The following is a 127,933-nucleotide window of genomic DNA, read 5'->3' as shown; positions in this document are numbered from 1 at the left end:
CATAAATGATATCATGGATACGGGACGGTATATGTGTAGGCCTACGACTCGTTTCCTGAGGCATGGCTGTTGCATATACTTCGAGTTCTCATTATCTGAGTATAGTTGGCGCCAGACTAGGAAAATGTTGTGCTATGTCTGTTTCTACTTAGTATGCGACAGTGATTCTTATTTCAACTGAATAATAGTTTTGTTTAAATTTCTACCTGTCTCTCTTTCTGTCTCTATTCTATCTGTCTGCCACACTGGCTTCGTTCATTTGTCTGCAGGCAGAAAGTGGCAAAACAATGCTCACAGATTGAATACAGAAAAAAATATCCTTCTAGGGTATGAACTAAAAAAATGTTGTGATTGTGTTGCAATTATGGAAACTATAGCTGTAAATGTCAAATGACAGGATTATGAGTCCATGGCGCCGACGTAGGCGGCGGCACATAAAGATTCTTGTCAGGGGTTACGTTTATTATACTATATATGTAAATGTAGAAACAAAACAAAACACTACCATCAAATCAAATGAAATTACTGAGAATAATGACCTGACATAGTGCCTTGAATACTGTGATTTATCATAGTGACAAAAATTTTTTAATGGTATCGCACGCAACATTTAAACTTGAGAATTTTTTTCTTTGCGATCAATCACCAGAAAACATTCTTATAGTCCCAGAATTTAAAAACTGTTAACATTGTGTAAACGTTTACACGGCAGTTTACATCAAGCTGGTAGGAAATATCACCTTAGCAACATGGCGAGGAATGACGTGGAGGTAAGATTTGACATCGTGAATCCTTTAGGATCAACTTATTTTTAGAGCCAGAATTCCTGGAAAGGGGCTATTTTCAGAATATCCTGCCTCATCGTTGCCAATGTAAAGAAACCATTGTTGTTAGTCTTGAGGGCGAAAGCCTAACTGGAAACCGAATAACTTTATTAACTACATTACCTCTACATTACCATAAGTATGAAAGTACGCAATGCGATCTTTTTGAATACATGTAAAAACATCATGACAAATTTTAATTTGATCTGGTTTTGGCAAAATTCTTTGTCGGTGCAAGTGCAAGAGGTAAAAACAAACAAAACAAAATAATTGTACATGTTGAATAGGTATATATATATATATATATATATATATATATATATATATATATATATATATATATATATATATATATATATATATATATATATATATATATATATCTGTGTCTGATGATCGCAATATGCGTGAAACTCCGAGTTACACCCAAGAAAGAGTTCCAGTACTACCAAAACTATTACGCTCTGCCACTGCGGTATAGAGCACTGTCTTAGCAGTTTGATACTCACCGAGTTATATATATATATATAACCTCTCTTATTTGACAATATTACACATATATATTTTTTTTTCTTTCTATTTTCTGTTGTTGTAATCCGCACACCATAAGCCTTATGCAGTAGTTGGAGAATGTGGTTGTCTTACAATTTTCATTTCTAATTTTCATAATTAATAATGTCATAAATAATTTTCGTTTTATTGTATTATTTTTTGGTTAAATCCTACCCGCATGCCTTTGGAGATATGGGTAATAACTCAAACACATTCTTAATAGTTTCGTACGTTGTATATCTGCATGTATGGACATGATTGCTTAGATTGCAGGTTTTTTAAAAGGAAAATATCATGCGAATCCTGCTGCTACAGATTCAATCTCTATACTTACTAGTATATATAACATACAAGGGTGCACATACATCGAAAGGGCCTGTAAAATCTTGACGATTACATGTGTACGCATTCGCTTGATTACCTATAATGAATGTCGCCCTCTAGCCACAGTGTGGGTTTTCTTTTGTTTATTATATATGCACCACGTGTGACAATGGGCATATTCGCTCAAGGACCATCGCAATAGGGAAAACCTATTGAAGGAGGTGACCATAATTTGTAATCATTTATACATGCACTCTTGGTTATAAAGATAGGTGCATTGACCTAAATATTTGACATATGCAATCAATGCCAATGGCAAGGACCCCACTGAACAGTGAACAACTTTGAAACCTGTGATTCTTGGCAATCCACGCATACTGTAAGTGTTGTAACATCATGAAATGACTTTCCAGAAGCCAAGGTTTATGAAAATGCTTTTATTTCCTAAAGTGAATAAATATTAAGTACCAATTATGATTGTTGTCCTTGATAGAAGACCATGTATATTGAAAACTGACAGGATTAAAAACATGTTTATAGAATAAACTTTGTTCTTTTGATGTATTTACACTTAACTAATATCTACACATATGTAACATATAAATTATTCATTATTTCTTTCATGAAGTACAAGATTCTTCATATCTTATCTAAGTAGATACCATTCCTCAATATTGTTCTTCATTCAGCAAGGAAAATATGAGTGGCCTAAGGGGCTTTGTCACTATGAGTCTAGCGACTTGTTGTGACAAAACCCTTAGGTTACCTGTATTTTCCAGCTTAATGAAGAACAATATTGCGGGGAACAATATAATTATATTAGTGTCAGTGATATCAAAGAAAAACCATGGAAAGTAGTGACAATTTGGACTTTTGTCTCATATTTTAACCACAGCAAAACCAGTGAAGTAGACACACGTTGTCGTGACACAGCTTGCGTTATGTGATGTAGAATGACCAGGGTATAAATTCCATATTTTTTGTTCAACTTGGCTTGTGTATGGCATAATCATAATATATTTGCCAGGCAAAGGGTAAATGGCACATGTCAGTAGTAATCCAATACAAATTGACAGGCAGTTGTAATAGGGAACTTGCAATCCAGACTGAGCATGCTCAGATGCAAAGGACTACATGATTATCTGTGGTTATCATATTACCTAACCTGGAGCTACTGATAAAAATAAACCTCCCGCAATGGTCAAGGTAACTATGAATTGATTATTTGTGGTTACCAACAATGTAACATTATTGTTTACAATTAAATTGGGTAGTATTTAATATCACATTTCCCAATATGCAAGATTCAACATGGCGGGGTTGCAAGTTCCCTATTGGTTTACTTCATTCAGAAAATAGCTCATTAATATTCAATTAGTACAGCTGTACTAAACTAAAATCATGTAGGGTGCAATAATGTCATCACGTTTATATGAATGCTGTTGGGGTAGAGTAATGACTTTGACTAGACATAGTGAGTGGAGATGATTGTAGTAATCATAACTTGTATCGTATAGGAACTAGACTATGGTCAACACACTTTCTACAATACAGCAAGGTTAATAATAGTTGACTGTGAGTGTATAGATAACTTTCTTATTAGGTTGTACCAGTTATAAGAAAACCGACTACAAATCCAACAATGCCACCTATCAATGTATTGAGACGCAATAACTTGTTGTATCGAAATCCATCCATGGTTGTGACAACGTTCATCTGCAAACAACAAGAAGAGGGAAAATACAAGTGTGATCAATTTAATTGCATACATTAATACATTGTTGGTATTTCCACAGGGCTTAAGTTTAGTTAGTTATGTTTATGAAAACACAGAACAATACAAAATAAACAATAACATCAACAACAGCACATAAATACAGATAAACACATGAGTAATTATGTATAAATATTAGCAATGTTTCCATCAGTGTTCCCACTAAGGTTTATTTGTGCTCTACTTACACAAGGTCCATGTTTTGCACAAGAATGAAGCAGAAAATATAATTTCGTCATGTCAGTACCGTAAGGTCATATCTGCTATGCAATTGTATAGGCAGATACATCCTTACTGCACTGACGCGGTGATATACAAGTAAAGTATAATTAATGATTAAATGAAACGTTGTCATAGAGTTTTATTTCTCTCTATTCAGCATCCAAGAACAGGTAAAAAATGTTAGCTTCATATTGTACATAAACATATGATTTTGCTTCCTGCCTTCAGACAGAAGGGGATATCCTCCTTATGGACAATCCCCCCAAGGCCATGTAAGCTCGGCCGCCATATCACCCTTTCCATTCCCCCCCCCCCCCTTCTCCTTAAGTTGCCCACACTCAAAAAACTTAGAGGGAACACTGGTTTCTATGAAACATGAACTACAATATGTTTTCCCATATGTGAAATTTTTGATGTCACTATGGATATGGGTATGTACATAGTGATTCTTTCACATTTAGGAAAACGTTGTAATTCTTATTACATGGATACACTCTTAATATTGGTATGTAAATACTCAGTCGTTCATGTTTGATAGTGTTTATCATGTTGTTTGTTTGGTTTTGTAAACAAAACTAAACCTGACCCCTGTGGTATTTCTGTCACTAGTTTATATTTTTTTCATCGTGCATTTAATATTGAATACAGTGGTCAATTTGATAAATTCCCCTGTCATTAACATCACAGCACTAGACTGTAATAAATGGAGGTCAAAGTTCATCCAGAAAAATTGGACAATCACATTGATATTCTTATTATTATATACTCGTTTCTTAGGAATACAAAATATAACACCATACCCATCCACCTCTCTCCAATATCCAGGCGGCCAATCGTTTCTCCATAAAGTCTTTGAAATTATCAACAATTGTGTGCACAAAATCCGGGTGAAACTGTTGAACACACTCGCTCGCCAGACATGCAACAAATGCAAACAGAGAAACTATACGAGGCCAGGTAATGCCAGTACGGAACAATTCATTGGCAACTTCATTGAAAGCATCGGTCACGACGGTTTCTGACGTCAAACTAACGTGTAATTTTCGGCAAACGTCTTTGTAGATGTTTGGATGAAATGACTCTAACTGCATACCAGTTACAATAATGTGAGATGACACGTCAGACAGATCGTCCAAATCGATGGGAACTCCATGTTTGTTGACAAGTCCACTGTGGGAAAGTTTGTAGTTAATATATTCCCTAACAAGTGTCACGGACTGATCAACAACGTCATCTTCGTCTTTGGGACTATGCTGAAACATAGGCCGATTCTTTAGACTAGTTACATAGTCTTGGAATGTCGTCAGCATTTCCATTACCATAGAAACCGGGGACGATTCGGTGCCGCTTTGCCTAAGGTCATACAAGGTCATGTTTAGGTCACTCCCAAGACGCTGTATAATTAATACATAATTATAACATTGCTGTTGATTTTACACGACATTCTTTATCAGTGTGCTCATCAGACCCAGCTTTCTTCAATTATTGATAACCATATAATATCTTATGATATAACAAATATTATTTTGATATTTTGTATTTGTTGTCTTACTTATGATTATTCTTAAACACCCGTACCCGATCCCGTTGTTATTTAAAGCGGTATTATGCATTTCATGTGGGGGAGGGGGGTATGTGAAAAAAGAGAAATCTGAGGGGGGATAGGTAATTTATACATTTTTTTACCGGGGGGGGGGGGGAGAGAAACAGGACAACAGCATGGTACATGTAAATTTTAGTAAATATAGATGATAACTTGAACCGAACCTTTTAATAGCTTAGAATCTCCATGGGGGAGCTGTTGGATGAATTTGAGGTAGGTAGAGTCAGATTTATCACTGGGTCACCGAACACAGCATTGATGCGAAGTTTGATATTGATGTAATTAAATTTTTTAAATAATTTTTTAAATTAAAATAGAAGCTTATAAAGATTTATAGTTGAATTACTATATACATGGTGATTGCAGTTTTTGTTTAAATATTTTATAAGCAAGACATAAAGTCTACTCTCATGAGTCTCAATGATTTACAAGGCGTGTAAATAAACATCTGACGGGGAGGGGTTGCAAGGTTTTAAAATAAATGTGGGGGAGGGGGGTCATAAACTTCTTGTCGGTGTTATAGAAAAATCCACCTACCCGGCTGCTATTGAAACTGATCGGTCCCTAAATGCTTATATAATATATGTACATATTTTCATTTTTGTTTATGCGGCTTGTAAAAAGGTAAGAGAAAAAAGTCTTTCAAAAAGTAGTTGTACTACAACTTGTAGTTGGAGTCCGGGATTACCTAATTCTGATGAAATGATATTCTTTCGAAATACGAAGGTGTGGTACGTCGGTACATACGTAGTAAATACACTTGCTGTATTTTTTCACTCTACGTTGTGTACAATTATATGTACCCCCGGGATATCTGTCTATGAAAAGAACCACAATAACATTATGAAATAAATTATAACTTTTAGTAGTTTGAGTTGACGCCCTCATGTGTACGTTATATCATATTTCCTTATTTGGGCATTATATATTTCTTCAACTCACCTAGGGGTTCCGGTTCACAGGTCATCACATGACAGATCAACTGAGGACAGTCAAGTCGGCCGCAACAACAAGTGACTGATTTTGATCGGCTGGAACTCAGTCTTTTTAATCATACGATCTCTTCTATTTCTACTTTAATATTTTCTGTTCTACTCGAAGACCAAAAATGCCGACAAGACAGGACAATTTGTTCACAGAGAACACAGCATTGCTACACTATCGACTGTCCAGGACACAGAGCATACAGGATGGACAAGGTCCCCGGCAGTTGTCGACATTTTCGGGTGTTTTTATCCCCTGCGTTCTATCTATGTTTAGCGTGATTCTTTTTCTCCGTTTAGGTAGGTTGACACATATAAAAGTTGCAATGTAAGTCACTCTTGCTGATATCATTATGTGGACATTTATGATTCATGTGGCGTTGACCGGTATGACCCCGACTATCAAGGTCAGGTGATACAATAATGTTCTGATCACTGATTAGGAGAACCACATAATATATTTATTTACTTCTGTGTTTCATTGTTATTGTTATGCCGAAATTAAATATTTATTTGAGAAATGTTTACTTTTATGAATCATTAGCCGAATTTCTAAGGACAGTTTTATACGAATTACGGAATTAAATTATTTCCATTTTTTAAAAATTAAAAATCATGACTGGGTTGTAATCACGGTGCAAAAACATACTTGAGTCAGCACTGACTGAATTACATAGTTAGAGGTGTCTTGAGAAGGAGATGGAAAGACAAGAAGACGATAGACAAAGAAAAGGAGAGAGAGAGAGAGAGAGAGAGAGAGAGAGAGAGAGAGAGAGAGAGAGAGAGAGAGAGAGAGAGAGAGAGAGAGAGAGAGAGAGAGAGAGAGAGAGAGAGAGAGAGGAGGGAGGGAGGGTGACATAGAAAGAGAGGGTAAATAGAAGGAATGTAAGAATAATCTTTTTCTTTTAAAAAATGACTTGTCTATATGTCACATGACATGACTTCTTTGCCTAGAATGACTAATTCCTTTTCATTTATTTTTTGTGTGTGAAGGATTTGTTGTAGGAAATGCCGGATTTATTGGATCTGTTGGGATGTATTTACTAGCATATTTCATTGTTGGAATGACAGTACTATCCATCTGTGCTATTTCTACAAATGGTGCTATAGAAGGGGGAGGTGCTTACTGTATCCTTTATGTTTGCATTTTGCATTGTATGGATAGATGAAAGTAATACAACTTTTGATTTACAACTATTACATAAACAAAACCACACTTCATCAGACTCGCTGTCAGATGATCACGTTGGTATGTTTTCATGTATAGTTTGGTTGTCAGGATTAGTAATCTTTTAGGATTCTATTCATTCATCTGTTGTGTTCGTAAACTGGTTCACATACAGCATACATGTATCATACATGTATGTGTACTTTAGTAGATATGTTTGTGTCAGTGTGTTCATGTGTATATGTGTATATGTATCAGTATGTGTTTGTGTGTATGTCAGTGTGTTCATGTGTATATGTGTCTATGTATCAGTCTGTGTGTGTGTGTCAGTGTGTTCATGTGTATATATGTCTGTCTATCAGTATGTGTGTGTGTTCATGTGTATATGTGTCTATGTATCAGTATGTGTGTGTCAGTGTGTAGATGGGTCTGTATGTGTAGATTGGTCTGTATGTATCAGTATGTGTATGTCTGTGTTTATGTGTTTGTATGTATCAGTATATGTGTGTGTGTCAGTGTGTTCATGTGTATATGTGTGTATGTATCAGTATGTGTGTGTGTGTGTATATGTGTGTTCATGTGTAGATGGGTCTGTATGTATCGGTATGTGTATGTCAGTGTGTTCATGTGTATATGTGTCTGTATGTATCAGTATGTGTGTGTGTCAGTGTGTTCCTGTGTAGATGTGTCTATCAGTATGTGTGTGTCAGTGTTCATGTGTAGATGGGTCTGTATGTATCAGTATGTGTGTGTCAGTGTTCATGTGTAGATGGGTCTGTATGTATCAGTATGTGTGTGTCTGCATCTGTTGGGGTCAGGAACATTGAATAATTGGTGTATTTTCAATTGAAAGAGTTGATTGATAAACATGAGGCAGGTGTAATATGTTTTACTTCTATATTCTACTTCAGCCCCCTCCCCCTCCCCTCTATTATGTTATGTCATGTCTCTATTGCTTGTTTACATTCCATTTCTAGTCCATCTCACACCTAGCAACAGCTGGTCATTGAGAACAAAACAAAAATATATATATATCTGTCTGTATGTCTGTCTATCTGTCTCTGTCTGTCATGTTAAACTCTACACTATCTCTTCAACCATTTTTTTTTCAGACTTGTTCAATAATTTTGTCATGAATACTTCAAGTCCTTTGAGCCCACTACTCTAATTTTTGAGTGTGACTTTCATGAATTCTTAAGTATTTATAGTGTTAGATAATAACATATGTTGTACAGACTGGTAAATCTAAATTAAAACCATTTCATCATAACCATGTGTTGTACATAATATTTACAGCCTCTAATTTTGACAAAAACCTCATATGAAGCATTTTTGTTGCATACAGGTCACATTATAGTATGCCAAATATGTTTTTTCTGAATATTGAATTGAGAAATAAGCCCAAAATATAATATTCATAAATATTGTTACATAATCAATATTGTAATACGATATTTGTATTTGGTATTATTTTGAGTTTGTTAGTTGTTTAGTGTACTACAGTATGTAAAAATTTGACACAGTTCCATAAGTTTGATTCCAACTTTTAAAAAAATCCTGTTGAGGTGTGCAACTAGTCACAGATGCTCATTTACTACTAATAATATACTAACATCACTTTCTAGTGTGACATACCTGGTGTCTTTTTTTATTCAAAATAATTTATTTGATTATGATTAATACAGTTATTAATTTTACACAGTTTGATGTCAATTTTATTTTATTGTTTGTAACCCATTTAAGAGTCACAAATGAACATTTCTATGCACAGTGTCAAAAAATTTGTTTAAAAGAAATCTTAAATTTTCACTGATATTTCGTTAGCATCATCAGGGGTATACTACAATGGGTTCTCGTTATGTGTATGTGGTTGGACGGTGTTTTGTTGCATAATGTATCTATTAAATAGACAGGGAAGTACTCACAATGCATTCACTAAATATCATGTACAAATCTAAATCAGGATTGCATTTCTCTAGGGTTCATGGCCATGTTTGCCACCCATTGATATTCTTATTGTACTACCAAAAGAGAGTGACTATAGAGTTTCAAGTAAGGGTGGGATATTTTTTTTTTTACATCTCACACATTTTTTTGTTACAAATTACATAAAACAAAAGTAGACATTGATATGTGCAAACATATGAATTGATACATTTTATCTCATATATATATTTTTGGGAGAATTGTAAACTTTGTGTGACTATAGTTTATTCAGATTTGTAGTTTTAATTGTCTTTACATGAAATAATACATTTTATCCCACAGTGAACACAAATCAACATCACTCTCGGGTGAGACAATGAAGATTCAAGCACAAAACTGTTTATTTGTATTCACAGTGAGATAAAATATAACATTTTATGTGCCTGTATTTTGTTTGTGTAATCATAGCTAAAGACATAAAATGTAAAAAAAAAAAAAAACCATATCGCCAAATTGAAACTGTATAGTCTTTCTAGTTTGGTAGTAAATTCATAAATTTCAATGTCAAGTTTCTCCATAGGAAGGTCACATTTGAAGGTAAGATAAGCTATGAATATTTTTTTTTTTAAATCCGGCCTTTCCATTAAAGTGTACAAAAGTATTAGGACAATCAGAAAAATAAATATTTGTCCTTGGGTGTGATAGGTATATCTATTAGACAGTTAGGTTTGAAATCAATTATGCTATTTACATTACTATGGTCCATTTACTATAACTATGGTATAATTAGAACAACCTGATATTTTTATGGAATTTGACCAAAAAATAAAAAGATAGATAATCGATAAAAAAAAATCACAGAGTCACTGATAGTAAGATGTGACACTTAAAGTGCATATCTTGGAGGAAATTATAACTTTTGCTGAAATTTGTAATCAAATTGATAATTAAAATTGTTTATTTCCCTCTGACTTGAAATTTTGTAACAAGACCTTGGATCTATGTTTGGCAGGTTGCCAAACAAAAGCTGAGAATGACAATACCTTTAAGTGTCCTCAATGTGCACCTTAGGTGCAATGTAACCTTCAGTTGCATAATATTAATATCAAAAGAAAGCCTGACAGTCTAGCAGATAGACTTACTTTAATTACGGTTTGTAGGACATTTAGGCTTAGTATGTTGATAGCCAGTAAAGCACTTGGGGAGTGCAGGTAGATTTTATCTACTTACTGGTTTTAGTAAGAACACTGATTGATTAATATAGAGTCTAGTAAGGCCTAATGAAAAAAAATGTGTGCTTCCGGTTACGCTCAATATTAGAAAAGGTGGGGTAGATTTTACCTACTTACTGCTTTTAGAAAGAACACTGATTAATGTATGTTGATTCATTTTATTTCCACCAAAAAGGATGACAGAACTTAGACTGGGAAAGTGTACATGACAAAAATATAATTTAATATTGCATGGTCACCTGGTGAGGGCCATGGAAATAGTTCAGTGGAACTAGTCTTAATCCAATGGCCCAGACACACAACATTAAAACGACAAAACAGAAAATAAAATAAAACAAAAACATATCTGAAAACAAGTGTTCTGTAAGAAATATATACACTAATAAATATAAATATATACACTAAGTTACACTAAGTATAGTCTAGTGATCTGAACTATAATGCTTGAGAATGTCTAGACACAGGATACCTACTTTGAGATCTCTTTTATTGCCTCTGAAATTATTTGAAACAGTACATTGAGCATGTGTTAGTCCTATTTTATACCATAATATATAAACACAGTAAATGGTCTGAAAAATCAAACAAGTGAATAACCATTAATAATTTTTAGATTATTTTACAATGCTATGATAGTTTATGGCAATGTCTGTTCACCAGACAACGATTAATTAGTTGGTAACTATGGTAAAACATCATCAAGACTTCATGTAAATTTAGTTGTAAAAAGAGAATTTTTGAAAAGTCATCCATGAGTCATTCTGTAGCCTTGAATAGAGACTGAAATACTAATGGGTTCACTACTGTGAAAGGCTAAAAAACATCAGAAACTGTCTCAAATCTTGGAAAGGGTCGTAAAGTAAAATTTGTTTATTTATAGGCGAGGGTTTTAATTTGATTCAGTGAATTTCACTTCACATTTCATAAATTTCAGTTTTGTAGGAAACTAGTTTTAGTTCTATATCCTTCCTGGTTTCATGTAACACTTTCTCTCAATGAAACAGACATAACTTATCACATTCAACATTTTTAGCAGGTTTTATTACTATTTCATTGGGTAGCATGTGTGTGTGTGTGTGTGTGTGTGTGTGTGTGTGTGTGTGTGTGTGTGTGTGTGTATGTGTGCGTGTGTGTTTGTGTGTGTGACTGTATGTGTGAGTATGTGTTTGTGTGTATGTTTGCTTGTGTGTTTAAAAGTATGTGTATGTGTAGTGCTTGTGTGTGTGTGTGTGTGTGTGTGCGTGCGTGCGTGCGTGCGTGCGTGTGTGTGTGTGTGTGTGTGTGTGTGTAGGTGTGAGAGTGTGTATAACAATGAAGAAAGTGTTTTATAAATTAAGAACAAGCAAGTGTCTATTTTCTGCCGAAAATTAATCCTTGTATCATAAAATGAATTCAGAATCTTGACAAAATGTGTACAACAGACAGACAGAGAAGCTGAAAGACACACAATGCATTCCAGGGAGACAAGTACTTCACCATTTATAGGTACAATAACTTTGTTTACTGTACAGGGCAAAAGAATGTCTCAGTCTAAATGACAGCCTCGTGTTTACTTATTCCTTAGTTTCACTTTACGTAATGTTGTATATGATAACCAACAAACAAGTCTTGATTTCATGCTCATGCATAAATAAAAGAAAATCAAACACCTGATTTTTTAGTTTTTTTGCAAAACGCCTTTTTTTACAGTTGGATTTTTTAAAGGACTGCAAGATAAATGTAATGCATAGAGCTAAAAGAAAATTGTGTATGTGTTAACGCATAAACTATAAATTACTTCACAAGTACAGTCATGAATTAAACAAACCTAAACATGTTTCTGCTATTTTCAGCTAAACCATAAAACACTTCAAGAGTCCTATATATTCACCCATGTGTATAACTCATACAACACAAGTTCCTTTGTTCACTTGTAATTCTTCCAAAGTTTTTATAATTTTGGGCTGACCTATCAAAAAGTTTAGGAGTACTTTTTTTAGTTTGAATTTATGACCAAACATGTATGACACAAAGAATACCTTTGTTCATTCATAAAGAAGAATCGCCATTCCACGATTCACACCTTGATGATGATGTCATGTGAAAGTAATGTAGGGTTAGCTAGGTAGTCAGACCCCCTAGTGGACCAGTGGTAAACACAACACAAAGCATTCATTGTTGTTTATTGTGTGGAAGTCCTCTTCAAGTTATAATACATGCTCTAGATTTCAACAAGAATGCTTGTAAAAGGTGTGCACTGTATTTCAAAAGACTTTGTGGCCTAAAAATAATCTACAAATTTCATGCCTGAATACACGAGTGTCGTACAAAAAAAACCTTTTCTAGTCAGTTCCAGAAGCTTGAATTCAATCCTCTTCTAGCTAACTAGTAGCCCCCCCCCCCCCCACCCCAAAAAAAAAAAAAAAAAAAAAAAAAAAAAATTGGCTCTAGTAACCCGACCCAACCTAATTTTTTACTGAACACCCTAAACATTTTTTTAGGTAATTCAAAAAAAATATCAAAAAATCAGAAAAATTTGCGAAGTGAAATAGTGAGATATGAAGACGTCATTTACATCAAAACAACATTGTGGAATACAGAGAACCACACAATGTCTTCTGCATATAGTACAGAAAGTGCAATTACATCGATCAGAAGCCTCTGTTGACCTCTGTAAATGTTCTCTGTTGACCTCTGTAAATATGAACAGAACATTTGAAAAGATCCTTGAAGGTAAAAAAAATCCGACCTACCCACACTATTTTGAAATTGGGCGTTATCGAAAACACACAATTTTTTTTTGTTGGCCTTGTGTACAAACAAATGCCCCTTTGTGAGAAAGAGGATTGTATGGTTGAAAGTCAGATTTAGACAAGTGAACAGTCTCAGCAACAAATTTTTATTGATTCTATTGGTCTAACTGACAATCAACTTATAAGTAAATGCTGCAATGTTTAGCAGTCTATGCCCTGGAGTACTGCTAATTTCAAGTCCTATGGTGTACTTCTTACTGACTAGCATGGATTAGAGAGTGGTTATAGGTATAATATTTGATATCTTCAAAGCTGTAATAAGTTACACTATGACTTGTTTGAAAACAATGTTAAAGAATGACATTCTTTTGCCTGTATTGTTATTGTATTGTATTGTATTGTATTGTATTGTATTGTATTGTATTGTATTGTATTGTTATTGTATTGTATTGTTTTTATTGTATTGTTATTGTATTGTTATTGTATTGTATTGTATTGTAAGTGATTAATGTACATGCACAAATGTATTGGTGAAATACAATTCTGTATCTTTTCTGTCTGTTTGTTTGTCTGTCTGTCTGTCTGTCTGTCTGTCTATCTGTCTGTCTGTCTGGCGGTCTGTCTGTCATTGCCACTCAATCTCCTTGTCCCTGTCTGTCTGTCTGTCTGTCTGTCTGTCTGTCTGTCTCTGTCATTGCCATTCAATCTCCTTGTCCTGTCTGTCTGTCTGTCTGCCTGCCTGTCTGTCTGTCTGTCTGTCTGTCTGTCTGTCTGTCTGTCTGTCTGTCTGTCTGTCTCTGTCATTGCCACTCAATCTCCTTGTACCTGCCTGCCTGCCTGTATGTCTGTCTATCTCTGTCCGTCACTGTTTGTCTCTACAAATCTTATCAACCAGTCACTTAGTGATTAATCCTTGACTTAATCCACCAGACATGATCAGTAGAGCTTTAGGTCCAGAGTTTGGTGGCAGTATAGGTATTATGTTCTTTGCTGCCAATGTCTTCTCCTCAGCCTTGTACCTTCTAGGTTTAATAGAAGCAATTATGGACAATTTTGGACCAGGAGGTGAGTAAAAAGAAACCAGTAGTGTAGGACATTGTAATCAGTAAGTGATAATGTCTACATAACAGAGAAAGTATTGACTATTTTTCTTATATCTCTGCAATATAAGAGGTGAAAGATAAGGATAAGATGTTTGGTTTGACAATATTTTGATTTTTGCTAGACCATAATATTTTCCTCTAAATGTCAATAATCTCTCTTTGTGAGTCAAGGGGAACAAAGGTGAGGTTGGTTTTATCTGTACTTCATTTCTTTATGCTTAGTGATTCAGAAAATTCATTTTCACCAAACCGATGTTGTGCAATCTCTTTTAAAATAGGGCTTATGGGAGACATGCTGTACACTGTGATGAGGAATTATCTGAACTGTATCCCTTATAAAAAATTGTGAAAATGACAAATATTGTCCATGATATACAAATATTTTGTTTTGATTTCAGGATTCCTACTACCTGAGGGGTCATTAGGACTACCATCTGGTCAGTGGTGGGTGTTCCTGTATTCATCTATACTTCTTGTAATCGGAGGTGCTGTTTGTCTAATTGGAGCCAAAATGTTTGCCAAGACAGTTCTGCTAATTTTTTTGACTGTCATAGTGGCGTTGATTTCTGTCCTCATCAGTTTCTTTGTCGTTGATGGAGATTTTGTTCCTCTACCCCATACCAATCACAAGGCAGTGTTTGGCAATGAAACCGCTGAGTATTATGGTCTAGGGGACGGTGACTTCTCAGAAAATTTATGGTGTAGGTGAAAACACTTTGTATCTCAGTTATTAATTTAATATTGTGGAGGCAGAGCAAACCTTTTGTATTTTGTTAGGCGTAAAAAAAAATTGTGTGGTTCCGATTCAATTTTAAAATAGGTGGGGTAGGTAGATTTTTTATTTTATTTTTTGAATTTTTTTTTTTTTCATATGTAAGTGTCTAGTTCAGATAGTTATGTTTTCTCTTGTTTTCTATATGGTCTCTGTGTTATTGGCTTCTTCTCATCAGATGTACAGCCATTACAGATTAGAAGAACAGTTTATATTGTCTTTTTCAGTTGATGTCAGTCTCTGCATCCACTATTTCTTGCAAGACTTCACAATTTTCACAATTTTTTTTTCTTGAATATGTAGAAAAAAGTTTAGGGTTGGCATGAAAAACTAGGTGGGGGTCGGGTAACTGGAATCAAGCAACTTTTTTTATTTGGCCTAAATTTGTATTACATTTCGATTTTACTTTATTTGTATAATAAGCACCATCTTGAGGAGCTATAGGAATGGATTCTGTCTGTCGATGTGTGTGTGTGTGTGTGTGTGTGTGTGTGTGTGTGTGTCTGTTTGTGTCTGGGTGTACATACATTCATAGCTATAGGAATGGACTGTCTGTCAGCAGTGTATGTGTGCACAATACCCACAATCCAACTTATTTATCCTGTAGTTAACTATACTGTGAATTACACAACTCAAAATATAAACATATTTGTATAATTTGTCCTGTAGCTAACTACACTGTGGATTACACTACGGGTGATCAACTTAGTTTTACTGTAATTTTTGCTGTCTTCTTCAATGGTGTAACTGGTATCATGGCTGGTGCGAATATGTCAGGTGAGTGTGACATTTCATTTCAACACCACAATAACAACAAAATCCCGTCCAAAGAAGTATGTACCAATGACATCTCCAGGAATGTCTATTTGACTTTTTTGCTCTTACACAGCAGAAATAAACACCATGCTATTTATTAGACTAATCAGAATAAAACTTGGAGAAAGTTCAACTGTTTAAACAAGACTACAATTTCTTTTCTTTACCATTAGGAGACTTAAAGGATCCGAGCCGATCTATTCCCCTGGGAACTATCCTAGCTTGTGTGTTCACATACATTACTTACAATATTGTGTCGTTACTTGTAGCCTTAACATGTAGCAGGTAAGATATAACAGAAAGTTCTTTGCCGTGATGGTTTTAGTGGTATCTAGTTTCAAGGTCAGTTTGAAATTTGGCAGCCATCTTGAATGACACATTTTGTTGTTTGACATAGGCTAGTGCATGGTAGTAAACTGACGTAAACCATAATCAAGTAGGAAGCATCACTATTCTCTATAACTCAAAATCACTTATTTTAAAATTGATAAAAGTAGCCTTACAGCCTATCAATCTTTTGAAACATATACACACAATTGACAACTAATTTGTGTACTCCCTGTTTTCTCATTTTTCAGAGATTTGCTGCATGAAGTCTACAGTTTCATGCAAGAAATCAATGTATGGTCACCCTTTGTAGTGGTAGGTATCATTGCGGCATCATTTTCAGCTGCACTCAGTAATCTGATTGGTGCCTCAAGGGTACTTAATGCAGTTGCCAAGGATGAACTTGTCGGTAAGTTTCTTGTTACGTCATTGTAGCATCATTTGAACTGCACTTAATGCATTGGCCAAAGATGAAATTGTTGGTACATTTGCACATCATTGCAGCATTGTTTTCAGTTGCAAACAGTAAACCTGTGGTCAAGGCTATAGTTGGAGAGTATGTCTTTACGTCATTGCAGCATTGTTTTCAGTTGCACTAAGTAATCTGACTGGTGCTACTAGAGTACTTTCTGTTGCAATTGATGTAAGTTTGTTGTTATGTCATTGAGTGGTGTATTCAGCTGCACTCTTTCATCAGATTGGTGTTGTAGAGTAGTACTTTACACTGATGATCAGAACTCATCAATAAGGTTTTCGTTACTTCAACTATGACTTTGATCATTGCACGGGTCACATACTCTCAGAAAAATGAATTGTACTATTTTGCAGAGGTGTCTTCTTAGTAATTAAAGCATTTTCAACATTTTCTGTTACAGGGATCATTCTGCGGCCTTTTAAACATGAATCCGCCAATGGAAACCCATGGCCAGCAGTCCTTTTGTCATGGGCTTTAGTACAGGTAAGTGTTTATTGATTTGAATATCTGTGTATGTATGTATGTATGTATGTATGTATGTATGTATGTATGTATGTATGTATGTGTGTGTGTGTGTGTGTTTGTATATTATGTATGTATGTATGTATGTATGTATGTATGTATGTATGTATGTATGTATGTATGTGTGTGTGTTTGTATGTATGTATGTATGTATGTATGTATGTATGTGTGTGTGTATGTATGTATGTATGTGTGTGTGTGTGTGTATGTATGTATGTATGTATGTATGTATGTAAATGTATTTGTACAGTCATGGATGTTGTTTATATACATCTACATATGTACACTTGTGTATGTATGTGTACATTCTTAATGTATGCTTCTGTGCACATGTAATTATGTTAATGCATGGATGTTTAGTACAGTGTATTATACAAACACTGTTTTATTCCATTAAAGTATTGGGATTTCTGGTATTACAGACATATGGAAATCTGGTCAAATTTACAAAGATTGCCATATCTTGTACCGTAACTTTGGTGAGAGCTTCAGTAAAAAAGCTGGTAGATTTGACCCAATCTGATTAAAATCTTATGTATTAGGCCAGCCAATTGTTTTATTTATTTGATCTTATTATCTAATTTCTGCTTGAATCATCCTTTATATTATGTGTTTACAATCTTGTCTTGATTACTGCCAGATATAAATATTTGACCTACTTAGAGATGGGGTCAAAGTTCAGAATTAGATAAAAACTGTAGTTAGGGAATGGGGTGGGGGTGTGGGGGTTGAATGCATAGCTGTATAACTAGAGGTTTTAATATTTCTTACTGTTGATGCTTTTGTCGTTCCTAACTTTTTTACAACAACCATTGAATTTTCAATAAAAGAGTATTTATCTCACTACATATATGTCTTGTATTTTAGTACTGCATTGTACCATACTGATTTGAAAGTTATTGTTCTGTCTGTAACAGTTATCAAATTTGGCTAATTTAAGTGTGTATGTGTGTGTGTGTGTGGGGGGGGGGGGTTGTTTGAAGCTTAACTAAAGCAATGAAGTTTTTTTTTTATCCAACATTGAAGTTTTTACCATACTCCTTACTGTTCCGTAGCAATTACAGTAGGAAGCAACATTTTTGGTTATGTTGTGAACCGCCCTAACAATTTTTAATATAAGTATTAGAACTGCTTTAAAGTTTGATTACTTCATGAATACTAATCAGAGGTTATTTATCTTTCTACCTGTACTTGTCACTTACAGGTGATTTTATTAATTGGTCAACTCAATGCCATTGCACCTATCGTCTCTGTCTTCTTCCTGTTGTCATATGCCTCCACTAATCTGGCTTGTCTCTGCTTGGAATGGGCATCAGCTCCAAATTTCAGGTAAGTTGATGTTTGAATTTGAATCAATGCAAAATAGATAGCACTAGATATATTTGCTCCCTTCTCAATCAGTACATCTTGAAATTTAAGTCAACAATACATTGGTGTATAAGTATGCCTGGATCTAAAGGCACCAATCCCTATACTAGGACTGTGATATTTTCGTTTAAATGCCAAGTGAACATGGATGATGTGAGGGGAGGGGGGGGGGGCATTTAAGAGGATAGGGAAGTAACTGAACTGGTATTTTGAATGATGCTCACTTTTTTTCTCTCTTTTTTTCAGACCATCATTCATCTATTTCAGTTGGCACACCTGTTTGCTTGGTATGGTTGGTTGTCTTATTATGATGTTCCTAATCAACCCCCTCTATGCCTCTGTCAGTATCGTTGTTCTCATCCTCTTGTTCTTCTATATCCATTACCGAGCTCCCGAGGCCAGCTGGGGATCCATCAGCCAGGCATTGATCTTTCACCAAGTTAGGAAGTACCTGCTTCTACTAGACATCCGCAAAGATCATGTGAAATTCTGGAGGCCTCAAATGATTCTTTTGATATCAAACCCAAGATCTTGTTGTCAGTTGATCCAGTTTGTTAACGATGTAAAGAAAGGTGGGCTGTTTATTATGGGGCATGTGAAGGTTGGGCAGTTGGACAGTTTCCCGAGTGATCCACTTCTTGTAGAAAATAATGCCTGGCTGAGTTTGGTTGATGAGCTAAAGATCAAGGCATTTGTCGAGCTTACACTTTCAGCTACAATCCGTGATGGTGTACAGCACTTATTGCGTGTGTCTGGATTAGGTGGGATGAAACCAAATACCGTGGTGCTTGGTTTCTATGACAAGTGTCTCCCAGAAGACTCATTTAAGAAGGGTAACCTGTTCAAGAAGACTAAAGTCAGGTTCGAGGAGTCAGACGAGTTTGTAGGGAATGTGGAAAACCATTTTGAACCATTGAGAGAGTTTGAAGATACAAAGAAGCTTGATGCTGAAGAGTATGTGTCACTTGTTCAGGACACTATTAAGCTACAGAAGAATGTGTGTATTGCTAGGTATTTTCATCAGATGGACAGAGATGTAGTCTTTACCTCTAAAAAGAAGATGTTCTTGGATGTATGGCCGGTTAATTTCTTTAAACCGGAGACGGCTGGTTATTTGGATACAGCGTGCTTGTTCCTGCTTCAGTTGTCCTGCATCTTACACATGGTTCCAGTTTGGAGGAAGCACACAATCATGAGAGTGTTCCTATGCGCTGACAGGGAAGGTGAAGCCACCAGGAATAGAGAAAGGAAGCTGCATACATTCCTTACAGAGCTGCGTATTAATGCAAAGATTAAAATCATCACGTGGGAACACATCACTGCTATGATTAAGAAAGTGGAGCCTGAGGCTGAGGCAGAGGAGATGTACCCAGTAACGAGACAACAAGATATCACCGATGAATATTTACGAAGTATCAATGAACTTGTCAAACAACAACAGGAAGAGACGGTGGTGACGTTCTGCTATCTGCCTCTGCCATCAGCTGATCAGTCGTTACACGCCCGATACCTTGAACAACTTAACATCATGACAGAGGGGTTTACACCCACTTTCCTTGTCCATGGCATCAATGCAGTCACGTCAACTGCTCTGTAGAACAGTAGTTGTCCTGACAACACAAGATTACCAATAGGAGAGCAGCTTAGAAGCACTGTTGTTAGAAAATATTTCCATAAACCTCTGTTAAACAGTAGTTGTCCTGACAACAACACAGGGTGACCAATGGTAGTGCAGCTTATAAGAATGACGAACCATTCCCTTAAACAGTGCCCTCATAAAAGTACCCTTACAAGTTGGTTACTAGGTATTATGTTTAATGGATGAGAAAAGCTGTGTAATAGGGAACTTGCAATCCAGACTGAGCATGCTCAGATGCAAAGGACTATGGGATTATCTGTTGTTATCGTAATACCTAATCTGGAGCTACTGATAAAATAAACCTCCCATAGTGGTCAGTGTAACTATGAATTGATTATTTGTGGTTACAAACAATAAAAATATTGTTTACAATACTAATTGATTAGTATTTATTATCACATTTCCCATGATGCAACATTCAACATGGCGGGTTTGCAAGTTCCCTATTCTTTTTTTACCCTTAAATGGGGAATGAAAGCGTGATTTGAATTGTCCTAAGTTCATTTACAAAGTACTTTTGCATATGTGCCTCATTGGCATAGTTTATATGACATGGCTGAAAGTTACCACTATGTGTTACTGTCACATAAGCAATTATTTACAAGTTGCCGTCATCATACCTAGGCGTTACACCAAGAATGATGTTTTTCCCTGATCTGGCCATAGAGGGTGTTATTTTTTATGCTTTGGTCAGAATCATAAAATATAAGTGATAGGAAATAGAAGAATAAATATGGGTACCATTATGTAACATCAATTTGAGTCGCACAAAAATCCAAAATTGGTTTTGGCCACGACCATTATAAATGGCCATTAGATTGTACCACTAGAGGGCGCTGTTTATTGAAAAGGTGTACTGTATATATAGTCTCGGTTACCTAGCCTCACTTGATCGCTGAGCAAGAGTCATGGGCATTGCAGAGATCATTTATGCAAGGAGGAATATGGCTGCTGTCGAGATCTGTGACAGCCGGTGATTGGAAGAAAATGACATTTTCATTAACTCTGTATACATTTTTAAACAGAAATCATGGTACAAATGTTTTGAAAATCGTCTTTGTTAGGAGCTTAACCAAATATTCCTAGCAAGAGTTACTACCGTGTGATTTTACTATGGAGGTCATGTTGTGGGTCAGTCTCTCTACATCTTGTCCATCTCGTAACAATCACTGACGTAGAATACCCCAGACTCTGCTGAAGGGCAGAGAGTCTGGGTAACCGGAACTACTGTGTATTTAGATATTAAGGAAACAATATATATATTTGAATCATATTAATATGAGAACCTTGTAACTTTGTGAGTTGTGAATTAATAGTAAAGATGTGTAATATTTTTGTATAAGTGACATAAATTGTAGACTAAATGCATATCAATCATATTCTAGAATATATTGCAGTAAGTTGATAAAAAAATGTTCTTAATTGAGTACAGCTTAAAACTCAAATGGTAGAAATGTTCATTAATGTCATGCATTTGATTATGTATAAAGAAGTTACGATATCTAATGTGTAAAATCAACTGGATATGCTAATCACCTCATTATCATATATTCAAGTCTAATATCCAAAGTAAATGTAAATCATCTAATTGATATGCAATTCAACTTTTCAAGTGTACCCTACATTAAACAGGTTTTTTTAAAGTATGCTTTGTGCTGAATTTCAACTCATTATTATTCATTTATGAAATCAAAATCACATGTAAATCATCTCATTAATATGCAAGTCAACTGTCGAGCTACTGCTTACAACATATAACACCAAAGTAAAGTGTTTTCTGTATGTACCACTATCGTTTATAGCATCATACTGTGATTAGAAAGGCCACATGCTAGGTTTGTAAATAAACCAATTGAAACAGTGTACTTTTACACTTGATTTGAATGCTAGAAATGAGTGTAGCACATAGAGAAAGTGCTTTACTTCAGTTTACTCATCTAAATGTAAAATAGCTTATTTTGAAGATTGCTTTGTGTATAACTTAACTTTCTACTTTGTTTTTTTATGGTGTCATGGCAATGTAAATTTAAAGTTTTTGAATTTAATTTTATAATAATTTACTTTAAGCAAGTTGTGTTGTAATTTCTATTTATACGGTGTATAAATAATTTTTAGGTCTATACCTTAATTTTGAAACTTTAAGTTTAAAGTTACACTAACTGTACCTGGGATATTTTTTTCATCAAGTAAGTAAATATATATTCATTCTTAAATAATTTGTCAGTTAGTTATAAAAAGACACTGTATTAGTTCATTAGTGGTCAATATTATAAGTAGGTGATGTAGTGACAAGTTTAAAGTTTGAGTGAAAGCTTGGTCCTGAATTTGTCGCCATGTTAAAACTAGTATCATTTTTCAATCAGACAACCACAATCTATTCACTGAAAAGTGTTTAAAATACCAATAATTAGACATTATATATGTTAATCAGAGGTTGATCTCAAGTTATTCATGAATATTGAATAACATGTTAATGAATCAGGCACTGATTTTTGGGTACGGACCCAAAAATCAATTTGATTTAATCTATGTATACAGCTACATAACGTATATTCACTCATAGGTGATTTAATACTATCAGGGTGTATGATTACGAGTAACTTATTGTATCTCACAAACCATTTTCAAAATATATGTTCAGTTGCCGCTAGTGCAGCTGTATGAAGTAATTTGAACTTGATCACACACATGGTATAATGCCCAGTTGTAACAATCTGGTAATATTTATAGTAAAAGTACAAATCAGTGAACTCTTGGTGAATTTTTCACTGTCCGAAAAGACTGATATATACAGGTCTTGTGCATAAAGCATAGTTCTTAGTACAATGTTGTTGTTTTTTTTAAACCCTTTTTATAATTTCTTCTTCTGTAAAGTACATTTGATGTAATACATTTACTGCCTCTTTTTCAGGAATGTACATTTTTTTTAAGATAACACCAAAATACATTTTTGTTTTTTCCAATTTTCATGACATCAGATTTTTATTAATCTTCGTCCAGAGGTTGATGTATCGCCCCTTTTTTCTCCTCTAAAGTATCCGTCTATTGTATGGCTCAAGCCAGAGTACAGTATCTGTACAAGTTATCATAAGAATATTCTTTTTAAATTGCTTTGTAATAATCTCATCTGCTGTTTACTATGCTGACTGTGACTTCCATAGTTGTCATCTTCTCAGCATTTTATGGTAGCTATTCAAACTAATTAATGTTGCCACACATCCTAAACCACTGTCGGAATACCCTATGTTTTGAATATATAGATATCAACATTGTATATAAATTGCATGTACGTTACATGTACACTTCATGTACACTACATGTACATTACATGTAAACTTCATGTACATTACATGTACACTTCATGTATACTACACGTACACTTTCACTTCATGTACATTACATGTACACTTCATGTATACTACACGTACACTTCATGTACATTACATGTACACTTCATGTACACTACATGTACACTTCATGACTTGGGTACATGTAAGGTGGGGGGGGGGGGGTTGCAGTTACCCAAGGCATGTACTTTTAAATAATGACGTCTATCTATCAAACAAACTTATATAGCGCCAAATATCCAAAGTTAAACAATGTTCAGTGGCGCTTAGAGTTACAATGAAATGAAAATGCTCTCTAAAAGATGCAAGTCTTTAAGCGTCTTTTGAAAATGTTGACATTCGGAGATGTTTTTATATCCAAGGAGATTTCAAGGAGCTGCTGAAGAGAAGGAGCGGCGACCGTAGGAAGCTTCATTTGAATATTAAAGTAAATAGTCTGATGTATATATGTAATAACTCCCCATTGTGACCAATCAGCTTATGGGAATATTTTCATAAATTGCATTACCAAGTTTATATAGGATTTTCTAATAAGCTGAGGCGACAACAGCTATGAAAGTCACAATCAGTGCAGTATATAGGTTATCAGACGACAACAGCTATGGAAGTCACAATCAGTGCAGTATATAGGTTATCAGACGACAACAGCTATGGAAGTCACAATCAGTGCAGTATGCAGGTTATCAGACGACAACAGCTATGGAAGTCACAATCAGTGCAGTATATACGTTATCAGACGACAACAGCTATGAAAGTGACAATCAGTGCAGTATACAGGTTATCAGACGACAACAGCTATGAAAGTGACAATCAGTGCAGTATACAGGTTATCAGACGACAACAGCTATGAAAGTGACAATCAGTGCAGTATGCAGGTTATCAGATGACAACAGCTATGAAAGTGACAATTAGTGCAGTATACAGGTTATCAGATGACAACAGCTAAATTTTAAATAGAGTGCAGTGCAGGTTATCAGATGACAACAGCTATGAAAGTGACAATTAGTGCAGTATACAGGTTATCAGACGACAACAGCTATGAAAGTCACAATCAGTGCAGTATGCAGGTTATCAGACGACAACAGCTATGAAAGTGACAATTAGTGCAGTATACAGGTTATCAGACGACAACAGCTATGAAAGTGACAATTAGTGCAGTATACAGGTTATCAGATGACAACAGCTAAATTTTAAATAGAGTGCAGTGCAGGTTATCAGATGACAACAGCTATGAAAGTCACAATCAGTGCAGTATGCAGGTTATCAGACGACAACAGCTATGAAAGTCACAATTAGTGCAGTATACAGGTTATCAGACGACAACAGCTATGAAAGTGACAATTAGTGCAGTATACAGGTTATCAGACGACAACAGCTATGAAAGTGACAATCAGTGCAGTATATACATTATCAGATGACAACAGCTATGAAAGTCACAATCAGTGCAGTATATACATTATCAGATGACAACAGCTATGAAAGTGACAATCAGTGCAGTATATACATTATCAGATGACAACAGCTATGAAAGTCACAATCAGTGCAGTTTATGTTATCAGATGACAACAGCTATGAAAGTGACAATCAGTGCAGTATATACATTATCAGATGACAACAGCTATGAAAGTCACAATCAGTGCAGTATATACATTATCAGATGACAACAGCTATGAAAGTGACAATCAGTGCAGTATATACATTATCAGATGACAACAGCTATGAAAGTCACAATCAGTGCAGTTTATGTTATCAGATGACAACAGCTATGAAAGTGACAATCAGTGCAGTATATACATTATCAGATGACAACAGCTATGAAAGTCACAATCAGTGCAGTTTATGTTATCAGATGACAACAGCTATGAAAGTGACAATCAGTGCAGTATACAGGTTATCAGATGACAACAGCTATGAAAGTGACAATTAGTGCAGTATACAGGTTATCAGATGACAACAGCTAAATTTTAAATAGAGTGCAGTGCAGGTTATCAGATGACAACAGCTATGAAAGTGACAATCAGTGCAGTATACAGGTTATCAGACGACAACAGCTATGAAAGTGACAATCAGTGCAGTATGCAGGTTATCAGATGACAACAGCTATGAAAGTGACAATTAGTGCAGTATACAGGTTATCAGATGACAACAGCTAAATTTTAAATAGAGTGCAGTGCAGGTTATCAGATGACAACAGCTATGAAAGTCACAATCAGTGCAGTATGCAGGTTATCAGACGACAACAGCTATGAAAGTGACAATTAGTGCAGTATACAGGTTATCAGATGACAACAGCTATGAAAATGACAATCAGTGCAGTATACAGGTTATCAGACGACAACAGCTATGAAAGTGACAATCAGTGCAGTATGCAGGTTATCAGACGACAACAGCTCTGAAAGTCTTCATAAACATTAGCTATACTTTCAAAAGTCAAATTTTATCAGTACTGTTAGTTAATAATTTCCTTGACTTTTTACTTTTGAGTGTCTGGAAGGAAGGTCAGCAATGCTTTAAAATAACATTTCTATTTAAAATTTTGCACATAGGCTATAAACAGAGGTGTGAAACTAGACAAGTGGATTCTTCAAACTGTTTTAGTACTCATTTACTGAAAGTACATACAAGTGTATGAAGTCACAAAATAACATTATTTCTCCAAAGAATATTTTGTTATAATTTCTTGTATTGCACATTTTTTTTGTCAAAATAAAATTTGCGGCGATTTCTGCACACTAATTGTTATGCATATTTTCATTTAATAAAACAAGAAAACTTTTCTATATGATGAATTACTACTAGTGGTAGTGTAGTAATTTTGCACTTCCTGGTGGAAATATTGATTCTACATTGTTTTACAGTAGGTCTTACAACTAGAAAGAACAGTTTGCCACATTCCCTCCAATATGGTTGCCATGTGACCTACCAGAAAATTTGAAGTGGTGTCTTACCACAGTCGGTTGCTAAGCAAACATTCAAATTCCATAACTGATTGATTCAAAGATGAAAATACAGACAATTCAAAAAAGCAAAATCTTGTCAGTCATGATCCACTTCATCAGACAGGTTTACATTTTTCGTTCAAAAAATGTGAATTAATTTTCAGACATATTTCAAATGTTGATACAGGTTAGAAAGCGTCCAATGTATCAAACTTTTGTGAGTTTACAATCAAAGGCGAGAGAATTTACTGTATTTAATACAATTGTGGAAAGAACAGTTACATTACATATCATTGTCAGTGCTTTTATAATCAGTGAAAAAGAAATTGTGTATGTGCAAACTACTATCTTGTATGGCTAGTTTATGTAAATGACCTCATTAGTATGCAAGATATTTGAGATTATTTGCATACTTTGGTATCCAAAGCAGTTGAAGTCATTTGCAGCATGTGCATGGCAGTTTTAGTAAGATTTTTTTTTTGATCAAGACGTTGGTGCTTCAAGTTTTAGTGATAGATGGGATGCAGTATTGACATGTTTAATAGCTTCAATTATAATATTGATAAATATGCTGCTAGTTTCGGAATATAAAATAAGAAAAATTATAGATATTTAAGTGTATGCATCTGAGATTCTGTCATTTACAGGTCATAGATGACATACCCCACGACACGTGATTGCAAGTGTGGTGCACTCGGGGTATTTGCGATAGTGTTTGTAGTGTTCTCTGCGCCGTACTTTCACGAGTGTAGCAAGTTTACAGCAGAAAACAATGCACGAGTGCAAATACCCCGAATACCCAAACTGGAACTAAATGTGGCATGGGCTTCTGTTAATTCTAAGAGTGGTGATGTTCTATTTAACCCCCAACAAACACAGGTTTTGTCTGTGTAAACTCATTTCCTCTCATTTTAATGGACAAATGGTAACAGTATTTTAATTTCTGATTTTTAATTTGAATACTAAAAGTAGATATTATAATCCGTTGTCATTTTTAGTCCTTTGTGTAACAGTACTGTACAGATAACTTACATTTTGTTTAGGGAGAATTGATTTGTGATTGCTTTGTGACAGTAAAATAAAATAAAATATTCAATTATCCTGAAATGTTTGTTTCAGTTTACTTTGTGTATACAGATTCATTGATGGTGTACCAGATCATTTAATATTTATACTCAATAATAATGATCTGGTTGTGTCCACCCGTCATTATTTATTACGTACACTAATTAGACAGAGATTACTTGTTGATACACATGGTTGAATATCACTATTATATCCCCCCTCCAAGTAATTCATATGTAAATTCCTTCTATAAGGTATATTACTTTTTATGTAATGGCCCAGATATGGGTTTTGCAAACCAAGGTTGTAATGTGGAAGGGCTTGACTTAAGTTTGGCCTGTAAACTGTCATATACCCCATCTATTGGCATGGGAACATCATTTGAATCACATAAAATGGTACTGAAATATTATTCTATTCCTAAAAATAGTGAAGAAATCAACAAAGCCAAATCACTGAGCAAACAGACATCGATAAGTGCGCCACTTGCCATATTTAGGCAAAGTGTGCTAGGGTGTGATACGGAAAATTATTGTCTAGGTGGGGTACATTGAATTGCATTGGAAGACATACAGGATATATGATAGTTTACCATATTACAATTCCGTGAGACTAGTCTGCAAGATATGATGTTCATGCCACATTATCAGCTACCACTCCGAAGTTTAGAAGACCGATAGGGCAGGACAACGTGACATATCTTAAAGTCTCCATTGTCAGCTATCAGTCCGAAGTTTAATACTACAAGCCTGATAGGGCAGGACAACGTGACAATATCTTAAAGTCTCCATTGTCAGCTATCAGTCCGAAGTTTACAAGCCTGATAGGGCTGGACAACGTGACAATGTCTTCAAGTCTACAGAAACAGACATTACCATTAAAAGAAACGAAAACAGAAATTCACTGTCTGTTTGAAATGGAATGATTTTATTTCTTAAATACTGAATACAAAACAATCTACTTACTAAAAATATTTCTGTGTCACATGTAAGTGTTGTCAAATTCAACAAAGTGAGTTGATTTTTCGTAAACGAATGGTTCTCATGTAGTGTTAATGTACATATGGTGGTTATACTTATAAAGTTGTCAAAAGTACAGGAGAGCAAGTTGGATTTCTGGGTTTTTGTTGGCGATGAGATAAAATCTAACAAAATTCTAAAGGCATCTTTTCTGCAATCACATAAATAATAAATTTGTTCTAATGTTATTGATCCAATTGTCATCTTTAATCTTGAAGTAAAAACACAAGAGATCATACTATGGATGTGTTGTTAGCATGTCCTTCATCGTTTTCTTTGAGACGGACAGAAGACACACTGAATGACACACGTACCTGGCACACCTGGAAGAAACTTGTATTAATTTGAAATACAGTTGTCTAGTTTTGATATACATTTTTATCAGTTTCAAGATAAAACTGTATATGCCAATGCAGGAAACAAAATCATTTTCGTACAAATCGTGTTCTGGAAAGTCATTTCATGATTTGACATGATTTACATTACGCATAATTACCGAGAAACATCAAGTTGAAACTTGTCCCTCATTCATTGTTCAGTGGATGTCTCACAGTATATACTGTGCCATACTTATGGAAGGGTACCACAGTGCCTGATGAACTGGGGTAGATTTTACCAACCTTACCAGTAATGACTTTTGCCAAGTGATGGTCAAGTTGGAACATTAAATCTGCATTGTATGTACTGTCTATCCAGTACTCTCTGTGTGAACTACAACACATATCTATCGATATATTGTGGATATCTCCTGCACCAAACTACAACGCAAAATCCTGAAGTTTTTACAAAGTTACACCTTTAGTGAATTTGACACCACTCACAAAAATGTCACTTTATCTAATCTTTTTTTTTCAATAATAAACACAACTTTTACATCTCCATTTGTTGTAACATGTATCACGAAAATTAATGGTATCCAATTTTAATAACTAAAAGTGTGTTCTTGTAAAGTAACCAAGAACCCCCCCCCCCCCCCATTGTAGTCCTTAATCGCTTCAATGGACACCTTTTTAAGTCTTCCTACCCCCTTTGTTCTGTATTTAATCATTCCTCTGAAAGCTTTGATTCCATTCATAAATGAATTCTACAGTGAAGTATACAGATATACAGCTGACCACCTGGTATAAGTAAAACCAATATGCAAATTTATTTGAATTTCATTAACACTTTGCATGTTACCACATGTGTTACCTGGCACAGTATGTATGCCTTAGAAATATTCTGGTAATTTGAAAGCGAACAAAAATAAAAAAAATTAACATAACTTGTTATTTCTAATAAATTTATTATTTTTATTTTTCATATTTTGGAGTCATGTGAACAGAATACTCTGCGTACATAAATTATGGTCCTTTACATCTGTTTATTACAAATATTCAACTCAGCAATGTTTCCTGGGTCAAATTTAAAAAATAAATTTTATTCAAAGTACCCCTTAAGCTGCTTAAGATTGTTGAACAATGAAGTTTAACCAGCTAACTTGGAAGATAAAATACTAACATTCTTACAAGTTACAGCACAACTGTCAAAAAAGTCAAACTATGTTTAGAATACTACCATTACAGCTCTTCTTGAGTTTGCTTAGCATGTTTACAACCCTGTAATACAGCATTTTTGTTGTCTGTAAACAGGAATACACAACCACAGTTGATGCTAGTTGGCAGGGTATAAAGTTAAATGTTTTATGCTCACCATTCTAACAATCAAATTAGCTTGGTTCCATTCATTTGTTTCTCATTTATGGAATCTGACCAATTTTATTGTTCAAATGCTGCCATCTATTGTTGAATCAAGATTATTCTTTTGTTTGGGACCAATTTTTACTTAAGATTTGCCAGACAATTGTGTTTCAAACCAAAATATTAATCTTAATCTAAAACTGGGCACTGAATGAGTTGAACCAAGTAAAGGTACCACATTAACATAACCAAACAAATTCTATAAATTACAGCTAATTACTTGTTGAAAACCAGAGAATAATAAAAGCGTTAAAATATATATTTACAGCGAAAGTTGGTATAACTCTACAAGTTTTTGAGCATATGAGGTACAAAATAAACTGAGGACACTTATATTGGAAGTTGTCAACATACACGGACACTAGTATGATGAGAACACAAGACACCAGTTACAGACATACAACACACTTTATTTCAACTTAGGGATCCAACAGATCATACATTATATTTTCAGCCAACAGTTGAGATATTTAGTAGCCTGTGTCCATTTCCTCCTGAGGAAGAAAAATAAATAAATAAATAAGTAAACAAATAAATACATAAAAACACATGTAGACTTAATCCAAGGTATACGGATGTTATAAGTCTTTACTCAGAGTTTCGCACTTCTACAATTACTAGACTATTAAATTGAAAGCTCTGTTTCGTGTCTGTCGGGCAGAACCCACAAACTTACAGATTTTGAAACAGAGCCCAAACAATCGTAGTGTTTAGACTTGCGGTAATACTAACGCATTGACTTGTGGGCACATAAACACTATCTCACGTGATCCGTAGTACCTACGGAATGGTGAGGTAGAAATGTATATGTATTCATTGTTACTATGTAACAAGACAATCGGACTAAACTACTCCTTATGGGGGGGGGGGATTCTTCTACAGTTGGTGAGGTAGTACATACAAATGTACATTCTCTTGAAACAAAATGGAGTTTCTTTCAAAGTAAGGCCTTCACTCAACATCAAAATAAACTGAGAAAAGATAAAACCATCTCAGCTTTTAAAAATAAACAGTTGCTACAGTTTACAAGTAATTAGACTTTTAATATTCTCGAATAGTGCTGACACATGGTGGCTAATCAGTCACTATTAAATCCGGTACATTGTAAGGAGTACAAGTCAAGTTGTAAACGTTGATAAAAAAATATGGAATTCATACCTTGGTTATGATATCAGACATACCAATTGTAATACAATATTTTTTTCCATCAGAGTTGACTTTTTTTTGGTAGACTATAAATAAGTCACCTCTTGTTAGCATCATTAAAGAATATTTCAAAGACTCATTCCTGTTAACTTTTGTTGTCCAGATAAAATCAAACAAGCAATTTTATTGCTAGACATGTTATATAAATATGCCTGCAATCATGCAAATAGGTAAGCAGGCTATCAAATGTTATGTTATATCAACAGAGGGCACTGTCCACCATAAAGGTCTATTGCCAGATTTCAAATAAACTAATGCTATCATATGAATATGCCTGCAATCATGCAAATAGGTAGGCAGGCTATCAAATGTTATGTTATATCAATAGAGGGCGCTGTCCAGCATAAAGGTCTATTGTTAGATTTCATATAAACTAATGCTATCACATAAATATTCAAATAAGCATGCAAATTGAAAACAAACTTAACACAAATTAAAATGAATTGAAAACCAACTTTAAAAGTTAAACAATTTAATAAATGAACAGAGAATGCACAAAGGCCCATTCATATATATGATAGGGCTCTATGTGGTGATTAAAATGTCTACAAAAAAACCTTATAAATATAAGAACTTCATAACATCTCTATCATTTGTCTCTATACTAGACCTACACTGTTATCTTGGATATCTAGGACCTCATCAAAAGGATTCGGTATAAGTATACGCTGTCTACGTCTCCTGACCATTTTACGTCTTGGCTGAAGTATCGGTGTTGGTGTTGGTGTTGGGGTTGGAACTGGACTAGGCTTCTAAACAGTAAGATTTCAAAGTACTTAACATACAGTAAAAGCTACACAGCATGGTGTTAACTATTAAAAGACATGACTATTATTGCTAACTTTCAATGAACTAGAACCTGTAATAAAGTGGACTACTGTTTGGTTTATATACTATTTGGTTTATTTATAAGTTTAACCAGTAAATGATATGGTTTGATGCCAAACTAGGGGGACAATAATACTCTCCTTATATCTGTATCTGAGGTTCTAATATTATTTGTCGTGAATACATATGTCTTACTTTTTCAGCTTTTGTACATTATAAGCAGTTGTGGTTAACAACATACAAATTAATTTAATTCTCCCTTTTTCTTTATTAGGGTTTGTAGGGTTCTGAAAATCATTGTTATCATTACAGCGACTCCCTCTACATTTATTTCTGGGGGTTCTAAAACCATAGCAAAACCCTTGTTGGTATGAGTACTACACATACATGTGTGTCATACTTTTCCAGCTTCCAAACACCATAAGTTGCTTTTTAATTATGACATGTTACAATGATTTGATAGTATATTCTGTTTCTCACCTGTCCTTCCTCCTCTGAACTCTCCTCCTCAATTTCATCCTCGTCGTCATCTTCCTCCTCTTCTTCGTGTTGCAATGCAGCACGACCCCTACAAATGTAGACATGTATGCTATGATCACTACACAACATTTCATGTGGTTTAACATGGACATGATTATGATTGAATTCAGGGGCATAAGTCAATGTTATTGTTGGCTTTTCGTTTATTTTTTATTTATTTAATAGCTTGATTTTGATTGTCATGTAGGTCAAATTCACTGCAAAAAGAACACTTGCATGTGATTATATGGGATTAGATACCTGAATGGAGTCTTTACATATGAAGTTTTGAGTTATACAGAAATCCGTTGATTTTAAGTTATTATTTTCAACTGATGAAAAACATTTAATTTTAAACTAAGCTTGTGCAACGACTTTGAAATAAAATTATGATATAAACTCCTTCTGTTTTTCATTTTGTAATGTTATGATTTATTGAATATGGTTTTTTCTTGTTTGTCTGTTTTTATAAAATGTTGTCACTCAAGATAACCTGAATTTTGAGTATTATTACAACTTGGGAGAACAGTTTCTGTGAAATACTCTGTTAGTTACGAGTTTTTCAAATTTGAATATTGTGGTATATTTGTTTGATCTATTTGAATGTTAGTATTTCATTTTGGAATTGGATTTGCCAATAACAGTCTTTGAATGATGTGTATCAACAAATACTTGCTGAAAGGCTAAATACATACCATGTTTTCAATCACAAATAAAGACACATAATGACACAGCTATCAGATAAAAATGAATTATGAAATCAGTCCATATTATCAGAAAATCGAACTATTCACATGAAACTTGTTTATCTGATTGGCAAGGAGCATGAATAAACACCGCAAAAAGAAGGAAATATCTAACGAATAACTTATGAAACTTTATATTTTTCAGAATACCTAGGGAGTCTAGCAACCTCCCTAGAATACAGAGCTAGAGGCCCTCCAAAATAGATTAACAATAGTCTAGTGGACCTCCTAGAATAGCTAAGATTTATGTAACACCTAGGGAGTCTAGTGGACCGCCTAGAATAGCTAAGATTTACACAATACCTAGAGAGCCTAGTGGACCTCCTAGAATAGCTAAGATTCAGAATATCAGAAGAGTCTGGAAGTGGACCCTCTAGATTAGCTAAGATTCAGAATACCAAAAGAGTCTGCTAGTGGACCCTCTAGAATAGCTAAGATTTACGCAATACCTAGACAGCCTAGTGGACCTCCTAGAATAGCTAACATTAGCTTTGTATCTTCTGTTACGTTGACTGTTCAGCCATGAACGCTGAGTGGACTGTGATTGGATTTCTTTGGTATCATCAAATCTACAATTAGGAGTGGAATGACATGCAAAGAGAAGCAATTATGTGAATTACATGCATAGGGAAGCAACAGAGTGCATCACCAACACCAAAGCAAGACATGCATTGGGAAAGCAACAGAGTGCATCACCAACACCAAAGCAAGACAGGCATACACAAAGAAGGTACTTTGGAATACTCAATATTCACTGGATTGTTCTTTATAGAGATGGTCACAGGTTTTCAGATTAGATGACAGACTTTGGGTAATATTCACCTTGATTTAAGGGAATAACAGTGGAGGCAATAAAGCTATTTTAGTAATCAGCGAGTTTTACATTTTATCATTTTACTTCACTTATCATGCATAATTTACTGAAAATTATGAAGTAGTGGTTTTCTCTGTTTTGCAGTGTGAGGTATACCTAAACAGAATGATGATTTCCCCAGTAACATTATGTACACACATCCTTGTATTTGAGTTAATACAAGAGAGAAAACTTTGACAAAGTATTCCTCTAAAGGATGCATGACATAAGTGATGTAAATGATAGTATTACTCTTGTCCAGTGTGCCCTCTAAGCCAATTTGACGTGCCACTGACACACACAATTTCTAGATGCATCAAAATTTGGTGTTCCCCTATCTCTTACTATGTGGTAAGTACCAGTGTGCCCTTTAAGCCAATTTGACATGCCACTGACACACACAATTTCTAGTAATACATCAAAATTTAGTGTTCCCCTATCTCTTACTATGTGGTGACTCACAAGGAATCCTAGTTTTTCTCATTTTGACTCACAACAACAAAATTTGGATATCATTAGCGAGCACACTGCTCTGTAACACTCACTGATTATAAAAATAACCTTGATTCCTACACTAACGTTCCCTGGAAGTTTTAAAAGAATACAATAGGTGATAAAACTAAACCTCCAAAAAAAAGAACCCTGAGAAAAATTAGAAGTATTCCAAAGTACACAGCCAATGATTCAAAAGCAAAAGATTTCAGTGCAAAGCAAACATACCTTACCAAGCAAATAAAAATAAACCAGAACTGAAGGGGACACTGTCAGATACTTCACAGTTTTTACATTTAGTTATTTTGTTGGGTGAAAACAGTTATCATATTATTAAAGCTATGTAGCCAAGTTCATAGTGTGTGTGTAGCTTAAAACGCAATGCTAAATAATGAAGTGGATATTTTACGCAAAGAAGAGTCAAATGACTGTAAAACTGTGAAGTTCTGAACAACTCTAGTAGGGGATACAGTATTCACCATTCCTTCACACCCAACATGGAGATTACAAGCAATGTTATTTTGCGGGTTAAAAACACAGCATTTAGTTAAATGAATGAAAATGCACACAACCATGCAGTTACTATAGTTACTGCAAATTATGCAAACGCCATGTATGTATTAATGATTCACCAAAGCTGTGATACACTGAAGTCCATCCTAGCTATTTATTATTATGTTGTTGTTGTTGTTGTTGCGAGTTAAGAATTGTCAGATATCAAAAGCTTGCTTCTGATTTAATTTGGATGTATGAATTTACAATGCTTGCTGTGGGTAACCTTTTCAGAGTCAAAAGTCAGAGTTCAAATCTGATTCAAAGTCAACCTCTGATAAAGGAAGCACAAGCTACCATTGACCTTACAGCAAAGTCAAAGGTCAAAGGTCAATACTCACTCAAAATCTTTCTCAGACCCTTGTGATGATTCATCTCCCCTCTCTGAGCTGCCTTCTTCTTCAATTCGTCGTCGTTTGGTGACAGGACGACCACCAGCCATGGCTTCTAAGATCTGCTGTGCTCCTTGCTGTGGTTCAACCATGTGCCTGTGTTGTTGTTGTTGGTGTTGCTGTTGTTGTTGATAGTGCTGCTGCTGTTGTAACTGTTGCTGGAAGTGTTGTTGTTGTTGATGGTGATGTGTTTGCTGCATCTGCTGCTGCTGCTGTTGTTGTTGTTGGTGGAGTAGCTGCTGTTGATGTTGCTGTATTTGTTGTTGTTGTTGCTGCTGCTGTTGCTGCCGCTGTTGTTGCTGCATCATCTGTTCCTTGGCAACCCACTGACTATCTGTACTACTTTCATCTATACAACATAGAAATGACAAGAAACAAGCATTCTGTTACAAATTCATAACTTGATATACAAAGACAAGACAGAAGTCACATGCAAACAATATTCTTGAAGCTTTATCACCACTTAAATAGTGCAGATAAGTTTTCTCAAGCTTTATGACCACTTAAATAGTGAAGATAAGTGTTCTCAATGCTAGAAAAAAGGGTATATTCACGGCCGATGACTGAATGCTTCAAGTATGAGATTTCACAAGTCTTGGTTGTACAGCATACATACCTTCCTGGATGGGGTCAGGGCATTTTCAACATTATCATCATCATTTCATAAAACATGAAATTTAGCTACCTACTACTAGCAACTCAAAATATTTCTATACTGATTTTCAATAGAGGGGAGGAGGAGAGGGAGAGGACCGGAGCGGAGATTAGTTCCAGAACACTGCTATGAACTGATTACCTTCTGGTGGCAAGGGAATTTTCCTCTTAGTTCCTCCTATAATTAGCCCAAATTTGCCATGAAAAAAACTGATTACCTTCTGGCAGGGGAATTTTCCTCTTAGTTCCTCCTATCCTTCCTTTTTGTCCACGTCCTTTGCCGGGTTTGCCAGCCATACCAGCAGCTCTTCCCTGTTCAGCAACATTGTCAGCCTGTAGTAAACTATTTCTGTATATTTTGATTGGTTGCCACTTGTCTCCTTCTTGTTCCGTCATTCCTTCTTTTAAACTCTTGTCAAGATAGGACAACCTGTTTGTAAAACACAACACACCTTTTAATGAATAGCCCCCTCTAGTGGCATAGAAGTGTCCTGTTCCGTCATCCCTTCTTTCAAACTCATGTACAATTTAACACACCGATATGTCTGAAAAAGCACAATTTGTTACAATGTATATGATTTGGTGACAAACTGCCAAGATGATGGTTGGTCACATAAAGAAAATGTAACAATGTTGGCAAGATTGTGGAGACAGATGATGAAAGAAACATTGTTTGTACAAGTTTTGTCGAGAAAGATAATCATTTATGGTACCTCTGACGATGCTGGTAAAAATGTGGGATTTGCTTCCAAGAACTTTTTTTTGACTCTGTGAGTAGAAATTTTCACTTGTAACCACTGTGCCCTATAAGCCAATTTGACTGCCATTGAAACACACAATTTCTAGAGCACTCACCAAATTTTTTCTCAAATCTCTTACTATGTGGTGACTCAAGAAATGCTAGTTTTTATCATTTTGACTCACAGCAATAAAATTTGGCTATCACTAGAGGGCACACTGCTTGTAACTATGAACCTAGAGACCATTAACATTCATTCTCACAACTTGTTTCTACTCGACTGATTTTAAATGTAGCAGGGGAGGGGAAGTTGACAACTGTGACTCCTCAAAGCGTTTTTCCACTATTGTTCAATACTTACACAGTCTTCTTGTCTTGTCTCATTAGTTTACTGGTGAATTCACTGAGTACTTCTAGATAACCTATATTAGGTGGTGGTCCTGCTGGATCTCTCGGGTTATCTAACGGTGTCAAACTAAACACTATTCCTTCCCTGTAAACAAAATTATCAAGGTTGAATTTTACAAACATATATAAATATAGATAAATACTGATTTTCGCATCCACTATTTCTTGCAAGACTTCACTATTTTCACAATTTTATTGTTTTTTTCTCAAATATGTAAAAAAAGTTTAGGGTCAGACGTGAAAAACTAGGTGGGGGTTGGGTAACCGTAATAAGTTTTTAGGTATAACATGTACACGTACTTGTGTAATGCTGCAACTGCATCTCTTGTCTTGATTTGATCTAAACCAAACGTCAACGAAAACCTTCTAGCTAACTCCTTGACAGCGTTCATTTGTTGGGAAGCTCTGTCTTGGTCAAATTCTTCCTCCTCTTTCATTTCAGTGAATAGCTGATAACAGAACAGAAATAGAAACACATTTTAATTAGTCTTTCATATTTGAAGTGTTCCTTGAATGTACAGTTGTGTGACCCATAAATAAACTTCATTCATGGGTCACACAACAGTACAATAAGGTCTTGCTCCTCAGACTTCAACAACTGTTACTATTCAGAGAAATATAACATCGGTGACGTTGATTTTGACAAGCTAAGACAGACACTATTATCATGGTATGAAGTACACTGTCAGATTAAAAGTATATCTACCTGTGAGAGACTAAGTCCAAGTGTACGTGCACAGTCCACTTTGTTGATCTCCCTGGACTTGGCTAGAGTCATCTTAATGATATCACCATAGTCGTTGTAATACTGAAATACAAAATAACATTACAAACTTTCAAATGACATAGTAGAGAATGGAACTCAGTTCACCGGTAAAGTCTCCACCAAAGAGTTAATATCTGACACAGAATCTCAAAATCACAGCCAATACTCACCTTCATGTAATGTTTGAAAACAGAAGCAGCTGCTTTCATTTCAATGACGTTAAAAACGATTAGTTTACAAAAGCTTGCTAGAAGATTACGACGTTTATGAAGCATCTCAATTTTAGCCGAGTCATCACCCTCCTCCTCTTCATCGTGACCTGAAAATAACGGTAAACAATTCCTTTTGAAATTTGACAAAAATAAAAAACACATTACTGTGTGTGAAATTCATGTGGTTTCCTGGACACAGAATAGTCACACACTCATTTCCATACAGGTATGCAATAATGTATGGCACCACTGTTTTTTAAACTTCTGTGCAATATCTCCCACCCCAATGGCACCTCTTTGAGGCTATAGTGCTTAGTATTTGATACAAAAGGGGAATGCTATGCCAGGAAATAATGTCATTTTCATAAACTACATGTATGGGATTCTGGAGAGTAATCTCATGATTTTACATCACCTACATTTACTTGTGATATCAGAGAAACACCAAGTTTACCTTGTGCCTTTATTGGGCATCTTTGCTATGGACTATTGCATCATGGGAGTTAGCAGAAATAATGTATTCAAGTTGAACACTGAATATTCATGAGCCCTGATTACCTATACCCTTCAGTTAAAAAAATCTCATGAATATTCAGTATTGAACCATTGAATACATTATTTCTGCTGACTCCCATGATGCAATAGCCCATTGCATAGATATTCTATAAAGGCATATGTTGATGTTTCTCTGAAATCGCAAGTACTTGTAGGTGATGTAAAATCATCAAATGACTGTCCAGAACACATAGTTTATGAAAATGTCTACTTCCTGGAGTGCTGTTCCCTATATAAGCTTAGAGTTGAATTACCTCCATCTTCATCCTCCACAAAGATGTTGTCTGCAATAAAAGACGTAAGATTGTCTTGTAAGTCTCTGTCTGGTGTGTAGACTAATGAACTTAGGACAGCCGCGTTTCTACCCAGCTGTTTACTAAAGGTCACCAAGAGGTCACATACAGTGATAAAGGCTTCCTCTTTGACAGTTGAGTTGGAGTTCACCAGCATTAAATTATCACACTGTTTGATAGTCTCTGATATACGCTTTCTCAGCTTCTTCATGTCAGTCTGTTAAAAGAAAGGTATTCCTGTTAATGGTAAAATTAATTTATGCATGGAGGATGAATGGGGGGGGGGGGGGGAATGACAGCTTTGATACACAGATTCCCACAATATTCAGGTTACCAACCTTGCAGTCATTTCAAAGAAGTGTCACAAGAGGGCGCCCTTGATGAGGAAAAGTAAGGGTTAAAACCCTATGTTAGTACATAATGTAGCTGACAAGATATGGCTAAACTGAAATGCTGAGACCTTCAGTAAGAGAAACGGTTCATCATTTCCTTCTGACTGTAATTATCATTTGTAAAGCCACCCAGCCAGTATAATACAATTACAATTTTCAATTGAAAGCATTATCAAAATGTACACATGCACATGCACACACACACACACATGCACGCACACACACGCACGCACGCACACACATCCATCCATCCACACACACACACATACACACGCGCGCGCGCGCGCGCGCTTATGTCTTGTTTAGCCAACCAAGCCATTTAGAAGGTATTATGAGAAACAAAAGAAATTAAGGTCACCGTTAGAGGACTCCCAGTCCTTTTATCCTACCTTGTCTGGATTACTTTCATCTAATCTTTTGATACTCCACATCAAAGCATACTGTATACAACTGATAGCCTTGGTAAGTATTTCTTCTGGTACACTGCGATCACTACCTTGTCTGACCAATGTGAATAACATGTCATATAGATTCCAACCAGTTAGATCATGATAGCTGTAATAGAACATACACAGTATTATTACAAATGCACAAAAAAAAAGAAAAAAAGGTAAGTGTATTTGCTAAGGGACGATCTCACAATGTCACACAAGCTCAACAAGCGAACTTCGTTCATTTGGGGGAGGGGGTCTGACATCAATGTGATTGCTGAACCTCATTTTCGCACTTCTAATCAAATTTCAAAAGAAAACTTTCACTCCTCCAATGATAACAGCTTTTGTATTTACTATTGAGATGTTGATAAGTTGATAAAAATTTACTTCTAATATGAGATATGGTGCTGGGTTTCTGGTAGTATGTTAATGTGTTTATAATCATGGTTTTACATCGATCGTAGTTGTGTGACCGCTACAGACTTTTGTTTCAAGCTGGGCTCAAATTTACATTTAGTCAGTATTTCATGACAAGCTTATTTGACAAGTTTTACACGAAAATCAGGCATGTGGAATGCTGTAAAGAGCTGGCTTCAAACTTGACTTATTTCTATTGTAAGTATATACACATATTGACTTACTTGTGGAAGGCATTAATTCTCTTTATACTTGATGACAGTGCATATGTATCGTCATCATCAGGATCATCACTCTGAAAAGTCAAACAAATTTAAATTAAGAATTTTTAAAGATAATATTTATTCCTCAGTTAAAATCTATATGATTGCTAATAGAGGTCAGACGAGGCAAATTTTGTCTGTATTTCACAAGGAATACACATGTATATTTCATAAGCTATGGGTCATCTTTGTGCAAGGTTTGATTCTTTTTAATGCAACAAGATTGTACATGATAGTCTTTATGATGATGTGAGTTTGTACAAAGTCATACCCAATCTTTGTGCAAGGTTTGAATGACATTGGCTTATGCAACAGACAAATGAGTGTATAAATATGAAGAAATAGACATGGGTATGCACAGGGAATACAATCTTTGTACTAAGTTTGTATGAGATTTGATGGTGTATTCCATGTGAAGAGGCTTGTAAAGGTGAATGAATGAGAGCAGATATAGATTAGCAAATATTTGTGCATGGTTTGCAGGAGTGAATGGATGCAGAAATAGAGAAGTACACATCTTTGTGCAAAGTTTGAATAATATTGGTTTATGCATTTCCATGACAATGGTGTTTGTTACACAAAAATCTGAGGGTGTATTTATGCAGATATACTCAAGTATAACTTTGTGCAAAGTTTGAATAATATTAGATTGCACACAGCAGTGGATAAGACTTATGAACATTTAATAATTAATACTAACCTCAAAAAATCCTTTGTAACTTCTTTTCATCTTCTCAACCAATCCATCAATCAAAGTACTCCTTGCAACGTCAACTTTAGGCTGAATAGCATACTCTTCATTGCATAAATACTCATAGGTCTTGGCACATGCATCAAGCACCTGTGGAAATATTGATGAGTCTAATATTAGCATGGATCATTCCCTTGTGACAGCCTATATTTAACAAGTCCTGTCATAGTCAACATCCATCATGAGTTTGATCCTAAGAACAGTATGGTCATAGCAAGTAAATTTACTTACACAGCCTGTACTGTATAGCATGTTTTAAATGTTGACTGTTAGGTTCAACTGTATAATGTCTTTGAAATGAATAACTGAACATCCCATCATTCCAGGCACATATTACCTATATAAGCACCCCCCCCCCCCACCCCACAAACACACACATGCATGTACACACACACACACACACACACACACATACACATGCATGCGCACACACACATCACTACGCACACACTACCGTACACATATCCAACTCCTTTTCCACTATTTCCTTCATGTTTCAAGAGTATCCAGGTATTTTTCCAACCTCACCACACACACACCCACCCACCCACCCACACCCACACATCCCCCCATCACACACACAACTACACATACCTCAGATTCTGTATGCTTCTCCACTATTTCCTTCATATGTTTCAGCAGAGTATCCAAATGTTTTTCCAACCTACTTGTTGTATAAATCTCAACATCAAAGTGTTGAGGTATCTCTAGAAGGTTTGCTACCTTCTCTGCATCAACTGTGTACTGTCAGAGTGAAAGAAATATGTAATGACAGGTCAAAACAGATCATACTCAACAATGCAGTGTTACAGGCATGGAATGACTTAACTCTTCAATGTGCTCTGGCCCTCTTTCGCATACTATGGCTTGTTTACAACCTTCGACTAAAATGAACCTAAGAATTCAGAGCACATTAACTTCTCTATTGGTCAAATATGCTGCTTGTAAAATTCACATTTTACTTGTCCTAGACAAGTGATTTGAATCACTTGGCAAGTGATTTAAGAAAGTATTTGTCCTAATGGACAAGTAGAATTTCCCATGGTTATCAATTTTAAAATCATTGCTTGCTCATTCTAATACAAGTAAAACTTATCCTGTATTTGCAGAATTTTTTAGAGTGACATTTCAACATGTAAACAGAAGTGTAGTAATGATTAAATTTCCTGAGTTTACTCAAACTGGAAGTAACATTATGGCAACTCGCTTATCAAAAGTGACATATCAATAAAATTCCAAAAAAAAATATCTACTTTGGGAGAGAAGTACTTTCTGATTTGGACAAGTGTTTTATGATTTCTACTTGTCCAATAGGCAAGAAAACATTTTTCATTATTTCCAACCGTGCACAGATCAATGCCCTGGACTAAACAGGGGAGTAAAGATACATGTACATGATCATCTCACCTTTGCTAACAGTTCAGGAAGTTTGGCAATGAAATGTTCTGTCAATTTCATTTTGTCATCCATTACAGCTTTCTTCTCTTTGCTTGTTAAAATTTGCTACAACAAAGAAAATCATCTTGCCAGTTTAATAAAACATTATCTAGTCTAGAGGCCATACATCGGTTTTGAATCTGAAGATGCCTTTACCCAATGTATACCTCAATGAGGAGTTGAGATGAAATTTCAAATCCAAATGAAGCAACCTTCACGGTCGTTGACATCATAGCTTTGTTAATCAATCACAGAATTCTGCCTAATGACAAGTTATGTAGCCAAATTTGAATTACTGAGTTCACAGGCTGAGTGGAGCGAATGCTTGCCACATTGACCATGAAGCCTGCTAGCTACAATATTTCAATAACACGATTTAGAAACTTTGTCATTATCATAACTTTCAAAATACACCATATTCATTTCTCACCTTCTTAGCAGAGCTTCTACCTACAGGAGGATGTCCTTCAGCAGCTTGTCTTGCAGCACTCACCATGACTTCAATCAATGCTGTCTCCTGTCGGTCATCAAGGGCTGAAAGATCACACATTGCAGTTACACTTTTGGCAAATATGAAATGCTGAACTATTAGTTAATCTCATGCAAATGATTGAGCCATTGCAACTTGCTGGTTCAACTATTCCTGTCACAAAATGATGACTGAAATTTAACCTTACCATCTTCCCCTCTGCCTGGCTCTTCTAACAGTAGCTCTGTCATACAATCCCAGTCTTTGACCATGTCATTGATATCCCATACAGCATCTACTAGGTACGCAGCATGTTCATGAAGCTGTATAATGTACAACAATAGAACTGAATGACAATAGACCTATTGCACGTTCCAAGATGCATCGGGCATCTCCCTATACAAAGCTATGTATTTGTGTGTGTGTGTGTGTGTGTGTGTGGGGGGGGGGGGGGGTGGACCCTTGGTTTACAAGCAAAATCCTTCTGTTATTGATGACATTTGTTCTATAAAATCACTAACAATTAAAGTGGTCAACATGTCTTCATTACTTCTGAAAATGATATTTCACATGTAATAAAGACAAAATCATAAACACTTCATCAGCGACATTGTCTTGCACAATGCACCTGAAACTGGACAATGAACCATTGTAGTCTTGTCAATTTTACAAGTAGACTCCTATATGTATGGGTGGGTGAAGTCTTTTCTTAAACAGTTCAAAATAAAAGAAGCAGAACTATCTGAATTAAATGAGAATATTATTGGCGTTTGCCATGAAAAGTTAGGATTTTCAAACTACACTAATTGGCTGGACATATCTGGCCCATACTGCTTGTCAAATAGCACCCCTAGTGGCCAAACTAGAAAATCTTTTGTCTTTCTAAAACTGGACGAGTTGTGCATTTTTATGTTTGCCACTCGCATACATTTCAAGTTCAGAACAGTTTCAGGAAGATTACCATTATACACCATCATGAAACCGTTGGCTATCAAGAGATTTATATTCCACCAATCAATAAGAAATAAGAGAAATACTGCTCAAGTACATCACATTTGCTTTGGCGTCACAATTTCAACTATGATCATAAAACTCAAATCTTACCTCACTCTCTATAAAGAATTGTACTAGATCTTTGATAAGTGGTGCATTTGGGCTGCGTCTTTTGTTGCTACGGTGACTAGCCTGGGTATCATCACGTTTAAATAGACATTCATTGAGAAACTCTCCGGCAGCCTGGGCTACATTCCGGTGTGAGGAGTAAACCAGCTGATATACATTTTCCCTATCTTCTACAGATAATATTTCTTCATTAAATCTAGGAAAACATAAATATGATGTTTTTTTTCTGACATCCCAAGTAATTGTAGGTGATCAAGAAATCAAGAAATGACTCTCCAGAATACATAGGTTAGGAAAATAACTTCATTTCCTGGAGTGGTGTTCCCATTTTAAATTGAGTTGATAGTGTCAGAGATAGGGCTGTCAACAAACGACAGAACAGACCTACTCATGAACAGACACAGATCATTCCTATAACCCCTTCTAGACTGTGCCCCCACTGGGGCTAAAAATTCATCAATGGAAACCAATGATGCAAAACAAGAAAAACTTGATATTTTTCTTACTTGAAGATGAGTGTGACAACTTTGATTGCCTGGACAGCAACCTCTACTTCCTTATCTAGAGTCATGGAGACAATGCGATCTTTGAATCGGTTGGTGAACAGTTCAAGTTTTGGAGCTAGTTCTGGATTTGAATACAGTGGTATCAATGCAAATAAACACTTCTGTCGTACTTCACCAACCTATAGGTACAGGAGAAAATTTTTTTTTTTTATATATAAGAACATGTGTGTATTGATCTTTTTGAGAATAATACACTGATGTGATTTATATGGCCGCTGATATGATTTATAAGACCGCTGATATGATTCATGTGGCCTCTGACACCAGGCCTCTCTGATGTCAATAATCATGTGACGCCATTAACATCTGGTGAAAACATTAAGTCCACTGAAGAAGTTAAACAAGTCTAGATGAAATATTTGGAAAAGGTAACCTTTCCTGTTTGTGATAAAATAACATTTATATAATTATATCTCTCTCTGATTTGGTTTCTGCAGTTCAACATTGGAGAACTGAACAACTCTATGCAATTAATATCAGTATATACAATTCAGGTATAGCAACCTTCCCTATTTATTGCATATCAAACATCTAGCATATCTCAGAACACTCTGAATACTTTTTGAATTTTTTTTTATCTTTGTATTTTTTTTTTAAAAGTCAAAGCACACTTCCGTATTTTGAATAACTTAGCAAATCTTTGTAACATTTTCAAACTGACCATGGAGGAAGAATTTCTACAAACTTACTTTATCATGTAGTGTCCATCCAACATATTTGAGGTAGCTATCACTGAGAAAAGTTTCACTGTAATTCTTCATCCATATACCAATTTCTCCAAGACATATGGCTCTGATCTCAGGTTGTGTATCTCTGTCACAAGTAAATAACATGTTTTCAGTTTTAGAAGATGCATGTAAAACAACACAAGGTTCAAATTGCAAATATGGTTCATCCTAGGGAATTTACTCTGTATCTTGAATGTACTCTGACCAAACAATAACCCTAAGTTCATCATAATACACAATTTGTCTTGTTGGCCACCAAACTGTACTTTTGTCTTGTACATTCTCAGGAATAATGAAAAACACATGTTCAAGTTCCTACCTCTTAATTATACTGCATGTGTAGAATAGCTCTGATCTTTCTTGTCTACATGTACATAAAAGTATTTCTCAAATAATGAATTGCTAAACATGTCTAATTTATAGTGTTGAAAGATTTCAGCCTATATTTGTGTTCAAAGGCTCTGAATTACTGTTGATACAAACATCACAACTTTACCTGTATCTGTGTTCACAGACTCAAAATTACTGTTGTAACAAACATCACAACTTTACCTGTATCTGTGTTCACAGACTCAAAATTACTGTTGTAACAAACATCACAACTTTACCTGTATCTGTGTTCAAAGACTCTGAATTACTGTTGTAACAAACATCACAACTTTACCTGTATCTGTGTTCACAGACTCAAAATTACTGTTGTAACAAACATCACAACTTTACCTGTATCTGAGTTCAAAGACTCAAAATTATTGCTGTAACAAACATCACAACTTTACCTGTATCTGTGTAAAGACTCCAAATTATTGTTGTAACAAATATCACAACTTTACCTGTATCTGTGTACAAAGACTCCTTTGAAGATATTATTCATCATCTGGTTAACTTCTTCCATGTTTTCTTGAAGTTCTTTTCTCTTGGCAAGTAACATCTCAAGACGTTCTGCAGCTCTCTTTGGCATCTGTTTGGCTTTCTCTGCATCATACTGTCTCTGTGTATTGTCTTGACTAACACTCAGATTCAAAGCTACGTTCACCAGTGCAGTCATTAATTTCATTGCTGTCAACATAAAATATAAGGTAGATTTTAGTATTCTAATACTGCCTTTAGACAATTTCAAAATTTGAAAACAGGAAGTGGGTAAAAATAAAATAGCTAAAATTTTTGACTAGTTTCACATCATACATTCATAGTGGGCTTTTTCAAGAAGTTTGATTCAAATTCAAATTTGAAACATACATCTTGGTGTGTGTGTAACTAGTCAAAATTTAAAGCCACTTTTGTACTCATTTTCGAAATAAGTAAATTGTTTCTGGTCAGCATGCACATCACTTAAATACCCTCGTGTCAGTCTTTTTGTATGTGTGTTTGTCCAGCCCATGCAGTCTGCAGATCTGGGGGGAACCACAAAAATAACCCTCTCTTCTTCAGTGCAGACAACTGCAGAGCCAATCATGAACAAGCAAATGACATCTGCCCCCACATACACACTTGCTCTAAAGTAGTAAATCAAAAGAACTGTAACTGCCATAAATAGTACACTAAGTGACAGGTTTGTTGAGAATAAAAAAAAAATTAAGTGTTGTTGTACCATTTTAGACACTGTCCTGACCAGAAACAATTTTTTTGCCTAAATGTTGTTAAGTTACTTACCAGCTAAAGTACTTGTATGTCTGAATGCTCTGACTTGGGAATCACTCAAACCAGTGAGTAATGATACAACGTTATCCATCAAATACTGATCATACAGTATACTATACTGACATTGGCGTACTAACAGCTGGACAAATTCACAGAAATTGTTTTTGAATTTCCGGAATGCTGCACCAGTTTGAATCAGTGGATAGTCCCCACTTTCCTGTATGATGAGAGATGTGAAGGAATTATGATGAGTGCTTTGAATATATTAAGATGTTGTTATGCAAAAAAGATGTGATTGTTTTCAGACTCATAATGCATTTAATTTAGGGACAACCACATTAGGGACGACCACACAATGTCACACAAGCTAAATTCGTTCATTTAGGGTCCCCAGTGTGATTGCTGAACTTCATTTTCGCACTTCTAACCAAATTCCTTAAAACTTTCACACCTTCAATGATAACAGGTTCTGTATTCCCCACTGAGATGTTGATAAGTTGATTAAAATGTATTGCTATGTGATATGAAGTGCCGGGTTTCCGGCTAGTATTTTAATGTGTTTACATTGAAGCGATCGTGGTGGTGTGGCCGCTACAATTTTCATCATGGTTTACATCATATATAAATGTGTGATGTCACACTTGTGAACATTCCTTTAGGGGAGAGAGGTTTTTGACCTGATTGAGTTTTAATATCAAATGTTCTTTTAATCTCTTCCCTCACCTCATCAAATTCTTCTGTCATTTTACGTATGATATCACTGTAGTCCATATTACCAGACACATACATTTCAGCTGTGACCTGACCTTTGCACCCTGAACACTGCATAAAGTAGTTAATAAGATCAATCACTGCAGCATCGCGGTCATTCTTGTACGACTCTATCCACTCATCAACCACTGACTGAAAAACAAAACAGAACAAAATACTGACCTCTGAGTCATTGCATAGCAGTGGAATACTATTGCCTGAAATGGGGGTGGGGTGGGATAGACAAAATTAACTGTCATGCTCCCAATAGGGAACTTGCAATCCAGACTGAGCATGTTCAGATGCAAAGGACTATGGGATTATCTGTGGTTATCGTAATATATAATCTGGAGCTACCGATAAAATAAACCTCCCAAAATGGTCAGGGTAAATATGAATTGATTATTTGTGGTTACAAATAATGCAAAAATATTGTTTACAATGCTAATTGATTAGTATTTATTATCACATTTCCCATGATGCAACATGCAACATGGCGGGTTTGCAAGTTCCCTATTGAAGGACAACTACACTTTGAATGACACAATTCAAAAAATTAACTATTCCAATCTAAAATGACAACATACATGTAGAGTAAAGAGAACTGATTTGTTTCCTTTATTACCTGAAGTGCACCTTTCCCTTGTTTTACAATTTCGAATAATGTGACAGGCTCAGCTCCATTTTGTTGTTCAGCTTCCTGTTGTTGCTTGGCCTTGCCTTTCCCTCTTTTACCTTTCTTGCCACCCTGAATTACAAAGACCAGAACATTAGGTAACAACATACATTGTACAAGTGGATCGTGTTAATACAATGAGTGTAGTATGTTTCAGTGTATGCTGCTGTACATTCAGCATATTTATCAATTCAGTGTTCTCCCCACTGTAGAGAAAGCACGGTGTAAACACAGTCCTTGTCATCTAGGCCGCCATGCTTGGCAGGTTTCTACCGTGCTTCAAAAGTGTTATACCCTCCTTGAGCTTCAGTAATCTTTGAATGCCAAAATTATAATACATTTCGGTGTGTTAAAATAAACATGTCAGAGTTTGTTCCAGTGTTGAAGACATGTATAATATACGCTTATCACTAATATGCATATTACCATGTTGTTTATACATGTATATAAATCAATATGCAAATCAATCCTGGGGAAGTTAATTTTGAACCCTGCGTTTTATCATGAGAATGTTCAGAAATCACAAGAAAGCATGGTGAATTAATTTTGTTAATTTGGTTTTTATAACTACATGCACATAAACTCACAGTAAAAAAAAAATTTTGCTCTTTTTTGGAAATTCATTCACAGTAACTGAAAATTCGTTGACTTCCACTTTTTTTATCTCAAAGATAATCCAAGTTTGTTCATGTGAATAACCAAATTTTCTGCCCCGTAAAAACAACAACAGAAAACAGCATGACATTACAGCAAATACATTCTATACAATCTTGTTGTAGAGTATGTGAAATATCAAATGTGTAAACTTACACCAGTGCCTTTGCCACTTTTTTTCTTCACTTTGGTAGCATGTGGATCTTCAAAATCACTGTCTTCTCCACCAGAACGATGATGTTCTTGTCTGTTTGAAATAACATATCACGATGTGACAGGCATTATAAACTTCTTAAAATATCACAATGTGACAAACATTACAGACTTGATAAAATATCACAATGTGACAGGCATTATAAACTTCTTAAAATATCACAATGTGACAAACATTATTAACTTGATAAAATATCACAATGTGACAGACAATATAAACTTGATAAAATATCACAATGTGACAGACAATATAAACTTGATAAAATATCACAATGTGACAGACGTTATAAACTTGATAAAATATCACAATGTGACAAACATTATAAAATGGATAAAATATCACAATGTGACAAACGTTATAAACTTGATAAAATATCACAATGTGACAAACAATATAGACGTGATAAAATATCACAATGTGACAGACATTATAAATTTGATAAAATATCACAATGTGACAAACATTATAGACTTGATAAAATATCACAATGTGACAGACAAATTATATATAAATTTGATAAAATATCACAATGTGACAGACAATATAAACGTGATAAAATATCACAATGTGACAAACATTATAAACTTGATAAATATCACATTGTGATAGACATTATAAACTTTAGAAAGAACACAGTGGTATGATATTCATTTGTTGAGGTCGATCAAAGCCCCGGTTGATACAGTGTTTTTGCTATGGGCACTAAGTAGGTAAAATCTACCAGGGTTCCCATGTCATTTTACCTGGGTTCCCAAACAAAATTACCATAGACTGACTCTATGGGAAACCATTGACATTTTTACCCCCTTACCAGGTTTCCCAACTCTAGCTAAAACAGTGATAAATACATGTTTTTAATAAATACATTGAAAGTACATAACAGCAGTTACATTTCACTTTAGTCAGATTTGAATTAATTAATTTTGTTCCCTTGACAACTAAACTCATGGAAAATATCAACCAGCTGTATGCCTCATGCAAATATTATCTAAATAATTCTACTAAAGTTGTGATCTGTGGAGTACATGTATGTTTATCTTATGATTTTCATGATTTGGTGGAACTATTACGTTTATAATCCTACATGTATAAAAATTTCAAACAATTTCTTGGGAAACAGGTTCCAATTTTGATAAACAGAGAAGCAAAGAAAAACTTCCATATGGTCACCAATACTTACATTGGTAGTGGTGGTGGTGGTGGTAGCGGCGGTGCTTCAACATGTACAAATTCCAGTGATTCATGTGATGGCCCTGGTTCCCCTAAACCTACAGCAAGCTCACCAAGGGCTGCAGCAGCAACAGCGGCAGCTGCTGCAGCACCAGCACCATCTTTACTTTTTTTGCCAGTCCTTGATGGCATCATGGGATTTGTCAAGCTGTAAAGAATGTACACAAAAAAAGTTTTGTTGTTGGTTGTTTTGTTACTTGGACATCAAACAATAGGACACAATTTGAAATTAGTATCTTTATATATACATGTGTTCCATTAGAGTGCAGTGAATATTATGCATGAGAGTATTCACATACAATGTAGTCTAGTTCCTATACGGTATCGCTACGATTTACACCTCCACTCACATGGTTTCCTAAGAGAACACATTGGAATCCAGATGAGTATTCACGTGTATACATCTGTCTATTACTGTGCTTATCTCAGACCACTATTTCTATAGTGCAGTGGTCTGAGGTCTAATGTAAGACAACATTAAAAGTAGAAAACTGAGTTTTCTTGTTAACTGTAAGAGATAGGAATTTCTGTACATTTTTGTACCAGTATAGGTGATTCTGACACTCTACAACAGTGACCAACCTGTCACTACACAATAAGTACCTGCAAGGATTTCCCTTGGGTGTTTATAAATTATATGTTCAGAGCCCTTTATCATTCCTGTGTACTAGAGTCAGTGGCTTTATGTTGTTGGGTTTATTTATGTGATCATCGATAAAATCATCAATCATGAGTACTATAAACGACACCAAGAAATTTTACTCTAATTTGATTGTCACAGATGTCAACTTGTAGCGTGCAAAGTAGAGAGCCTGGTTGACGACAATGACCCCACTTCGAATTTGATTTCAAGGTTGCATTAAAATATACATCAATGATCAACATTAAATTCTATATTTGTAATTTTATACTGAAATATAGTGCCATACAAATGTAGATGTCAAAGTCAAGAATGAAGTAAACATAATATTGTGCCAATAAATTACGGGTAAAACGATATATAGTACTGTCTGTATATACGATACTAATTGTTGTACTCGGGACTTGTATGAATACGTCTGCCGTGTTTTCTACCGAGAGAGGGCGACACACGAAAAAAATGAACAGATCGTACCCGCGTTACAACACATATGATCCAAACAAACCTTTAACAAAGTGCCCAAGGCCTTGAATGGTGAACATTCTCATGGAAAGTGCAAAGACTAGTCTTACACTTTTAAAATTCGGTCTAAATTGCTTCACTTACTGTCAAAACACACAGACAAAGGACGCCATTTTGGATTTCATTCTCAATGATGTTTTCATGCAAACTACGATATTCCTGCAAATTTTTTATTTGAACTATACTGTGAAATGAAAACATGCATAAATGACACGAATAAACTTATAATAAATACCTTAGCGCTCGTATGTCAACTTCAATTGGAAAATGGAACAAAGCCAGCCAATTTTCGGTTTTCCCGGGAAATACACTAGCTCCGGATCGTTTGAACCATTATTTTGGCGCGGTTCGTGACCTCGTTTTCGCCGAAGATTACCGAAGGGTGTCGATATTGGCCGAATGAGAAATTATGGCCTTAGATCTTTGATTACACTGTTGATAGCTAGAAAAAACCTCCGCGGGAAAATAACTATCTTTACTTTTTTCTGCTTCTGTAGTACAAAACACATTTTATATAATTTAAATTCACGTTAGATGGCGTGATTCACTGGAGTAAATACATAATAAACAATATGGCGACATCCATCCAGGGAACTCTTTTCAAGTACGAAAGAGGAAATGCGTTGTTTTGATTTCGTTTATGTGCTAGTATAGGTAGGCTTTTAAAATATTCACTCATAAAAATAAGAACATTTTGAGTTCCGATTTGTTGTTGTGCAGTTATAAAAACTGACTGTCAAATGCCTTTGTCAGGTTGTTTGTCAGAACGGAATGCCTGTACAAAATTTTGTAAATCATGTGATTCTGATGTGCGCGTGCGATGTCTGTAACGTTATCAAGTCAAACCATGTTTACTGTCCATTTACCGGACAAACTGAGATTACATATATGAAAGTGAACATTATCATTCATTTTTTCAGGTTTGGTTGCTGAAGGCTTTGTCAGCCATGTCAAAAATTCACAGAAAGGTAACTGTTGATAGCTCCAAATCGATACAGGATTCCTCCCAAAGCTCAAGGAGACGTCCAAGTGTGTTTGAAAGACTTGGACCAGGTGGTGGGGGAAGGGAGGTATGTTGACATCACTGCTTTTTGTGTAGTTTTAGAACTTTTTGTTAAAAAGCAGCCTACATGTATGGTAGTACTAGATCTGCTCGATATTTTTAGCACACCTGAACTGACAAGGTTCAGTAGTGCTATAGCTTATACTATAGATACTTTAGCTTTACAATTGTTATTCATAATTTTAATTTTCTATATAATTCATTTCATTCTATTGTACTTATTTCTTTTTTTTCATTTGAGTTTTGTAACCTTTTAGTAATTCAGTGAATAATTACGTGAAATAAATGATAGACTTAGCTATGTTGTCTGCAAATTACAACATACTGCCTTTGCATTATTCCTTTACAGAGCCGACTTAGTTCAGATGGGATACGTCCAGAGACATGTCGTAATTGGTTACGAGATGGACACTGTCCTTATGGCAGTAAATGTCGGTTTCAGCACAGCCTAGCATCAAGGAAGAGACCGCGGGGTGAAAGGTCAGGCATTGAAATTACTCAAATTTTCATCATCTAAATGAAAGGAGCTAAATCTGTATACTTTTGGTAGAATGGGTTTTGACAAGTGCTTCATTTGCCAAGATGCGATATTACATCAGCATGTGCATGGGGTGGGGGTGGGGGTGGGGGTTCCATGAAGTTCATTATGCCATCTCAACCATCACGCCCCAGTTCCATAGACCTTTTATGGTTTGCTCCATGTCAATCATCGTCCCATTCCATACACAGAGTTAGACCTACTGGTAAGTTCCTATTCATATTGTGTCCTTAGTACGAAGATTGGTTAATTTACTTTGGAAAATCGGTGTTCCAAATTAAATATCTATTTGGTTCCAACTCAACTGTCACCTTTACCCAAGTCTGTATTATGATGTACATGGAAAATTCATCTTCATTTGTTTTTTACAAATTACATAACTAGGTACAGCAAAGTTGTATAGTGTGTTCAGAGTTAAAGATTTGCACAATCTTTACCAACAGGTCACCTGACAGAAGAAGAGATGACCTTGACAGTGAAGACTTGAGACATAAAGTACGTAGTAGGAGAAGAGACCCCTCCAGTGAACGGAGAAGTCGAGATAGATCTTACTCACCTAAGGTATCGTTGTAATACATGTCAGACAAGCAACATATCATACAATGTGTTGACTCTAAGGTATTTCATTTAACCCCTTCAATACTGAAAACATTCCCACCAAAATTGTTTGGACAAAATTCTCGTTTTATGTAAGTTTTTGGCACATATCAACTTGATTTTAGACTGGAATTAAAGAATTGTTACTTCCTAATAAAGTAATATTATTGTAATTATGAAAATATTCATATAAATTGGGTCCCCATATTATTTAAAACTCATCTCTAGTCATGAAAGGGTTAAAACACAATATTCATTCTAGAGTGCGGCATCGTGGGATAAGCCCATTTTTCTTTAAAAAGGCCCCTATAAATCTGATGGAAAAATTGTCTTCAACATCCACAATGCTACATTCATTTTACCTTGGAAAACTGTTCTAATGTGAAAATTCCAAAACTGCATTAAACATTTTATGTTATCCCATTTAGTGAAACCCCAGACTAGAGATCATATTTTGAAAGCTACTTCTGTGTTGATCATTAATATTCATGTCACTGGTTTAAAAGATCACACATTATCCTATGGGGAAGGGTAACATCCATACATCCATCATCGTATCCTATGGTTGGCATTTTCGACAAGCCATTCTCAGTCGTTGCCTTTGATTTGTCAGCAGCTTCAATGATATTCAGTCAAAATGTCATTTATGAAATGATGCATGTACTAGCACAGAGGTAGATGATGGAAGGGGAAGTGGTCATCCGCATGACTCTAAGATTTCTTGAAACTTTTTCTAAACAAATAAATCATATTAGGTTACTATGGAAATTAAGCAAATTAAGATCAACATAAACTTAAACTATGATTGTTGCATATGGCGTGATATATTACACAATTGGGTGATAACGGTGCCTTGGTTATATTAATATGCATGCATAAATACATGTAATCACCTTGTAAATTATATAAGTAGTGTAAACATTGAATGTGGTTGTAATTTGTATGTGTGGCCACCTGAGAAAAAACTGGCTATCAGAAAACACCACCCTATTGTGGGTGTAATCACGTTGACATCCATTGATACAGGGTTGAACAAATCCACTGGTCCTTGGTCCAGGACTAGCGTTTTTTTTGGGCGGACCACACAAATTTTACCTTGTCTGGTACGTTGGACCAGTACCTGGTCCTTACTGTTAATAACTATGTTAAAAAGTCCTCTGAATATACAGATTCATAGGCAAGATTTAATGTTTCACATTAGCGGGACCTGGGACCACTAATTCTTTCAGCAGGACCACTGGATTTTTTGAGGCATTGGTCCGGGGACCACCAGTTCACAAAATGATTTGTTCACCCCTGATTGATGCAATGATACCTTGTCAGTATGCCAGAATAATTGTTTTTAGTGTTTGTCTCCATTCAAGTTAGCTTCCATATACTTGGTCTGCCATTGTCGTGGTTACCATCAGACTGACCTCATTGCTTTGTCAACATTTCCTATCACAGAGCCATTGGGAAAAAAACGAATGTCAAGTGTAATCAAATTTTCTACTTTGCAGAGGGAGAGGTCGCGTCAGAGAAGTAGTCACCGAGATAAAGGTGAGGATGAACCAGTGAAGGGAAAAAGACGTGAAATCAGTCCGGTGGTTCTAGCTAGGGAACGATCACCTGATAGTGATAGAGAAGACACTCTATTAGACTGGGATAACCCAGTGGAGTTACCGGAAGCAGGTGGGGAAATGTTAGAATGAAAACAGTTATGTTACTACATGTAAGTCATCCATGTAACCCTTTTAGAAGTCAGGATAACCCAGGTAACCCAGTGGAATTACTGGAAGCAGGTGGGGAAATGTTAGAATGAAAACAGTTATGTTACTACATGTAAGTCATCCATGTAACCCTTTTAGAAGTCAGGATAACCCAGGTAACCCAGTGGAGTTACCAAAAGTAGGTGGGGAAATGATAGAATGAAAAGCCATTGGGTATTCGTGTAATTACTGTAAAGTGATGTAAATACTCCATCTACAGTAATTCTTGTCGTGAATAAAGAACTGTAGTAATTATACCACACTTTGTGGGAATGGGAGGAATCCACAAACTATAGACTACATCTATCTGTGTCTAAGGTTTTTTTTGTGAAATCACAGACAAGGAAAGTTGAATGGTATAAAAGTTATTTCCATGACAATGAGTACCGGTAGTGTTTACTGGAGACTACCATTCAGACAATGGGAGAGGGTCCATTGCTGATGTGTTCTTCCTTGTCTGTGGTGAAACCAGGGCCCTTGAACAAGGATTAGTCTAGGCTGTACCAAGAGTTCGTACCCCTACCCCCATCTCCATCCCAACTTTGTCGTTTATTTTTTTTGAACCGATATTGGTAAACGTTTGTGTCTTCCAGAGGAATGGGAGGATGGTAATGAGAGTTTGTTGGATTTTGAAAGGGAATTAACCCTAGAGATGAGACGACAACAATTACAAAGGGAGCTGGAACTGGAAATTGAAAAAGAGAAGAGAGAAAAGGAAAAAGAAAACGTGATAATTGAAAAACAGGTAAATTTGAATAAATCCAATGTACTATTCTTATATAATGGTATTCAATTAAGAATCTCAATATGCTACATAAAGCTAAAAAATCACATTAAAATCTGATTTAACCCAAACCTGCCATGGCCACTGTCTTTTACATGGACTTGACCTGAAGACGCATAATGGTCAAATACTCTTGGTAGTTATCTTATTTTAATATTGATAATGGATAATAAAAAAATTAAAAAAGTTTTAATTTCAAATTCCAGTGTGTCAAAACTCACAAATGTTTGAAATTGGAGATTGGCTGGCTTACAATCTGCAGGTTGCTGCTCATCCTTGCTGCTGCCAGGTTTTTCTGAATGGCTATAGCCCCTGGGCAGTATTTGTGCACCTGTAACAACCCAGCTGTGTAATTAAGGACCTACATGTAGTAGGATAGAGGTGGCTATGTGAATGCTTTAAAGTTAATGTATGTGCTTACAGAAACTGCTCTTGCTCTGCAGTGTATGTTCCCAAGGTAGTGGAGGAAGTTTTAAAGGCTGTTGTGTCACTATTGGTCTGTGCTAGGGCCTTAAAGCACTTTTCACACACTGGTGGAACCGTGCTATAATGAAAACTGACATTGTTAATATTAATATTTGTGACCATTGTATAGGGTTTCTCAAAAATTGGAAATAAACAATTTTGATTACTAGTTTCTTTTGTTACATTATCTACAAGGTGTCATCAGAAGATTCAACGCCCCCTTCTAAACTACGGAAAGAAATCCCTTCACCAAATCTGCCACGCACAACCCCACCGAAGAAACGACGCAAATCTCGTGAGAAGCGTAAGGGACCTAGGACTCCTCCAGAATCACCAAGGTACAAAGTGAAGTGTCTTCTCATTCAGACATGTCCTTCGTTATTTGAATATAACATTCTTGCCATGCTGAGTGGACTCTTTAGTTTGGTTGCTGAAACCTTTATGAATTTACACTTTGACTGGTCAATTTAGTTTAGTTTTGGTGTTACGAAAATATTTTCCCTTGAGTCAAATAACTTCTAAACTTAGGTTGTACCATAGTTTACATAAAATATACTTGTGTACCTAGGGACAGGAAGGGTCCAAAGACTCCAACTCCAGAGCCATTCTCAAGAAAAGGACCACGGACTCCAAGCCCTGCTCAGGAATATTCACCTCCACGTTCTCGGAAGTCACGCAAATCCCCCATGCGTAAAGGTCCTCATACACCGAGTCCTCCACCTCCAGACGAACCTGAAATGGATATAACCCATGTGAAGACAAAGAAGAAAAAGAAATCACATTTTGAAGATAAACCAGAGAAAAAGTCTAAACACAAGTAGGTGGATAAATACAAAAAATACGACATTCTACCATCAGTTAAAATTTGTAAGGGATGCTGATAGAAATCACGATGTGTTGTAAGATTTAATAGCATTGTTTTTCAAAATGCTCTTGAACAGAAATGATTTTTAGTGTGACACATGCATTTTGATTGAAAACATATCATACACATATGAATCAAAGACTTCCCCACATTGTAGGATTACATATCCTTCATAAATTCTTTTCTCTTATGACCAGGGATATTCCCATACCCAGAGAGCCACCACCTCGCATGTCTCGCAAGAAAATGCGGTCACCATCGCCACCACCAGTGAAAAAACATAAAGTGCGTAGTCCGTCACCTTCACCCCCACCACTACATAGATCGTATTCACCAAAGAGAAGATCAATTTCACCTAGAGGACGAACACCTCCCATAAAGAAACGATCCATCTCACCAAAGAGACATTCCCTGGAAAGACGATCTCCTGATAGATTTGAAAGACGACGTTCACCCTATCCTTCTGGTAATTGATTTGATACCTTCCAAGATATCTTCTTCTACTTTCAAAATATTGATCAACTTCAAAAATGAAGGCTCAGACCCTGAAAAATTTAACCCAACCTGGCTAGTGCAATTAAAATGAAAACAGATAAATGCTTTCAGTTCCTTTGATTACAAACATTGTAAATCACTCACTAGACAAATGCAAATTTTGAGGACTCCTGGAGTAATGACTCACAGTCTATGCATTGTCCAAAACCTGATTAGATTTATGTAGAATTATGTATGTGTAAGCATCTGTATAAAAAAGAATCAGTGGGAACAGTTTCAAGCAAAAAAAAAAAAAAAATTAAATAAAAAAAAAAAAATTCCAACCATTTATTTGATGTGGTTTCACTCTGTAGAAAAAGTAAAGAAGAAAGTTGATAGTAGACCAAGTTCCAGAGAAAGACGGCAAAGAGATGACAGCAGGGACTATGGTAAACATTACCAAGATAGTAAAGACATGGACAGGTTTGAGAAAAGAGGTATCGGAAAAGATGACTTTTCATCCCGTAGAGAAAGAGAGTCAAGGAAAGATGAATGGGAAAGGAGACAAGAAGAAAAAAGAGACTTACAGAGATATGATAGACCACCAGAACGTAGTAGTGAATCAGCCAGGTACAATATGTTAGTATTTAATTAATATCTTGTTTTTATTATGTTTTTGTGTCTATGCTTTGATTACCAGTACTATAGTTTTGTGTCTATGTTGTCCTGTCAGTAGAGCATGGATATGTTGTGCTACAATACCATTGGCGCTATTTTTACCTGTATATTATGCCCTGTTTGTTCCAGACGCAAGTTTAAAGAAGACAGGAATTCACCTGGAAATTATCGCAGTTACCGTGACTCCCCAACCAGTCATAGCACAAGCAGCCATGAAGGAGATCGCAGAGAACCCAAACTTGCCAGTAAAATTATCCCACGAATGGAAAGACGCAGTCCAACACCCCCTAGCAAGTTAAAGAGGTCTGAGCCAAGTCATGATGTGAGATACCCACCAGATCGCAGCCGCTCAAGAGATGAACCTAGCGATGGAAGATATACTGGGAGACGTGGAAAGTTTGTTGACCCAGACAGGAATATGAGAAGTAGGATTGAAAGAGTGGCAGGGTATAGGGACTATCCAGACAGAAATGAAGATCGCGGAGGTGTTAGATCACGTGATCCAATCAGTAAATATGACATGGACAGAGACACAAGACCAGATAAATTTGCAAGGGACAGGCCGCCAATAACCCATAAACGTTCATATTCTGATGTTGATGACCAATCAGGTAGTGATTCGCCCATTCGGAAAAGAAAACGTCCAATTGAGAGGAGGGATAGTCCACAAATCAGAGACACATACAGACCTTCCAGAGCTGAGAGAGTGAGGGAGAGATCACCTTCTCCCCCTCCTCCTCCTCCTCCTCCTCCTCCTCCTCAACATACAAGGAAAGAACACGAAGAAAGAGAGGACAAGGAGATGCATAGAAAGCCTAAAGAGGTCATTGAAGAGAGCTTCCCACAAAATGAGGAAGTTTTCAGTGACTGGTCAGACGTTAGTGTTGATTCTTTATCAGAACCTCAAATCAAAAGCAGAAGCAGTAGTAATAGTAATAGTGCAGATCAGGACATAGTCATAGAAACAAAGGCCGATGATGAATACAGAAAGCAAGACAATGGTCGACAGAGACAAGAAATTAGCAGACAGACCTACAGAGAGTCTGCAAGATCAGACAGTCGAGACAGATATAGTAGGGAAGATGACAGAGAGTTAGAGAGGGTCAGGGATTTAGATAGAGGAATGAGAGAAAGAGACAGAAGTCGTGACAGAAGAGGTAGAGATGAAAGATTAGAGATAAGAGGGGAGGGGGAGCGAAATACAAGACGAGTTGCCGAGGATGAGGATGAAAGAATTCCTCCTCACAGAAGGCGTAGTCCCAGCATTGGAAGTACTTCAAGTAGACATAGCTCATCAGGTTCAGATTACAGGAAAAGAGAAGGCAGAACTCACAAAGAGAATGAGAGAGAAAGCAGTAGGTACAGACAAGAAGAGGAGTTTGTAGCCGACAGGAATAAAGATGAGGATAGACCTTTAGATAGAGAAAGGGCTAGAGAGATGGGAAAAGAAAGGGCAAGGACAAGAAGCAGGTCAGAGGAAAAGGAACAAGTTCCGGCAGAAGTTGAGGTTCCGATACAGGAGAATATTGAAGAGAAAGTTGAACCATCAAAGGAGCCTGAAATAGAAGACTCCAAACCAATTGAAAACATTGCTATGCCAATAAGTACCATTGGAGATGCAGCAAGTGAAAACGATCAAGGGAATGGACCAGTAGACACTGTTGTCACCTATGAGGATGCATATGAAGCTATCAGTGAAGATGAACTTGAAGCTATGATAGAAGAAGATTCCCAGATGGAGGAAGAAAAACAAGAAGAACAGCCTGAGGAGACACCTGTGGGTATGTAGATGTCAAAAACTTGTAAATTAAAATAAATTGTACAATGAAATGATAGTACATTATCATAGTGTATATGCAGTATTACGTAAGATGTGATGTCGCTCCTGACTCCTCGAAGACCAGATTATGGGGCATATTATATAATATTATTAATAGCGGGAAAATATCTTAAACCATAGCACACTCCTTTCAGTCGCCAGTCGCCAGTGAAAATCAAAACATTTTGATCCATGTAGATTGCATCCTGGTACTCGCCCATAGTAAAATCTCGCTCAGAGTCGCATCTTCTTTATTTATGTACGTTTGAGAAGTTGTGTCTATTTGCATTATGTTTGCTGAGGTTGGGGAACCCCAGTCCAGGAGGGGGAAATCTGATAAAACTGGAAAAGTTTCCCATATATTGGATCATAGTATTTTGGGAACTTTGGTAAAGTGACTGGGGAGCTTTGGTAGATTTTATCTATTTACCACCGATATCGAAAGACCAATTTACATATTCTGGAGTCCTTTGTGATGATTACTACTTGACCACATCTACTTTTTTTTAACAAATGGATTGCTATGTCATAAATTTCTCCATACATACTCTATTCAGAGAGACTGGATGTGCTGGATGTTGACTTTGCCAGTCTCATGAAGGACACCCAAGTACAGCAGAGAGAGGAACAGCCAATCACAGCTTTGAAGAAATTCTCACCTGGCAACGTCCTTGCCACAATTGGAGTTTCCAAGGTGTTAGCCGGATCAAACTTGATGGCTCAGATCACCGATGTCTGCCAAAAAGCTCTAGAAGAGGGTATGTAGTGTAGTGTATTCATTTCATTTCTCAGTTCAAAGGTCATAGTAGTTCACCAGCTCTTGTTCTACACACAAAGTGATAAGAAACTGATCTTGCTACGCTGGAAAGATAGTATGGTGAATGAATAGTTTTTTTGCTACAAAATGAAATGAACTAAAGTGCCAGCATGTGGACATCAAATGTAGATGTAACAACATTGACGCTTGCATGTTTGCATCTAGAAATAGTGATCATGACATGTGGAATATGCAGTTCCTTATTGGTTTCTGCATGGTTGTATGAACGTTTAGACTTACGAGATGTTTCACCAAAACACCAACTTAAGCACTATTATAACTTCCTTGTTATCTTGTGTTCAGATTGGCATGGTCCCAAGTTAAAACTATTTGACAGTGATCTTGGTGCTTTTAATGCGGCCTCATTGAAGAGACAGAAACAAAGAGCAAGACTGTTCACAGACATAGGTCCTTGTAGACGAGCTCTCTGTGCCAGAAGAGATATGGCTATCAGAAAACAACTCAGAAAAACTGAAAAGGTAAGCACTTTACACTCATAGTCTAAATTTTTTTTTTTACTGTTTTCAGTGTTACTGAAATTAGTCAAACATGTATTTATTTACAACAATGTTGTTTTAGTAACAAAGTCTATATACATGTATATGATAACATGATATGATAAAGAGATTTATGTAGCGTGTGGTATCCATCAAGTGATGATGCTCACTGATGCTTTACTGTATACCGTCACAAATAAGCTCTCTCAAAAAGGTATGTCTTAAGTCTTGACTTAAAAGTCTCAAAGGTGCAAAGTGGAGAGCGGTGGGCAATAGGGAACTTGCAAACCCGCCATATTGAATGTTGCATCATGGGAAATGTGATAATAAATACTCATCAATTAGTATTGTAAACAGTGTTGATACATTGTTTGTAACCACAAATAATCAATTTATAGTTACCCTGACCATTGTGGGAGGTTTATTTTATCGGTAGCTCCAGATTAGGTATTACGATAACCTCAGATAATCCCTTAGTCCTTTGCGTCTGAGCATGCTCAGTCTGGATTGCAAGTTCCCTATTGGTTCCAAAGAATTGGTTGCATAGATGAAAGAGCGAACTACATGTTTGAGTCGTGTTCTGAGAACCTTGAGTGTTGTTGGATGACTTGAAAACAAAGATCATGTAGGGTTGTTCACTACAATATTAGTTTATAACCAAGTTATTTAGTAGCGAGATTATTTAATGATCTCCTGTCACTGAAAGCCAATGGAGATATAGTGTATGTTGTAAAAGTAGGATATCATAGGTGTACATTTTCATACATTATGCATAGATATCAAGTTTGTAAGTCTCTATAAGGATACCTTGTGTAAAACCTGAATTTAATAATGTTGTATACTTTACTTGTAGGAAACTGATACAAGTGCCTATACTGCAGCAGATATGGACCCAGAACTGTATCGTTTGAGTATCCAGTTATTCAAAGGACAGAAACCCATTGTCAAAGATACTAACAGTAACACTACTAGTGGTGACAATAAGTCACCAACAGAACCAGTCACTTTGACCAAATCAACCCCTCTTGAAGTGTCTGTCACCTCTTAGGCATATATATAAATATGTAGTAACCTTTCCTAGTTTCCATCTCAATCTATCCTGTATTACCTGGACTGTTCTAAATTTGTAGAGGGGAGGCCACGTTGTTTATTTAGCCGACACATATATGGGCAACTACAAGAGCTAGCACAGTCACAATGCCAAGGATATGGATATGGACATTCTAGCATCGCAAACTGTCATCCTTCGTGTTTACAATGCTGTCACATTGATGGACATATATCAAGGTTCTTAGATCATCATCTTCTAAGGCCAAGAAGAAAAAAAAGAATTGTTTCTTGTCAGGACAGTTGCCTACAATGGTGCGACGACACTTTTTTTTTCTTTTTCTTTTTTTATAATTCTCAACAAATCAATCAATCAATCTACTATTTATGGCAGTTGCTGTTCGTTTAATTTAGTACTTTAGAGCAAGTGTGTATGTGGGGGCAGATGTCATTTGCTTGTTCATTATTGGTTCTGCAGTTGTCTTCACTGAAGTAGGGAGGGTTATTTTTGTGTTTCCCCACAAATCTGCAGAGTGCATGGGCTGGACAAACATGTAAAAAAAAAAAAAAGGCCGACATGGGGGTGTATTTAAGTGATGCGTGCGCTGACCAGAAATTATTCATTTTTTTGGCCTAATCTGTTACGCATTGTATTTCTCTATTGACCGAGGTGTGTTGATCTCCCCTTTAAAAAAATAGAATAGTACAGGTCATATAGGACAATAGGATATCAGAACCAGCTGCTTTGCATAGTGTTGTATATGAAGTGAAAACATTTATGAACTTGAATTACTGCCAGCGAGGATTGATTTCAAACTATGAGTAGAAAAAAAGAATTATATGGATATATTAAGATTTCCTGTGATAGAGCATAGTTGGGTGAACTCTATGTTAAACAAAGATCTTGATTCTAACAAAGACTTTATCATTGGCAAATCAAACCAGCATATCTATTTTCATATCTTTTTTTCTCTATCTCTTGAAAAGGGACATGTAAAATTTTCTCTTACTTTATAGTGGATCACAGTTCATTACATCATTATTTTCATATGAGTTGCCAAAAGCAACAAGAATGATAGATAAAAATACCTGTATTTTACAGAAAAAAATAATATCAACATGAAATTCAGTTAAGGTGTTATTTCAGTTTGCTGTTAACAATCATACCAAACTTCTGATTTTTGCAAGAAATTCTACTTTGTTCTAGATTGTACATGCCAGTATTAAAGGGAAATTAAAATGTAGTTGGCACTGCCACAAATGTAACGAGAGTAATTAAAATCTGGTTAAAAAATATTCTCGTTTTTGTGCATATTTTCAACGTATAGAAGGGAATTCAGCTTTTTTAGGGCAGACAACATTCAGTGGACCTTTCAGCTGCTGCTTCATTAGTCTTGCTGCTAGACGTTCAGGCTTTCTTTCGATGCTATAAGCGAACAAAGTTCACAGTGAGGTCTTGCCCGAACATGTTCCATCCTCGATAGTGATGTTCAGTCGTGTGTCGTATTGTATCGGAAGAACATTTGAGGTCTAGCAGATAGACTAGTGTTTAATTTGTAAGCGCTTGCCTTTTTTGTGGTTTCATTTGTATATTTTTTTGTTTATAAGTACATTATTACCTGTTTTAAACAAATCTTTGCTACTTAAACTCCAAAAAGAACAAGTAAAGCAGAAATAAATAATACCAGTTATGCAAATTATTCATTTTGCTCTTTATCTTACTAAAAATTCGTCTTACAAATGTGAAACAAAGTTTTCTAAGTTTTAAAAACATTATTAAGGCATTTATGACAGTGCCAGCTATGTAAAAGTTTTCCTTCAAACTTTTTGGTAGAATTACGATATGTCAAAAACTTACAATTTTGCTTGTTATAATTTGTTTTGTGAAAGTTTCTGTCACATGAAATAAACAGGTCTGCAGGAAGTATCCTCTGTGCGTCAATATTATATACAACATGCACATCTTTATTTCATCAAAACATTCTGCCTTATTTAGAGTGGTCATTGGGTATTGATTTTGGATTTTTAATTTATAAAACAATTTTTTCATGGACATCCTACTTGAAAAATCAATGTGAAGTAACATATGCCAAGTCCTTAAATATTTTACCAATCTAGGAAATGTAGAAAATGGAAAGAGGAGGTGGTTGTTTGTGCTTGCTATCAACTTATATCTACACCCCTTGAAACCATACACATACACTTTTCCAGTAATTTTCATATCACTTACATAATTATGAAAAGCAGACGAATTAGAAACTTGATTGATTTCCTTTATTTAACAGTAAATGACAATTCCTATAGTCAGTCTTGTCACCAATAGGGAACTTGCAATCCAGACTGAGCATGCGTAGATGCAAAGGACTGTGGGATTATCTGTGGTTATTGTAATACCTAATCTGGAGCTACCGATAAACCTCCCACAAAGGTCAGGGTGACTATAAATTGATTATCTGTGGTTACAAACAATGTAACAATATTGTTTACAATACTAATTGATTAGCATTTATTATCTCATTTCCCATGATGCAACATTCAACATGGCGGGTTTGCAAGTTCGCTATTAAGGTTTGTAAAGTCATATACTAGTATACAGTTCCTATTCACTCTAAATATGGAGGAAACAATATCTCCAAAGTTGGAGATTTTCCGATCTTCTGAGTATTAATGAATAATACGGAAGTAATGAGCTTGGTGCGAGGAAGGTTCTACCATTGGTATATTTCTGCCTAGTTTTGTAGCTCTACAACTTGCATATCTTGGACTTTGTTAGAATGTAAACATCTCCATGAAGAAGAGATGTATAAATCTGCTGATTTCCAGCTTGTTAGATTCAAGCGTCATCAGATACGAGCAATCAAATATACTTACTGTGTGCCAAAAATTCCTTTCAATCATTGTCTAGTTTGACACTGCTTTTCCCGATATACTTTTGTCTTCAAATATATGTTTTTTGTTAGGTGGCAGTATGAAAAGTACTTTCCATTGATATATAACACATCAAAATTAAATGATGCATGGGGGAAAATGGGGAATACTTTTAAATGTCGCCATGTGCATTTCAAAGTACAGATGACCGAGTACCGAGCATGGATAGTTTGATACCTAGCATTTTTCATTCTGTCTCATTCGAACATATGATTGTCGTCCCAACATCACATAGTTTTTATAAATTAAAAAGAAATAAATATAAAATTATATTGTTTTTATGAAAGTGTGAAATATATATGGAGCAATTAGATATCAAACTAACAGTGTGTATCACATCAAGACAATGTCCATTCAGTATGTCCCACCTTGTACAGACTAATGGTGAACATAACAACAGTGATTTAGAATGATGAAACCAGCTTAGTTGAATTCTTATTAAATACTTTAAATCTGATGGTTTTGCTGTGTATGTAAACCAAAACAGGAATGGCATAAATTTACCAGTTACGGACCACTGGAAATTACAAGGAAAACATGAAAGTCCCCCAAAACACTTTTTTGGAATTAATTGTACCATCAATCATTCTTGCTAGACACTTTAGGAAGATCAATGCAAAGAATATTAAGAGTGACTTCATCACACAGCTAGGTGTGCTTGTGCTCTTCATCACACAGCTAGGTGTACTTGTGCTATCAGCTGAGCTTGCCCTCAGGCTGTGCAAACCTACAAAGACCAAGTATAATTTGAATTGGTAAGTAAGGTCAGAATGTGATGTGACCCCATGGTCTACACCTGTGCAGATCTCAAGTTCCTAAGAGTCATTTAAACGGTGACTGTGGAGTCTAATTTAGAGTGAATAGGGACTGATATAACTGACTTTTAAAAAACTACATGTACAACCTAATCTACTACAGTAAATGAGTAGTACAGAAACCATACACATTCAATAAGATGATAAAATGATGGTGCAAATCTATGATAAAGATAAACTTCAAAAATCACATTTTATAAAATCATACATGTATGAAACAATGTTAATATTGATGAACAGTAAATAGTACGCTCTAAAAACAGAAATTCACCTTGTGTCCTTTCAAGAGAAACAGAGGTGAGGCTGATTTGCTGCAGTACTTTATACTTTCAGGACCAATATAGTCACATATACCTTTCAGTATCCAGCAAACATTAAACACATCAAACACTGTATAAACTCAGCTTGTGGCAATTTAACTGATCAGTCAAGACAGTACATATTTATGGTAAATTGTCAAATGTCATCTTTTTGAAGAAAATCATTAGCATTATCCAAGAAATTGTAGCCTTGGTCACTTACGTTGAAGGTTGATATACAAATAACACAAGAAAAAACTGATTGTAATGTTAAAACTTAAAGTTATGTATAAATGTTCAACCAGCTATATAGTGGGTACAAAATAGACGTTTATCTTTAATTAGATAATTTGAACTCTGACTAACTTTTTTATATCCAATACTACCAAATCAGAAAGACAGCAGAGTTTCAATTAGGCAGCATGATGTTTTTACGTCTCACACATAATTTTTTGTTACAAATTGCACAAACAAAATACATGCACATAAATGTTACTTTTTATCTCCCTCTGAATATTTAACAATGTCTTAATCTTGCTTGTTACACATCATCCAACAGTGATGTTGATTTGTTTTCAAAGTGAGATAAAATGTATCATTTTTATGGGTGTGTACTGTCAGTGTCTGTATTTTTGTTAATTTGTAACAAAAAGCTTGTGTGAGATGTAAAAATTGTAGTGCCTTATTGAAAATCTATAGTCACTCTGATTTGGTAGTAAGATCCATAATTTTTCTAGTATCTGGTAATGGTATGATTTTTAACATAAAGAACTTGTAAAGTATGAGTGTTCATATATGTTTCATTAGAACATTAGGTTGAGTATAAAGTAAAGGCCAATTCAAACATCCTGAAACATGCCAGACCAAAATCAAGAATGGTTGTAAAATTACGAATATCAACTATTTACTATGAAAACATTATTGGATATTCCACCACTGACCCCTGTGTATAACCTCTAGGACTTATAATCCTAGGAAAATTCAGTCAGATAATGTATATGAGAGCTAATATCAACATTGCCAAAGTAAAATATGGCTGGTGTCTTGACATAATGTGTCTTGACATAATGTGTATCCTCCATGAAGAAGTAGAGAAGAAATTTACTAGTAATCTGATTATGTGAAAAATAGGACTTGTTGTCTGTATACAATATATATACCAGTTATTATAGCGACAGTACATTTTGGTTGAGGCTGAGATACAACTTTCTCCCCAACACAGGAATGGTGTGTGTGTAAATGTGTAAGTATGTATATGCTGTCTGTATGCTTGCATACATACATACATGCTTGGGTATGTGTGTGTGTGTCTGTCTGTGTGTGTGTGTGTGTGTGTGTGTGTGTGTGTGTGTGTGTGTGTGTGTGTAAGTCACTGTTCATCTTCATGACATATCCATGGTACATACCTGAAAGTAAGAAATTAAGATGTCAATTCATTGATACATTGATCCATTGATGAAATAATTATCAAATAGATAACCTGTTGATTGACCAGTCAGTCAGTCTGGTTGGTTTGTTGGTTGGTTGGTTGATGATGCATTGTTTATATGACTTGCAATAGAAATGAGACATGATCAGTACAACTGAAACACCTGAAGAGATATCTTCTCACAGAGTAATGCTTTTATTTTTTCATCTGGCAAATGTTTAGACCTGTTCTTCCATATTGTTCCTTGCTGATACATGCTAATTTTGATGTACACTGGATTAGTGGTAGTAATTGTTTCTACCGCAATTTGGGTAAATTAACCTTGAAAACAACATGTAGACATTTTCACATCTCTTGTAAATAGGAATTATTAGTACAACCTTACATTCTTTTCAGTCAAATTACACACTTACACCCATAGCCATTTCCCCATGCTTATCCTATAGCTCAACTGAAATATATGTTACACAATGTAGATACTGAGCAAATATAAAAATAACAGCTTGCATACCTTTGTTAAAATCAATCCCAGTCATCAATTTGATAATTCTCCAGGTTGGCTTGTTCTGACCAGGCACCATGTCTAGCACCATCCATTTCTGAAGCCAGCTGATTACCACTCTCTAGTGCATGATTCCTACCACCTATTTTAGCATCACATTCTGGACATTTAGCCTCTTGCATTGCTCCACCACATTCACCAATACAATAGATGTGACCATTCGGACATTTGAACCAATGACCTCTGGAGAACTGCATGGCTTTTACCACCATTTGTCGTTCTTCTTGTGTCACTTCAGCATAGTACTCACCAGGTATCATATCTTTCAACTTCATAGATATATCCTTCAAACGCTCATCTTTATCTGCGGTAAAGGGTTCACAGCTGGTTAAAATCTGTAGGGCTGATCTGATCAGTGTCTCAACATCATCTTCTTTGGATAATTCCTTTGTTACAATGTCATCTACATCTTCCTCTTCTTCATCTTTTTCTTCTTGACCACTTGTTACATTTTCATCTTCTTTTTCTTCAATATCAATTGCTATGAAATCATCTACATTTTCTTCTTCAACACTTGCTACAATTTCACCGTCATTCCCTTCCTGACAATTTGTTACATTTTCACCTATGTTTTGTCTCTGACCTCTTGCTACATTTTCATTTTCTTCCTGACACTTGGCTACAGATTCATCTTTATTTGTCACTTGACTATTATCTACAATTTCGTCTATGCTATTCTCCTGACCACTTGCTACTCCTTCATCTCCTTTTTCTTCCTGGCCATTTGCTACATTTTCATCTCTTTTTTCTTCCTGACAATTTCCTACATTTTCATCTTTGTTTCTTTCCTGACAATTTGCTAAATTTATATCACTGTTTTCTTTATGACCATTCACTGCACTTTTGCATTTGTTTTCCTCTTGGCAATGTGTTATAATTTCATCTCCACTTCCTTGCTGACAATTGACTACATATTCATCTATGTTTTCTTCCTGATGCTTTGCTAAAATTTCATCCACATAATATTCTTCCTGACTTTTTGCTACATTTTGGTCAACGTTTCCCACACTCTCATTGACATTTTCTTCCATATCATTTGCTACAATTTCCTCTATGTTTTCAATTTCATTTCCATTTGCTGCTTTTTCATCTCTGTTATCCCCATGACAGTTTTCTACATTTCCATCTTTGTTCTCCTGACCATTTACTTCAGTTTCATTCATGTTTTCCTCCTGACAACTTGCTACCATTTCAATTTCATTTTCCTCCTTATCACTTGCTACAATTTCACTTATGTTTCCCTCCTGATCATTGGCTGCTACATTTTCTCTCTGGTCATTTGCTGCAATTTCAAATTCACTTCCTTCCTGCCTGTGCTGATCATGGGCAGATCCCAGAGACACTGTTTCATCCCTGTCATCTTTAGTTTGCTCGTTGTCTTTGAATTCTTTCAGGATACCTGCATTTTGAAGTGATCTTTTTATAGTAGATATGTTAAGAAGCCATGTGACCCGAAGAATCTCATTCTGTGTTTCCTTTATTTGCTGTTTGCTTACCGGGTAATCAGGCCTTGCCGTTATTCTGAATAAGTGCTCCTTTAGGCTACAACCTTCTCGTCTAATGCTCGTCTTGTCTTCATTTGTCAAGTTGCCTTGAGACTTGAGCCTCTGAAGTAATTTTTCAATCTTCAGAAGATGTTTAATTTGTGTTTCCAGTAATTCCAAACTGTATAATGCTACAGAACTTTGTATGACTGTCTGGATCCGGTCTTTGCACCGATTTCCTCGATTGCCACCAAATAAATGATAGGATGACATCATTCTTTCTATGACATTCATATTCAATCTGTTGTTAACTCCTCTAGGATGTATAATATATAACATCAATCTCATAGACTCTTTCAGTTTTTCACGTTTTCGTGCATCCCCATTGATTGCTTCCTTCACATCATCAATGTCTTTCAGGAGCTTCTTGGTGGTGTTACCATATCTCAGATTCCTCCTTATTGGAGTCTTACATTTTGGACATGCTTTCAATTGAATCTCTCTGGCCTTTTCCCCATCTTCTTCTTCCACCATGTCCATCCACTGGTCGAGTCCCTGCACCTCAAGAACATGTTTGCAGTCTTCTAATTCAACAAACCTAGCACCTGGTTCGTCTTCCTCACCCAAGAAGATTTCACACACTTCATCTTTATTACAGATGCGACATTTTGCAGGGCATGGTTCGCCACATATACCAATGCAAGGGTGGCCACACTTTATATTTCTAGAGCAAGGCTTATTGCATCGCTCACGATTGCATGGTTCACTGCAGTTGGTGGTACAGCTGAAATGCTTACACTTCCATTCACACTTCTCTTTGCATGGTGTGCAATTCTCTCCACACAGTTTCTGACATCTACTGTGTCTACAGCGATTCTGACATCTAGATGTACATGGTGGACACACATCATCACACAGCCCCCTGCAAGTATGGCCACACACGAGAATTCTGGTGCACTTCTTCTTGCATCTCTCATGGAGACGGCCTTCCCTACAATCTCCACAATTTCCGGTGCATTTATGTTCACACTCGAGGATAGAACTGCATGGAACTTTGCACATGAAGTTGTGGGGATCCTCCCAGCATTCCATTAGACCTTCATGTCCACATTTCAGTAAACATTTGAGGCGCTCTTTGCATTTTTGAGTGCACGGATTTCCACACTTGTTCCTACACTTATGACCACAATCTAGAACCTTTACACATGACTCTTGACATATGAACTCATCGGGTTCTAAGGAGCAGTGTACCATTTGTTCATGATTACATTTTGGTATGGTCTTCTTCACTTTAACTTCACAGTATGTGGGTTCTTCATAACAAGGCATCGTTTGGGTGTGGTCACAATGCAACATGTTCTTGACTACATCAACCATGCATGGACCGCAACTTCCAACATGAGAACACTTCCTTTGACACAAATGATCAATATCACACATAGACTTTTCACATCTCTGCTCACAACGGTAACGATTGTGGTCAGCATCATCAATGTGACAGAACTTACGACATACATGGCCGCAAGTCAAACGGTATTCACATGGCACATCACATCCTCCATGTCTCACCTTTTGAAAATCCTCTGTTTGGCTGACTTTGGTGACTGTTCCAGGATGATTCTGACATTCTAATTCTAGTTCTTTTCCGATGAATCCAATTCCTTTGACATTTCTTACAATTGAAGCCCATACCTTACTGCGGTTAGAAAGTAGTCCAAAATTGCCTATGCAATACAGACCTCTTCTCGCTCTTGACAGAGCCACACACATTCTGTTCTCATTGGCTAGGAATCCAATTCTTCCATCTCTATTACTTCTTACTAGTGACAGGAGTATGATGTCATTCTCTTCTCCCTGGAAATTGTCGACACATGTGACATGAATTCCCTGGAATTCATCTCTTGGCATAGACTCTCGAATCTTGAATAGTTGGCCACTGTATGCAGTGATGATTGTAATCTGTGATGTATCATATCCCTGCTTTAGAAGGTATCCACATAGTTTTGCAAGAAACTCAGCTTCGTGAGTGTTTGAGTGTGACTTATTTTCGTCATCTTTATCCTCCATCACATCATGGTCAATGAAGAAGACATTGTGCTTCATCCCGTTTACATCGGGCATATTCTGTACAGTCTCATGGTTTATCAGGTTCTCGTATATATGTGGAACAATTAGGCTTGCAATGTCAGGCCTCATACGATGCTGTGTTGACAGTGTGACGCATGGTACCTTATTCTTGACCATTCGTTCAAACAAAGATATGTCTAGATTGTAACTCTTTCCAAGATCATAGACATTTGGTTTTGGCCTAAGCTGCTTATGATCACCAATCAAGATGACATGTTCACATCTATCAGACAGAGAGGTTACAAGATGTGCTTCAAGAATTTCAGCAGCTTCCTCGATGATAACAACCTTTGGCTTAACCCGATGAAGAACTGATCGCATCCTTGCTGCTCCTGTTGTTGTTACACCAATTACAGGTGAATTCTTTAAAATTTCAACATCTTCATCATTCTGCAACTCATTGTATAGGGCTGCAGCTTCAGTAAAGGATCCTTCTTGTTCTGAAATAATGCTGATATTATGTGTTTTCAGTTGATGAATCCAATATCTATACAAACGCCATCTGTCTTCATAAGATAGGTCCCATATGTTATGTATACTGATTGCCTCCTCATGTGTCATTTTTGCCTCAGATGACAGTTCATTGGCAATCACGTACTGCAGTGTACTTCTTTCACGACCTGAAATTTCATGAATCCAATGGTCTCTTAATTCATGATTATGCTTTCTCTTATTTCTACAAGGCTTTATACCAGGATCTAGATCTTTCAAGGTGATTGTTGGTTTGACATTGTCATCCACGGAATCAAAAATATCAAAGGCACCATAGGATACTCTATCATTCTCATAGAACTCTCTTTCATCTTCAACTGCAATAAAGCGAACATCATTGTCACTATGAGCTTGGTAATCTGTACTGACCTTATCACTTAAATCCCAAAGACTGAGCCAATAAGATATACAACTTCCACTTGTACATCCATTTGCCATCTTCATCTGTCTCAGATGATACTGACCAATGTTAAGGTCATCTTCAGAAAGAATACCTTCTTCAGTGGCTCTAATTATACTTGATGCCCTTACAATAGCATCTCCAGCTTTTCTTAAATCTTTCCTTCGTCGCCATAGACCTTTATTATTGCCAGTATATGAATACTTTTGCCTTTGTTGCTTTATTTCATTCAAGCAGCATGCCTTCAAATTATTACTCTTGCTTCTTCCTCCAAGACGAACAATGCCCTTTGGTTCAAACTTCTGAATACCCTCAAGGAACTGATCTAAAGCATGGTTTGTATAACACACAATCAACAAGGGTGTGTTTTCTGTGTTCCATCTTTGCCTGTTTCCCAGCAATAATTGAACTATCTTGAGACCAATGTAGGTCTTACCTGTTCCAGGAGGTCCTTGGATAAGAGCAAATTCTTTCGTCAAGGCTAGTTTCACTGCTTCATATTGGGATTTATCTAAACCAAGTACATTTGCAGATGGCCACGTATTGAAGTCAAGCACTTGGCAATGGCTGAAGTCATCTAATACTTCTACATCTCTTTCCTCTCCTTCTTCTCGATATATCTCAGAAGTGTGTTCAATCAGTTGATGGAATGTAAAGGAAACAGGAGACTTGCTATCATCCTCGTTCCTCAAATATAGAGGCGGTCCAATGTCACTTTTGCATTTAACGATGTAACGCTCGAATGGCACCTTCTCCTTGAATGTTTGGAGAGTTGATAAGTTATGTCTGTATGCCACAAAAAATGCAGAACTTTCAACCATGCTAAAGTTGATATTTGGATTTAAATTGTGAAGCTCCTCTGATGAAACTGATTCAAATTTTACATCCAGAAGTCCACGATGGAGTTTATCTCTGTCTGTACTTGCAACGGTGGCAAATATCAAAGTGTTGAAGGAATCACTTGACAAACAAAGCAATGAGCCATGGATGAACCTCTTAGACTTCTTCCAATTAATGCGCTTCAGCATTTTTCGATTCTCCATCTTTAATGTGTAGATGATAGTATTATTCTTGCATGTTGGATAAAGTATTCTCACTTCACCATACACTCTTATGTCTAGGTTTCTTAGCATTCTTCTGTCTGGTTCAGAGCCTCCCTTCTGGAGAAACAATATGCCATTCCTCAATGGTCTGATAAAGTCTTCTCTCAGCAGGGTAAATTGTACATCTAAGTATTGTTCAGTGCTTTGGTAAGACCTGTCTACTAGGTTTGGAGAAATCTGTCTAGAAGCTGTTTCTTTGAAATCTTCATTCCTTGGGATAACAGGTATTTCACGAAAGCTCGCTGCCAGAGTAGGAGCAGTTCCTTTCTTCAGGTCTAATCCTACTTGTTTCTTCTTAGCCTTCAGCAAATCCATCGACTTAATTAAAGATTCATCTAAGATGTTTTCTTCTACAAGATCGTTTACTGTGTCATTTAACGTTGAAATAAGTACCATCACTCGGTTGTAACTCTGTGGTATCCATTCCAGGAAGCCGTCAAGTAGTCCAATAATGCCTTTAGTTATCTGGGGAAACTTCTCCTGTCTTGCTTTTGATGTCTCAGTACTCATGTCCGGAATGAACTTTAAGATCTTGTTAAACAACATGGAATCACTCACCTTGACTAATATGGCGCGCAAATTTTCTGGATGAAATTTGTTCTGCAAGATATTTATCAGTGTTGGTATCAAGTGTTCCAGGTATTCTGTACCAGGTTCTTCTGAATTAAGGGTGAGTTCAAATTCGTCCATGTTTGCTACTAGTTTATCTAGGGCTTTGATTGGCTCCATTACTGATAACCTCTGTAGGAAATGTATTGACATTGGTCTTGGTCCCATCATGCTGAAACCATAAAAACAAAATTCACATGATATTACATGTAAAACTATCTACATGAAGGTCTCTGTCTTTCTTTTTTTCCTCTCTCTCTCTCTCTCTCTCTCTCTCTCTCTCTCTCTCTCTCTCTCTCTCTCTCTCTCTCTCTCAAAATACATGCATTGTACAAAGGAAAGGCATACACTCAAATGTTCTCACTTTCATCCAAATCAATTTAAAATCAGTTATAAAGACAATGACTATGTTGTCATGTGTATTACAAAATGCATTACCAAATGAGAAACTTGTGGTTTTACGCCCAAATCACAAATATTCCTTGAAATAAATACAGCTCACCTTTCAGCTTTGACTATCGTGTGTATTTGCTTTTCAACCTTATCACAACGCAAACGTTTAGGTACAGGTTCACTTTGCCTCTCATATGTGGACCTAAAACGAGGCCGAGAGAGAGAGAGAGAGAGAGAGAGAGAGAGAGAGAGAGAGAGAGAGAGAGAGAGAGAGAGAGAGAGAGAGAGAGAGAGAGAGAGAGAGCGTTACTATAGGTTATTCATCGTCGTAAACCACAGCCTCTTTTACTTTTTACAGCACCGTCCAAAACGCATCGCCAAGAGGTTATTTCAGTGTCGATGAAGAAATAATAACTTTGGTTTGCGAGAATGCAGACTATTCTAATATGTGATGACTACCTTATTATTGACATTTGTAACACTGTCATAATATTGTAAAGGTACTATTAAAGATGTACTCTTTCATAAAAAAAAGTGAAAAATTTAAACCTTTTAGAATAATGGCTTTGTCGATAAATATCTTCCTGTCTTCTATGTTCATGATGAATATTTACATGTTTCTTTCCTCTATACATGTGATGTTGATCGTGAGAACTCTGATCTTGTGACACTCGACTCCGCCCTCGGCGATCCCCGCTCCTCTCTAAATCTCGTAAATATGGGTCACGAGACCTCCGATCCTCTGACGACTGATCCGTATTGTCATTCCTGCGTCTCTTTCGAGGATGTCGTTCATGAGACCTTTGATCTCCTAACGACTGCCTTTGATCGGCATTACGACCCCTCCCTTGGTGGTCTCTGTATCTCTTTTGAGAATTTTGATCACGATGCCTTCGATGTTGTGACTCCCTGTGCACTCTAGTGTAACTCATCTCTCTTTGGTCCCTGGTTCTCTTGCGCGACCGTTCTTCGATTTTAAACATCCTATGAATGGGTATCCCAGGGTATTCCTGGTCACGTTACTATGTTCTATACATGGGATAAAGAAAGTAGTTGTTAGTTGTTGTCTAAGGGACCGGTCAGTTTCTCCGGCCGGGGAGGAGGGGGTTACCCTTTTTTGAAGTTGGTAGTGTGTGTGTGAAGGGGGGGGGGGGGTCTGTCTTGTTTTGAAAATTTTGGAGTTCGTTGTGTTTTGGATTACGATAGAAGAAAAGGTAATTTCTACAGCGACATGACTGTCTGAAATGTAGTATTTGATCTTGCATCAATTCCTTGCCCATATTCTTAATATGAGACCCCTAGGACCTCATGAGAAGTCGACATATTCCTATCTCAAGCTCTTCCCAAACCTTTCACTGTCAAGATGTTACTAAGCTTTTTTACAAAATAATTCAACCATATGTAGTTGCTAATTACATGATGGTCCCCTCTGAGTCACGGTGAAATACCTGGCATGTGAATACGATGTGAATACGATGGTGCGGGGAGGGGGGTTGCGTTTTGTGAATACGATGTGGTGCAGGGAGGGGGGGGGTCGTTACGTTTTAGAAATTAGTGATGGGGGTCAGCCTGTTTCAAGTTTTACACAGAGGGGGTCAGAGACGTTTCATCTGCCCAATAGAAAAATACACCACCCTCCCCTAGTTACGACTTTACATATTGGGTGCCAGTAGAACAATCATGTAATTCTCAGGGAACAACAGACCCCCCCCCCCTCCCGCCCCCATGAAATATTCACATACTAACATTTAAAACGTGGAATAACATAAAGAATCGTTTGTTTGTTTGAGTATGTATGTGTGTGTTCGTGCGTGCCCCCTGCATGCATGCATGCATACATAAATGTGTGTGTGTGTGTGTGTGTGATGTATGTAGAGATAGAGGCAGACGGAGACAGACAGACAGACAGACAGACAGACAGACAGACAGACAGACAGACAGACAGACAGACAGACAGACAGACAGACTGACTGACTGACTGACTAACTAACTGATGGACGGACGGCCGGACGGAAAGACGGAAAGACAGACACAGGCAGACAGATAGATATTTAGAGACTGACTGATTGACTGACTGACTGACTGACTGACTGACAGAAATGTATTAACTTTGTAAATGAAAATGTACCTTTGTAATTATGCCATGGTACAACACTAGCATAAAGAGTTCTGTTTATCAGTCAACTCAACAACATACCCTGGGTTAAGTTACAGTTATTACGTCGATCTGAAATGATTTCATCGAACTCAATAATTCTACGAACTGGCACATGCGTACTTCGAATCACCGTCTTTTGTTGATTCCACAGGTCTGTCCAAAACGCAAACGCACACCCAGGCCCACCATGCATATAACTCTAGTGGGAATTAGAAAGAGTATTCTTTTCACATGTTAAAGCTTAAAACTTAAAAATGTTCCTTATTGTGGTAAACAATTATAAATATTAATTGTAACCATATTTGCTTTCATTTTAGGAAGGTTTTCAAAACCTAAGGAAAACCAGTGCAACAACCAATTCATGACCATGTCAGAACAAACCAGGTACTCCCCACCACCCCACCCCTACCCCACCCCCACCCTGAACAAGTCAGAATCGAGTTTTGTCACGAGCCTCTAGCTCATTAATGAAATGAAAGAGTTACATTCTGCTTGAAGTCTCTCAGCTCAGTCGATAATGACAATGGAAATCTAGTTTCCGCTTTACTAAGAATTCAAAACGAAAGAATTCGTAGAAACACATTGTAACAATACATGCTAAGGTCGGTTCTAGGACAAACGCCCCCCCCCCCCGGACAAATGCCCCGTAGGACAAATGCCCCCCGGACAAATGCCCCCGATAGGACTGTTGTTGCCTACGAATAGAGATCAAAAATATCTAGATTTTGGGAAGTACACCTAAAATATGGGTTTATCACCTTTATTGTATTATTACCAAAATCACACCCATTTTGGTCTTTTTTTCTGTGCGTTTTATCATTCCGCAGCTGATTACACGCAAAAATAACATTTTTGAGTGCAATTCCCGGAATGATAAAAAGCTAAGGTAGAAAAAATGACTGAGACTACAATTATTGTAGCTAATACAAATGTATCAAAATGAAATTTACATATTCACGCCTAAACATATAAAAAGACAAAAAGTGGTGGTTTGCCTTACCTGTTATATCATCCCTGTACAATTTTTCACGATATTTGTTTCTATCGCTCTATCGATCGACCCCGGTAGCTGGTTGGATGCAATTTTGTCCAAAGTCACGACTACGGTGAATAGCACAATGACACAACCTGCTGTAAGTGTCGTATCGATGCGTTTAGGTTCGCTCGTGGTGGTGTCTAAAGGTGTATGATGTACATGTATCTACATATATACTTTAGGTTAATATGTCTGTGAAACCAATCGATCATTCGATGTGTGTTAGTGTTCTTTACTCCACACACAACACCTTCTGATACAACGTCATACCATACATGGTGCATGGTAGGTTATCAAACCCACTTTGACCCTGTCATGTTTACAAAATGTAATTCTTTAACAATCTTTATACTACGGCTATCTAGACCGACTTGGCCAATCTGAGGCCTTGATTTCGGTTGGTTATATGGAACCACAACCCACTCTTTCTTAGGGTGTGACCCATATTACGCTCAGCACTCAATTTGTATGCAACAAATGACACAAAATTTTGAGAAAAAGATCCGTTTGAGCCAATCACGCCGTAATATAACAACCTAAAATGTTGGCTACATTCTCTGTGCAGTTGATTGCATACCTGACGTCACCATGGCAACTGTCATCCAGTCATGACGTCAACTTTATCTAGAATCTTGAAACGAAAGCTGGACGATTTCCTGGTAAAATATCACGATTGGTGATCAACATTCGTCGAATTTGATAAATCAGTCAACTTAATAACCTCTAGCTCATTGAGATAAATACTCTACAGGTTATTCTTTAACCAAGGTGACCTCTTCAAATGTCTACATCTTTTGTACAAAATCTCATGAAAAAGTATAAGATTAGAAATAAAATGTAACAGTTATATTTTTCATTGTATGGCAAGTTGCAATCTAATTGAAGTCTGATGTAGTGAACTTGGCGCGATTTCTTCATTTACATCAGATTGCAACAATTTGTACGGGGGTTGTCTATTAAGCACTGCCGTATACAAGAGGCTAGTAGTTACGATGATGCCCGGCTCCAAAACTTCATATATGTGCACGTTACACACGCACACGCCCACACACACACACACACACACACACACACACACACACACACACACACACACACACACACACACACACAGAGCAAAACAACGGAACAAAATCAATCACCTTTACAAACAAACTTTACTTAGTACTTGATGCTTGCCCTCTTATGGTGCAAATAGAAAGAAACATGTTACCATAGCAATAGCATGAAACAAAGACTTGACCATTTCTTAAATACAAATCGAAAGAAAAACACTACTTAAATATTCTGTAAAAAACACAACTGTATTGAAAAAGAATATGAAATGTACATATTTCAATACTCTTGTTTTGATACACAGATATGAGTGAGATGTCTTTTTTTAACATTTAACTCAAAACTGGCAATCTTTATACATTCCCCTAAAAGTAAGTTGTATATGACTATATGGGTATGTAAAGACAATCTCACAGACTACTTCCGGTTCAACTTTACCATAGCAATGATAGATAGCATGACATCAATGTTTAGGAGCTTGAAACAAATAGTGACTTTTTTTTCATTTAAGACATGACCATGCATTGAACCCATGCATTAATACTCAAATATGGCAAGCGGCATTCTGTGAGTTTTTTTTTCAGTATCTTTACGTTTTTGTGAGTAAAATATTTCACTATCAATTCATGTAGTTATGTGATTCAAATGATGATTCTGTGTCATAACATGGGGTAGATGATAAACCCTTTATAGGCCGGTTATGGGTATAACAGACCCCGTTAGTACAGCTTACAGGCCCTCCTAAAGTCAGGCCCTTCTGCTGTACAACCTTGGTCTGCAAAACCCATATCCGGGCCAAAAAATTACTGTTTATTGTATTGTACATGCTTCCTTCATGTGTAGATATTTAGATAGGATCTAACAACGAATTCTTAACTTATGTAAACAAGCCAAATTCAACATGTCCAGCAGAACCCAAGACATGATGTGAAGTTAGTCTCAGATTTCGAGTCAGAATTGCATTCGAATATCAATCTCAATATGGAAAGGGTTGAAATGGATATCTACATCTGAATATGAATCAGGGCACATTTTCACAATCATTGTTTCATAACATCATTCTTAAGCTAACTGCCATGGTCTCATTTCAAGGAATACAACTGAAATCACATGCTTGCAATTCTAACTAAACTAAACCTAAACAGCATCAAGTCACAGACACAAAAGTTGTAAGGCATACTACAAAACATGTACATATTTGAACATTTCCTACGTGGAGTTTGTTTTTTGCCCCTTATTTTAAATAACAGTCTCAAATGATGATTCTGTGTCATAACATGGGGTAGATGATAAACCCTTTATAGGCCGGTTATGGGTATAACAGACCCCGTTAGTACAGCTTACAGGCCCTCCTAAAGTCAGGCCCTTCTGCTGTACAACCTTGGTCTGCAAAACCCATATCCGGGCCAAAAAATTACTGTTTATTGTATTGTACATGCTTCCTTCATGTGTAGATATTTAGATAGGATCTAACAACGAATTCTTAACTTATGTAAACAAGCCAAATTCAACATGTCCAGCAGAACCCAAGACATGATGTGAAGTTAGTCTCAGATTTCGAGTCAGAATTGCATTCGAATATCAATCTCAATATGGAAAGGGTTGAAATGGATATCTACATCTGAATATGAATCAGGGCACATTTTCACAATCATTGTTTCATAACATCATTCTTAAGCTAACTGCCATGGTCTCATTTCAAGGAATACAACTGAAATCACATGCTTGCAATTCTAACTAAACTAAACCTAAACAGCATCAAGTCACAGACACAAAAGTTGTAAGGCATACTACAAAACATGTACATATTTGAACATTTCCTACGTGGAGTTTGTTTTTTGCCCCTTATTTTAAATAACAGTCTCTTGAAGCTTCTTGCTCCGAAGAGCTGTAAATGTCAATTTCAAGCTATGCACCCATCAAATATGGGTATACAAATCTAGTAAACCATTCAGAACTAAGAAATCAATAATTTGCATGTTACTGTAACTGTTACCACATGTTTATGCAATCACAAATCTAAGTCAACCATTCACGACTAAGAAATCAATAATTTGCATGTTACTGTAACTGTTGCCAGGTGTTTTTGATAGCCGAAGTACCAAAGGTATGACTATATGATCTGAATTCGAAATCAATCTGAAAGTCAACAATTACATGGCATTAAATGGCAGAATCCTACGACACAAGAGTGCAAGTGTTTTGAACTCAGGATATTTGCACAAGTACTTGCTATGTTCTCCTCAGCTGTACTTTCATCAGCATAGCAAGTGAAAATGCAGCAGAAAACACTGCAAGCACAAGTGTGAATAACCCCCCCCCCCCCCAAGAATTCGGTTTTGTTACCTGTACATATGTTTATCCACAACAGCAAAAATTGTACTGTGTGATTGCTCATGTTTGTGTACATTGAACAGTTGCACATTCATTCGCATGCAGGTATGCAATAATGTTTTCAGTATTGCACTGCAGTGCAAATACCACTATGTGCACGTATCGATGCAAGTATTTTTTGGTCCATATGTAATGATTCATTCAGTTCAGGAGAAGGAATTCAAGCAAGATACTATAGTGATATTAACATCCCTCAGTTGTGAATATTTTCCATCACTGGGAAATGTTTTGGGGGCAATATGATCATATTTTTATGAGTAGACTTGATAAAATCTCAAATACAAGTATGGATAATATTATATGTTGGCACATATATCTGATCATGGGAAGCCGAGAACATATTCCCTCTTTTCATTTCACCTTTGTCATTAACAACAGTCAGGCCTATACATTACTAATGCTTATTTTCCTGATACAGAAACTGTCGATTAATAATACTTGTAATAAACACATCTTTTAGCTATTTTGTTATACCTTTGACATACATAATACCTTTTACAGTAAAGTTTTTGAATTACCATTATTTTTTTTTACATCAGTAACAACTTCAAAAGAATGTGGTTGCTCATAACAATATGCTTTACAATGTCAAGCTAAGGGTTGTGTGTCACATGATGTGTCTTGACCAATTATCAACCTAATTTGGTGTTTCATGTGACCAAGATAAACCAATCACAATCAGTTAGTAATTAATTACCTAAAAGCATACCTAGCGTGGTGACCATTTTTAGTGTGTCACACATTTTTTCAAATTACACAAGATACTACACAGATCATAACAATTGACAAGTACACTTACAAGACACATGTACACCACAAAACAAAATAATAGAATGTGCAAAAAAGAGGCATCAAAATGAATCTAACTATACAAATCTTGAAAATTTCCTTGATTATTCATTCATAATCTTGAGGCTTCTAGCCCCGAAGATATAAGTCGTCTCCCTTATGGCTTCTAACCATGAAGAGTTCGAGTTAAAATTCATTTCTTGAAACTCCTGGCTCCGAAGAAATGACACAGTATCAAAAAATATAATTTGTAACTCTTAAAGTTTCTTACTTTGAAGAGCTGTACTCAAAAACATCAGCATAAATTGCACAAGTATAGTATCGACATTTAGTGGGAATCTGTGACCTTAAAGTGTACATCACTTTAAAATTATTAAATACCTCAATAATTGGTTTGTTATTTTCTTCTCAAAATTAACACTTTTGCCTTGAATTTGAAGTTCAATATGTATACTATAGTTTATACAATGTAGCTTATAATATCTACACAGTTGATGACCATATATGGTGTTATGAATTATTCATGATCACTATTTCATTGGACACATTGTGACCATACCATATATGGTATTGTCAGATTGCTAATGTTTATGAACTGACCATATATGGTGTTATGAATTATTCATGACCAGTTTCTGAGAACACAGTGACCATACCATACATGGTATTGCCAGATTGCTAATGTTTACACAATGACCATACATGGTGATATGAATTATTCATGACCAGTTTCTGAGAACACAGTGACCATACCATATATGGTATTGTCAGATTGCTAATGTTTATGAACTGACCATATATGGTGTTATGAATTATTCATGACCAGTTTCTGAGAACACAGTGACCATACCATACATGGTATTGCCAGATTGCTAATGTTTACACAATGACCATACATGGTGTTATGAATTATTCATGACCAGTTTCTGAGTACACAGTGACCATACCATATATGGTATTGTCAGATTGCTAATGTTTACACAGTGACCATATATGGTGTTATGAATTATTCATGACTAGCTTCTGAGAACACAGTGACCATGCCATACATGGCAGTGTCAGTTAATACATTTGATTTCTTACAAGTGATTACAAAGGTAATATATATATTGTAGTATCATTTGTTCAGTCATTTACATCATGTGTCATTTTTAAGCAATTTGTGACCTTTGCTTTCCAAGAAACCATGAACAATACAGACCAAATTTTGTGTTACATGGGTGTTTATGACCACTGATTCATCATTTTCAGAAACCAACTGGTTTTTTTTTTTAAGTTAATACTAAACTTTTACTTTAAGGAAGGCATTCAAAACATCACAAATGTAACATTACAAGTTCTTTATTTAGTTTTTCGTAGTCATTTTCCAGTCAAACATACCAAATATGGTGATATAAATAATTCATGACATTTCCCAGCAATCACTAACATCACACCAAATATGGTGTTATGAATAATGCATGACATTTCCTAGCAATGACTAACATTATACCAAATATGGTGATATGAATAATTCATGACATTTTCCAGCAATTGCTGACATGCCAAATATGGTGTTATGAATAATTCATAACAATTCCCAGAAGTCTCACATCATACCAAATATGGCATTATGAATAATTCAGATGTTCCCTATTGCCATATATGGAGTTGTGATGTATTCATAAACTGTCATGGGTGAGAGTTATTCCAAAACATCCAATTAAACACACATACTAAATGTTAACCATCAGCGGCAGTTTTCACAAACAATTAATGTTAAGATGTGGCAAGTTAAAAGAATTGGACACGAAGATTCCAACACATTTATGCTCAAATAAGTAAAATATATAATGTGTGTTTCTGTAGAACATGGAATGAACAAAATCAAATAGGCAAGTGGAATTAATGTAAGGGTACACTCTAGATATTTATATATGTTTGTTTAGACTTCAAAATTGTTATTACATTGAAACCTTGGCCTAGAATACTATAGTAGTGTGTGACAAAATTTGTAAAAATAATTAAAATTTGTGTTAACTATATAAAATGAGATATAGCACATGAAAGTACAGGTTCAAAATGTAATATACCATATACTGTAACTTTTGCTTTATATTTGAAAAAAAAATGAAACATCTAAAAACCAATATTTTCTTACTTTCACGAAATAATATTTATGAGTGAAAGAAAATGGCAAACCTCGTACATTCTCTTGAAGTTTCTTACTTCGAAGAATTATTCTTTAAAAAAAAAAGGTAAAATGATAACATAAACATGTTTTAGTATATTGCATGTAACTCTTCAAGTTTATGATGTTAATGAAATAGTGCTTAAAATGACAGATTTACTATCTGAATATCAAGAGTACTAACTTTATTGGAGTGTTTAGTACTTAAAGACTAACGATTACTCAAAGTTATTTTATTCATCAAACTGTATACTTTTGTAGATAAATAAGTTTACTTAAAATACTTCCTAGCACTGATTTGATGGTAATATACGCAATAATATAGAATGACCGCCCAAATTTCTTGTTTTATTTTGAATGATCAGGAATAAGCTTTAATATGACAAAGTTTGGAGAGATATTTTTAAGAACTTTAATTTTCCTGGAGATTGGTCTCTGGGGTGCATGCTTTCTGAAACTGGTAACTATAGCAACTAGACTATGGTAGATGTTGAGTTTGTTAGAGGCTTAGAAAAGACCCAGAAACCATACTTTTGACGTACCATGTGTCAGAATAGTAACATTTTGAAAAAAATAATGCTGACAATTTAGAGCAAATATAGGAAAACTTTTAAATATTTTTTATAGTTACTTTTTAATGTAGTGTGATCACCATCCGATAAATTACAATGTTTTGATTACCATTATAATAATTTTAATTACCACATTGAATTTTTAAAACTATATCTTATTTCAAAACCAGCTTGAACAGATTGGCAAATTTAGTTTGAAAACCGAGTATAACTTACAGGCTTTACTTGTCTGACACAATAAAAAGAACCCAGTGAGCTCAAGGGTATGCTTTAGATGAAGTTTCAAGTGTGCTGCTTTTGTACTTTTGCTAGCTCTGTTTATTTGAACTATGAACTCTGACCTATGACCAACATCCAATTTGAGTTTCATTTCAATTTTTTCACTTCGTTGAAATCAATAAAACATTTATAATAATCTTTTTATAAACTGAATATTTTGTGTCATTGTAGGTTATTCCACCTTTAGGCATTCATGGGGTGGACAGCTTATACTTGAGGGGCTAAGGGCAGTTGAGTTGATTCATATTTGTTCTCTATAGGCTACACATTATAAGCACAAATATCTAATAACAAAATCAAATGCTAAAACCGTAAAAGTAAACAAACTCAGTTTGGTCAATGCTGGGACATCAAATCTAAAGCAATCAAGTTCGTACACATCGGTAGCGTAAAACTGTATACAGTAATTAGTGTCCATTATGAATGTCATGGTTACACAACCTGTAACACCCAAGTAATCAATTAAGTGTGCTATGTTGCATGACATACCCCCCCCCCCCCCCCCCCCCACTAATGTGGCAATGTTATGGTCTTCACTTTGCTGGCAAGTTCATACCATCTTATAGACCAATGTCTACTCATAACACATGAAGAGAATTTTAAATGAATTGACCCAATACACTACAGAGAAAAAGAGACATTAATTATACATAGAACATGTACAAGAAAATGTTACATAAGGCAAGGCGAGTCTGATGATACAGCCTTTCTCTATCAAATAATATGGATGTTGAAATGCACTTTAATAGCGTCTCGCTGAAAAAGCTTTCAAATTTATCAACCAAATTATTATTTGAGCCTGAAGATCAATGATCATAGTAAATCTGATTAAAATCTGATGTTCTGAATACAGTTCAATTTCTGCATTTACCTCTGTTTCCTGTATTAAGTGTCATTTGTTTTTTTATTTTGTTGTTCCAGTCAGGGAGTGCGCACCTCCTTCCTACATCTGACTGATTGTTCAAAAGAACAAACAGCTTCATCAGAACAACACCATTTTTGTCTGTGCTCTGAGCTTGAGCTCTATTCGAATACTGTGTTCTGAGGTACTATACCTGAATTTCTAAAAATTCAAAACACGTTGTCATTGGTAGAGTGAACGTTAACTCCAATGGGAGTCTGTCAGATGTAGGGAGCACATGGGGACCAAGAAGAAAGGTCAGAAAACATTCAAGCAAAATACAAAGGTAATGTTGATAGTGAATAAATAACCAACGACTACATTACTGTTTAATCAGATGTGGTCTTGGTCAAGGGCCAGCTTTTCAAAATATTTGTCAGATAGTGGAATATACTGTTTTACAATACCGATGTGTAAGAACTCGTCACTATATTACTACATATCCAGCTTTAAAAAAAAAACTAAATAAATATCACTCTTCAACATACATCACTCTGTTGAACCATACCTCTGTGAAGCACCAATCAATTTGGTCACTTGGATTTTCTTTTTAGCATTATCATTTACACCTCCAAGGCATTAGCAATGTCTCTTGAAGCTTCTAGCTCCGAAGAACTGGGTGTACTTGTAAACAACTCTTGAAGCACCCTAACTTCGAAGAGTTTGATTTTAAAAAAAAGACTGTAAGTGAAAATGCTCCAAGGCATGGACAATGTCTCTTGAAGCATCTTACTCCGAAGAGTTAGGGTTGTATTTACACACTGCTCCTGAAGCACCCTAACTTCAGAGAGCCGTAGAAAATTATTACCAATGTCTTGCAAAATTGTGATCCTCCAACTTCACACGACAAAAAATATTAAATAGATGATGTGTCTCCTCATCAATTTCTGAGCCATTGTCGTCTCTTGAAGCTTCTTGCAACGAAGAGTTAGAATCGTCCTCTTTATAGTGATTCCTGAAGTCGTTGGATGCCAAGAAGTCACTCCAGACATCATTGGACATCAAGTAGGGACTCTCGATGTTATTGGACACCAAGGAGTGACTACCGATGCCATTGGACATCGAGGAGTCACTCCGGACATCGTTGGACATCAAGGAGGGACTCCAGGCGTTGTTGGGCACCGAGGAGTGACTACCAATGTCGTTGGACATCGAGGAGTCACTCCTGACATCGTTGGACATCAAGGAGTCACTATCTCTCAAAGCATCTAGCTTTGAAGAGTGTAATGTAATTAGTTGTTCAATTTCTTAGAGCTTCTAACTCTGAAGAACACCAAAGGGACAACAAATTTTAAGATCATTGACTGAAAGTCACATATTCATTCCCTCTGTCAAACTGAAGACGAGAATATTTTCCAAGTTCTTTTGGTGGTTCTCCATTTGTTTGTGCAGCTGGATATCCTTGAGTGTTTGCAAGCTCCCTGTCAGCTGCTTCATCATCACGGTAATATGCCAACACACCGTCTGTCTCCTCAGTAAGGTTCTTGTAGACTGGGCGGTCAAATGCCATACGTGCAGATAATGATGGCCTGTTGCGTCTGGAAACAAAAAATAACATTTTTAAAAAGCCATTATTATTATTATTATTATTATTATTATTATTATTATTATTATTAATTACATTTTTCACCCTTTGTGTTTTACATTTTTACATTTTTTACATTATCTGTATCTACATTTTTATCTTACCATTTTTGTCAGTTTCTGTTCCTGTATGGGGTTATTCTATTTGTAATTTTACCAACAGAAAATATGGGCATAAATATCCTCTCATGATATGATAAAACATATGATAATTCCTAACAATTTTATTCCCAGGAGAAAGCCAACGGTGGTGCACAGTGTGCATTACACATAATACTACAACAAAAAAGACAAAGACAAAACCAGTACTTGTCCAGATTCATTTAAAAATACTTGTGACATGAAGTTACAACAACTCATGTTTAGGGGACAAAACCAATAATGGACCAGACAGGAGTATACTATGACAGAATCTCATGACATGTGAGTGCAAGTGTGGTGTACTCGGGGTATTTGCAATTGTCTCTGCAGCAGTACTTTCACAAGCATAGCGAATGAAACCCAGTAGAAAACACTGCAAGCATGTACCCCTGAGTACCCACACTGGCAATCACATGACATGGGGGGGGGGGGGAAGGAGGGAGGGGGGTAAAAGTGGTACAATCTTACCTCTGTCTCCAGAACAAGAACACTACCACTAAAATGATAAGTATCAGCAACACAACCGCCATCAGTACCATAATTGACACGAAGTGACGACGACTTTGGTGTTGAATTGGCTCTACCATACTGTCATTAATAGAAGGTGCTGCTGTGCTGGTCAACAGCTTTGCGTTGGTTATGGTCTTTGGTGATGCTGTAGTAACAACTACTGGTGGTTGCTTAGCAACGTCTGTTAAGTAAAATAGTTCTCTATGTTAATGATTTTTTGTTGCTTATCATATCTGTTCAGGTTGGTGAGATATTTGGCTGAAACTACCAAACACAGTTGTACATGATACAACAGCACAAAAACACACATACATATATGTGGGTATTAAATGAATGAAAAATGTAAAGAAACATGTAGACACATGTCATCAAATACATGGTCTTGGTGTTAATAACAAACATCTTTATAAATATTCTATACATGTATGACATACATACACAGATACATACATACATACATACATACATACATACATACACAGATACATACATGCATGCATACATACACAGATACATACATGCATGCATACATACATACATACATACATACATACATACATACATACATACATACCGGTACATACATACATACATACATACATACATACATACATACATACATACATACATACAGACAGACAGACAGACAGACAGACAGACAGACAGACAGACAGACAGACAGACAGACAGAGACAGACAGGCAGGCATACATACATACATACATACATACATACATACATACATACATACATGCACACACACACACACATACATACATACACGCATGCATACATACATACATACATACATACATAAACACACACATGCATGCTTACATACATACATACACATGCATGCATGCATACATACATACATACATACATACATACATACAGACAGACAGACAGACAGACAGACAGACAGACAGACAGGCAGGCAGGCAGGCAGGCAGGCATGCATACATACATACATACATACATACATACATACATACATACATACATACATACATGCACACACACATACATACATACATACATACACGCATGCATACATACATACATACATACATACATACATACATACATACATAAACACACACATGCATGCTTACATACATACATACACATGCATGCATGCATACATACATACATACATACATACATACATACATACATACATACATACATACATATGCATGCAAGCACGCACACGCACATACATATACGGTATTTACACACACACACACACACACACACACACACACACACTCTATGAATTCAATAAGCGAAATGAAACCCAGAGTATACCTGGTTTAGTAGAAGTTTGTGGTAACCTAGTTGGTAGGAATGCATGTTTCTTTACATATGCATGGATATCATTAGGCTTCTGAAAGACACCTTCACCAACATTTATAATATTTTGTCCATTTTTCTTATCAGCTCTACTGAGTTGTCTACGTTGCCAATCTGTCCAGTACACATAATCACCAACCACTGTCAAACCAAATGGATGTGAATCTGGCAAAGACACAAGTACGGTCCGGTTTTGGCCGTCCAAGTCACAGAATTCAATCTTCTCTAGGCTGGCATCAATCCAGTACAGTTTATTAGCTGTAAGGAAAACATATGAATAAAGTCAAACCCTGAATTGATGTTAAGAACGTTAAGAAAACACATGATCTTAATGTCTCCGAGTTTTCTGCCAGTTTGGAGAGACATTAAGGTTGAATATATTAAATCACTGTGTGATCAAGGTCTGTACTAGATGGATTGAACATCACATTCGTTTCCAATTTATTGTTCCAAAGTAACTATATCATACCATATTGTCCTGAATTAAAATAATCTTACAAACTCAATTTGTCCCAATCTGTTAGATTCTTTGGACAATTGTTAACTTTGAAAAGTGAACACAGGTCACATAGCTATTGGATTGTGATCCATAGGGTATATGTACTAAGGTGGTCATACTTCTGCATTTGTTCGGTAACCTTCAAAGAGCAGATCTGACATCTTGCTTCAAGACAATGTTACAAGGTTGTAAGGCCAACAACAAGAATTGTGTGGTTCCGATAGTGTCCAATTTCAAAATAGGGAGGGTAGGTCAGATTTAATTTTTATTTTTTCATCTTCGAGGATCTGTTCATCTGTTCATATTTACAGAGGTCAACAGAGAATTATCATCGATGTAATCACATTTTCTGCACTATACACAGAATACATCATGTGGTACTGTATTCCACAACACTGTTTTGATCACACAAGATAATGACGTTTACAAATTACACTATTTCTAGCGTAACCTTACAAAAAAATTCTGATTTTCCGATAATTTTTTTGAATTATGTAAAAAAAAAATTAGGGTGGCAGTAAAAAACTAGGTTGTGTCATGTTATGGAATCAGACATTTATTTTAGTTGTTGTTGTTGTTGTTTTGTTTTGTTTTTTTTTGTTTGTTGTTTTTTTTTTGTTTTTTTTTTTGGGGGGGGGGGCCGCTCTTATACTTACTTGGAAAGTCAATAGCAAGACCATTTGGCCATTTTAACGATGTTTGTACGATGATACTGCGGTCAGCACCATTTAATCTGACTCTTTCAATCCTAGCATTACTAGTACTCCAGTCAGTCCAGTATACATATCTGCAGGTAAGAATTACAAAAATGGTAGTCAGGAAGTTTTGTAACTTATTGAGTGGACTTGCAAATAAATAAATTAATTAATCAATTTTTTTTTAAATTAAAAAAAAATTAAAAAATAACAAAAAACGTCAGCCAAATCTGTTGTGTTTAAACTGAAAAAACAAACAATATGACTTACAAAGTTACACACTGAAATTATTCTGAAAGATTTTCAAAGTCTGATGACTGTGATTGAACTAAGTTACACATGAGTTGCCAACCAATGACAACAAAAGCAGTCACACTATATAATTAATTGCATGTATTATTTATTCCCCAGCTGTGATATCCATAAGGAGATTAGCTGGTATTATATATACACTATAGTGTTTTATTTACCCAAAAGCACAAATGAACATTACAGATACACATACAAAAATACTATCTCGTGGGTAAATAGGGGAATCGAGATTTAGCTTACAGCTATTCAAGCCTGTCCCCTACCATAGTTATATACAATGTTTGACAGCAAAGTGATATAGCAAAAGGAAATACATAGTGCCTCGGAGTTCATAGTAGTTAGGAAGAACATACGGTAACAATAAATGTACAGATATAGATAGATAGATAGATTTATTCACATCTGTTTATATCAAATTTGGAAATACCACACTGCACAATCTGATATTGTTATTATATAGCAGTACATTTCACTTGGTTTTTTCTGATACAAATGAACATTTGATCTAGGTAATACAAGTCCCTAGCAACCATCACAATATGTATAGCAACAGGGATGTGAAAAGAAGGGAAAGCAGTTGCCAGCATTTGGAAATAAGCATTCCTGAATGACAACATTTACTCCTTGCAACCATCACAATATGGATAGCAACAGTGATTAGTAGTAGTTCAAAGGAAAAGTGGGTATTTATGGAATAAGCATTCATGAATTACAACAAATATTTTTAGCAACCATTCCTGTACTTTTGGGTGTTTTGGGAATATGTATTATGGTAAGACAACAAATACTCACCCATGAACGTTGTCAACGATAATAGCTCTTGGTTTCTCTAAGTTTTCACCAATGACAACTTCCCGCTCTGTGCCATTCAAGTTGGCCCTCTCTATCTTTCCTGGATTTCCAGCATCAGTCCAGTAGACATGATGATTGATCAAATCCAAAGCTAAGCCATCAGGTACTGTGAAACAGAATAATCATATTGTAATTCTAAAAACATCACTGCACTTCAACCTAACTAATAACTATTATGGTTATACAGCTGGTCAATTTAAACTAAAATCTGAAAAAGTTTGTTTTGGACAAATGTTTTGCTTCCTTAAAGGCCTACTCAACATAATAAATAGGGGTTGGATTAAGATGACACTCATTATGCAAGATGATTTTGACCTAATCTGCATAATAAATAGGGGTTGGATTAAGATGACACTCATTATGCAAGATGATTTTGACCTAATCTGGATAATAAACAGGGTTTGGATTAAGATGACACTCATTATGCAAGATGATTTTGACTTAATCTGCATAATAAATAGGGGTTGGATTAAGATGACACTCATTATGCAAGATGATTTTGACCTAATCTGCATAATAAATAGGGGTTGGATTAAGATGACACTCATTATGCAAGATGATTTTGAACTAATCTGCATAATAAATAGGGGTTGGATTAAGATGACACTCATTATGCAAGATGATTTTGACTTAATCTGCATAATAAATAGGGGTTGGATTAAGATGACACTCATTATGCAAGATGATTTTGACCTAATCTGCATAATAAATAGGGGTTGGATTAAGATGACACTCATTATGCAAGATGATTTTGACCTAATCTGCATAATAAATAGGGGTTGGATTAAGATGACACTCATTATGCTTGTAACTGCGACCATGTATCATGCCTATGGTGCCTATGACTGCTGTTCTAGAGAGTATTACACTCCTACAGTATTATGAGTACACATGAAAGAAATCTGACACTGTGTTTTTTAAACAAGTTGTGTTTTAGGGACTATATTTGTGAAAATGTTGGCTTGATTAAAAATTAGCCCTTCAAAGAAGGGCTCCATGTACAAATAAAAAGTATCTTCAGTAAATTTTCTGGTCTATCACAAGACTTAATCTACTAAATATGTTCTTTTGATAGGCCAGCTTTCTTATTTCTTGCCAAAGGACCAATGATATATGAATGACTGCACCTCACCTTGTACACCCCCTGCAAGAGTTTCCTTCTCTGAGCCATCTAACCTGGCCCTGTACACTTCCCTCTTATTGGCGTCTGTCCAGTAAATCATATTATCCACAAAGTCATAGTCTATGGCAACAGGATTCACTACTTCCGGGATGGGCAATGGGATAGCTTTGTAAGGTTCCGTGGTAGCCATGTCGATGAGCGTTATCTGACGCGCATTTGTATCCGTCACCAGAAGGAAGTCATCCAGAGTAGTGTCTGAAAGTACAGGAATTAGGTGAATACTTGGAAAGGTTTGATTCAAAAACATTTGGAAAAATGACACCAAATGTCTGAACTCTTTCCCATGGCTTCACATTGAACTGAGAACGTTTGAAGGCCTACATCTCATTACGATTAAAGTTTAGGTGTGAACAATAGTTGCCTGGTGGACAGAGTTTATAGAAAAAGTTGATCGAGAACAACAACAATCGTTGATGTATTGTTTATGATTATAATAATCAAGTTTAATAGCTGTAATGCTTTATAATCAGTGTGAACCTTTCCATGGCTTCATATTGAACTCGGAACATTTAAAGGCCAACATCAGATTTGAACTAACTGTAGTTGTGAAATACAATTGTCTGGTTTGCAGAGTTGTAGTTAAAGTTGGTCAAGAACAATAATCCTAAATGTAACATCAAAGTCACACAATGTTAATGTGAGAACATTGGATTGAGACACGGTCGTTTAATAGGCCTTTCCAAAATTTGCCATGGTGGCGCTCTACTTCCTGTCTGTGTGTACCTTGGCAGTGCTCTACTTCCTGTCTGTGTGTACCTTGGAGGTATACATGGTATAGGTTACTCAGTTAATCTTAAAGCACTGCTGCTTTCCTCGATGTCTGAACAATACGAAAAACATCCCTTCTACAGAATATCAAGGACAAAGTTCTTATGAAATGGTACTATGAGGTGTTGATACCCCCAATTTGAGCAAGGGCGCTGTATTCTCAATTTTCTGTTTGCAGTCTGCAATGGCCTATTAAAGGCCATTTTGAAATGGTGTGAAAACCTGTCTAACAAAAGAATAATCCTATGTAATCAACTGATAAGATAACACTAATGTGAGAACCTGGGTTGGAACCCTTACCTTGAAGTATGTATTATATATGTGCATCTTGTATACTGAAAATAGCTGGAAACGGGATTAGTATTACAAACTGTACCTCTATATAAGACATACTGATTTTTTTTCTTACCTAGTACACATAGCTTATCTGTGTTTTGATTCCAGAATCCTTCACGGCCACATTTTAGTTTCTGATCGTGGGCCTTCTTGAAGTAAGAATCACACTTGAATTCACAAGAATTACCAGGTGTGTTAGTACACGGTTCACCATCCACACTACCATGTAGGAATGATGTTGGGCATCTCAACACTAAAACATGAAACAAAATTCCACAAATTGCTAAGACATCATTCATAATACATGCTTTAGGAGGAGGAGGCACTATATGTCCAAATGGCAATTGCTTTATGGCCAGCTCATTTGCTTCTTACCACTACACTCCAACTTGTCCAGTAGTGGCTGAGTTTCATTTAAGTGGCCATATGGATAACAAATAGGGTATTGATTTGAATTTTTACTTCGGAAAGCAACTCTACTATATTTTCTTACTTGACAAAAATAATGTGCAATAGCATCGACCAAGTCCATGTTTGTAACTCAACAAATTACAAAACCTATAAAAGTGTGCAAATATATTTGTCAATGTATATACAATAACAAATATTTTAAACATTTTAATTTTTTTTTAATTTATTGAGTTTCAAACAAGGCTATAGTATGTGATCTTTCACATTGTGTTTTCAAATATAAAAAATTCTGCAACATTGTTTCAGGTTAGGTTATATTCAGGAACTCTCACAGTTTCTCGACTTCTTCAAGTACGACTGCCATATGATTTTAGCTCTCAATTTTCATCATGTGGGGTGCCCTCATGTGACAATTCTTTGAAAATGACTGTACAGTGAGAAGGCTCTGAAGAATAGAGTTCTTTTTGAAGGCATTAGCTATTGGTTTATATCATATTATTTTCTAATGGTAATGTATTCCATAGACAGGGTGCAGCAAGTAACCAGCATCATGTTACACTTACCTGAATCGCATTCCTGACCCTTATCGTTCTGATCTTGACAAACGCACTCTGGACCATTGGGTGTTGGTAAACACAGCTGGGAACAGCCACCATTGTCTATGTCGCATGCACCTGTAATACACATTCACAGACAGTCTTTTAGATATAAGTTTAGGAAATGGTTTCTGTGTCTCTCTAAATTTAATACTTGATACCATCTGCCAAATTGATTGATATCATTACAATTCAATGAGCTACATTATAATCAAATCTCAATGTGTGAGTGTCAGTGTTATTGTCTACTCCACGTAATTACATTCATGTAAAGTTATTTGCAGATATGAGTACCAGTGTTACTGTCTACTCCACATATTTACATTCATGCCAAGTTACTACTTGTAGATATGAGTACCAGTGTTACTGTCTACTCCACATATTTACATTCATGCCAAGTTACTACTTGTAGATATGAGTACCAGTGTTACTGTCTACTCCACATATTTACATTCATGCCAAGTTACTACTTGTAGATATGAGTACCTGTGTTACTGTCTACTCCACATATTTACATTCATGCCAAGTTACTACTTGTAGATATGAGTACCAGTGTTACTGTCTACTCCACATATTTACATTCATGCCAAGTTACTACTTGTAGATATGAGTACCAGTGTTACTGTCTACTCCACATATTTACATTCATGCCAAGTTACTACTTGTAGATATGAGTACCAGTGTTACTGTCTACTCCACATATTTACATTCATGCCAAGTTACTACTTGTAGATATGAGTACCAGTGTTACTGTCTACTCCACATATTTACATTCATGCCAAGTTATTTGCAGATATCTAGACTGTAACTCTGACCCTTTAATCATCACACCTATAGCAAGGGAGTTTGAAGCTAACAAGTATATACAGTGCCAGACATAATTACAGCACCTATAAAAGTATACATATCTATCTAAACTTGAAACAAGGGAATGATGACAACAACGTCCAACTTACTCGTGTTTTCTTTCTGTACACTTTTACCATAGAATTTAATAGTACCCACTTCTTTAACAGATAGTGTTTGTGTATGTGATTTTTCTTCTTTGTTGACAATGATAATATTATGGTTTGTAAGCTCAGTCACAAAGAGAAAATCCTGAAATAAGAAAGAAATTAAATACCACATTTTTTTGTCATGGTTTAAAGGTCCACTTCATATTTGGATCAAAATTCTGATGTGAAACTGGTTGTTTAGATAAAAATGATATCAATAATAACATTTACGTGACGACTCGGTATTAAAACCTAGCCCTTTAAATATGTGGTTATTTGCCGATGATCCAGGATTGAAACATAGCCCTCATTATTTGCCGATGACATGGTATTGAAACATAGCCCTCATTATTTGCCGATGATCCAGGATTGAAACATAGCCCTCATTATTTGCCGAGGACATGGTATTGAAACATAGCCCTCGTTATTTGCTGATGACCCGATATTGAAACATAGCCCTCATTATTTGCCGAGGACATGGATTGAAACATAGCCCTCGTTATTTGCTGATGACACAGTATTAAAACATAGCCCTCGTTATTTGCTGATGACACCGATAAATTCCAGTTTGCCAGTGATTCAGGCTGAATGAACCAATCAATTAATTTATTTCCAAATATTCAGATTTCTCATTTTTCAACATTACAATAAATTGTTTAATTCATTATTCATGTTAAGTATAATTTTATTTGTATGTCTTATACCAAAATGGATATAAAATCACAAAGTGTTGTCAGGACTTTAGATTACATTTACTCAACAAAATTTCAGATATCAATATCGTTTTTGTTTTAATGCATTTTTAAAACGATATGCCGACATCTGTTTGTTATTGTTAACACAGAATAGTGATGTAATAAATAGAAAATGATGCTGTTTGCACAAGCACAAATATTACACAAGTGTGCGCAAGTATATCGATTAAATTTACCATGCTGTAAGTAAGAAGAGTGTCGTTTAGTTTGACTCTACCGAACAATGCAGGTTTTCCCCGAGTACTCCGGTTTCCTCCTGCATTAACACTGAACCCATGAGGGATGGCCCTCACTGGACTTCTTGGGAGACAAGTGCTTAAAGAACTATCCAGTATAAATAAAGATTATTATTATATCATAAATGGGGTCATATCTGAGGTCAGGTATGTGCATTTCATTCTGTTTTCATTTGTTGACACAATTCTGTTTTAAAATCTCTTTTCTGTTTTCACTCTTTCACATGGACTACGTTAATATGAAGTTTTCAAAAAACTAAAATTTCCCGGCGTTCATTACCTTGTATCCTGTAAGTCCAAAGTATATAAGGTCTTTGTTGGTGTTTTGGTCTTTGGTGACTTGCAGGAAAGGTCGTTCGTTGTTACCATCCAAACTAATATAATTGACCACCTTCAGTTCTTTGTCACTCCAGTACAAGCTAAAACAAGATACAAACATTAATGTACAAATACAGCTAAAATGATGTAGACTTGGTGTTTCACGCATTGGACATTACAGCTAAAATGATGTAGGCCTGGTGTTTTACTCGGGGGACATTACAGCTAAAATGATGTAGACTTGGTGTTTCACTCATGACACATTACATTTTTGACACAGAGCTAGACATATTTCAACTCTAGACTAACAATAACAAAGACACAATAAACACAGCAGGATCCTTTGCCCAATCACATTGAACACTGATATAAAGAAGGCATCCATGCATCATTAAGAAGACAGATCGTCATTGCTTAAATTCACCTAAATGTCATTATCCAGCAACTTAATGACCAATGAAAAAGGTCCTTTTACAACAGTAGATCTACATACATGTCTAGTAAATATAACACATAATGTAAGCTCATCACTGAATTGAGAAATGTGTTGAGTAGGGGTGGGGGTGGGGTGATGATCACAACAGTAGGCAATGTATTCTCAATTGCAAACAATCAAATTATCAATATGGGTGGGGTGATTAGAGAGGTGATTGCTAAAAGAATCTGAATAAAAGAAACTTGCTAATTCAAGATGACCAGGTACACACATGGAACTATAGCACCCTCTATTGCTTTATGTTAGTTAAATACCTACTTTTGTTTATCAAAATCTATAGTCAGTGAAGCTGGGTGAATTATCCTCTGATCAACAATGTTCATTGGATTGCGACCAGATAAATCACACTTGACAATGCGAGGATTTGGACCAGCATCAGCCCAGTACATCACCCTGCAAAGAGGACGAGAGAGAAGACTTTAATACATATAATATATTGTCCTGACAACTGATCAATGTGACCTGATTTGAACTTGATTGTGAGTATATATGTGAAAATAAGAGATGAGAATACAGTTGTATAATGAATATCAAGTCATCACCACAGAGGGCGCCATATACAACTCGACACTCATGTGCATCGTTCTATATCCTTAGCCAATAATATTACTCTAATAATTGTGCACACAGTCTACAAGATATGTTCCTCTGTGATTACATGTATTATTATTACATGTGTTCTACATCACAACAATCCGTGTCTATGTCATTGATTTTGCAGTGCTCGAAATATGACTAAAAAAAACACTCCAAATTGCCATTATTTTTCCTAATTTTTCATAAATATGCTTGAGGTGGTATAATTATATTATTCATCAATATTTTACTTCATTCAGACTGAAAATACTTGTGACCTACGGGTTGACACTACTTGTCTAGTGACTTGTAGTGACAAGGCTTCTTAAGTCAATCGTATTTTTCTTGGCTGAATGAAGGAAAATATTGATGAATAAAATCTAATTGTCTTACACTTGCACTCGTCAAATGAAAGCACTGATATTTAAAGTGCCTATTCTAAAATAAGTGCCATGATCACAGTAAAAGGGGAGTCTAGTACACTTATTACTTTGTTCAAGGAAAACACTGTACAACAAGTAGCCTACCTAATAGTCTTAAAAGACTAATATTACTACTCCTGTAGTATTTAAGCCCCATCCCATAAAAAATGATATAAATTAGAAGAGTTTCTCATAAAACCTCTCCTGGTGAAATCTAATTATGGATTCATTAGACAGTCCTCAGAGCTTCGCATAATTAGCTAAAACTTGGGTTGTTTTGTATGTACCGGTATCTACTGCACAATTATACTTGTATACTAGTATCCAAGTATCCATGTACTGCATGCTCTCATCGACCACATAGGGCTAACCTTTTGTTGACATGTTAGGCTTCGCCTAACATACCGGTACATACAAAACAACCCAAGTTTTAGCTATTTATGCGAAGCTCCCAGGACTGTATGAGAGTCTATGGATTCATCTGATTGTGATTTTAAATATATCTAATTACATATTCGACCAATCAGGTTACTACCACTACAAAGACTGTTTGTAGACTTAGGACTGAGCAAAAAAAAAATGTTGAAAATAAAAATTGCAGTTAAGATAGATGAAATAGGGTTATGGCATTAGTCCTTCAAGAGAACAAGGAGGTTACTACACAAGAAATCAATCTATGGAATCAACTAACCCTTCATGTGGGTTGACAACAATTGCTGTTGGGTGGACAACATCCTTCTCCAACAAGATCATCTTGTATGAGCCATCTAATTTTGACACACCGATATGTTTGTTAGTTAAATCAGTCCAGTAGAGGTTAGAAGATAGCCAGTCTACTGCAATTCCTACAAGTCATAAAAAAAATAAAACATCATCAGGTTTCTATTATCAGATAACTTTCTTCTTTGCTCAGCTGTTTGAAATAAAACTATATACCAAGTAACAACATTTCAAAATCTCATACCAAAATAAACTTACGATAGAAGAGTGCAACTGTTGTTATATCTTGTGTCATGTATATATGTAATAATATGCATGGAAAGCTTAGCTTGTGCACTATGTGTTTAGTATTGCACTGCACTGCAGTGCACATTCCAATAGCACGTGTGCAAATGGATGTAGTTTTTCACTGGTATATATTTAATAACATGCATGGAAAGCTTGTGTACCATGTGTTTAGTATTGCACTGCAGTGCACATTCCAATAGCATGTGTGCAAATGGATGTAGTTTTTCACTGGTATATATATAATAACATGCATGGAAAGCTTGTGTACCATGTGTTTAGTATTGCACTGCAGTGCACATTCCAATAGCATGTGTGCAAATTGATGTAGGTTTTCACTGGTATATATTTAATAACATGCATGGAAAGCTTGTGTACTATGTTTTTAGCTTTGCACTGCAGTGCATACCAATAATAGCTTGTGTGCATATTGATGTAGGTTTTCACTGGTACATATCTAATAATATACATTACCTGTAACTTCTCCCGTCTGAATCAATTTTACTGGCTCACCACCATGCTCTAGACTAAACACTTTAATATAGCTATCGTTCCTGTCATAGAAATACAGTTTCTCACTATAAATGTCGTAGTCAAAGACAGACACATTGTATGGCTTTAGGAAGCAGGTATATTTGTAAGGGTTGTCAGTTGTAATTGTAACATGAGCTATGTTGGCTGGCAGCTGGCAGATACCATCTTTGTCAACAAAGAACAACTGCATCTGGGGGACATGGGAACTCACTGAAAGAAAAAAAAGATAGAAGTTATGTTATCATGATGTCTGTCAAAAACAATCTACTGCCCTATATAATCAAACATCCACCCACTACCATATGTAATCAAATGTCCACTACCATATGTAATCAAACGGCCACTACCATATGTAATCAAGCGTCCACTACCAACGCATATGTAATCAAACGTCCACTACCAACGCATATGTAATCAAACGTCCACTACCATATGTAATCAAACGTCCACTACCATATGTAATCAAACGTCCACTACCATATGTAATCAAACGTCCACTACCATATGTAATCAAACGTCCACTACCATATGTAATCAAACTTCCACTACCATATGTAATCAAACGTCCACTACCATATGTAATCAAACGTCCACTACCATATGAAATCAAACGTCCACTACTCACTTGAAAACAAACGTCCACTACCATATGAAATCAAATGTCCACTACTGCATGAAATCAAACGTCCACTACCATATGAAATTAAAACTAGTCAAACTTCTTATAAAAACCTGCAGAGGTGCAAAAAACTAGCTGAACATTAAATTACTACTCATTTAATGCTGATTATTTTACAAAAGTCAGTTTTCTGGATCGATATAGTGGGGCAGCTGTGTAACCTTGTATGTTCCTTTGTATACCAGGAACTTGTGGGGAAAATGTTTTATATATTCTGACATGTACGATAACTATCAAAGACAATGGAGTGATGTAAGTTAATAATAGAGAGGTTTAGATACATGTTAGAACGCGTACGCCTACGGGAGCATTATCGTGCAGGCGTATAAGTAATGACGCGTACAAAATTGTGTTTAGTTATGCGTTATAACGTGAAAAACAGTGGAATGTTCGAATGTGAACGCGCGTTGACATCTTCTGTCCAGAAGGCCAGATACATGCCTTTGATTTCTAAATGTGTCCGTATTTTTGCCATTTTTCCTGCAACTACCCAAACCAAACACCAAACAATTAGTTTAAAGTTATGCTTCAGAACATTTCATTCAGACATTTAATAGACGAAAATGACAAAACCTCAACACGTATTTACAGTTACGTGTAGACCGCCATTTTGATGTAGCGTCGTTTGATACAGAACGCCTGAGTTGCTTCGAATCACGTGACTATGACGCTACACGTATAGAACACACGTAAATACGCGCATCTAAACCTCTCTAATTGTACTCACAATTTCCACATGTATGACTATCATTCAGTAAAGTGTAGCCGATGGAACATATACATTTATAACCAATAGGACCTGGATCTCCAACACACAGTTGATCACATCCTCCGTTATTTGTTTGGCAAGGAACTAATGATGAAGATAAACACACAGGAATATTATTCTTGTCAAACTGACGGAAAAGGGGGAAGGGTGGGGCTTTAACTCTGAAGAAAGATTTACATTTAAGCTGCACTAGCTACATCTGGAACATCTCTTTTTTTTAACCCCTTCAATACTGAAAACATTCCCGCCAAAATTGTTTGGACAAAATTCTTGTTTTATGTAAGTTTTTGGCATATATCAACTTCATTTTAGACTGGAATTAAAGAAATGTTACTTCCTAATAAAGTAATATTATATTGTAATTATGAAAATATTCATATAAATTGGGTCCCCATATTATTTAAAACTCGTCTCTAGTCATGAAAAGGTTAAAACTGTTTTTGTTAGATATGAAGACTTGTACACCCTGAACATCACTGAATCACCACCTCTGGGTAAACATATTTGTGTAGCAGTATACATAGTATGGTGCAACAATTCCAATCAGATTAATTTTTGGGTCCGCACCATAAAATTTGTGTCTCCAATGATTCACATTTTCAACTTATTACTATGTACACCATATACCTAAAGTAGTCATCTAATTGATGTGTGCAATGTCTCATTTTTGGAATTTTAACAATTTTCAGTGAATATATTGTTGATTTGTCTGATCAAAACAGTAATACCCCAGTTACAGCTAAGTGCAGGTTTAAATTTGCGACTTGACAAGAGGCTAAATAATTTTCTGTCAGTAAAAAATTCACAACACTTTAGAAGTCTGTAATGCGACTTACCATTCTGACCTGGTTGTCTAGCCTGGTCATACATGACCACTCCGTATGGTTTAAACATTCCAGGTGGTCTGAGATGACGAGTTTCATCCAAATTATTCCGTGGTATGATATCAATGGCGTTGTTTCCCCAGTCAGATATAAAGAAATAGTTCTGGAGACAAGAATATGACAGAACTCAATGATGAGCATTAGTGCAGGTGTAGTGCACAACCACTTGCACTGTTCTCTGAAGTTGTCCTGTGTAGTGTCAGGTGACTACCATGTGACCAACTTTCATGAGCATAGTGATTGAAATTGCAACAGAAAACACTGCAAGCACGAGTGCAACTACCCCTGAGTACCCACACTGGGGGTTCTGTTACTGTTACATATGATCATTCAATCAGGCAAATTTCTTGGGGAGGGGGAAAACATTTACACCACTAACAGATGGGGTGGGGTGAAAACCTTTACACTACTTACAAATTGGGGAGGGGATGAAAACCTTTACACTACTCCAGATGGGGGGGGGGGGGGGGCTCTATGCTACCAAAAGATTAGGGAGGGGTGAAAACCTTTACACTACTAAAGATGGGAGGAGGACTATATGCTACCAACAGATTGGGGAGCGGTAAAACCTGTATACTACTTCAGATGGGGGGGGGGGGGGGCAACCTTTATGCTACCAACAGATTGAGGAGAGGGTGAAAATGTTTACACTACTCACAGATTGGGGAAGGCAGGGAGGCTCCTTAGACTACCAGCAGATTTAGGAGGATGAGCTAATAGATGGGTTGGGTGGTGGTGGTGGTGGTGATGGTGGGGGGGGGGGGGGGGGGGTGAAAAATTGGTGCTACTTACGCTGTCCATGTCAATATCAAAGAAATGACCAAATGATGGCGACGTTCCTATCACAATGATTTGATTACTAGCAACTGTTCCGTTAACATCTTTTAAATGAATACAGTACAAGTTATCATTACTGCTGTCTGCCCAGTACAAGCTGTTGATAAAACATAAACAAACAGTGTTAAAGGCCAAGGTCAGATTAAGATTGAAATTTGGTTACGAAAAACAATTATCTGACAGAGCTATGTAAAATGTTGTTCCTGAACTACATAATGATGCTGTTTAGTACTCATACCTTTACTGGTACGATAGTACTACGGTTCTGGAGTCTGTCGCAGTATAAATTTGAAATGAATATTCATGACTCCTGAGTGCTTATTCCCTTGTGTAAAACATTTCTCTTGAATATTTATTGTGCAACCATAAATTGTCATGTCAGTGCAGTAAGGTCGTATCTGCTATGCAATTGTAGAGGCAGATACAACCTTACTGCACTGACGCAGCAAAATACATTATATCAGCTGACTCCCATGATGCAATAGCCCACAGCAGAGATACTCTATAAAGGCACATGATCAACTTCATGTTTCTCTGAAATCACAAGGAATTGTAGGTGATATGAAATCATGAAGTGACTCTCCATAACCCATAGTTTATGAAAATACCTTCTGGAGTGGTGTGCCCTTTACACTGTATGAAACACTATGAAACAGGCATTACGTTTGGAGAATCAAACAATATGCAAGAGAGCTTGATATTTGGGTTGGTAGGCGAGAGTCTGCACTGTGAGAGTGATCACTGATGTACTTCTGTTTGTAACCTTCTTGCCTGGCTAAAAAGTAATCAAACTGTGTGCTCATATCACACATGTACCCACCTGTTACTGTCATAGTCAACAGTCAAACCATTGGGTAGTCCAATTACCTGACCATGTACACTCTCACTGACTAGTGTTATACGGTTCTCTCCAGACAGAGAGGCCATTTCAACCTTGGCATTACTACCCCAATCAGTCCAGAATAGATGCCTGGTGATGTAAAGACAAACATTGGGGTTTTATTTTTAAAAGGAAAATTTTGTCACAATATCGATAAATGGTTGTACACAAAGAATCATCACATATGCTTTGTGTTCGCTCTGAAATATTTCACTCATGGCCTTCTCAGTGATCAACAGCGCCCCCAGTGTCAGGTAGTCTAACATGAGGGCACTGTTTATCAGTGAGAAGGCCACATCGCAACATGTGGAAAGGACCAATATATGCCCTGATTGTAAATTTCATCCACGTAACATAAACTAACATCGAAAATCCATTGCTTGTACTTATAGACATGTTTTCAAACAGTTTTCATAAATGACATTTGCCACGAGCAATTCTTAATCAAGTCACATTGAACATACATACATAAATACATACATACATTTTGTATATACATGTTCACACATACATGCATACACACACACACACACACACACACACATACATACATGCATACATACATACATACATACATACATAAATACATAAATACATACATACATACATACATACATACATACATACATACATAAATACATAAATACATACATACATACATACATACATACATACATACATACATACATACATACATACATACACATATATATATACATACACACTGTTGTCAGTATATATGCATACACATACACATACAAATACATTATGCATATACACATGCATATACAACACTCTTGTAAACACTCACACATCGACAAAATCTTTGATGTGTATGCTACATTTGGCAAAACATGGAATGTACATTACCCAGTATAAGGGTTGACAGCAATACCCCTTGGTTTATCCAGTCCTGTGTCAATAATGCAATGATAGTAGGTGCCCTCATAGTCAGATACCATCACCCAATTGTAGGCTGCGTCTGTCCAGTACAGTTTGTTATTCAACCAGTCAGCTGCAATACCCTCAACATAACTAGACGTTCCATGAAAAACACCTGGTCATGACAAAAATTGAATATCATATTTTAAAAAAATATCTCAAAAACATGGATTCTTTGCAACTATTACTAGCCTCACCATTCTCAACTTATTACTATGGGTGCTAAATCACAAAAATGTAGATATTGTCACGTTATTTCACTTTCATTACATATATTTACCTACCTTAGTTTTGACATGTACACTAAGATATTTTCACCACTAGAAAATTTTGTAATTTCAGTCTTCAGCTACATGTAATTCTCAAAGCTAATTTTGACTAATTACATGACGAGTACTAGAGCTGATTCTTTAGTCACTACTTCATTTTGTATTTTTGTGAAAATAAGTGAAATAAGTGGAAATATTTCTTAGGAAATATTATCAAGTTTATGTGTTGTTTTGTTCTCTGTGGTCACGTCCAAGTGACGGCTGACATGACACATTGTATCTTACGGATGATCACAAAATGTCACACAAGCTCAAGAAACGAACTTTGTTCATTTAGGGGGAGGGGATCTGGCATCAATGCAATTGCTGAACTTCATTTTTGCACTTCTCGCCAAATTTCGAAAATTTTCAATGATAACAGGTTCTGTATTTAATACCGAGATGTTAGTAAGTTTATTAAAATTTACTTCTAATGTGATATACAGTGCTGGGCTTTCGAAAGTGTTTACCATCATGCTTTCACACTGCATCAGTCGCAGTGGTGTGACCGCTAAACTTTACATCAGGGTTTACGTCATATACGTGTTGATGTCACACTTGTGAACATTTGTTTGGTGGGTGGGGGTGGGGGGTTGTCCTAAATGAATAAAGTTTGTTTATTGAGCTTGTGCGACATTGTGCGATCGTCCCTTATAGACTAGGAGAGACACAGACTGTTTAGATGAAATGTCTTGTTTGTTTGTTTGTGTTAAAATAAAGGAGGATAGACATCAGAAAACTATCTCACCAGTAATGCTGCCTTTCTTGACTAGCGTTGCTTTCTTGACCATCTTGTAACCAGGGTCAGTCCAGAACATTAGATTGTCCTCATAATCATAATCAATAGCAACTTTGGACGATGGAGCTTGTTCCGACAGGAGTCGAGACACAGTGGTTAAAACTGTTCCTGAAACGTCCACTTTGTTCCACAGTGTTGTTCCATTACCTTCAATGTTTACTATCCGAGATGAAATACCGAATGAGTTTCTATCCACCCAAATAAGCCTTGGGCCAGTTATAGCCTCATCTTGAGCCAAGGCACCTGAAAATACAGATAGCAAAGATATGATAAATACTGTAATATGAAATTTTGGGAATACAACATGGTAGATTTTATTCTAGTCTAGTTCCTATACGTACGTGTTATGATTACGATTATAACTGCCACTCACATACACATGTATAGTCAAAGTTACCAAAAAACTGTTAATCTTGCTAAACCATATGCTGGGTCTGGGGTAAACAGAATGTTAGTAGTAATCCATCACAAACTGATAAGCAGTTGTACATGTACATGTGTAAGTGGTTACTTCCTTCAGATAATTGCTAATTGCAATAATATTTCCTACGGAACTCTACCTCCAGCCAATCAAGTGGGGATGTGATAACGTCATCATGTTTATATGAATGCTGTCAGGGGTGAGCACAGATTTCTGTGCTAGAGTAACGACTTTGACTATACACTGTACGTGACTGGAGATGATTGTAGTAATTGCAACATGTACGTATAGGAACTAGACTACTTTTCTTGCCTGATTGTAAGAATTCCACTTATACAATATGAAGAGTTGTAGTATGTATGTAAGCTATGCTTTATGACTTGTCTTGAAGGAAAGAACAATGAAAGGAAGTGAAACATACAACTACCATAATTTTATTGTTATCTGTTTATACAAAAAAATGGCCATAATTATAATTATCATGTATCCATTACAACATTCTGCTGCAAATACATATACAGTATCATACCACAAAGAAATAGGATGTGAAACATACAATGACTGCAAACCATAAATTGCTTGTCAGCCATAACTTAATCTAGGCTATCAATGGCTTTAAATCTCTCCTCATGACTGGGTGAAGAGATAAAAGAATCTTGAGATTTGAAGGCATGGACAGAATAGGTAACTTGCAAACCCGCCATGTTGAATGTTGCATCATGGGAAATGTGATAATAAATACTAATCAATTAGTATTGTAAACAATATTCATACATTGTTTGTAGCCACAAATAATCAATTCATAGTTACATGTACAAATGTACCCTGACCATTGACTAATTTGTGGGGGATTTACTTTATCGATAGCTCCAGATCAGATAATCCCATAGTCCTTTGCGTCTGAGCATACTCAGTCTGGATTGCAAGTTCCCTAATTAGCCTAGCCATTACTGTCTGTTCTATGTAAATACGTCCTTTATAATCATAATATATTTATAACTGCATTCTACATTGCAAATATATGTCATCTGTGCTTGTGTTCGGGAAGGATGTGGGCTTGAGAGAACGCAGATACATGTACAAACAGGAAATTGATAATTAAACCTACAGAAATAACTATCAGTATACAATGTATGATTACAACTCACTTTCAGAAGTGATAATTTCATTTGTGATACCGTAAACAATATCACTTCAAATATCAAATGGAGAAGATGAGATCCATTGTTTAATGGGTGATACATGTACTTCCGTAAACAATATCACTTCATATATCAAATGGACAAGATGAGATCCATTGTTTAATTGTCAATGATAATGGTGCATCAATTTTATATATTTATTCTGTATGATAAATTTGGGATTGAAAGTGACCAGTGCCTCAGAGGGTATACTTGCATTATTGTACTGAAGATACTGGCTTATAGCAAATGATGTTGTCAAGTAAATAGCTAAGTTCAGGGGTGAACAAATCATTTTGTGAACTGGTGGTCCCCGGACCAGTGCCTTAAAAAACCCAGTGGTCCTGCTATTAGACAACTTTTTAACAGTTATTAACAGTAAGGTACTGGTCCAATGGACCAGACAAGGTAAAATTTGTGTGGTCCTCCCAAAAAAATCGCTAGTCCCAGACCCAGGACCAGTGGATTTCTTCACCCCTGAAGTTCCTGGGCTAGTTTCACTTTGATAGGAAGTAACACTGACTGTCATTGTGGTGACATTATTTGTATCACACAAATAAAGAGGAACTTGTTAATTGCCAGTATATATGTAGATATCAAATTTCTCAGTTTTTCATCTCTTGGTCACTTATTAGTCATCATCGTACTCTTTCCCCTAGATCAAACAATAGGTGCTGTTATTGTCACATGTACATACATGTGTGTTTATCAAAAAAGAAATTTCCATAAAAATGACACGATGCGATGAGATCGCATGTTTTTGTGTAGTATGAATGAGCATGTCCTCATTTGCATGAAGGTACGTAATAATATTTTGGATATTGCACTGCATGCAAATACCACTATTATGTGTGTGTGTGTGCAGCTGTACTGCGCAAGTAATCTCTGTTACATACATGTACATGTAAGTATTAATAGTGATTTACTTGTACATACATCATACAAATGTAACTGTATAAAGCATGGGTGGAGGAGGGGGTTACATCATGTATTTACAAAGTATCTGTACCTATGCCTGGAAAAAAAAATTCTTTGGAAATGAATACCAAAATGTTTTATTAGCATTGTCAGGGGTGTACTGTGATGGGATTTTTTTGACAAGGAAATTTTCATTTATAACTGTAAACCCAATGTCCATGAACATTCCTTCTCTTTACTGTTCACAGAGTTTATGAGTATTTGTCAGTTCTAAACAACAATGTATATTTTGTATATTTGCCAAAGATGAAATCCATACATGCTGACTCATCCACTGATCTCATCAAACTTTATAGCCTGTAGAATTGGAATCAGAAAGAATGACTAATTTGATCGGACATGAATTTTGATACTTCCCTTTCTTTTATTTCCTACAAGACACACAGATGATTTTTGAAACTTTATTTGTTTGCTGATTCACACAGCTGTTAACAGAAATAAAAGCTGGCAAGAACAAAATGCACAATGGTAGTCTAACTATATCCTGCAGTCATTTTACAAAGGTTCAACATCCAAATTATGGAGCAAGGTATGGAAATCTTTTTTTAACAGATTTCCTCCTGTTACCATGGTTGCAAAACACTGTCATTCTAACAAATCCTACAAAGTTAGCATACAATGTATGTTGTACAGGTCTACTGGTATTCCCCACTGCACAAACCACAGTTCTTTGAATTGCCAAGTTAGCATGTACAAATGTACATGTTGCATGTATGTAAACAGGCAGGGCCAGGGTAACTCCTTATAACTATATTGCACAAGTCACATCAGGGGTGAACAAATCATTTTGTGAACTGGTGGTCCCCAGACCAGTGCCTTAAAAAATCCAGTGGTCCTGCTGAAAGAATTAGTGGTACAAGGTAAAATTTGTGTGGTCCGCCACAAGAAATAGCTAGTCCCGGACCCAGGACCAGTGGATTTGTTCACCCTGCACAGACCTCTCTGAATCAATAACTTAGCATGTATGTGAATGGGGCTACATGTACACTGTTATGCTGTAACCCCCAGCACTGTCTAGCCACAATGTACATTGTATGTTCACTGATATACAAATATACACATACATGTATGATAAAAAAATATGCTGGCAATAATGGTTGATTTGTGACTAGCATATAATACCATGACATATGTACACACGTACACTACAATCTGGTCATCTATTTTTTAATTAAAACCAGCAATGCATGTATATATTGGTAATCCTTATTAAACTACTAACATATGGTGATACACTCATATCTTTGTTCTAGCATCCACCAAATACATGTACTTACATCTACACCAGTACCTTCACTAAGGCTAGGGACCCTGAGTAATAACAACTGAGAAATCAAAAACTGACATACTTGTAGTTCCACCATACATATTATTACCACAATTATGTTTGGGAACCATGGCAACACCTGGTACACTGTGATTGATTTTCACCAATACATTACTACACATAGAAACAGATTAATGATCAAATAAATCCTTTTTTTGTAGTGATAACAATTATTCTACCATTCAGCATTACGCAATTGTTGAAATAAATCTAGGTATTACAGCCCACCAGACATGGTATCATATTTTTACCATTCATACATAAACATTAGTGATTCAGTTTATGGTACTATCATCACAATTCCTGCACATGTTTTTTGTGTATATTCCGTGTAAATTTTATGTGTATTCTGTTAAAGCTTTTTGTCTGTATTCTGTGTAAATTTCATATTGTGTGCATTCTGTGAAAATTTCATATTGTCATTATTATTGTGTATATTCTACGTAAATTTCATATTTTGTGTATTCTGTATACATTTTATATTGTGTGTATTGTGTAAATTTCATATTTTGTGTATTCTGTATAAATTTTATATTGTATTGTGTAAATTTCTGTGTAAATTTGATATTGTAAATTTGATATTGTGTGATTTCTGTGTAAATTTCATATTGTGTGCATTCTGTATAAATTTTATATTGTGCGTATTCTGTGTAAATTTCATAGTGTTTATTCTCAATTTCTGTATAAATTTTATATTTTGTGTATTCTGTGTAAATTTTATATTGTGTCTATTCTATGTAAATTTCATATTTTGTGTATTCTGTACAACAATTGCTCGATAACTTCACTTGTTTTCTAAAAGTACACGTAGAGTAATCAAGCTAACAGTGGCAAAGAAAACATTTAGGCCAGGCAGTCACCCAACCTGATATGACTTCTCCATGCCAACAGAGAAGTACACAGCGTAAATAAATCTGTTCAAAGGGAACCTCTGCATTTGGATATAGGTCACACTGATTAGCAAGGTCAAAGGTCAGATTGTAATGGTATGTAACCATACATTTTACATGTATGCAATTTTCACAATATTCACTGCCTTTGGTACACGGACGTCACATGGCAGGAAAAAATGCACAAACACAAAAATAATAGAATCATGATATATAACATGTACATGTACAAGTAGATAATAGAAATAGTTAAATTATAACACTGACTGAACATCATTTAGCCTGTTTGAAAAACATTCTTCACATATAGAATTATAGATAGATGTTTAAAAGTCAGAGAGTATAGGGGAGGGGTGATGGTTGTCCTAGAAAGCAATGAGCTACATCTGTATATGAGGGAGGGGGGAGGGGGGGGCATGTACATTCGTTGTGCCAATGTGGCATGTATTGGGCGACATTGTATTCTTTTCGTGTGAGAACCAAGTATTTACCAAGATTTTACTTTGAACCTCCAACTACTGATAAATTCATCAATTTACTTTCATCAGATAGTGTACATATTCTTCAATGATGAAATTACGTAGAGAGATTTATGTAAATTTATTATAATTTCATTTGTAACATTTCCACTTACTTAATTTATTCCTAGTTATATCCTGTCTTCAACAATTAAGCAACTACATTTTATATTTTGGGTTGATGGCCTTGGATGTACACAATAAAAGACCATACTACTACTACATTGTATACCCTAGAAAACAATGGGCCATACAATATATATCTTTAATGCATGTATTTGATTCTCTTGTTCTGCTGATTTCTAAGGACTCTAGTAGCCTAGCAATAATTTGTAGAAAGAACAGCTGATGTAAAAGAACATTATTTGATGAAATTTTTAGCAAAGTTCCCTGTGGAATTTATCCTTGATATTTTTAACACATGTTGCATATGTACACTAATGCATGTACTTATATGTAAGTACATATATATTTCTTTCCATTTGTTACATCGATCATTGATTTACTCGTCTGATAACCTGTCTACATTGCTGATGTGTGTCTACGACAACTCTTTGAGTGTAGGCCAGAGCTATCACAGTCACAGATCAGCGATGTAGACAGGTTAATTTTCTGAACTGCAGCAACAAATGTATCCAGCCACTTGGCTGTCTCACACACGACAGTGAAAACACACAATATACCAAATTAGGTCAATTGTTAACAAAATTACAGGCTATAGTCTAGATGCCATACTGGTTTCCAATCATCTCTACATTTTTATACCCAACAGGCTACAGGCTTCCTTGTCTAGAATTCTACTCTAGATACTATCCCCATGACTTCAAATCTCAAAATCTCTCATCAAGAAATCTGAAGCTATGGATAGCCTCTAGAATGCTAGAATTCATGCTTAGTATACAAAATGAAAGTTATTTCATTCTGTACAACAGCTCAAGGGTTCTCGGGGTAGACTGTCATCCATATTCACCTCATACATGTACAGGCTCTTAGCCTTCTTAGCTGTAACTGATATGATAATTGATATGTAATAAATGACAAATTATAATAAGTTTTATTACCCATATAAAACCTGTCATTTTTTTTGTACTTTCGATCAATTATATAGATATATGGATCATATTCATAACTCATCAGGATATTAAGAAAACACGTAAATCAAAACAAAATGAGTTCCTGTATCAATGTAAAAATAAAATGGTTTCACAACATGTACAAGCAAATTAGTCTAGAACCTATCTGTGGCTTCCAATCTTAAGCTCTGTCTTTATCATGTCTAGCTTAATGAGGTTCTGACATGAAATTTCAAATTGAACCAAAAACATAGGTGAAGAAGAAATGATTGGATACCACGTTAGCATCTAGACTAGTCCTTAGAGTATATGCAAACTGTACATGTAGAATTAGACTCTCTCACCAGTCCGAGAAAATCGCTATCAACTGTTTTGTTCGTACCAATATCTAATGCACAATTGCACTAGAATATCCTTGTACTGTTGGCCCTCATCGACTACACAGGGCTAATCATTTGTTGAAGTGTTACTGCGACTCTGTTATTGCAACGCCCCGGGTATCGCAGTAACACGTCAACAAATGATTAGCCCTATGTAGTCGATGACGACCAACAGTACAATTGTGCCGAAGATATTGGTACATACAAAACAGTCCTTTTTAGCAATGCGATGCTCCCAGGACTGTGAGTCCAATATCATCATGAGGCAGTCGGTCACAAACGAATCTACCCTGCGTGCGCTTATTTGAACTGTGATTTTGCTTTGCTGTGTCTCATAAAATCACAGATTGTGATGTAAACTGGCGAGTAGTTATATTTTACTGATAAATGATGTGTTTATGCTGTTACTAAATATAGGGTAACATGTACATCAACCAGAGATGTGTCATCAGTTGCAATGTGAATGGATGATAGCTTATCCCTAGCACAATATTGTACTAATGATAGTTATTCTCTACTATGTGTGTACAGTATTACTGAGTAACATCTGTTAATCACATGACAATTTGGATTCTGAAATTACACAATGGTTATTTATGGAAACACATGTAGTAATAAACCCTATGTGGGCATAATCCTTATCAGTTAGCATTAGGCTAACATTTAGTCAGTTATTACTAATGTCTGGTGTATGTCACTCTTTGTAGGACAGAGTGCAACGTTTGTCAAAAACAATCAATGAAATGTGGGGGTCATTCTCTTAAGAGCATTCTCCATGTGGGGCCAGCAATCTATTATTATAGAAGCCCTACAGCTCTCAAGGTCGGTTAGGTACACAGGTATAACAGACTCTATCTTCACAATGTATATACATATATTGTGTTCTAAAATTCCTTCTAATCTGGCGGACACAGTGTCTACGGTAATACAATATATACCAACAATTGTCCTGTTGAATTGAATCACAGTTGGTTCTGGTTTGAAACTATGGGGGGGGGGGGGGGGGGGGGCAGAATTATTGGTAAATTGGTTCAAAATCAACATGTCATGTAAAACCAAAAGTGAATTGATTTGAAATCCATTGCCTAGTTTTCTTGGGCCTCGAACTCGACTTGTTTGAACAAACTATTTTTGTGGTCCAGCCAGAAGTTCAAGTTATTCTTTTATATATACTTTTTTCTCATTGGCGTTGTGATTACTTGATTATTTCATTTTCCTCACTTTTTTTCGACCTCTGGCAAATAAATAATATAATAATAATATAATAATATAATAATATAATGGGGACAGAAATTGGGTTGATCTGATTTAACCGAAGTGATTTATCAGACGTTCGGTTAGTTTAAATTGGTTTTTAATTAATTCAGGTAGGGATAAGGCCAATGACAACCTGTGCTAGGCCAATGACAACCTGTGCTATTATTTTACCTGCAGACTCAGACATTTGTAACCATTTGATTTACGGTATTTATACATTTTTAAAAGCATAACCAAACAACTAAAATATACAAATGTTCTCTGCTCTCCTGTAAATTATTTATTTCTAATCATATTTTGATCAAATGAATTTCATATTTTTAGCCTGTTTACATTTTATGAAGATTATGATAATACCTAAAGAAAGGTCCAACTCTAGAACTTCTAACATCTAGAGGCCAATGTCAGGTTAGGGTTCAAATTTGGGTGTGAGAACATGTGTCTTGCATCTAGCATTCAAAAAAGTTAGTCCAGTACAAAAGAATGTATGTCTCAACTGATACCATGTTGTAATAATACTCTAAGATTGCATGTACACAAATGTAGGGGGTCAAAAATCAGAGGTTAAGGAGGGGGAAGGCGAATTGTTCAAAAACATTTTTTTATCTACATGTACATTGTACCTTTCAAAATGTTACCAATTGTTCCTGGAAGAAAAAGGAACAAAAGAAACACACACATTAGTATGTACAATGGCTAAAGGTTAACCATTGGCATTGTGCATTTATGTGTAATGTCGTATTTTGGTGTCTACACATTTTGTGCACAGCACAGGTCTTGAAATTAACTTTTTTTTTCTGTTAGTCCTAGTTGGCTACCAATTTCAGAAAGTGGTAGCCCAAGGATGGTGACCCATGACAAGAATCTGTAGACATGGGACTACTGTTAACTTTGAGCACTGTAAGTACATGTACATGTAAAAATGTACAAAGGAGAACACTATTAAATATGACAAGTCAACTCTAACATTTGTACATGCAGTTACATGTAACCCCACATGACCTACAGAAAACAGTGCATGACTGATACTGGGGAGAAAAAGTGAATAACTTTCAAAGAAAAAAATATTAGATGTCAAAAGGTAATGACTCACATCCCCTATACCAACAGTGAGATAGTTACTACATAAATACTTTGATTCAAAAGTTGACAGGAAACGACAAAACATGACCTATAAAGTCAAAAGTTTACACAAAACAACTGTCCATGCAATAGTTCACAGGAAACAGTAACAAATACACCTAGTAATTGAATACAGCTTTTAATTCATTAGGATCATGTGAAGTGGCAATGACTTGACACTCTGGGTTAGTGAGAGAGGCTCGTTTAAAAATTACATGGGCATAAAAACCACCAAACTCCCATCTCAGGTCACATGTGTGAGTCATATTGTAAACAGAAATGATGTGTAACTGTGTTTGAAATCTTTTGCTGGTGTTCAGTTCTTATGAACTACACTGTAAATCTTCAAACAAGGATACCGCCAATCTTTCCATTACAGCCATTCATCAGAGATTCAAAATTAACTACTACACCATCATGTCTATGTGTATGTGCCATACATGATATTTTACCAATTAAAATAATGAATATGGACAGATATATGTATATGTACATGTGTGTGTGTGTGTGTGTGTGTGTGTGTGTGTGTGTGTGTGTGTGTGTGTGTGTTTGTTTGTTTGTTTTTTGACTTTTTTTTGTTTTTTTGTTGTTGTTTGGTTTGTTTGTTTGGTTTTTTGTTTGTTTGGGGGTTTTTTGGGTTTTTTTTTTTTTTTTTTTTTTTTTTGGGGGGGGGGGGGGGGGGGGGGGGGTTATCAGGTCAACCAGTGTTTCCCAGTTACACAAACTGTAGCAGTAAACAGATAAAATCTACTTAAATTTCCTGGTCATTTTACCAGGGTTCTCAACCAAACAATTGCACTACAAATACTAGTATATGCATTGCAATCTATATAATATTTAACCCCCCACCCCCACCACCACCCCCAATTGGGGTTCCCAATTCTCCACAACTACCCTGATGTCTACATATACATGCATCATGCCTACAGCCTTGACTTCTTTTTTATCTAATCACTATACTGTATGGTAATAATATGTACAAACATTTTAACTTCTCTGTTTAGATTTTAGCTTGTATGATAGTACATGCACATGTAAGCTGATGACTGCAATCTGTAGTCTAAAACATCCAGTCAATTGTTCACTTACATAACATTATATGCAAGTAGAAACAATACCGAGATGTTTCAGACTCAATGCATAGCAGAACAAGGAGTTGATTTACAAAGGTTATAACGCATTAGCAGTTCAAAAATTTTAGCATTGAGCTTTCGATCTGTCTTGGTAAACAATCCTCATCATATACAGCTGACCATATGATGGCAGATCGAAAGCTAAATGCTAAAAACTTTGAACTGCTTGTGCATTGTAACCTTTGTAATTCATTTCATCTACCAAGCTAATGAACAGTTTTGGTCAGAACAAGAAGTTAATCATCTGGTAGACAAATTATTAGTATCTCTTCGAATTTTTAGTTACATTGTACATGTATTAAACCATACAGACTAGTTAGGATTTAACAGTGCATGCCAATGTGTATTAGTAATGTTTCATTATTTGCAAGAAATGGGAACTTTCTGTATGCATGAGTGCATATATGTACATGTATCTATGTGTGTATGTATGTATGTATGTATGTATGTATGTATGTATGTATGTATGTATGTGTGTGTGTGTGTGTGTGTGTGTATGTATGTATGTATGTATGTATGTATGTATGTATGTATGTATGTATGTATGTATGTATGTATGTATCATGTATGCAACTCTACCATTAGTCATGCACTACACGTACAGTAACATGTACATAATCATATATTAAATGGTGGTAAAGGGGGAAGGATTACTATCAATAACAATGATGCCATTACAAGATTGATTTTTAAACTGGTAATCCTGGGAAATAGGCAATGTAGCCTTGTGTATGAATTACAGAAGTAGGGATGGGTGTGGGTGAGTTAGTGAAATGATTGGGGCTGGTCTCTGGGACAAGTACATCTATGGGGAATGTTAATTTTGTGAGGCTGCATGCACAGTTGGATACGTCAGACATACATGTAGGGGGGGGGGGGGTAGACTTGAGAGACTTATCTTGGTGGAACAACATGTATCTCAAGCAGCTGCTACCTGTAGTAACACCTAGACAAGTCTTTGGGTTAGGGAAGTGAGGGGGCGGCAGCTCCCAAAAGATAGTCTAGTTCCTGATGGACACACTTATGCCATCTAGTCAAGCCCCTGACTCAAGGCGTTAATTGTGGTTCAACCCCATGGTGAGCGACGTGCCAATGGTGCATGTCAGTAGCAATCCATCACAAATTGACAGGCTGTCCTCATCTCTCATTAATATTCACTTGATACAACTGTTTTGATCATGTCCAATGTCCATCTCCAGTCTGTTTAAACTAAAATCACATGGGAGCACACAACAATGTCATCATGTTTATATAAACGCTGTAGGTGGGAGCACAGAATTCTGTCCGAGAGTCACAGGCTTGACTAGACAATATAAGTGTCAAGTGAACAGAATATTATGATCCATCAGGAACTAGACTACCCAAAAGACAACGTTTTTATGTATTTGCTGTACCAGAAAGATGTCCAGAAGACATCAATTGGACAATTTTCACGTGTACTATACAAATACATGTAGTAAGACATTGGTAAAGCTATCAAGGATTTTCTGGAGGTGCATTAAAATTTCCCAAGGACATTCCAGGAAAGCTTTATGATTCCACTACTGTCAAGGTTATATGAACCACATTGCATCACTACTGCATGAAGGAAGGAAACCATGTATAAACAATATTGCATCATCTGAGTGAATGGAAGGTAACCATGTTAACAAAGATAATACCAGAAAAGAATAACATCCAGAACATTAATGACTCAATAATTGGCTCTCAATAAAAAAAAATTAACATACAATGACTATAGGTCTTATAACACTTGACAGAGATCAAATTTTAAGAACAATCAAGGAATAATCGGGAAGTTGCATCAAATTTCTCTGAATTGAAATAATATACTGAATTGCTGGCTTGCTGGAGATAACCTTGACCTACATGTCCATCTAACAAATTCTTCCTTCTTTTCATCAATTTATACTGACATTTCCTACACATACTTGTTCTATTATCTTCCTCCTGTGGTAATGCAATAACAATCCCCTTAATTCAAAATGCAATCAATTAACAATTATAAATACATATACCTCACAAAAACACACCGACTGGCTCTGAAGCCAAATTTGATATACATGTACGCAATCCTTTATCAAAGATATTTTTCCTGTAACAAAAAAATAATTGATGTCCTTTACTCTTTGCTCAGTGATTGCTTTGGTCCAAAAAATACACATCTATGATCAAGAATCTACCCAGAGAAAACCTGCATGTATATCTAAATTTCAAAGATTGCCTGTAAAACAGACTGCCAAAAGACGACCTTTGACCGACAGAGAATCCATTTGTAAATACAAGTACAATGTACAGCACAACAGAATATTCCTACTTCCTATCTTGTTTGATAACAACATCAGGGCATTGACCCCAGTATAGTGTTTGTGTATTTTCAAAGCTGCAAATAAAATCATTCTAAATTATACTCAAGGCAGTGAACACACCAATCAATTATAATATATTGTAACCTCCAGAATCTTACAAAGGTCATATGTGTAAACTGTAAACATACCCCGGAATAAATTAGTCTAGTTTCCTATAGGTGTTATGATCACTCCAATCAGAGGATGGTGATTGGAGAGAGAACATGGACGGGTATAGAATATACATTGTAGTCTAGGAATCCATGGGAATGGGGTCCGGAATTCATCAAAAGACAAATTCAAAAATCTAAATTTAAAATAGGATAGTGTATACAATGTTGAGTTGTTAGGCGTGGTAAGTGGTTGCCTTATAGCATGTCAAGAGACTGACTAATATGCAATGTTCATGGTAGAACAAGTCAACATAATTGGACAATCGGAGTCAGAGTCAGTCGTCACATACATTGTAGACAATCAGTCAGAGAGTCAGTGATCACATACATTGTAGACAATCAGTCAGAGAGTCAGTCATCACATAATTAGACAATCACGTGACTGCAGTGTAGAACCAGTCAGTCATCATGGTTACAAAAACAAGTAACTCTACAATCTCAATGAGTGGAAGTCAGACGTCATGTTATTCGCAAGCTATGCTAAAGTAGGTAAAAGTCCACCTGAGTACCAAAACACCATTCAAAAATATGGCTCTAAACTCATGATTTAGATTGCAATAGCCTGTCAACAAAGCATTGCTTGGATATGGTATTTGCCTAGACTGTCTTGTAAACAGTCTCAGCAATCCTTGACAGTGCTGTTGTTACTGGGTAAGAGTGGTAATGTAAGTAGGTAAAATCTAAAAAGAGTTTTCCAGTAATCTTACTGGAGTTCCCATACAGAGTTTAAGTAGATTCTATGGTATTGGTAAACTATGCCACTTTATCCCTTTTTTCTGTTACTGGTGTTCCCAACCTTAGCAAAAACACTGCAACAGAAAGAGGATGGGAAATCGAAGCTAATAACAGTAGAATGCCTTACACTAAAGGAAACCCTACCAAAATTTGCTAACACATTGTTCCTTCTATCTCCCTTCCATTAAATATAATTAAAGTAATTTGGGGTTCCCTATTTGTTTTTTAAGGAATCAACAATCTTCTTAAGTTAACAAACTATTTGGCAGGCATATATTATAGGATTTGAAATTATTCCACAGTGATATCATTCTGACATTTATTTTTTTATAGAAATTTAACCCCTAATTTTTTCTCCATTTTGTCTAAGAATTAGTTTGAGCTTTCTTGAACAATGTCAAAATAACAGCAAAAGTTAACTCTCTTTCTCCAAAGTGGGTATTTGTTTGTAGACATGTTTAATCAGTAGCCACTATTACTACATTGTAGTTGGGTGAAACAGGATTAATGATTTGTATTTCCACAGTGAATTCTGCAAGATATAATGTATATCACTACATGTAAGTACTGGGGAAATCTCAGCCAATCTGTCACATTTCATCGCAAGTTGCTTGTACCACGACTAACTACCATATTGTACCTAACAAGTCTTTGACTTCATGGGTTATCCAAGTAATTCAACAGTTTTTATTTGTTATATCTGTGTTTTCAATCTTGTTGTTTTATTGAAATAAACTAACTAACTTACATTTGTACCATAGAAAATGAATTTGATACAGATAAACTAAGGGCTTCTCTGGTATGGTAAGTATGTAACAGAAATATCCACAGTTAGATGACTGTCATTGCAGCACGTCAGCAGCCACTATGGCTATCTCTGTGCTTTGTGTCTTTCTAACATGATGTCGATGTCATGACAATTGTACACAGACCAGAAAATCTGAACACATGTCTCAAGGTTAAGGAGTCAATATGTAATGAGACAATGCATCTCCTGTAGTTAGCTCACATTGTATTAAATGTCTAATATTCAAATAATCTGCAGTGAGTGTTAGAAAAGACAGTCAAATCAAATTTTTCAAACCACTTCTGATAATTCCATCCTCCATAATTTATGCATGATGTATTTATGAACATAAGTTTGCATGATCCTTAAGTCTCCTAGTCAGGATACAAACATGGTCTCTAACTGAGTGGAGGTATAAATCGTAATGATACCGCATGGGATCTAGACTATGAGTTTCCATGATCAACCTCTATAAGCCTAGTGCATTAAAGTTGAGAGTGTAATATCAACTCAACCTGTTGAGCTAATACTTCCATATACAGTACTAGTATTTCATTCTCAAGGAATTTCCAATGAGAATACTTTTCACAAATTTTCAGCAACTTTCCAGGATCTTATCTATCACCTCTGTTAATGCTCTCATGTATGTTGTGAGAAATGACATAAGATATATCCTCATGTCCTGTATTTATGTATTTACTTTATTATGTAAGAGATAAATCAACTTAGTTACAACTTAGTAACCATACACTCTGTGATTCCCACTACTAAATACACGTAGCTAGAGCTACATGTGACAATATTAGCAATGATTATGGGATATACTGAAGTCTGGCAGCACCTTGTACAAAACACCAGTCTGTTTACACTTACCATAACTCCCATCTTATCGAAAGTGGGCACCAAAGACACATTCAAACTTGCCCTTTCAGACTAAAGTCAATGTAACATTAAACATATACCCATTCACTATAAATAAAAGTTGCAACCAACTTACATGATGGCAAACACAGCCACGTTTAGACTGCTCACATACATGATTAACAGTATACAGTTATACTTTTAGACAAAACTTACATGGTATCAAACACAGCCATGTTTAGACTGCTCACATACATGTATACAGTTATACTTTTAGACAAAGCTTATATGGTATCAAACACCACAGGCACTTGAATAAATCTATACATAAAGAATTATTATTCATTGTTGAAGAGTATACTGTAAAATACTCAAGTGATTCAAGTGCCTGTGGTTTATTTAAACCCTTTCACTGTTAAACAATCAGCTTGCACACATGACTATAGTATGGACTGGGAGGGAGTACTGATGGTGAACATATTTTTTGATGTGCCCAATGTTGTTTGTCATTCTGTTCCATTGAAAATAAAAATACTCTAATTTATTAACTAAAAAACTCTAAACAATTAATAAAAGAAAGATACCTGGGACAAACAATATTTGTTTACAGTTTACTATATACTGCATAGAACAGTGTCCTCCCATTCTCTATCAATGATAGACCAGAACTAGTCCTCCATGCAGACGGAGTAAGTCAGGACTCGATTCTGACAATGGCTCTTTACTTCTTTTCCTTCGTTGTTTTTAGGAACAATGTCAGAATTGAGTCCTGTACTCTGTCTGTCAGCAGAAATAGACTGAAAAAGCTTGCAGATAACACTGAACAGGGTTTAAAGCTGGATCTCTTGATGCTTTCAAAGCATCTGTCCAGCTCAACTACAGCCCTCTCTTTCAGTCGATCATTACAAATCAAATACCAGTTGTCTGGTCATTCGAAGTCTCTATACACAGACACCGTATTATGTTAGAAAAACGTGCCAAAATGTGCCAAAATCACAACTCCCTAGCCTTGATACGATAGTACATCTTTTGTACTGAGGTTCATTCTTGCTTAAATAATAAGAGCACAGCCTACAGCAACTGAAGACACATTCACATAAAGTGTGAATCAAGGCCGGAGTGCTGTAGTATCAAGGATTGGGTGTTATATGTAAAATACTAATCACCTCCATGGTCGAATTAATTAGTCGTGTGTGTGTGTGTGTGTGTGTCTGTTTTATACTACTGTACTATTACTGTCCAGTCAATCCCTACACACCGAACGATAGAAGAGGGTATTGCTTTTACTGAGAGAATTGCATAATCACATGTCTATCAGCGTTGGTCAATCAGTTGACGCACATCGCTAGTTAAAATAAACAACTCGGCCGATGCATAGCGTCAACTGTTGGAAATATGGAACGCCAGTTCGCTGTGTCACACGTACAGTGTACACACACATGAATACCCCAATAATTTTGGTAAATAAAAGAAAAAATAATTATGTGGACTAATTATAACTCGCCAAAGATGTGAAGAAGAGACTGAACAGCAATTCTTTGATTTCAATCATACAGAAATATGCAGTTAGAATGTGATTACTACCGTAAAACGTCTATCAATCATAAACAGTACAGTCCACAGAAATGGTTGGTGCTCTCGAATGTAATGATCGATGATAACTTACCGTAAAACCTTTCTAAGCTCAGCAGAATCGGCAGGAAAACTACCACACACACCTTCATAACGTTAGTGGTACGTGTTGTCACTAAAATCCTATACCTTTCGCACCAAAACACTGATGTTTGAATGAATATTCCTAACAGCGTTCGCAGAGGTTACTTACGTGCGATTTGCACTTCTTACCATGTGGAAGGATATGACCTTACTGCGTCACTTCCGGACTATGACGTCATAAGGTCATGTGTACCTTGCTCTGTAACATGATGTAAGTTTTCTGCGAAACTGTCTGACTACATGTATTGAGACCATTGCACTGGGTTTTGTTGTTTGTTTTTTATAATTACTTTCAGCAATATCTTTTTTTCGTCCTTTCAAATGATTCTCCATCTGTTCTAAAGTTGTGTTCGTTTTTAATTTGTCCATATCAGTGTTGCTCTCAGAGTCTTTCAATTTTCAAGATGTAGAACAAATGAATGAACAAATAAATGAAAAACGAATAAACAAAAAGCAAAAACAAATGACACGAACACCCCTAAAAACAAAACATATAATCAACGCGAAACACAGAGCAAAGTTCTTCTAACCCTCTCCAAAACAGAGAAACCATGACCCTTCAAAAATCTCAGTGTTTTTACCGTACAAACACTTACAAACATATGAACACAATACTGGTAAAAATTTGAAAATAACAGAAAGATATAAAAGTGGAGAGAAAGGGACTATGTTAGCTGTTGGTGATCCAAATATGAGTAAATAGATTATCAATGAAAGTGATAATTAAGATATTGTTCTCAGAAATATAAACAAAACAAAACACCGACATACAACGTGTCCTTGAAGACAGGAAGACATTTATTGTTTAACCTTTTATTATTGTCTTTATTGTGGCATTGTCATTCTAAAACATCTAGTACGTCAATGGAGGTGAAGCCATTTCTGTGTCTTTTTTTAGATTCCATCTTTATTATAAGGGTATATACATATTATATATTATATATATATATATATATATATATATATATATATATATAACTATATATAACAGTGCTCTATATATATATAGAGCACTGTCTTAGCAGATTGATACTCACCGAGTTATATATATATATATATATATATATATATATATATATATATATATATATATATATATATATATATATATATATATATATATATATATATATATATATATAACTCGGTGAGTATCAATCTGCTAAGACAGTGCTCTATACCGCAGTGGCAGAGCGTAATAGTTTTGGTAGTACTGGAACTCTTTCTTGGTTGTAACTCGGAGCTTCACGCACCATGCGTGAAACTCCGAGTTACAACCAAGAAAGAGTTCCAGTACTACCAAAACTATATATATATATATATATATATATATATATATATATATATATATATATATATATATATATATATATATATATATATATATATATATATATAGTTAAATCGATTAACAATTAACAGTTAACACCTTTCTGAATAAAGCTAAAACAGTCATATTTTGCTAGAAAATATGCATATGTACTGTGAGTTTTTGTCGTGCCTCTCAGCACTCATTGTGTTCCTACAGCATGTGTTGAACGATGCCTGGGGGCGCCCCATCACAGGGAGAACAGACAATAGACAATGCAATATTGCTTGTATTGTGTTTTGTTTGTTCCTATCAATGATCCTAGCTTCCCATATCGGTTCATTATGATTTGTTTGGTGGCACAAGTAAATTTCATATCTAGATTAGCCCAGTAAATAAAATATATCAAATATGAATGAATTTTATTTAGAAACACTATGTAATCATACCCTGTAGTAATTATGATCATAATGCTAATATTGGAATACAATATGTCGACTTGTGATTAGACTCTGGTCGACATATTGAGCGTATCAAGTGACACGTATCAGGTGTGTTATTGTGGGAGACAAAATATAGCGCCTCAGTAACTTACAGTATTCTTGTAAAGAAAGCCTACTTCTGATTACCTTGGTTAAAATATACTTTTTCTTTAACTTTATAGTTAAATTCCAATTCAAGCATTACAGTAGCCATTTGATTTATTATAAAATTTTGTAGATCATTTGGAGTCTAAGAAAATAGAACTAAATGATCAGAATATATGTTCAGCAATATTTTTGAAGATTTCCAACAAGAGGTTTATGGGAAAACATCCGGTGATGACGTCACGAATACTCATATCTCTACAGAGCTTTTAAAGCTATACTAGCTGTATTTGGAAAGATTTTGTTTTGGTGTCCGCACCTTTAAATAAGTGGTGCCAACGCGATCACGATTTCAATTTGTTACTCCCCTTACTTCCTTGTCTGATCTAAAAGAATACAATGTACTCCAGTTTGCAGCTAGTGTAGCTCTGTGTGTCAAGACAGAGGAGTTTTTCCCATAAACCTCTTGTTGGAAATAGCTCA

At 35.9% G+C, this 127,933-nt stretch overlaps 5 protein-coding genes across 11 annotated transcripts; 2 read left to right on the top strand and 3 right to left on the bottom strand.

Moving 5' to 3' along the window:
• Positions 1–3,299: 3,299 nt before the first annotated feature.
• On the bottom strand, positions 3,300–4,974 carry LOC144441901 (bcl-2-related ovarian killer protein-like). Its single transcript, XM_078131155.1, has 2 exons — positions 4,497–4,974; positions 3,300–3,416 (listed from the first exon to the last, which is right to left on the bottom strand). The coding sequence occupies exons 1-2, from the start codon at positions 4,956–4,958 to the stop codon at positions 3,300–3,302; spliced, it is 579 nt and encodes a 192-aa protein (XP_077987281.1). The 5' UTR covers positions 4,959–4,974.
• A 1,317-nt stretch (positions 4,975–6,291) lies between these two features.
• LOC144441912 (solute carrier family 12 member 9-like) lies at positions 6,292–27,709 on the top strand. The gene is made up of 10 exons (XM_078131170.1): positions 6,292–6,582; positions 7,276–7,410; positions 14,271–14,405; positions 14,842–15,144; positions 15,885–15,992; positions 16,205–16,316; positions 16,610–16,767; positions 17,234–17,316; positions 18,560–18,684; positions 18,970–27,709. Exons 1-10 carry the CDS (start codon positions 6,408–6,410, stop codon positions 20,318–20,320), a joined length of 2,685 nt encoding a protein of 894 aa, XP_077987296.1. The 5' UTR covers positions 6,292–6,407; the 3' UTR covers positions 20,321–27,709.
• Positions 27,710–29,720: 2,011 nt separating this feature from the next.
• Positions 29,721–52,939, bottom strand: LOC144442788 (cohesin subunit SA-2-like). 3 transcript variants are annotated; one of them, XM_078132161.1, is made up of 28 exons: positions 52,825–52,939; positions 51,378–51,575; positions 50,140–50,230; positions 49,279–49,401; positions 48,627–48,806; positions 47,916–48,120; positions 47,096–47,321; positions 46,227–46,350; positions 45,478–45,656; positions 44,954–45,167; positions 44,058–44,172; positions 43,811–43,914; positions 43,351–43,446; positions 42,538–42,687; positions 41,893–42,033; positions 41,154–41,224; positions 40,468–40,633; positions 39,648–39,903; positions 38,797–38,945; positions 38,567–38,668; positions 38,161–38,309; positions 37,814–37,945; positions 36,932–37,143; positions 36,009–36,408; positions 34,220–34,339; positions 34,074–34,091; positions 32,986–33,073; positions 29,721–30,965 (listed from the first exon to the last, which is right to left on the bottom strand). In XM_078132161.1, the coding sequence occupies exons 2-28, from the start codon at positions 51,560–51,562 to the stop codon at positions 30,942–30,944; spliced, it is 4,020 nt and encodes a 1,339-aa protein (XP_077988287.1). In that variant the 5' UTR covers positions 51,563–51,575; positions 52,825–52,939; the 3' UTR covers positions 29,721–30,941. The 3 variants fall into 3 exon arrangements, with proteins under 3 accessions (XP_077988287.1, XP_077988285.1, XP_077988288.1); XM_078132159.1 differs by lacking the exon at positions 34,074–34,091; XM_078132162.1 differs by lacking the exons at positions 34,074–34,091; positions 34,220–34,339.
• Positions 52,940–53,162: 223 nt separating this feature from the next.
• On the top strand, positions 53,163–65,721 carry LOC144442255 (uncharacterized). 5 transcript variants are annotated; one of them, XM_078131551.1, is made up of 14 exons: positions 53,163–53,243; positions 53,510–53,659; positions 54,002–54,132; positions 54,634–54,685; positions 56,287–56,326; positions 57,129–57,280; positions 57,980–58,122; positions 58,353–58,601; positions 58,847–59,115; positions 59,498–59,762; positions 59,931–61,582; positions 62,178–62,378; positions 62,741–62,916; positions 63,788–65,721. In XM_078131551.1, exons 2-14 carry the CDS (start codon positions 53,537–53,539, stop codon positions 63,980–63,982), a joined length of 3,648 nt encoding a protein of 1,215 aa, XP_077987677.1. In that variant the 5' UTR covers positions 53,163–53,243; positions 53,510–53,536; the 3' UTR covers positions 63,983–65,721. The 5 variants fall into 5 exon arrangements, with proteins under 5 accessions (XP_077987677.1, XP_077987675.1, XP_077987676.1 ...); XM_078131549.1 differs by having other exon boundaries at positions 56,287–56,458; XM_078131550.1 differs by having other exon boundaries at positions 54,634–54,751.
• A 21,866-nt stretch (positions 65,722–87,587) lies between these two features.
• LOC144442433 (low-density lipoprotein receptor-related protein 5-like) lies at positions 87,588–125,687 on the bottom strand. Its single transcript, XM_078131780.1, has 20 exons — positions 125,505–125,687; positions 108,604–108,897; positions 107,476–107,662; positions 106,546–106,695; positions 105,681–105,822; positions 104,841–104,991; positions 103,963–104,088; positions 102,497–102,766; positions 101,709–101,862; positions 100,278–100,412; positions 99,486–99,624; positions 98,176–98,317; positions 97,187–97,297; positions 96,286–96,465; positions 95,058–95,303; positions 93,866–94,031; positions 92,723–92,853; positions 91,523–91,825; positions 90,171–90,393; positions 87,588–89,515 (listed from the first exon to the last, which is right to left on the bottom strand). The coding sequence occupies exons 1-20, from the start codon at positions 125,560–125,562 to the stop codon at positions 89,275–89,277; spliced, it is 3,549 nt and encodes a 1,182-aa protein (XP_077987906.1). The 5' UTR covers positions 125,563–125,687; the 3' UTR covers positions 87,588–89,274.
• Between the last annotated feature and the right edge of the window lie 2,246 nt (positions 125,688–127,933).

Source organism: Glandiceps talaboti, chromosome 11 (assembly GCF_964340395.1).
Source record: "Glandiceps talaboti chromosome 11, keGlaTala1.1, whole genome shotgun sequence".
Classification (NCBI taxonomy): Eukaryota; Metazoa; Hemichordata; class Enteropneusta; family Spengelidae; genus Glandiceps; species Glandiceps talaboti.
Note: the sequence above shows the minus strand (reverse complement) of the source record. Positions and strands in the feature narration are given on the sequence as shown.

Coding starts and splice junctions, on each gene's coding strand:
- LOC144441901 (XM_078131155.1), bottom strand. CDS start 4,958: ATGTTTCAGCATAGTCCCAAAGACGAAGATGACGTTGTTGATCAGTCC. Junction 3,417..4,496: donor TATTGGAGAGAGGTGGATGG/GTATGGTGTTAT, acceptor TGTTGTTTGCAG/ATGAACGTTGTCACAACCAT.
- LOC144441912 (XM_078131170.1), top strand. CDS start 6,408: ATGCCGACAAGACAGGACAATTTGTTCACAGAGAACACAGCATTGCTA. Junction 14,406..14,841: donor GGACAATTTTGGACCAGGAG/GTGAGTAAAAAG, acceptor TTTTGATTTCAG/GATTCCTACTACCTGAGGGG. Junction 18,685..18,969: donor GCATCAGCTCCAAATTTCAG/GTAAGTTGATGT, acceptor TCTTTTTTTCAG/ACCATCATTCATCTATTTCA.
- LOC144442788 (XM_078132161.1), bottom strand. CDS start 51,562: ATGATGCCATCAAGGACTGGCAAAAAAAGTAAAGATGGTGCTGGTGCT. Junction 48,807..49,278: donor AAGGGAAAGGTGCACTTCAG/GTAATAAAGGAA, acceptor TTTGTTTTTCAG/TCAGTGGTTGATGAGTGGAT. Junction 30,966..32,985: donor GTTCAGAGGAGGAAGGACAG/GTGAGAAACAGA, acceptor TTTCTTCCTCAG/GAGGAAATGGACACAGGCTA.
- LOC144442255 (XM_078131547.1), top strand. CDS start 53,537: ATGTCAAAAATTCACAGAAAGGTAACTGTTGATAGCTCCAAATCGATA. Junction 53,660..54,001: donor CAGGTGGTGGGGGAAGGGAG/GTATGTTGACAT, acceptor ATTCCTTTACAG/AGCCGACTTAGTTCAGATGG. Junction 59,763..59,930: donor GAATCAGCCAGGTACAATAT/GTTAGTATTTAA, acceptor TGTTTGTTCCAG/ACGCAAGTTTAAAGAAGACA.
- LOC144442433 (XM_078131780.1), bottom strand. CDS start 125,562: ATGAAGGTGTGTGTGGTAGTTTTCCTGCCGATTCTGCTGAGCTTAGAA. Junction 108,898..125,504: donor GAGCTTAGAAAGGTTTTACG/GTAAGTTATCAT, acceptor CTGTATTTTCAG/GTGCCTTGGCTCAAGATGAG. Junction 106,696..107,475: donor GCTGTCAACCCTTATACTGG/GTAATGTACATT, acceptor TTACATCACCAG/GCATCTATTCTGGACTGATT.